At 37.6% G+C, this 144179-nt stretch overlaps 11 protein-coding genes, 1 non-coding gene and 1 pseudogene across 12 annotated transcripts in view; 6 read left to right on the top strand and 7 right to left on the bottom strand.

Moving 5' to 3' along the window:
• The window catches only part of LOC114535337, a 15162-nt gene extending 5977 nt beyond the window's left edge, over positions 1-9185 (top strand). The window contains exon 3 of the mRNA XM_028556699.1: positions 9136-9185. Within this exon, the coding sequence (XP_028412500.1) occupies positions 9136-9185 (50 nt within the window). The remainder of the gene's footprint in view (positions 1-9135) is intronic.
• Positions 9186-9472: 287 nt separating this feature from the next.
• On the top strand, positions 9473-10090 carry LOC114535338. The gene has a single exon (XM_028556700.1). The coding sequence runs from the start codon at positions 9473-9475 to the stop codon at positions 10088-10090; it is 618 nt and encodes a 205-aa protein (XP_028412501.1).
• Positions 10091-15378: 5288 nt separating this feature from the next.
• LOC114535339 lies at positions 15379-24116 on the bottom strand. Its single transcript, XM_028556701.1, has 15 exons — positions 23994-24116; positions 19307-19363; positions 19147-19206; positions 18862-18921; positions 18450-18503; positions 18215-18286; positions 18082-18124; positions 17709-17938; positions 17506-17545; positions 17307-17392; positions 16665-16704; positions 16466-16551; positions 16245-16284; positions 16075-16131; positions 15379-15764 (listed from the first exon to the last, which is right to left on the bottom strand). The coding sequence occupies exons 1-15, from the start codon at positions 24114-24116 to the stop codon at positions 15409-15411; spliced, it is 1404 nt and encodes a 467-aa protein (XP_028412502.1). The 3' UTR covers positions 15379-15408.
• A 4117-nt stretch (positions 24117-28233) lies between these two features.
• LOC114535340 lies at positions 28234-30567 on the top strand. Its single transcript, XM_028556702.1, has one exon. It carries the CDS (start codon positions 28234-28236, stop codon positions 30565-30567), a length of 2334 nt encoding a protein of 777 aa, XP_028412503.1.
• Positions 30568-53751: 23184 nt separating this feature from the next.
• On the bottom strand, positions 53752-56646 carry LOC114535341. The gene is made up of 11 exons (XM_028556703.1): positions 56546-56646; positions 56360-56468; positions 56139-56222; positions 55839-56019; positions 55638-55727; positions 55423-55491; positions 55269-55338; positions 55100-55168; positions 54873-55024; positions 54147-54425; positions 53752-53798 (listed from the first exon to the last, which is right to left on the bottom strand). The coding sequence occupies exons 1-11, from the start codon at positions 56566-56568 to the stop codon at positions 53752-53754; spliced, it is 1173 nt and encodes a 390-aa protein (XP_028412504.1). The 5' UTR covers positions 56569-56646.
• Positions 56647-56747: 101 nt separating this feature from the next.
• On the bottom strand, positions 56748-59197 carry LOC114535342. Its single transcript, XM_028556705.1, has 6 exons — positions 58699-59197; positions 58464-58572; positions 58085-58305; positions 57228-57277; positions 56988-57072; positions 56748-56909 (listed from the first exon to the last, which is right to left on the bottom strand). The coding sequence occupies exons 1-6, from the start codon at positions 58831-58833 to the stop codon at positions 56748-56750; spliced, it is 762 nt and encodes a 253-aa protein (XP_028412506.1). The 5' UTR covers positions 58834-59197.
• Positions 59198-59514: 317 nt separating this feature from the next.
• On the top strand, positions 59515-61001 carry LOC114535315. The gene is made up of 4 exons (XM_028556680.1): positions 59515-60266; positions 60362-60466; positions 60553-60722; positions 60802-61001. The coding sequence occupies exons 1-4, from the start codon at positions 59515-59517 to the stop codon at positions 60999-61001; spliced, it is 1227 nt and encodes a 408-aa protein (XP_028412481.1).
• Positions 61002-65033: 4032 nt separating this feature from the next.
• Trnat-agu lies at positions 65034-65106 on the bottom strand. The gene has a single exon. It is a non-coding gene; the product is annotated as a tRNA-Thr (tRNA).
• Positions 65107-68828: 3722 nt separating this feature from the next.
• LOC114535354 lies at positions 68829-70200 on the top strand (annotated as a pseudogene).
• An 11551-nt stretch (positions 70201-81751) lies between these two features.
• On the top strand, positions 81752-85396 carry LOC114535343. Its single transcript, XM_028556706.1, has 9 exons — positions 81752-82156; positions 82295-82543; positions 82629-82864; positions 83007-83550; positions 83731-84172; positions 84370-84541; positions 84711-84859; positions 84926-85114; positions 85248-85396. The coding sequence occupies exons 1-9, from the start codon at positions 81752-81754 to the stop codon at positions 85394-85396; spliced, it is 2535 nt and encodes an 844-aa protein (XP_028412507.1).
• A 155-nt stretch (positions 85397-85551) lies between these two features.
• On the bottom strand, positions 85552-86373 carry LOC114535344. Its single transcript, XM_028556707.1, has 3 exons — positions 86129-86373; positions 85816-86052; positions 85552-85735 (listed from the first exon to the last, which is right to left on the bottom strand). The coding sequence occupies exons 1-3, from the start codon at positions 86371-86373 to the stop codon at positions 85552-85554; spliced, it is 666 nt and encodes a 221-aa protein (XP_028412508.1).
• Positions 86374-90217: 3844 nt separating this feature from the next.
• LOC114535345 (probable DNA polymerase) lies at positions 90218-91951 on the bottom strand. Its single transcript, XM_028556708.1, has 3 exons — positions 91665-91951; positions 90997-91568; positions 90218-90903 (listed from the first exon to the last, which is right to left on the bottom strand). The coding sequence occupies exons 1-3, from the start codon at positions 91784-91786 to the stop codon at positions 90218-90220; spliced, it is 1380 nt and encodes a 459-aa protein (XP_028412509.1). The 5' UTR covers positions 91787-91951.
• A 48848-nt stretch (positions 91952-140799) lies between these two features.
• Positions 140800-143182, bottom strand: LOC114535316. Its single transcript, XM_028556681.1, has 2 exons — positions 142930-143182; positions 140800-141393 (listed from the first exon to the last, which is right to left on the bottom strand). The coding sequence occupies exons 1-2, from the start codon at positions 143071-143073 to the stop codon at positions 140860-140862; spliced, it is 678 nt and encodes a 225-aa protein (XP_028412482.1). The 5' UTR covers positions 143074-143182; the 3' UTR covers positions 140800-140859.
• Between the last annotated feature and the right edge of the window lie 997 nt (positions 143183-144179).

The raw sequence follows: 144179 nt of genomic DNA on the forward strand, positions 1-144179 counted from the left end.
CATTCTACAACGATATCTCGTTTCAATTTCATCTTCATTTCGGATTTTGGCTTTCGAATTGCTTGTTATTTTCAATGTTTAATTCAAACTATATATTTTAATTTTTATGTTTTATTTTAATTTTATTTTATCAATAATTCTTTGTTGTTGTTTTATTTTCTTCGTTCTGTTTTTTTATTTAAATAATTTTTAAAAAACTGTTAACTATTTTTGTGTTTTTTTTCAAATTTAGTATTTTTTTTAATAACTTTTCACTTAAAAATAATATAGTGACTGTATTTTCTTATGAGAACAATGGGCCACCATATATTAGCCCAAGTCTAGGAATTCATAACGCACAAATGTACAATTATACATGTACACAACAATGCCACTCAATTTATATGTTTTAGCATGTATATAAATATAATCCTACTGTTGATATTCATATCTATAATCTATTTTACTATTTGCCTTTGTTCGACTTACCTGCCTATACGGTTGTGATTATGTTTTGCTGCTTTTGAATTCCAAACTGGATAATTTAATAATAATTCACAAAACTCAATATTCAAAATAAATTTAAAATGTAAAATGCCGAAGACAATCGATGTACTAATTTGAATTTCGTCCGGCAATCGTCTTGTTTCACATGCGTTTTTCCAGACAGGAAGTAAAATACGAGAAAGTGTATAAAATGTCCCAGACATTTTCCTTCCGAACAGGAAAAATGCAAACAAAACACAAAGAACGAAGTCTAACAAATAGCAATATTGTCAATATTCAGAGGAATGCTCCTGTTTATTTTTATAATACACCTTTAAGTTTAATCACACAAACGTACGACAACCATTTACCCAACTGTGAAGCCAATATTGCCCGACTGCCCATCTTTGCCCAACAAAAAGGGGGGGGGCTACCGCCCCCCCGCCTGGTACGCCCATGTGGATTGCTGGGCTATCTGAATCTCTCCTCATCAAAATCTTTTCATAGTCAGTCCACAGAAACTTATATCCCTTATTCTTCTTACATTGCAGACATTCTTTAAAAAGTTCCTTCCTTCTTTTTGTAAGAATTTCCACTATGTAAATATTAGATGGTTTGAATCGTGTGTATCCCAAGTCCTTCGTGCTTAGATCTTTAAGGTTATATCTTGCTCCATATAACTTGTCCCATACATCACATCTAGTAAACTTAAAAATCACAGCTGGACTCCTGGCATTATTTCCCTATTCTTGCAGGCGACGACTTACCGAAATATTTTCCTCCTTAATAACTATACCAATCTTTGAAGCCATGTTCATTACAATTTGATTTATATTTTCGCTTTCAAGTTTAGGAATTCCTCTTATCTCAAAACACTCTCACCTCCCGTATTGTTTGAGATCATCTTGAGTTTCTTGCACAAATTTAGGATCTTCACTCATCTGGTGAAGCTAATTTTTTAATAGAATATTTTCAGTCTTAAGTTCTTTGTTATCTGCTTCAAGTTTTGTAACTTTAATGTATAATTCGTCATACTTCTCACTTAAAAATGAGAGTGAGCACACTGCTTCGTCAATCTTATTATTTAACTGACGGGAAAACTAATACCATGTGTATTTAAAAAAGAGACTTTATTAAAATTGGTCTTGTCCATTCAAGGGCTTAGAAAAATGATAAAATATGTTACTAAAAACAGGAAGTAAACTCTAAAACCCTGTCCAGGGGTTAAAATATGTACTATTTACAAAGTTGGAATAAATGAATTGATTTGATAGTTTTTGACTAAGTCCGCATTTTCAATGTCATTGTTCAGTTTCTTGATTGTTCTCGATCCTCTAATACTTAACACTGCTGATTTGATAAGATTAAGTGACAGTTTGGTATTATTTATATATAAGTATATAAATATATATATAAATATATAGACTCACCACTGCTCTAAAGGTATTCTGCCGTAGAGTCTTTTTTCCAATGTTGCAGGCAGTAATCTGTCTGGATCTTCTTCTTTTCCTCTGGGTCTGGAAGTGGTTCATTGTCATAGACTATGCGATTCGACATAACCCACTGATCCTGAGGAGCTTGTGTTGCTATTAGATGCACTTTTTGACTTACTTGAATTTTCTGACAAACTCTCGTTTCTTTCACACTCCTTACTAGACATTCTTTAATACATACCAGGTAAAGGGTATATTTGCAGATTCAAAAGTAAGGTTTTCTATGCTGATCTTAGGTGCTATGGGCTTATGCTTTATGGCTTCTAGAATCGGTACTCATTATGATGTCACACAAAGCAAACATGGTGGCCAAAAAAGTTTGCATATGACATTGATGTTTGAAGGCAAAGTTAGGCAACTTCTACTCAACGGACAAAAGTGATATATAGATCAAATTGCTTCTAAAAGTCTGAATAATTTTTTAAGGCAAAAAAGGGGTTGAAAATTTTGTTCCAGTAGCACTTTAAAAAGAAGAGAGCTATGTTCATCAAATTTCGAAAAAGGTTATTATATGCACAGCCTTTTTCTGCAAGGTAACCAGTAAATTTTTTTTTATTTTAAATTCAATATCTGTTAGGCTTCTATCGCAACAAAGTAAATTTGAATCATCTGCAAAGAGATGGAAATCTAACTGAGGAGCACAGTAGCAAAAGTCATTAATATATTAAAGGAAAAGTAATGGACCTAACACTGAACCTTGCTGAACACGGCACGAAATGGGTTTAGTATCAGATGAAATATTTCCAATAGAAACAAACTAAGAACTGTCTGTTTAAGTACAAATATAACCAGTTCAGTAGTATTCCTCTAATTCCTTAGTATTCGAGGTTACTTAGCAGTATAATATGATTCACAGTGGCAAATGCCTTTGTTAAATTTAAGAAAAAAACTGAAAAATGCCACAAGAAAAAAACTAATTTTCAATAGCTCCCTGAGGAAGAATGAAGAAAACTGCAAATGCGTTTGGTATTGCACAATGTACAGTTTCAATAATCGTGAAACAAGTAACTCTGGCTATATCAATAAACCTAGCTGGTACATATGTGAAATTGCCTTCAACAGAAGAAGACGTCAAGACATCAGCAGCAAACTTTTTGGCTTGTTATGGTTCCCCCCAAGTGTATAGGTGCAGTCGGTGGGACACATGAGAAAACTGAAAGAAGAAAACCGAAAGAAGATCCAACATCATATGTAAACAGAAAAGGACAGTATAGCATTAACGTTCAGGCTTGTGTGGTTTATAGATACTGTTTTCTTTTATTGTAGTAATAAAATGGCCTGGTAGTGTGCTCGTTGCGCGTATGTTTGGTAACTCTGAATGAATGTATAAAAATTGACAATATTACGGCACAGAAGAGACAATGTCGTGGATGTAGCTAAAACGGTCAGAAAACTGTGACTACTCTGTAGAAATGTTCAAAAAATAACATCTTTCCTCTGTGGCATAATATTAACAATCAGTTAAACTAGGTATACTGACCTACATTTATCGCCCGGAAAAACTGGAATAGTTCAACAGAAATTAATGTACATTGTAAACTCAACATTATAGTTAAAGCTAACATATAAAAATAACTGTTTTGTTACAGTTCAACACAGGAAGTTGTTATACTTGCTCTTGTTTTAATTATGATTATCATCTGAAGAACTATCAGATGGATGAATATTGTTTAATGTGTTAAAGCAATTGGATGGGAAGTATTGAAAACCATGTATGTCTGGATAAACAGGCATTGGAGCGTGGGGAAAATTACCATGTACAGCAGCTGGTGGCACACTTGCTTGTGTAGTCTCATACATTTTCTTCATCAAGTCGAAGCAACAGGAGATGCAGTTGCCCACGTTTTCCATCATTTTCACCATTTTACTGGTGTTAGTTATAAATTGCTGGTCAACATTGTCAGATGTCTCCATCATTTTTCTCTTAGATCCTCCCTAGCAAGATGAAGGTGTTGTTTGTTAACAGAGATCTTTGTATTCATCCTTTTCTCTTTTTCATTATTGAGATATGTAGCAATCTTTTCTCTTTTGTCAATTGGATTTTGTGCTTTGGGTGTTCCTTGTGTGCCCTCTTCTTCCCGGATATGCCAAACAGTGATTCCATTTCATCATCGCTGTTGACAACAACAGCATCTTTGTACAAACAAAGATGACTGTGACTTGTCTTTTTCACTGGATTTGTTGTTCTTTTCATGGGCTGAACTTGAATCAATTCCACCTGAATTAACATAAACGTTTACCCCATTTACTAGCAGTATTCTACCACTGATGAGTATATAGTCATCTGTTGTTTAATAGCAGAGTAAATACTGATATAGGACATATTTGAGTGCATTGCCAGCTAAAATCAACTAAACTAATGCAATAGTTAATAATACAAATATTCTCAATAGCAGTGACTGGGTGACTGTTTGTGACTGTTTGTTCAGAGTACTATTTTATACTAGGAAATAAATCATAGTATGCGATAGAAGCGATGAATAAAAAATATCATTCAATACTCGGCGATAAAAAGCAAAAAAATTGTAGTAAATAATACTGAATGTACCTTCGATACTTTTTGTCGAAGGGGCCCCTGCCCATATGTTGTGGCATAAATCATAATATGTCATCAGCCTCAAGCTACCTCCCCTGCTTCTTTTCCCGCTGTCGACTGCCTTCTTAAAATTACCCCAAATTGTTTTCAACTTTGCCGCAATTCGTTCTTTTGTAATTTGCTCAAGGGACTTTGACTTGGGATAGTCTGAATTTGGTTCTTCGATTTCGCCATCTTCATCAATTTTTGCATAGCGTTCAACAAAAATTTCTCTAATTTTTTCGTATTTTGACTTAACGCTTTCCCAATCTGTGCCTTTGAAAAGACAGTTGGAAGCAAATATTTTAACTGACTCAATCAACAGTTCGAGTTCGGAGTCAGTCCATGTGAAGGAGTTTTTCTATGACACGGCAGACATTTTGCAGTTTTGCTGATTCTTTCCCAATATTATATAGGTTTGTATGGCGGGAAATCGCCATTGATTCCATGACAACGGCGAAGATTTTCGGAGCTTTACTGGTTGTGGTGTGAAAACTAATCCGGTATGAAAATCAATCCGGTATAGTGTAATTGGGGCCTAATAAGAATACTGGTAAAATTTGAAGAAGACTGTAAATAAAGGTATAATTTAAATACCTATATTTCTATTATTATTTATATTTTTTGTGATAGTGTCAATGAAGGCACCAGTCCATACAATGAACCAATGTTCCTGGTGTTTTACAATTCCTTTGCAGAGTTTTTAGGAAAGTTCTGCTTCAACTGCAAGGCTGCAAATCCAAGGGTTCAGGTTAAGAGGATTGGATCAATGGTTACCGGTTGTTCAGGCTTGTAGTAAATGCCTTGTGGAAAACTTTATATGGAGAAGTCAACCTATGGTAATGGGAAGATGTCCAGCTGGAAATATCAGTCCCATTTACGCGGGTAAAAATCGGCATGGGTGCCGCTCAAGAAAACTGAGCACTGATCGTTTACACTTGCATTTTGACGAAGTTTGACGGAGTTGATAGCACGGCAAGAAACTGGCATGGCCTGGATAGTTAGCTGAGCCTTCTTGTTGCTTATCCAGTTGAAAGACGCATGGCGCATGCGTGTATGCGCTGATATAAGCGTTAGCAGTATGGCAGCCAATTATTTAACTTTTAGGATTAACCAGAAAAAGTCAATCAGTTGGGATAAAATCTGACTTTGTTGAACAAATGAGTCATTATTCATTTAAATTTCTCTTGAAATGAATTGCAAGGAAAAGGAAAATGAGTATTTTGTTGGCACTTATGAGTGCACATTTCAGGGAACGACATGTCTGGATGCTTCCAAAAAGCGATGCGTGGTTTGTAATGGCCCAAACTGAATGTGATGAATAGAGATGGTATGTGAACTTCGGAGTTTCAAGGAAAACAATTCAGTGCCTTGTGGACTCTATTAAGCATGAAATAACTTACAAGACTACAAGGCTATGTGAGACAGTTCCAGCTAGATGCAGATTAGCTATAACGTTGTATTTTTTAGCAGGCACAGCCGAGTATCGTACTATTGCTTATTTGTTTGGCGTGTCGACTGCTTTCGTTTGCAACTGCATGAGAGATGTCTGCTTAGCAATAATCAAAGTTTTGAAATCATCATCTGTCTTTCTGCCGAAAGATGTTCAGCTTGGTGAAATAATTAAAACATATAGAGAAAAATGGGGTTTCCCAATGTGTTGTGGGGCCATTGATGGCACACATATCCCGATAGTTGCTCCAACTGCAAATCACATGGATTATTTGAACAGAAAGAAATATCATAGCATCCTAATGCAAGCTGTGGTTGATAGTAATCATCTATTTTGCGACTTTTCCAATAATTATCTATTTTGCAACTTTTCCAATTCTAATCTGTATCAGCTAGGTATTGAAGGGAGATTGTTTGGTGAAAACATTACTCAACAGATCAATGGAACAGTTGCCAAACCTCTAATCCTAGGAGATGCAGCATATCCATTACTCCCTTGGCTCATGAAACCATATCCTCACCGTCCTGATATGCCAGTTGCCACAAGCACTTCAACTATCGTTTGGGTCGAGCACAGATCAGAAGTAGTAGAAAATACTTTTGGTCACTGAAAAGGACGGTTAAGAAGGGTTTTAAAACGGTTGACATAGATGTGAAAAACATAATCACTGCAGTTGCAGCCTCATGTGTTAGAAATAAGAAATTTATTGTACCATAAATATAATATTTACAAGAATTAGTGATATTGTAATAATTAATGGTACATAGATGCCTGTAATAACCAAATAAGGGCTAAAAAACACAGCCATCTATTGTGTGATAATATTAAATTGCAAACCAAAGAAAGAAAATGACGAAATATATCTAATCTAAAGCACTGCAAAGTAACTTGGGCAGACTAATAAACCAAATTGCACGCAATCAATACTCTTCTACTAGGGTTGACAAAATAGATCTCCTAAATTTAGCCATCGAGCTACTTTTTAGGGATTTATCCAAATTATTCCATGTCAAAGGTCCTTTGTATTTAATATTAGAAAGACCGTAATCTGTTCTTATTTTTGGAAGAAGTTTAGATAATTTCGTAGAATGTCTAGCATTGTGGTTGTGAAATTCATTAACTTTTATGAAAAAACAGTCAAAGGATGAAGGCAAAGCCTTATTGTGAAATTTATGTAGAAAATATTAATATGAAAATCGACTAAATCCACAAGTTTAATTATTTTTGTGTCACGAAACAAGGGCGATGAGTGGTCATCGAATTTTGAGAACGTCATAATTCTAATAGCTTTCTTTTGCAGAATTATTAAAGGTTTAAGCACTGTTTGAGATGCAGAACCCCAAGCAATTAATGCATAATTTAGATAAGGATAAATCAGAGCAGAGTAAAGATTAATCAAAATTTTAAGGTTTACATAAGAAAGAATTTTAAATAGAAGCCCAATGCTCCTTCTTATTTTATTGCAAACATGACTAACTTGATTTTTCCAACTTAGATTTGAATCAATGAGTATGCCAAGATATTTAACACAAGTCTCACATTTAAGTTCTTCATTGTTAATTTTAAGGGAGAGGGAATGGTTAATAAATTTTTGTCTGGCATGGAATAAAACGAAATTAGATTTTTTAATATTCAATGAAAGTTTATTAGCACAAAGGCAAACAAAAATTTTCCCCAATTCTTCATTCAGAAATATTTCCAACGATATTAAATCATTATTTGAAGCAAAAAAGTTAGAATCGTCAGCAAAGAGATGTAAATCCATAAGTGAACAGGAACTAAAGTCATTTATATAAATCAAGAACAATAATGGTCCTAGCACAAAACCTTGTGGAACTCTGCAACTGATAGTAACTACATTAGATATATCACTATTAATAGATACGAACTGCTTACGATTTGATGAATATGAAGCAAACCACTCTTTCACAATACCACGAAATCCATAGTTATCAAGTTTACTTAAAAGAATTTGATGGTTAACAGTATCGAAAGCTTTGCTAAAATCTAGAAAAATTCCACAGGAAAATTCACTTTTATCAATCGAATTTTGTATTTTGTCTACTATAGACAAAATTGCATGCTCAGTAGAGTGATTTGCTCTAAAACCAAACTGTTTATTATATAAGATGTTGTATTTGTCAAGAAATTTTAGTAATCGCTTTTGCATGAGAGTTTCCAAGATTTTATTAAATACAGAAAGAAGAGATATTGGCCTATAATTACTCAATTGTAATTTAGATCCATCTTTAAAGACTGGAATAACTCTAGCTAATTTGAGTTTGTCAGGTACAATACCTGTTTGAAAAGAAATATTAAATATTAGTTCAAGTGGTTTGGACACAAGAGTTCTGACTATCTTCAAAATATTTATAGGAATACTATAAGGTCCTGTGGATTTCGCACCATTCAAATTAAGTATTCCAGTCAATTTCGTCAAATGCTTGAATTTGATTGATAGATAACGTTTTTCTTCTTCCATTTTGTTAAGTCTTCCACTGATTTCATCGTACTGTGCAGCAAGGAATGACTGGCTATTAATCACTTTGGTTAGCTTGCTATCAAGCTCTTTGCAACGGGAATTAAACGACTTGTTTAAATTATTAATTAACTGTTCGATTTTGTCAAATTGTGTTTCAATTTTCTTATTTTCCATTTTAAAAGTAGATATAAGACCCTAAATTGATTAAATGCTACCAAAATAAAACCAAAGTCTGCTTTATATATAGTTTAAATAGATAACGTTATATGACGGAGCCACAAAAGAGCATCCCGTCACCCTCTTAGCATAATTGCCTAACTCATTTTTAAAGCTTTTGAGAAAAATAAAAATAACTGGTTTAATTCCCATACGTCAAAGGTATTTTATTGAATATTTGAATACAAGCATAACACGATAATAGAAATATGACTGAGTAATGAGTAGTTGCCATAGTGACAACATAATCCATATAAATGACTTAGGCAATTTTGCAATAACAATGGTGTGAGTTGGGCAATTTTACAGTTAACTATAGCAGACACTTTTCACCAGTTTGGCTGATGTATTGAACTACAATTTGCGTTTTACTGCATTTTGAAGACTTTAGCTTACTTATTTACATGTTTTATTAGAAACAATTAACAAATATGTAAATGAATATGTTTAGTCAGCAATGAGGCAAATTATCAAAATAATGGTGGCAATCTTTTGGAATGACTGATTTCATCGATTGCAGATCATTGTATTTTCTTAATGTGATAGGTAACTGAGCCTCAAACAGCGCTTCCACCCAAACAGTTTGGCAGGGATGGTGACACTGTAGTGACTAGACTTGAACAAATTAATATGACAGTTATGATAAAATATGTTAATTTATGGAGGGTTGTTGTTGTTTCACTTTTGAGATTGAGGGAAGTATATTTGAGAAATCAGTCGAAATAAAGACGTTTTTGGTAATAGAAACAAAGCCTCTACATTGGTGACCCCGACGATACGACTCCACGATGGATGACGCTCCTTCTACGACCGATAATTCTGTGGCTATGACTTCTAATACGACTGTGAACGGCGCCATCGCAACGTATTCGATTTCGATCAAAATTCCGCCATTTTGGCCGTCCGACCCAGAACTTTTGTTTGCACAAGTAGAGGCCCAGTTCGCTGTTAAACAAATAACCGTTCAGCATACAAAATATTCTCATGTCATTGCTGCCTTATCTCCAGAGGCAGCCACTGAAGTTCGCGATCTTATTTTAACTCCTCCAGATGCGAATCCATACGACGTTCTCAAGGCTGCCCTCACCGAGCGGGTTTCACTCTCAAAGCGTCGTAAGCTACATCAAGTTTTACATGCTGAAGAGCTTGGAGACAGGAAACCATCCCAGTTACTTTGCCAGCTACAACAGTTATCCGGTATCACCGACAGCGACCTTTTACGGGAATTGTTTTTACAGAGACTTCCCAGTAATGTCCAAGTCGGGTTGTTGTCTCATCCTGGGAAGCCATTAGCAGAGCTAGCGGTAATAGCAGATGGTATGATCCAGCTTGTAGAATCTCATCAAAGTATCGCCCAAGTTGAAACTCCACCAACAGCTGAAATTTCATCGATCCGATCTGAATAAAGTCCTTAAGCTCCTAGAACCCACATCTCTCAAGCCGTCCAACACATCCAACGACTCCAATCGTCAAACAGGAGCCAAATTCGGCGCCCGAGCGTCAAAATGCCGCCCACCTTGTTCGTTCCCTAAAGCGGGAAACGACAGCCCCGGTCACCAGTAATGGCGCAGGTGATCGGGGGCCCAGCGAGCCGCCTGCTATATGTGACTGACCAGCGGTCGAAAATACAGTTCCTTATTGATACGGGGGCTGAGGTTAGCATCTTTCCAGCTACACGAAAAGACAAGATATGCAAACCGAAAGGCATTTCTCTCAAGGCTGCAAACAATTCCACCATTTCCACATATGGGCAGCGGGAACTCATTTTGGACATTGGGCTACACCGCAGATTTCAATGGTCCTTCCTTGTTGCAGACGTCAGCCAACCCATCCTCGGAGCTGATTTTTTGAGACACTTTCGGGTGCTAGTCGACCTTGCTAATTCATGCTTAGTGGACACTGAGACATTTCTTACCATACCGGCACAGGTTTCCACCTTGACACCCCTGCAACTTAATCAGATATGTCGCCCGAATATCAACAACGAGTGTGATACCATATACTCCGCGTTCCCACAGGTGTGTAAACCACTTATCACGGAACCCACTGTGAAGCACAATGTCCAACATCACATCATTACTACTGGACCCCCAACCTTTGAAAAGGCCCGACGCCTTTCTCCAGAGAAGTCAATGGCGGCGAAAGCAGAGTTCAATCGAATGCTAGTTTCGGGAACTATACAGACCTCCTCCAGCAATTAATCCTCGCCTCTCCACATGGTCCCTAAATCCAACGGGGATTGGCGTCCCTGTGGGGATTATCGGGCCCTCAACAGAGCCACGAAACCAGATCGCTACCCAGTCCCACACGTCCAGGATTTTTCTGCTCGTTTAGCAGGATGCTCGGTTTTCTCCAAGATCGATCTGGTCCGCGCCTACCATCAAACTCCCATAGCACCGGAAGATGTTCCAAAAACGGCTGTTGTTACTCCATTCGGCCTTTTCGAATTCCGACGTATGCCATTTGGCCTCAAAAATGCAGCCCAGTCCTTTCAACGCCTGATGGACGAGGTTTGTTGTGGACTAGATTTTGTGTTTGTATATATCGACGATATACTCGTTTTCAGTTCAACAGCAGAGGAGCACCGCAGTCATCTTTGTCAACTCTTTGAACGCTTACAACGCTATGGGCTCGTAATTAATCCTGCCAAATGTGAATTAGGGCACACACAGCTCTCCTTTTTGGGTCATCTCCTTACTGCGAAAGGTATATCACCCCTTCCGATCCGCGTTAAAGCCATTAGTGAGTTTCCACCACCCAATGACAAGAAGAAACTTCGCGAATTCCTTGGAATGTTTAACTTCTATCATCGGTTCGTACCTCATTGCGCTGAACATCTCCATCCACTACACAACCTTTTGACCTCACCTTCATACGTTTGGTCCCCCGAGTGCCAAGAAGCATTTAATTTCTGCAAGTTGGAACTGGCGAAGGCCACATTGTTGGTTCATCCACAGAATGATGCCCCAACCAATATCACCTCCGACGCTTCTGACAAAGCTGTTGGGGCTGTACTTGAGCAGTTCATCAGCCATGAGTGGCGTCCAATAGCTTTCTTTTCACGGAAACTGTGAGCGGCGGAGACATGATACAGCGCATTCGACAGAGAATTATTGGGCGTTTACCTTGCCATCCGCCATTTCCGTTGGTTTGTCGAAGGTAGGGAATTTCATGTTTACACAGACCACAAACCCTTAACATACGCGATTTCGAACTCCTCAAACCAACGTTCTCCATGCCAAATTCGTCAATTAGCATTTATTTCGGAGTTTACCACGGACTTACGGCATGTAAAAGGGAAGAATAACGCGGTAGCCGATGCCTTCTCGAGAATTGAAATAAATGCCACATCTTACCCCGAGATCGACTTCCGTGCCATGGCGCATGCCCAAGAGTCCGATCAGGAGACGCAAGCCCTAAAGACGAGTAACACAAGCCTACAACTTGTAGACATACCACTCGAAGGTTCGGACAATCTCACTTTACTCTGTGACATATCCCAGGGCAATGCGCGTCTGGTCGTGCCCGAACCCCTCCGTCCAGAGGTGCTTAACATCATTCATCAGCTTTCTCATCCAGGGTCATGTGCAACCTATAATCTTATTCGGGCGCATTTCGTGTGGAGTGGCCTAAATCGAGATGTCCGTCGATGGACACGAGCCTGCATTTCTTCCAACAATCAAAAATCCAATGACATGTAAGTGCCCCCCTGCAGAGATTCGACCCACCTGCTCGACGTTTCGAGGACATTCATGTTGATATTGTTGCCCCCCTTCCACAATCCCAAGGGTTTTCTTACCTCTTAACATGCATCGATTGATACACTCGCTGGACCGAAGTTATCCCCATGAAGGATATGACAACAGAGTTGTGCGCACGAGCATTAATAGCGGGATGGATCGCCCAATTCGGCGTTCCCAACACCATTATGTCTGATCGTGGTACTCAATTTGGATCAAATCTGTGGTCATCCGTTATGCATCTCCTGGGCGCCATCGCACAACAGCGTACCATCCTCAGTCAAATGGAATTATCGAGCGATTCCACCGACAATTGAAAGCATCCCTCATGGCACATCTAAATGGTCCCAACTGGCATGATGAGCTGCCAGTCGTGATGCTGGGAATACGAACCTCATGGAAGGAAGACCTCCAGTGCAGTTCTGCGGAACTGGTCTACGGAACAACCCTTCGGCTGCCTGGCGAATTTTTCCATCAGAGTCAGACTGCGCCCGTAGATCCAACATCGTTCCTCGGCAGACTAAGAGACACAATGCATAAGCAAAACCCCGTTCTGACACAACATCATGGAAAGCGACCGTCACATGTCCCAGACGCCTTAAAATACACTACTCATGTGATCGTTCGTCGTGATGCCTTGCAGTGACCGTATGACGGACCATTCCAGGTTGTCGAACGCAACGAAAAATATTATACTATTAGCAAGAACGGAGTATACGACACAGTGTCGCTGGATCGTTTGAAGCCCGCAGTCATAGACGAAGAAATGAAGAAGCAACCTCCTCGAGAGGGACCATCCACAACACCTACGTCGACCATGTCCGTTCCGGTACCACCGCCTGTGACAATGCTCTTACCGACACCACAATTCAGAACACGCTCTGGTCGTGCAGTGAACTTACCTGTTCGTTTCTGCACTGGGGGGGGGAGTATTGTAGTGACTAGACTTGAACAAATTAATATGACAGTTATGATAAAATATGTTAATTTATGCAGGGTTGTTGTTGTTTCGCTTTTGAGATTGAGGGAAGTATATTTAAGAAATCAGTCGAAATAAAGACGTTTTTGGTAATAGAAACAAAGCCTCTACAACACGTTGGGGGATATCCTTCCATTCGGTGTCTGCTTGGAAATCAAGTTTTTACTGAATAGAACCATTTGAGTGGTACTGCAACGCTCTGAGGTTGAAAACTGTGGGATCACCAGTTTTCTTTCCTGGCCTTATCGATTTCAAATAATCTCCAGTGAGCTGCATAAAATGATTGTGGTAGATATAGGGTGCTGGTCGTGATCGCGCTGTTTCCATGATTACATAGTAATCTCGGGGTGTATATATGTCGACCACAGTTTTTCGTTCAATGGTGCTATGCATGGAATCATATTCCATTTGGGTGTGCCCCACCACCAGAAATTTTTGTTCGACGACTATCCTGTATTCCATAGCAAGATGCAGGTATGTGTTGCTAAGGATTGCATTGCGATTTTGATAGCCGCAGCCATCACTCCATACCACAATCTTCTCAGTAGCAGGATTGGCCTTTAGAAACTTGGTGAAGTGTTGGTACTGAAGGTAGGCAAAGACCTCTGCACCTAAATTACCCTCGTGTTCTTCCCAGGGATAGCAGTAGCCTTCCTTGTTGGCAAGGTTGAAAAAGGTGTAGCTATGTACTTGCAGTTTTGTTTTATAATACATGGCACTTGCTTTGGTCTTGGGGCAAAGGAGCACTGCTTGGACATTCACTGTCCAAACCGACACTTTGTCATTAGCTGCCTGCTTGTCATTTGACTTCTCGGCACGTGCTTCATCCTTAGCAATGATGTGGGCAGTGTAGGTATCTTGGTTGATATTTCCGTGCTTGGCTGCAGTGCAGATATCACACTGGTCTTTTCTTGGGATGAACACTGAGTATTTCTCTTCCTCAAACACTTTGCTGAAGAATGTTTCCCCAACAACTCGTACACCAGCCTCACTAGCTGACTTGCGGTATTCTTGGTACAGATGGGTCTTCATTGTACCTGGCTCCAGAAATTTTTTCTCCTGATACGTAGGAGTATTTCTGCAATAATTATTTGAAATACTCTTATGAATGTTTGGTTTCGAAAAGCCTGCAAGACCTCTAATGAACAGGATTTAACTTAATTGACCTTTCAATCACCACGCTAAGATATAACTTTCAGGAATACAAGTAATTACCTCTTCGCTTATTAAACATGATAAGCCTTGTAAGGCACACCTCCGCCAGCTTTCTCCATCTCTCGACGGTGACTTCCTCATTTACTTTCCTTGTCAATTCAGCGATTTTTTCTATCACGTGCTTTCGTATTGCCAACAGATCCTCCGTAATTGGAAGAAGTTGAGGAGCGTTATGTTTCTTTAACGCAAGGTGGTCAAGCGCGGGCCTGGATATCTTGTCATGCCACTCCGCGTCATACAACTGGAGCAAATCGTTTATCTCCGCTTTCTTTCCAGAATTTTGTTCTCTTAGTGCTTTGCAACGAATTATCACTGCCGCCTTTTTCAACTCGTATCCGCAGTGCACCGATGTTGCCGGAGCTTTAAATCTTTTTTGCAATGTGGTTCCATCGTTCTCCTCGTACCCTCCAACTTTTCTGGCGCATTCCACCAGAGTGTCGAAATGCCGCGGCCTCAACAAATCTTCCAGGGAGGCCTCCGTGTTCCCCAACAACTTTCTCCCTTCGATCAGAGCCCTCCCAAGAAGTCTCATTTTCTGCGACACTTCACTTGCCTTTTCCGCTCCCCTCTTTTCAATCATGTTGCTTCCCAGTGTTAGGATGGTGGGATCACCTCGCACGGCAGTGCTTACGACGTCGTAAGACATGATCTTAAGAACCTTTTTCGAGAGCATTTTGCTGCACCCGCTTGGAAGCTTTCCTGCAGCCAGCAGGAAACGTCCTTCGTGTTTCATACATCTGGACGTTTCTTTTCTCTCGTCTTCTTTCCTAAACGGGCATTTTGGGGCGTGTCACCAAAGCTCATCCCCAAGAAAAAACCCATGGCAATATTTGCAAGGTAGATAATTTTCAGGGTTACCTGATCCCTCATCGTTGGCCGTTGGTCTTCTAACCACTTTTAACTCTCCTTTCTTCAACTCCAGCACCCGCATATTATGGTTAAAATTGCCCATTCTACAGAGTTTTTCAAACTGTTTTTTTCTCTTTTCATGGTTTGCGGGATGCTGAAGAGCGTCCTTCACTTCTTTCTCTTCCCCATGCACTTGTTGCAGATGCCGCGCAATCTTCGCGTATTCTTTTTCGCAGAAAAAGCAAGAGTGAGTTTTATCATAAACCCGGGCACCTTCAGGTGCTAAATTGATGTACACTACAGAAAAGAGAATTGTCATAATTCAGTACAGCGTATATCAATTACAGCTCTATTAAGACGTTCCAGTAGAGAAGTCCAGTGGTTAAATAAATACATATATTGATTATGAAGCATTAAAAACGTCTATTGAATAAGGTTAATCATGATGATATAAAGATTGAACACTATCTTAAATAATTTGAATTTCATCTCAAAGTGTCTCCAAATGAATTGAAAACGTGAAGATGTGCATGCAGATCAGGACTTGGTTGCTGATAATTTAATAATCTAGCTATTTTTGTATATTACAAGTTTTACGTAAACTTACCAGCTGAAGTAGAAGCAATTTGTTTTGCCAGTTGGAAAGATGCCTCAGATTCTCGACCTAAAAAATCAATTATATATTTAAATTCATAGACATCGGTAGATATGTAAATCTTATGACATATCTACCTCTCAAACTAATTTGAAAACTCTTTCCTGATTGAAATGTGTTACCTTTCACATCGTCGTTACCATCAGTGCCATGTAAGTTTTCCTAAGGAGTGATAACAGGTCATTAATACAGAAACAAAACTATATTTCATCACGGCCGGGGATATAGTTTCTCCAGACATTTTTCAGTTGCACATGACCTATTTTAGAATGCTAAACAAAATGGCTCGTTCGATCATATGAGTATCGAAATTGCAGTTTTCTTAATAATTATGATGCTTCACCTCATCATCGTTTTCATCCACAATTTGACCAGCTGGAGTAGAAACAATTGGTTTTGCAGGTTGGAAAGATGCCTCAGATTCTCGACCTAAAAAATCAATTATATATTTAAATTCATAGACATCGGTAGATATGTAAATCTTATGACAAATCTACCAGTCAAACTAATTTGAAATCTCTTTCCTGATTGAAATGTGTTACCTTTCACATCGTCGTTACCATCAATGCCATTTATGTTTTCCTAAGAAGTGATAACAGGTTATTAATACAGAAACAAAACTATATTTCATCACGGCCGGGGATATAGTTTCTCCAGACATTTTTACAGTTGCACATGACCTATTTTAGAATGCTAAACAAAATGGCTCGTTCGATCATATGAGTATCGAAATTGCAGTTTTCTTAATAATTATGATGCTTCACCTCATCATCGTTTTCATCCACAATTTGACCAGCTGGAGTAAAAAAATGGTTTTGCAGGTTGGAAAGATGCCTCAGATTCTCGACCTAAAAAATCAATTATATATTTAAATTCATAGACATCGGTAGATATGTAAATCTTATGACAAATCTACCAGTCAAACTAATTTGAAATCTCTTTCCTGATTGAAATGTGTTACCTTTCACATCGTCGTTGCCATCAATGCCATTTATGTTTTCCTAAGAAGTGATAACAGGTTATTAATACAGAAACAAAACTATAATTTCATCACGGCCGGGGATATAGTTTCTCCAGACATTTTTACAGTTGCACATGACCTATTTTAGAATGCTAAACAAAATGGCTCGTTCGATCATACGAGTATCGAAATTGCAGTTTTCTTAATAATTATGATGCTTCACCTCATCATCGTTTTCATCCACAATTTGACCAGCTGAAGTAGAAACAATTGGTTTTGCAGGTTGGAAAGATGCCTCAGATTCTCGACCTAAAAAATCAATTATATATTTAAATTCATAGACATCGGTAGATATGTAAATCTTATGACAAATCTACCAGTCAAACTAATTTGAAAACTCTTTCCTGATTGAAATGTGTTACCTTTCACATCGTCGTTACCATCAATGCCATTTATGTTTTCCTAAGAAGTGATAACAGGTTATTAATACAGAAACAAAACTATATTTTATCACCGCCGGGGATATAGTTTCTCCAGACATTTTTACAGTTGCAAATGACCTATTTTAGATTGCGATCATACGAGTTTCGAAATTGCAAATTTCTTAATAATTATGATGCTTTACCTCATCATCGTTTTCATCCACAATTTGATCTACGGGCCATGCGCTGAAGCTATTCACCTCAATTTTGCCCGAATGAGTTGGATACTCTGCCCAGCACCGCACGTCATCTCGGCATAGTGAGATAATTGACACGGCTACCCAGCCATTCGTTAACGTATAGTTGTGGACCATCTTGAAATTTTTCATGACTTTGCCCGCTCCAACCTTCTTGTTATCCCTTCTTAAACTCACTTGAAGTAAAAGTATTCAATGTTATAATTCTCAGCCTAAAATTAATTTTATCATTCTTGTGAAAATAAATACAATTTCTCCCTATCTGTGCATTAGAGAGATGTGTATAGGCGAAATTTCAAACATCACTTTTTAAACTCACCTATCCCATCTGTGGTTTTTTCGCTATTTTTCAAAAGAGTACCCTAGAAAGATAATGTATTAACTTGGGTCAAGGACTGATTTTCTCGTTAGGTTAAATGTTACTTGCGTTTAAGGATTTTTTTTCAACCTACCTCACTACTAGTACTGCATTCGTTTTCCTTTTCGTCTTTTTGTTCATTGTGGAATATGTTCTCAAAACGAACCTAAAGTGATTGAAATTAGTTTCAAATTAAAAGTGAATAAAATTCGGCGATTCATTTTCATAACATCCGATTTACGTCGGCACGGAAATCTCGTCCATGGTCTCGATTGATTAATTTTCTAAATTGGTTATTAGACCATGCACACAATGCTAATTTTACTCACGGCTTTCTTTGTCTTGCTGGACTTTATTTTAGCATCGCTCGCATTTTCAGAACTCTATGAAATACAACGTAAATTTCGATCACTTGCCTGTATTGTTAGGGTGTGAATACAAGGCGCAATTCGGCTGGTTAGCGGGGCTAATATTTAATGAAACAAAGCAGGCATTATATATGAAATAATTTCAGCGTATAAACGGAAATTTCAGCTCAGTTTGAGTTATTTAATATTAAGTGTAATCGCTTCAGCCTGGTCAGAACTACGTAAAGTACGTCAATGTAATCTGCGATTTTTTCCTGCCAGTTTATCCCCGGGCTGTAATGAATTGCCTTATGGCTATGTATCAACCATTTGTCATGCTTCAACATTTGTTGCCTAGATTGCTAGATATAGGTATTTTCTTATTTCAACCTACCTGGATATCGCTTTGTTTGTTTTTTTCGTCAGCTGACGTTACCCTTGCTCTTTTCCTGCACTGAAAAAACATAAGGAAAACGACATTTGTTACAAACATAAGATACTAGGTTGTTGCTGCCCCCGTCCCGAAAATCCTGGCTACATCTCTGCTAACCAGCTTTCGTACAACCTGCATGCCCTAGGTGTTGATCCTGTATATGAATCAATCCTGTATACTGTTAAATCCTTCAAAATTTGTTGCCTATATCGCGCTAGATATAGGTATTTTCTCATATAAACTTACCTGGATATCGCTTTGTTTCTCCTTTTTGTCAGCCGATGCAAGCCTTCCTCTTTTCCTGCACTAAAATAATCAGAAAGAAATAGACATTTCTCATAAAAATAGGACACTAGGTTTATGCTGTACCACCCCTAGTCAATTTTTACAATGTTACTTTACATACGTGTTTTTCCTTTTTCCTTCTCTCGATAGCGTCGCTAGCCTCTTTACTTTTAGAACTCTGAATGACATAGAAAGTAAATATCCATGAGTTCGCTGTGCTACATAATATAGTGTTATACATTGTTAAATTGAAACCATTATAACTGCATGAATATGCAGCCAGGATCGCTAGAATGATGTTGAATGGTGACAACATCATTCTTGTATTCATTTCGAAGCAATCATAAAATTATTATTAAAATTAATATTTTTCTGTGATGTGGAACGTAATGAAGAATTTATATATTTTATCGTGAAACTATATCTTTAACATTTAACATTGTATATATGTATTATATATATACCTTATTTTCTTGTTCCATCAGCCATGGGTAATCTTTTTCCCATAATCGTAGAGAACTTCCTCACCTGTGTGTATCTCTTTGACTGAGAATAAGCAAAGTGTAGGAATATTCTCTACGGATACCACTTTCATCTTGGCGTTTAATATGTCGTCTTTACCGGCATGATTTACTAGACGTCCTAAAGTGGGACCGCTTATTGGCTCATCCGTCGCATCGTAGCTATATAAATTTATAAGGTGTTTAAAAGTTAAGTAGTTGCTAGGAAATGGATAATAAAATAAATCATCAAGCAGCAAATAGACTGGACAAGATTGCTCAAGGTTGTCGCCATTGCAACAGTAGCGTTAATTGTTATGATTATTTTTCTCAACGCGAAGGAAAGCGCGTTTAAGAACAATAGAAAATCAAACAATTTATGATGCAGGAGGTATCTATAAATTTATTACTTAGCCCCCCACTTTCTAACATGCTTCTCGGGCCTAGTGTTCAGTGCAGGATGTACAAAGGCTGCATGGATAGCGCCATGCACCGAATAGAGTTTTTTCAATCGTTTTGAAATTGCCCATAACTTTGATTAAAACTTCGTTTTCTTAAATTGGGAATCCTCTTTAATAATTGTTAGCTCCAAAGCGGTAATTTTATTGCTTTTCAGCATTTTTAGAACGGTAAATAATCACAGGATAGCGCTATCCAGCCTTTGTACAACCGGCCCCAGGACATTATTTATGTTGTTTTCAACAATATAGAATCAATTTGAGCGTTTCACGCGTGTAGAAAGCCATCGAGGTACGGATAAAAGATTAAAAGTTAATCAATTCGTAAAATATTAAGGGTATAGTACAATAGTATAGTATTTGTATATATTATATGCAGGTGTATTTTTATTTTCCAAAAAAATTTTCATTTCACTTCATCTAAGGCCGCATTGGCGTTTAAGGCATCCTATCGTACTTTTGTAATATTGCCTCTGACTGATGCTAAGCTCGGTATTCTATGTAATACATATGTGAAAATCTTACCAAAGCTGTTTGCCAGTGTATTTAAAGTAATATCGAAATATTCCTCTTTTTGTGCCTTCAACTGCGTCTCTTTGTTCCCCTTCCTTTGCTGTGATTAGTTCGCCAGGATATTGAAAGAGAAATTGACCCTTCTCAAAAAATCTTTTTGCAAAGACAGCTCTCCCTGAAATCAAAAAGTAAAACTGATGGTAGATGGATAAAAATAGTAACTACTAGTAACTAACAATTTGCAGTCCAATATTGCAATAAGAAAACAAGCGCCCACATCTTTTTCTTTGAACGTAGGGCACCTAGCCCCTCGTGAATTAACTGAAGAGGCTCCTTTTCAATTAAAAAAGCATTTTGGCATTACTAGTAATACTTACGGTATTTGCATGGTAATAGAACTAGAGTTGTAAACTTATATTTTTAATTCAGCGTAAGTGTCAAGAAAAGTTTAATTTGTTTGTGTCTCGGCAATAGACTGTTGCGATTTTTCATATTATTCAGTATATTTTATTTATACTATACCAAATTAGTAAAGTTATCAAGTTTGATTAGTTATGAAAAGTTGCCATTTTTCGTTTTAGCGGAAGTCAGATTAGTTGTGCTGACTTTCTGGTCATATTTTGTATCTTAAAAAGACGTACCAATGTGAATGTTTGGCTGGATATAAAGGAAATCGATGCCAGATTAAACGTAAGTAAATACAATAGTTCTTTATGGTAAGAGCATCATCCACTTTTTGAAAAGGACAAAACTAGCGAAGAAAAAGCCTCAACTATATAGTTTTTGAGAGTACAGTACGTTATTGGTTACCGTGTGTGTTGATCTGATTTATATACTGTCTGTCTTTTGGCTTTACATGACACAACACACCGCTACTTCAACCTTTAAAATCTAGTGAAGGTTTCTCAAGTGTTCAACCATACTTCTTTTGGGATGAAAAAGACCGCAACACGCCTATTTTCCGGTTGAAGAAAACAGGACTGAACAATGTTTTGCTGCACCCCATGAACATGGTTGCTACCAAGTCGCAGCAACTTGATAAAGTGACTTGAACTTGAACAAGTTGCTTGAACTTGATAACAACCATGTTTGTAGGTTGCAGCACGACATGTCATTCACCAATCTTAATTTCATGCGATGCATGCGCCACCAGTTTTTGCTGTGATGACAGTCATGACACCTCGCTGCTGTTCCATACTTCATGTTATATGACTTATGATTATATAAGTTTTTGTACTGTCATGGCGAAGATGGCTGGCATGTAATGCAGAGCTCATTAGTCCTTATAAAGCAGAATTGGTATGTAATTCCAATCTCAAGATTTGTTATACCAACAGGATTGGTACGTGATTCTAATCTCAGTAGTTGTTATAATAGCAGGATTCGCATGCAAATCTAATCTCAGTAGTTCTTATAATAGCAGGATTGGCATGTAATTCCAATCTCAAGATTTGTTATACCAACAGGATTGGTACGTGATTCTAATCTCTGTAGTTCTTATAATAGCAGGATTGGCATGTAGTTCCAATCTCAAGATTTGTTATACCAACAGGATTGGTACATGATTCTAATCTCAGTAGTTGTTATAACATCGGGATTGGCATGTAATTGCAATCTGAAGATTTGTTTTACCAACAGGATTTGTATGTGATTCTAATCTCAGTAGTTGTTATAACATCGGGATTGGCATGTAATTGCAATCTGAAGATTTGTTATACCAGCAGGATTGGTACGTGATTCTAATCTCAGTAGTTCTTATAAGAGCAGGATTGGCATGTAATTCCAATCTCAAGATTTATTATACCAACAGGATTGGTACGTGATTCTAATCTCAATAGTTCTTATGATAGCAGAATTGGCATGTAATTCCAATCTCAAGATTTGTTATACCAACAGGATTGGTACGTGATTCTAATCTCTGTAGTTCTTATAATAGCAGGATTGGGATGTAATTCCAATCTCAAGATTTGTTATACCAACAGGATTGGTACGTGATTCTAATCTCTGTAGTCCTTATAATAGCTGAATTGGCATGTAATTCCAATCTCAAGATTTGTTATACCAACAGGATTGGTACGTGACTCTAATCTCATTAGTACTTATAAAAGCGGGATTGGCATGTAATTCCAATCTTAAGATTGATTATACCTACAGGATTGGTACGTGATTCTAATCTCATTAGTTCTTATAATAGCAGGATTGGCATGCAAATCTAATCTCAATAGTTTTTATAATAGCAAGATTGGCATGTAATTCTAATCTCAGGATTTGTGATACCAACAGGATTGGTACGTGATTCTAATCTCAGTAGTTGTTCTAACATGTAATTCCAATCTCAACATTTATTATACCAACTGGATTGGTACGTGATTCTGATCTCAGTAGTTGTTATAATATCGGGATTGGCATGTAATTCCAACTTCATGAATTGTTATAATAACAAATTAGCACTGATTCTAATATCTGTAGCTGTTATACCAACAGGATTATACCGATGTGGTCTCTTGACTCCAGTATTTTCTTCAATCGACCAACGCCATAGCCGCTTGGTTTTCGGAATGGAATCTCCGAAGGCAAACCATCAACTTCGAATTCATGCTTTCTTTTGTATGGGAAAGGTGTGTCTTCCCTGTAGCTTTACCTGTATGAATAAATAGTGCATATAAGATTTCAGTGACCTTGGAAGATCGTTAAGTGGGGGGCGGTTGATCAGTGACTTACTATATTTTGTGTTGAAAAGATTTTGTACATCCTTTCTCAGCTGATTATCTTGAGCAAACTTCCTAGTATTTTCTTCGAACCTAACAAAAAAGATTAATTAGCAAGGTCATTGAGAACCAAGACGCACACATTCTTTCCTTAATTAGGCATAACACATATACCATACAGTCATTACCATTGTTATTGAATAAAGAAGAGGCAAGTTGTTGTATCGTTCTATCACTGAATTTATTGGTGATGGAATCAGATTCAGCAATATAATATTTATCCTTTCTGAAACCAATAACTAATGTGTGACATCCATAATCTTCCAGTATCTTGCACCAAAATAAAATTTATTTATAAATTGAATGTGAAACCTGCAATTAATAGGTGTAGAATATTATACCATTCAGTATCATTGTACAATTATTATTGATTCAATGATATAAAGAGATGGATATAGAGCAGTTATGCATGGCATAAAGAGATGCATATAGAGCAGTTATGCATGGCATAAAGAGATGCATATAGAGCAGTTACGCAAGATATTATATATAGATAATTAAATCATGCATTATAGTGTATAAAAAATACTAATGAATTATTGTGAACTTTTAAATAATCTTGCATTTACCGTATTATTGCGTAGTTTTGTAAAAATATTGCTTATTTTATTAGTTTTCTGCAGCTCTGTAAGATTTGTACTTTCTTCTTCTGCTGCCAACTGATTATATCTGGCTTTTTCTTCTGCAGGCATTTCCCTAAATTTAGCTGCTGCTTTCTTGTTGAAATTAGGTAATTCACATTCTTTTAAGGTATTTTTACCCTCTAAAAGTTGTATTCCCAAAACAACATTAATTTATTAGATCAATAATCTTTTATGATACATATATACTCTTTCTGAAATATGTTCCATCCACATTTTGTGCGATCTTTTCGGGGAACATTAGAATGTGCATATTTTATTGCCTCAGAAGATTTGACCCTTTGAACTTTAACTGCCTTTCCTTTTCTTCTTTGAGCCTGCTTGGCAATCCAGCTCTGTAAATTAATTAAATTCACACAAAAAAAATTAATTGATTACTGAGTGAGTAATGACAATACATTATTTTTTATACTGACAGTGCATTCATTAGCAAGTTATGACATATATAATGCTTTAGTGCTTTATTTCATGTCTATAAACTGCATATAGTATGAATATGTATAAAATAGTCATACCTTATTTGTATGAATATATGCATATCATAACATGCATTAATTTATATGTTTGGCAGTAACATGAATATTTATGACCTGAATTGGCTTACACAAACCTTCACTTGCTTTTCAGTTAAACTAGTTTCTGCCGACGCAGCAGCAATCTGGCTTTCAAACTTCTTCCCAACAAACCCATACCGTTATCAAAATAAGTTAAAAGAGTTGCTTTTTGATTTTCGCTAAACGACATTGTTGATTTAAAATGTGCGCTAAAATCAGTCGAATAATTTCAAAGTAAAGACCGGTGTTTATAAGAACAACTTGTAACTTCAGCAGACGACGATGTAAGGAGAATTGTAACTTAAGGGTACTTGGTAAATACTGTATTGTTTATTGAAACAACTAATTTCCGTGTCTATTTCATAAAAAATAAGTGTATTTCATAATAAATATGCGCACGAGAAGCACGTGGAGTACATAGCGTGTTTACATTGTACGTATTTCCGGTACTGTTGGAATGCAAGCGACGAGATTGGCCGGGATTAGTCACCTGCCTACTATAACAACTGCCGCCTGAAACTAATCTCATAGTTATTATAATAGATAGATTCTGGCGAATCGCCTGCACAGACAGACTTGTAAAATCAGCAAAACAAATAATATATAAGACATGCATATAAGAAACCCACATATAAGAATCGCGGCAAGGAAAAGGTACAGATCTCCAACCAGTCGTGCCCCTGCATTGACCGGCCGAGTATCTGCAACCGGAGTCGCCAATATGAAAATAGTGACATGAAGTAGAGGAGCGCTAGCTTTACCCCTGTATCAACATTGCGCCCGATTACCAATGAGTCTCATCCTAGTTATCGTAGTTGCAACTAATGTGGGATATAACGAAATAAGTACGAACTAAGAAGTGTGCAGCCAAGGTCAACCCCCGCCAGGCACGGCAATAATGACTCATGTCGACATATGATGCGACATAGGTCGCGAAGATAAGTTCGGACTACGAGTGTACTTGCGGAATAGGTCGGATTTCCACCTACCCATTACGATTTGGGCGTCAGAAAAACCGCATTCCGCAGCGAAAGTAGCTGCACCAATTCGAAAACTGTGCCCCTTATACTTAGTAGGGTCAAGACCACATGCACGAAAAATCAAAGCCAAATGCTCAGTAAATAGTCTGCGTGTTACTGCGCGCCCATCGAGAGTGCAAAAAAAGAGGGCCATCGGATAAACCGCGACGCGCAAAATAGTCTAGTAATGTCTGCACAGGGCAAATATTGGAACGGCGATGAAGTGCAAGAGAAGCACGAGGTTGATTGTAGGAATGTTTAAAGTTCGCAAAATTGATTTTCAAACCGGAAATATTACCCAAATTATCAACAAGCTGAACCACTTGAGATAATTGAAGCACGCCTGGAGACCGTGGGCAACTCGTTATTCCACAGATATTATTTCAGACAAAATTTGTTCAAAAACCAACAAGTTTAACCACGGCCAGGTTACTAAGCTAAAAAACAAAATCCGAGATGGCGGATAATTCAAATGAAAACAATGATGAACCGTTCCAAAAATATGTAGTTAAATACGTTGGAGGACCCAAATATGATTTTTCTAATTTGCCAAATGCAAAAACTAAAAGTGGTAGACGCAGACACTCATTTTGTAGACGCAAAGTACCCCAGCATTTAGAAGGTGCGTACCAACTATATACATGTACACTGTAATATGTAAAAACTTTAAATTAAAATTTCAAAACTCATTAATATTTCATGAAGAAAAGCCGTGTCAGTGGTTTAATATGTGATAAAAGATCATGCTATCTAAATTGCATGCATAGCTAAATTTTAGCTTTGATTTTCTCGACTTTGACAAATGACACGGTTTATGTTTAAAATTTTTTCGCCAGTTAATAAGTAAATGGATTCGTTTTTAAATCATTTAAAACATTCGTAGGTCGTGTTTTATCACGTATAAAACACTCTGCTTCGCGTCATGTTTTGTATGCGATGAAACACTCCTTACTCATGTCTTAAATAGTATATTCTGTAATATAGTAGCATGTATACCTTTATTGTTATTTACAGTAAATCTATGTAAAGATCAGTTAAGAGATTAAATTGGATTTAATAGAATCCGACTGTCCATTTAAACAAGGCTTTAGCGCATGGACAGATTTTGGATGACTTGCTTTGGAGGTTCCCGGTTCTTCAAAAATGCAGAAATAAGTTTGACTGTCTGGTTTTCGAAATGCTTTTCATTAAAGAACTAAAGCCTCGCTTAAATGGACAGTCGGATTCTATTAAATCTAAAATATTTTAATTAGTCCTATGTTGTACATTATTACACCATAGCTTTTATCCTTTATTTATAATGTTTTTTCAGTTTCATGCTAACAGTAAACTTTCTGGTCTTGCTTGTCAAGAAAGTACAGTTTATATTGTACTATTCTATCACAGTCAATTAAGTTTATTGATTTGCAATGTATTAACTTTGTTATATTCTTACCAGATTCAGGAGCAAGTAGTTTTTGTGAAGATGAAAGTCAACTAGATATGGTAAAATATGTGCAGAGTATATAGATTAACCCATTAAGTTCCAGAGCTCCCCACTAACAAGTAAAATACTGGTGTTTGTCAAAAAATATATGTAGGGCAGGCTGTGTCAGTAGGTAATTACTACAGTTGGTACTGTGGCTTGCAGTGGTAGTATAGTGGCTGCTGCATGCCCAGCCTGGAACTGAGCTTATTTTTATGCTGTTCAAATTACCATCTTACAATTAATTACAGCAGTGGGTTCAGAAATTCAATCTTAATTCTAAGCTTGGAATATTTTCTTTTGCCTCCTATCAATTGAGACTCTGGTACTGTCTAGTCACATAACAATAGTTATGTTTTTGCAGATTTTCTAGGGAAAGGGCATGTTCATTTATGTAGGTGCATAATTATGCTGGTCAATGTGGAAGTTGTTACTTACTGCAAAATAGTATGTCTACTTAATTTTACTAATCCCTAGAAACAAATTAATAAATGGCTATTATGACAGGTACTGTAATGTGGCTTAAACTGAGATCTTAATTGAAGCAAACCTTCTAGTGATATGTTAAAAATATTTTAAAAAATTAAAAAATATTATTGTTTTAATGCAAATAATAGCTGTACATTTGACTCTTTTTTAAAGACTGAAGAAGAGTCATCGACATTCAGAAATCAATATGTTGGTGCAATTTCCAGTAATGATTCTTACTTTTCTGAAGTATGCAGAGCAAATGCAGCAATTCCTGTTGGCTTGACTTTTATGGCTTTTGTCGTAAGTTCCCAGCGCAGAACACCAGTCCACGGAGCGCGAGTTAATATGTAGTAAAACTTTATGTAAAATATCTGATTTGGGTAATGTGATCTAACTAGTAATTGTAATATGATATAGGGATATACCAAATAATGACCCATTGTATATAGCAAAATGAAATGTAATCTATCGATAATAAATCAGAATATACAGTCCCTTCGAGTGTGAACGTTTGATGAACCAGAAAGGCAGAATAAACGAAAGATTCTGCAACACAGTGGTCCTTCGAGCCGGATTGTATGCTGGATAGTTAAAGCGGATTGTGGAAACGTTAGTTAGACTCGCATGGCAGTCGCCGCACAACGACCTAGATCGAACACATGGATGACCTAGCTAAGAAAAGACGCGTACGAGGTGGGCAAAGGTCGTCTACGAAGAAGCTTGTGGCAAAGATAGTCGAAGCGATCGCTAAGTTAAGCGATGAGAGTCCAGAGAAAGACGTCGTGTGGCTGAAACAGAGTCAAAGCTCCTTGAAGGAAAAGCTCAAAGTCTTAAGAGAACTTGACACGAAAATCATCGATGCCCTGAGCGAGTCGAAAGAAGAAGCGGCGGATGAATTGATGGCAAAGGAGATAGAAGAAGCAGACGAAGTAATCGCAGAACTTGAACGCCTTTTACTTGAAATGGACAACGCGTTCGGTAAATTAGAATTGACAACGACAAAACCCGTGGCGATCAATGACAATGAGATGCTGAACGAAAGCCAAACATCGGTTGAAAGCACGGGCAAAATCATAAGAGCAAAGTTACCAAAGTTACGGTTGAAAAACTTTGGGGGGAAAATTTGCGAATGGCCAGAGTTCTGGGACAGTTTTTCGAGTTCGATCGATAACAATGATCAATTGTCGGACGTAGACAAATTTGCATATCTACGCGGATACCTTGAAGGGCCGGCAAAATCGACCATCGCTGGTCTGTCATTAACAGCAAGGAATTATCAGTGCGCGGTGGATCTGCTTAAGAAACGATTCGAGAAAAGAAGTGCAATTCAACGCACACATATGAATGACCTCATTCAACTGCCTGCGGTTTTTAGAGAAAGGGACACTCAAAGGCTGCGGAAGTTATATGACAGCTGCGAAGCGCACAACCGCGCGTTGAAATCCTTAGGCGTGGGAGAAGAATCGTATTCCACTATTGTTGTACCGGCCATATTGGAGAAGATGCCTGAACAATTTCGGCTTATGATCACCCGAGGAACTGATTTCATTGAGTGGACGATGCAAGAAATGTTGGATGCGTTTGAGAAGGAGTTAGAACTGCGAGAGGCGCACGAAGCGGTGGCGACTAAAACGGAACGGGAGTATGAAAGAAATCAAAGCAGGAAACCAACTGGGGGTCTAGATAACGCGACAGAGGCGGCGTTGCTGGCTGGTCAAGAGAAAAAGAGTTGTGCATTCTGTTTAAAGAACCACGCGCACGAAGAATGTGATGGAGTCAAGGATCCAAAAACACGTAAGACCCTAGCTTTAAAGTATGGTAGATGTTTTCAATGTTTAATTAAGGGCCATAGAGCCAGTAATTGTAGTTCTAAAATTAAGTGTCGAAAATGCGACCGAATGCATCATGTCGCCCTATGTGATGCGTCTCTGAAAGACGAAGAGACCTGTAAGAATGAAGAAATCCCATCAACTAAGGTTAACAATAATGTAGCTAGCCCATGTAATAACTTGCTTGCCGGGACAGGTGGTCTGGTTGCCTTGCAAACTGCGCGCGGGGTATTAACGGGTGAGAGGGTGGCTAAGGTCCGGGTACTCTTTGATGGGGGAAGTCATCGCTCTTTCGTTACATCGCATGCAGCGAGTCTTGTTAATCCACGGGGTTTAAGAAGGGAATTTCTAGGCATTAATACGTTCGGTCAAAAGTGCACGAAGGCTGAACAAAGGGAAGTGGTCGAGCTTAAACTTCAGCCTGTTAATGGGGATAAGATTATCTCAATAGAAGCATATGTGGTACCAGAAATTTGCACTGTGCAGAATAGTCACGTAGAATTAGCTAGAAAGAATTATTCGCATCTAGAGGGGGTATGGTTCTCAGATGTGGTGAATTTTCAGGAAGAATTAGAGGTAGACGTTTTGATAGGGGCAGACTATCTTTGGAATTTCCAAACAGGTGAGACAAAGAAAGGTAAGACAGGGGAGCCCGTAGCTATACAAACTGAGTTGGGATGGGTGTTGTCAGGACCTCTTAAGGGAAGAGAGATAGAAGGTGCTGGAGTGACTCAGGTGAACTTTGTGGGGCAGACAACGAAATGGGATAGAGATAGCTTAGAAAGTAATGTGGAAAAACTTTGGAGTTTTGAAGGATTGGGTATAATTGAAGAGGACACAGTTCATGAAACATTTCTTGATGGAATATCATTCACAGGTAATCGATACTCAGTAAAACTGCCCTGGAAGGAGGATCATGACAATCTTCCAGACAATTACATGAATAGTCTTGCTAGAATGAAAAGCCAGTTGAAACGACTGGAAAAGGAGCCAGAATTGTTGAAAGAGTACGATAGGATAATAAGAGATCAGGCAGAGCAGGGAATCATAGAGCAGGTACCAAGTCTTGAGAAAGCAGGCAAAGTTCATTATCTACCTCACCAAGCAGTAATTCGTAAAGATGCAGTGACAACTAAGGTACGCATAGTGTATGACGCGTCCTGAAAGGAATAAAATCTAAAACATCGCTTAACGACTGTTTGCATGTTGGACCATCGCTCAATCCATTGCTTTACAGTATATTGTTACGTTTCAGAGAAAATAGAGTAGCATTAGTAGCAGACATCGAAAAGGCATTTTTAAATGTAGAGGTAGACAAGGAAGACCGAGACTCTCTGAGGTTTTTATGGGTGAATGAGATTGCAAGCAGCGATAGGGAGGTAATGGTTTACAGATTTTGCCGTGTAGTATTCGGATTAAACTCATCGCCATTTTTACTCAATGCCACCTTGAGGCATCATGTCTCAAAGTACAAAGAAATAGACCCAGAGTTTGTACGTAAGGTTCTTGAAAGCTTTTATGTGGATGACCTGGTCAGTGGAGAGAGAAGTGAAGGAAAAGCATTTAAGTTGTATGAGAATACAAAGACTAGGATGGCAGAAGGAGGGTTTAATCTAAGGAAATGGCTAACAAATAGCAAAGCATTGAGTGACCAGATTGATCGGAAAGAGAGAGGGATAGATAAGACAAACCCAGATGGCGGGGGAGAGAGTGAGACTTATGCAAAGTTTTCATTAGGAACAAAGGGGGCCGACTCTAAATGCCATAAGGTTTTGGGGCAGTATGGGATAATTACGAGGATGAATTTAAATTTGAAGTATTTAGGTCAGGTGAAAAGGCAAAGGCATTGCCACCAACAAAGCGAAGTTTGTTAAGTGTACTAGCTAGTCTGTTTGATCCGCTTGGAATAATTAGTCCAATAATTGTGTATGCAAAGATTTTGTTTCAAGAAGTCTGTAAGGAAAAAATTGATTGGGATGAGGAATTTGCCGGGGAAACGCGTAGGAAATGGGAAGCCTGGGTTAAAGACCTTCTAGAAGTTAAGGAGATAGTACACCCCGTTGTATGTATGCCAGTCCAGTAGAGGAGGTTTTAGAGTGTAGTTTACATGGGTTTGGGGATGCAAGTAAAAAATCATATTGCGCTGTTGTTTATTTTGTGTGTCAAACGAGGTTTGGGGTATATGTTCGGTTATTGACCTCCAAGGCTAGAGTAGCACCCTTGAAACAAACAAGCATACCCAGACTAGAGTTGATGTCAGCACGACTCCTTGCACAAGTAGTGAAATCAGTTAAGGAAGCATTTGAAAACCAGATTAGGATAGATTCTACTTATTACTGGCTTGATAGCATGACAGCCCTGTACTGGATAAAGAATAGAGGTGAATGGAAGCAATTCGTAGCTCATCGTGTGAATGAGATTTTAAAACTGACAATGAAAGGAGACTGGGGACATTGTCCGAGTAAAGAGAATCCAGCCGATGTAGGTTCAAGGGGTGAATTAGGTACACAACTGGAGGTAACCAGTTGTGGTGGTCTGGACCAAAATGGCTTACAAAACCCAAAGAAGAATGGCCTAAGTTTGAGAGTGCGGGGAAGAGTCAGACGGTGGTAGAGGAAGAACGCCAGGTAGCAACGATGATTGTACAGGCAGACAGACAATGTAGTGTGAAAGATGTGATTGATATTAACAAATTTAGTAGTTCAGAGAAGCTTTTTGGAGTGACAGCATGCGTGATGAGATTCTCTACGTAATGCTAGCGCAGGAGTAAGAGAGTCGATAGGCGTCTGGGGCTCTTTCAGTTGCCGAAATAATTGAAGCCGAAAAAATTTGGATTAAAGAAGCACAGGCAGAACTAAAAACTGAAAAGAAGTTCACCCAACTCAGTGTGAGTTTAAGGTTGAAGGAAGAGGAGGGTCCTTAGGAGCCAAGGTAGATTAAAAAATTCAGATTTAGAAATTGACAACTGTTTTCCAATTATCCTGCCAAAAGAACATAGACTGACAGAGTTGATTGTCCGAAAATGCCATCAGAAAGTGCACCATTCGGGTGTACGTGCTACGCTGTGCAGGCTACGAACTAAATACTGGGTAGTTAAGGGAAGGCAGCTGGTAAACGAATTGTGAGCCAGTGTGTAACTTGCAAAAGATTGGAAGGAAAAGCGTATAGCAGAGCACCACAGGCAGACTTGCCAGAATTTAGAGTCAGACAGGCCGCGCCGTTTTCGCAAGTCGGAGTCGACTTTGCAGGTCCGCTTTTTGTCAAACAGTCCGGTAATTGTTCTAACAAAGTGTATATTGCCTTGTTTTCATGCGCGTGACCCGTGCAATACACTTAGAATTAGTGTGCAACTTATCAGCGGATACGTTTTTATGCTGTTTGAGAAGATTTGCAGCTAGGAGAGGGGCACCCAGTCTTATAGTTTCCGATAACACTAAAACGTTCAAGGCAGCGGAGAAAGCATTGAGGAAGATTTGTAATGAGCCGAAAGTCAGATCGGAATTAGGAGCCAAACGAATAACATGGAGATTCAACTTAGAGAGAGCACCTTGGTGGGGAGGCTTCTTTGAACGGATGGTGCGCAGTGTGAAAAGGTGTCTTAGAAAGGTGTTAGGGAATGCAAAGTTAAACCTTGATGAGCTGAGCACAGTGTTAGTTGAAGTTGAAGGCACATTGAATGCGAGACCACTAACAGAAGTATTTGAAGAGCTGGAAGGAGAAGTGTTAACTCCTTCACACTTGATATATGGTAGAGCAATACATTTAATTTCACAGAATGAGGTAGTCATAGGAGCGAGTAGCTGTGGGGAGAGATTTAAATATGTAACGTTAAAGTTGCAGCACTTTTGGAAAAGATGGAAGGGCGAATATTTAACGGGACTTAGAGAGTTTCACAAGTGCACAAACGGAGGAAAGTTAAGGAAGGTCCAGAAAGGAGATGTAGTGACGGTGTTCGGAGAAGGCGAGAAAAGATGTACCTGGAAGTTAGCAGTAGTAGAAGAGTTAATTGTAGGGAAGGATAAGGAAGTTAGAGGAGCAAAGGTTAGGCTTGCAGGTAAAGGAAAACCACGCTTCTTAAACAGACCAATTAAGAAGCTTTTCCCATTGGAAGTTCAATCTCGACCGGGTGGGGAAAGGGAGGAAAGGGACATCCCTACAGCTAAGCCGGAGGGAGACCAGCATGAACGAACAAGACGAGCGGCAGCCATAATTTCAAAAGCGAAAACAAAGGCGATGCTTGATTCATAGACGTGTATGAATCAAGGTGGGTGGGGTGTCGTAAGTTCCCAGCGCAGAACACCAGTCCACGGAGCGCGAGTTAATATGTAGTAAAACTTTATGTAAAATATCTGATTTGGGTAATGTGATCTAACTAGTAATTGTAATATGATATAGGGATATACCAAATAATGACCCATTGTATATAGCAAAATGAAATGTAATCTATCGATAATAAATCAGAATATACAGTCCCTTCGAGTGTGAACGTTTGATGAACCAGAAAGGCAGAATAAACGAAAGATTCTGCAACAGCTTTTGCTGTACTGGATTTTGATGTTTCTAAAGGGCTATTAAAGGTTACTTTTATTTCACATCATCACTGAAGTTTCACGCTCCTTTCTTATAACTGTTAACAGCATAATCACCTGCACATGAAAATTACATTTTCCATCATAGATTTTATGCATGTATAAAACAATAAACATTACAAATATGCTATAGTATGCAATTAGCCTTTCCTCACGATGATGTTTTGGGGTACTTTCAATTTTTTCAAACGGGTTTTAAAAGTTATAACAAGATAAAAAGCAATTTTTTTAGAATCAACAGACCATTGGAAGAATAACTCCAGCCTAAAAATTAAAGACTGAGGCCGTTATGAGGTCTCATGTTTTGAGGAAAAGTACCCCAAAAATGGCGGCATATTCGTCATCGTGAGACTTTATATAATAGTCTAAGTCTTTAATTGTCTGGTATTAACTATATGCTCAAAGTTTCATGTTTATAGTTTGCAGAGAACAATCTCATTAGGAAATTATAGCTGTATACATCTCATTCAAAAGTTTTATTTCATATAATCTTGGAAGACAGATTTGTCTTAGTAGAACGTTCTCTGCACAACTTCGGCGATACTCTCTGCTGGGTGTACAGATGTTCCTGTGACATAAATCGTTCTAATTATCTTTTGTCTTTAAATGTATATTTACAAGGAACACTTGAAGGTAATAAATATTATAATAGACTGTGGTATGTTAATTTATAGCTATAGTTGCTATATATAGCCACATGACATTGATTGAAATGCATTTTTAAGTCGCACTGCACCGTAATTGTGTTTTATTTTAGAGTTAAAAACCGGTCTAATCCATGTGACCACTGCATTGTTGTTGAAAGGTTCATTGGTGTGGTAGAAGCAGTTGATGGCACATTACCGGAGAGTGTTGTAGGTATGACTTTATAATTTTGAATTACGTCCATAAATGCCATGTAAAGGTTGATTAAAAGAGATTGATTGAATTGTTTTCTCAGACTTAGTGTTATTACCACATTTAATACATTAGTTTACAATATTATAACCACTTTACCATTCTCATATCTTTTTAGCTAATGATGTTCACTATAATGATCACGGTTATTTTGTAAGTATGAAATTTTTTGAATTTATATTTCTCAGTTTCTCAATATGAAAAATGTTAACTGCCCCTCTAAAAAGTAGACCCCGTACGCCTATGACTACAGTCTACATATTGTATAATTGGGTACAACTAGGGCTACATGTTAGTACATTTTATTCACAGAATACGGATGATATATTTGAATTACCATGCAGCAAGAATGTGGTCTGCGCTTGTTTTCGTGGCGAATATGCGTTTGTTGGGTCGGATCAGCATGGGCTTAAATGCCTCTCGTGCAAATACGACACGCACAGCTGTTCCCATGTTTCATTTGTGGAGAGCAAGCTTAATGAAGATGACGAGTCATTTCCTTTACTTCGACAAGTTTTCTTTGAACGACCTTTTAGACGTCCTCCTTCGATCCCGGTATGCCTATCAAAGCTCAAAATTATGTTTAATGCTGAAATCTGCAACACTCGCTTTATGCGAGATGTAAAATCTTTCCTACCTACCAACAAAACGGGCTCATATCAAATTATACCAGGTGGTGATAATTGTGTAAGCACCCATTGTCATTCCTGTTCATCTCTGTGGTCGAACGAATGCGCGAGAGAAAAAGGCTGGCTAGTTCCTAACGTAAAGTTATATATTTTCAATGAAACGATAAAGTGTAATGGTGCGTATATTGTTATTACATAAATGTATTGTCGCGTTATAATGTGAAACCTATATTTAACTATAATTTTGTTACGATTCTTCAAGTTTTCCCGCTTAAATCCACTATTTTTCACTAGTTCGACAAATTTTGTTCAAATTTAACCAGCTTCGTTTAATAGCTTTTGGGTAAGAATTTTTAACATAACAATATTGTTTCCTGGATTGGGAAGCTCTTTTTACTTATATATCATGCGTGGTTAAATATCGACAAATTTTGTTCAAATTTAACCGTCTCCGTTTAATAGCTTTTGGGTAAGAATTTTTAACATAACAATATTGTTTCCTGGACTGAGGAGCTCTTTTTTACTTATATATCATGCATGGTTAAATATCGACAAATTTTGTTCAAATTTATAACCAGCTTCGTTTAATAGCTTTTGGGAATAGTTTACTGGATTGACGTCTCTTCCGGCAATTTAACGTAATATAAGACCCTGGTTACACGTTATTTTTTTCCGAGGCTGCTGCATCAAGTTTAGGTAATTCCATGCAGTCTTGTCTGCTCTTGTCTTGAGGCGTATGCAGCTTTTTGTATTTGACGTTAACCTCATAGTGAGCGTATAAAGCATAGAAAAAAGCCATAATTATCTTAGTGAAATATACTTAAAAATACATATTATAAAAATATATAGATAGCTAGGAGTTAGAATGTAATTCAATATTTTGAATTTGGAAGAAGTGAAAAAGGTAACTTCATGTAATAAGTTCAGAAGTTTTTTTATTTAGTGCATGCAACAGTTCTGACGATGAAACCAGAGAGTTAATTTCGGCAACGTTTATAAAGTACTTCTTCAGCCCTGCATCGACTGACGTTTGAATTCAAAGACATAATCCATATGTTGATCTAAAATAAAGAAAGCATTGTTACTGAACTGAACCATATGTTTGGACGTTGAGGAATCAAGTTGAGAATAAACGCTCTTCATGTCCTATATACAATTTAGTTTAACCTTATCTAACTTACTTCGGGCACCAGTACATCTAATTGAAAGTAAACTTTATTACTCCTCGACCGTTCAACGTCATGAGGCCAACAATCATCTCGAGCAATCAACTGCTTTAGCAGCTTGCTTGTTAAGAATTCAATCTACAGGTATAAGACATATATATACACACAGAAGTGATCACAACAAGATTTTGGTCTGCGCATTATTGATGCACTTCCATTGGATAAGTTGCAAACTTCAATTGTTATCATTGAAATTGGAAACTAACTGTGTCATCGTTTTTCATGACCAATCCTGCCGCACGCTTTAAAGAATAAGGAGAACGCTTCTTCAGGTAATCAAAACGACGACTTTTTATCGCCCCCTTTACGATGTCCTGGATAAAACTCTAAGTAGAAACACATGCTCGGGTATGGTAAAAATAAAGTAAAATGCACGCACATGAATCTTTCTGTTCGGGGTAATGCGTGATATTTTACGTAGACAACCACTAATTATTTGGCACTCAAACTTTGTTTTAAAAACATTAAATTATATATCAAATACTTAAAATTGTAAATTGGTTTTTCTAATAATTATTTTTTTAAATGGTTTCATACCTGCAATCTGTTTTCCTTGCAAAATGTTTCCAGATCAACCGGGCTTAAGTGTACCAGACTGTAGAAAAAGTTAAAAGGGAATAAATAAACATAACGTGTGTCAACATAACGTCACGTGGAAAACATTATATATAAGAAATATTTTGCATCTACATGCAGTATGATATAGCTAATGATGAATGGTCATCATTTATGCGTAATTAGTATTTTTATATACAGCAGCTGATTTAATATGATTGCCATTTATAAACGCACCAATTTGATATTTCGACGTCTTGTGTGCTGCACCCACAAAACCAGGATTTCTTCATTTTCCGTGGTGGTCTGAAGAAAACGCATCCCTTATGGAACCATAGTCTACAGCGATCACACGAGACCCACATTACTTTTTCTCCCTTCTCTAAATCCATTTCATATTGACAAAAGGCTCCGGCTGCACACACACCAACAAAGGATTTGCAAAAAGTGTTAAATTCTAAAAAAAAATATTCAGAAGAAATTATCCAAAGTGAAAGAATTTGCAATTTCTTTAATGATTTAATTTTTCAACATGCAAGTGACAAGGATTGACAGCTTTTATATGATAAGAAAATGCTGGCATATACTTCATTTCATAAAAGGATTAAAAGATTGGAAAGAAATACTTCTCATAAGATAAAAGTCCAGAGAATAATATCAAAGAATTTCGTAAAGAGCATGCATAATTTTTGTACATATCCATGCCGTTTAAAATTAGACAATGAAAACTTGACTTCATACCATTTTTATCTTTGCATTTCTGTAGTGGGACAATATGGTTTCGCTTGCCACCGCTAAGGGAACACCACAGGATGTGAATAGGAGGGACATTTGCAGGAATATCTAAAGGTATAACCTCACTATCATAAAGTTCCATTCCAGTTGCTGTGCAATGCTGGATAATCCTCCGCTGCAGTGTATCCGCCATTATAAGAATTTGGAGATATCCTATCACATGTAATATAATGTAAAATTAGTTATGACATTATTAACTGTTGGAATAAGTGGCAAAATATACAGGTAGACTATATAAGTATAAAGAAACCATTTATACTTGCAAAAATGGTGATTTGAACTGAGTTTTCTGCTTGTTTAAGTATATAGCTACTTAATGAAATACAGACTTAAATTATCGAATTTTCTGTCAAAAAGAAAGTAATACATCATTTAGATTAAGGCAATCTTGACCATTATTCATCAAGCCTAGCTGCTTAAGGCGATATTTTCTCGTTTGAACATGTCAACTAGCTTTGCAAGTCGAGATAAAAGGTCGAATAAAAAAAGCAGAACCTACACAATAAACAAGAAGTTATGGTTATATAATATGTATATAATATGTGTAATATCTATAGGTTTAAATTCTAATCAACTATTGGAAATAAGTTTCTCGGTAGAAAAGTTACCCACCAGAATAACGACCATCGATAGCGGTTTGCATAACCTCTTCCCTGTATACGTATGTAAACTGGTCATCTTGACAAGTCTGCGGGGATGTTCTTCAATACCTCGTCCTCCGTTATTGTTTGGAGAAACAAGGGAAGGTCATCATCGATTGAAAACTATTTTGAAAATAAGAAATTCGCTAATTGATCTATTTATCACAGCACTAAACCACCAAAACCTAGAACGACAAACGACAACCTTAACTGAATTAGAATTAAGTAATGAGAAGGTCACGCATGTGTAGTATTCTTTCAATCATGACATACTTGAACACTCTTCCGAAAATTTTGTTCCTCTGAACAAGCACGGAGAAGCATTAACAATTTGAACCGCAGATGACTCCTCTCACTCCCAGTTATTACTTTCGAAATCGCCCGAAAAAAGCAATTTCCATCGCCAGTAATCGTCACTGGTTCCCAACCGTCTTGTAACACCTTTTTTGGAACGTCACAACGCACACTATTGCCAAGATTAAGAGAAAAATATCTTCGCATTCGCTCTTTAGGTGCAAAGTACAGCAACAAATACATATAACAAAAAAAGCTGCGTGAACAGTACTGCATGTATGAATGTATATACACAAACTGCAGCCAAATACGAGATTTTGTTCTGAAATAATCTCTAATTCAACTTACAGTTTATGTAAACAAGCTTGATGACCATGAGACAAAGTATAAAATTTATAACATTTCGTTGTATTGTTCACAACATCTCTCAGCAATTTTGTTTGTCGAAGCAAGGAAAGAGTTCGATAATTTCAGGCAGTTTGAATTTGACAATAATAATAATAATAATAATTATTATTTAACATGGCGTCAAACTGAAGAGGCTGAGAATCAGCGAAATATATATTTTATTTGCCATGGTTTTAAGTTTTAGTTTTTTGAATTTATTTTAACAGTTTTAATAATTAGGGTCTAGGCTTTACTAAATGTGTTGAAAGAGAAACTTATGGACGATATGTCAAATTCAAACTGCCTGAAAGTTCACAACATCTTCCGAGCAATTAAACTTAATAGTAAAGAAGACATGCAAGGAAACACTACAACAAAACGTTAGCCAATAAATTTTATATTGTGTTATATCTTGTCTAAAAGTAATTTGTTGAGTTTAGTTTTCATGCCTATATTAAAATATGATTCTGAGCATTAGATAATACAAACGCTCGTTATTTTTTATTACCTTTTGTCAACATTACAACTGTCAGTGAATTGTTGATCCTCAATAGGTCGTTCGAAAAATGCCCGTGATTGAAAAGACGGCCTCTTTTTCAATTCATCTAAGGCGGCCACAAAATCTGACCAGACGCGCACGCCTTTGAGAAAAGAAAGGATCTTCCTTTCGTCATCTTCGTCATAAATTGTGCATCCCTTATAAAAAACGCATAATGTCACGGAAGTATTTCTTAACATTGATTGCTAATATTATTGCATTTTCTAACCTCGTATTTTAAAGCCTTAAAATAATTGGCACTTGTTTAGAGCGTATAAATTATTCATTTTGCGTAACAAGGCAATACAATAAAAGCTATCCATGTACATTTTAAAAATTCAACTTACATTTAGAATATTTTTCATCTCCAAAACTGCTTCGGTGCTTGTTGATGTCGAAGCACACAACCCACCTAAATCACACCCACTACCTATACCATCCTCAATACCATCTTTGCTAAATTCACCATCATTACCAAAATCCCGCACCCATCACCACCATCAGCAGTACCGCTATCGTCAGCACCATTACCCTCACGAAGACCACAACCAACACTATCAATAATACCATCATTGCCCACATCATCATCACAACCACAAATATCACTGTCCTTAAAATCAGCGCCACCAAAACTACTACGATCGTCACCATCACCAACACCACGGCCATTATCGTTGGAAACACTATATGAGCTATACCCAGCAATTACGGCATGCAGCTGGCTGGCTGTAAGTCGTGGTTTCTGATTGTTTGGGTCACCAAACGGGATGCTTTCTGGCCACCAAATCGGACGAGTCATTTCTTGCCATTTGGCTTGTTTATCAACTGAAAGTGGAAACAATACTATGTGATTGTTTTGTGAGGCTGAACCAAATAACAAATGATTTATCAAAATTCCTATGTTGTACCCCAGGGGTTTTACTAAAAATAGAACTTTCAGACTACGAGCAAATCGAAGGTATTTGCCACCAAACACACGAAAACCCATATTTCAGGAGAGAACGTACCATTGTTTGTAACCATCGCTACTACTATCTTTCGTTTTGCACCCACATTATACTCTCTCCAGTCATCAGGCAATTGAAATGTCGAGCAATCTTTGTTTGCAGCGTCGCCTTAACAAACAAATGCAATGTGCAGTGATTTAAGCTAGCCACACACGGGATCAACTAGCTGAGACATGAGCGCCACTTGTGATTGTAGCGTGAAAAGGTCCCTCCAGTATGCGGACAAATTGTTGTAAGAGCTTTTGTCACGCGTAAATGCTTACTGGACAAACTTGGCAATGAAAAACACAATATGCACTATAGAGTATCTTATAGGTTTGAGAGTCAAGTTTTATGTTAGATAATAAGTACCTGGAAATTCATTATGAGATTGGTTAACTACCATAGAAGTAAATATCCTTTGGACGTCGCTATTGGTAGCAAATTGTCTGTATTGTTGAGGCCCTGTAATTACAAAAACATATGAATAGCACAGCTTCGAATGATAAGGATGTTCTTACAATACTGCAGTCTATACCAATTTAACGCAGAGATCAAGGAAACGCCTAATCCTGAATGAACACACAATACAAAGTCAGGTCTCGCTTGACAGTCTTGCACACGAGCCACGTTTTCTTGCTTAAGACCCTGTTTTAACGAAACGCTCCTCTTAAGAAAAAATATACTAGCTACTGTATGTTGCCGTAAAAAATAACTATTAAAACTATAACATTTCTCAGTCGGGTTAAGACTTTCTAATATACTATAAAGAGAACAGCTTCCTAAAAACCACTACTGCGTTACTAATTCAAGTCAATTACAGCCGAATTTGAGTCTCATACTTCACTTCGTTCAGTAATAGAGATTAGAGAGGTTAAGATACACCAGTGAATCGGTGTATTTTAACCTCTCTAATAACTGTTGAATTTTAATGTATAGTAACATTTAATTCTTACTTACCGGAATAATAAATTACATTACCAACCAAAGTTAAGGCTACAGTTGGGCATCTTGTCAAATTATACCATTCTTTTAACTACATATAAAATTTTAACGATTTAATAATTTATTAATAACTTACTAATTAAAATGCAAATTATATCAACATATTTACTTAGGAAGCTAAAGTAAGTGGTATCCTCTCAGATCCAGCAGATTGACTAACATTATATACATAGTGCATAGAATAAAATTGCATTAGACTTGAATAGTAGCAGGCTGAAAATTTTTCGAAAAAAACTGAAAAAAACTCGAGTTACATTTAAAATGTAAAGACGCACCCTAAAACGAATAATTAAAACTTACATTTGACCAACCACAATTTGCGTGTCTAATATTATACTCGTGAATAATCGGTTTAGGTGACAACTCGAATAACTTGCCTAAAGTGTCACTACAGTTGTTTTTATACACTGTAGTTCTTCCTATACGGTTAACCTTTGACAGAATTTTATGAAGTATGTATATATTGCTAAATAGTACCTTTTTGTCCAATTGTTTTAAATTCCTCTTGTCATACAAACGGCGATCTGACGATGTCTGTTTGAAAGCGCTTTTATATTTTTTCCTTGGTGGTTGCACTTCTCTATCATTCACATTCTATATCCGGAAAAGAAATCAGTCTATTATAAATCTAGAAATTTATAATACTATGCAAATCTGTATTCATATTGACTGATAATTTACATTTTTAATTGTCCAAAGGGAAAGCATATACTTTGTTGTCTCAACCAATGAAGCTCTGGAAAATACCTGCCTCTGGAAAAAACCTGCAATTGTACGGCGCCAAGATCGACGATTGTACATTCGGAAGAAAGCAAGGTATACGGATAATTTTGCGCGAGGACTAAAGTCGCGTTTACACTTTAGGCCTAGACCTGACCTGGACCAGGTCTAGGAATAGTCCAGGTAATATTTGCTACGTTCACACAGTCCTTATTGATGATATCGGATAGCCAAAGTAATTGACAAAATACTTGGAAAAAGACCCAAAACACGCCGAAAAGTAGTAATACTATCATGGCCAGAAATTTGAGACATGCGCCTGCATAGCAGCGGTTTTCTGTGTGAAAATACGATGCGCCCGCCGGCATTTTTGCAGCGGCAGTTAGCAAGAGAAAATAAAAAATGGCGACCACGAGTGAGAGAACCTGTCGATTACAAGCAGTTAAATTCACGTTCGTCCGTTGTTTTATACAACACTCTTCCAAAGAAAAGAAACGAAAAGTATTACTCAGTCGAAAGGATCATTGAGAGAAGAAAACGATCTCGTGTAAGCTTATTATTTAAATTACTTTTACCTGATGTTTTATCTTGTAACTACATATTTCAGGAGCGCAAACAGTTTGATAATAGTTCCGCATCATTCATATTTCCTTTTGAGAGTGCTGTTTTCACGTTTTGTGACCATGAATAGTACACAAATATGGTACCCACAATTATTAAACTATTTGCGCCCTTGACTGCACTATAAACTTTTCTTCATATTTTAATAATACTATTGATGGTTTATATTAACTTATATTAATATTACATATCATAGATGATTTTTTTTCCTTTCAGCATTTGAAAACTTAATCATAACGTGTTGCATTCTTTTAGGGCTACTGTGAATATCTTATAAAATGGAAAGGTTGGCCCTTTCACAGTTGCTCCTGGGAACCATCGGACCATTTAACTCCAGCTCTTTTGAGGTAATTATCTATCCCATATAGTTTGTTTTTTGGTGTGAGAGTTTTGTGTGTTTATTTTTTGGTAGTAAGAGCTGTTAAATAATATCTAGATGGTGTAACTTACACCTTTGTTTCTTGAATCTAGGAGTTATGAGCAACCCTTAAAACCGAATCAGGAAAGATTGGAAAGAGCCTGCCGAGATTTCACTCATGCAGTTTCCTCAAGTTTAAAATCTAAGTCTTTTGCAGCTGTTTATGCGAGCATGGAGTTGGATGTGTGGAGATATGTCATGTTTGGCAAAGGTATACCATCGCAGCACAAGGGTCATATGTTATATGAAAAGGAGGATTTTTGCCGTTTGCCTGGCTTGTTGGATAATTGGTATTATAGTATGAATCAACATGGTGAAGGCATTAAAGTGGACTTTCCCATCAAGGTGAAACCAGTCCTAACATGGGCAAACTCTAACTTTGTTGCCAAGAATAATAAATTACAAGTGGCACCAAAAATACCACTCGAAAAAATTTCAATTTCTTTTGCAAAAGCTGCTTGCAGCATAAATAACATATAGATCTTTATTACATAGATAAACTTAAGTTATTTACTTTGCTTAAAATAGTTATGTTGTCGTTTGACTTGGACAAACTCCTAGTTTAATAAATTGCAAGAGACAGCAAAAATGCCTCTTGCTTAAAGCTGTGTTAAACAGTGCAATTTTTTTGCAACTTGCAATGCAATTCTACTTTTGAGAGCTGTAAATATGTGTTTATTACACTCCACTTGATGTTTTCTTATGTATCAGTCAATTCCAACTGCGCTCATCCCCCCCGGGCCTTGACCAGAGTTTAAACCCGCGCTGGCGGGAATTTGATGCGAACCTGAGCCTGCCCCGTCAGGCATTTGACTCGGTCCGCGGTCCTACAAAATTGGCTAGCGGTTTCACGCAAACAAATTTGTTATCATGTAGAGCATCTTTACACATACTTGTCGTTAATTTTAATAGTTTATTACCACTTTGAGGTGGACACAGTTATTTTCTTTCGGTATTCATTACATTTTCACAGTTTTGGGTATCTTTGGTCAGGCCAAACAGAGGGGCATTTGATCATGCCCACGCCCAGGGGAATTTGACGATCGTTTTCGCCCGCACAGTGGGGGAATTTGACCAATTTTTTTAAAAGTCAAATTCCCAGGGGTTCGCCAGGGGGGGGGGTATGATCGCAGTTGGAATTGACTGATGCATTATACATGCATTTTGAAACTCTTCACTAATTTACATCTTTCAAAAGTAGAATTGCATTGCAAAAATTGTGTCGTGTAACACCGTCACGGCCTTTAAACAGCTTGTAATATAAACAATATCCAAATACACAAATATTCTTTATATGGTTATGCTGTTGTTGGATTTCAAAATACTTTAGAATAGTGTGCTGCCATGCTCATATTACATTGATTTGGACTGCAAAGCTATATGATACATGTCTTGTAGTCTTGTGACGTTTCTAACTCTTGTCGTGATGCCCAAATCTTTTAAACGGATTTGAAGCTCTGTGGCAGTAAGAGCAGATTGGTCTTCGACATCTTCTGCCTGGGCAGTTTGATTACAAATTTGTGCACGTTTGCTTCGACTTTCCCGGATTGTTGTCGACCAGTACTCCTCTGTTTTTTTCTTATACGGTCTTGGTGTCCTTCGTACATTGCTCAAAAGCCTTAATCTTTCCTCAGCCAACAGGACATCTTTCGCGGCATCCCATTTATTAGACTTTTCTAAGTGAACTCTTCTACAATCGTAGTTAAGTTTTTCGACACCTATTGATAAGAAAACTGTAGTCACATTTTTTTGTGGAAAACACAGCTTAAGATGATAATATAATCACTTATAATATGTACAGACAATACATTTACTGTACCTTGTCCAGAAAAATGTCGAATGCCTTGATGAATCCTCATGAATTTTGGTGCATGATAAACCATCGCATGCATGTAAGGCGTGATGTTTGTTTTGCCATAGCCCTGCAGCTTTCCAGTCAAGGATAAGAACAGTGTAATCCTAGCTTGTGCCTGGCATTATTAAAAATGAATATTAGATTGCTAGATATTAAAGTTGAAGGATACTCTAAATAACGAAAGTTTTAACTACTTTAACCCTTAACCTTCAATGCACCCCAGTGTGCTCTACTTATTTTTTTACAAATGCCAGATGAGTTTACTTGTCAATGGGGAAGCTCTGGGGCTGAATGGGTAAACCCAACCCATTAAGCCTCAATGTGCCCCAGTTCGCCCTGCCTATTTTTTCTTTGACTTGACTTGTCAATGCTCTGAAGATTATTGGTTAAAAATGTAAATTGAAGGTAACTACTCACCAATGCATACACGCACTGTACCTGCCAACCTACTAATGCCTACCTATCTAACTAGACCTGATATAGCTACCTTAGCAAAATAAATATCGACATCTGCATCTGTCAAATTCTGCCTCTGTATATAATCCTTGTAGAGATGGTTAAAATCCTATTGAATAATATACATTAAAAACTAATTAATAATTCAGGAAGAAATTTCAAAAGAAATGCATGTTTAACCAGTGTCTTTATATGTAGAAATTTGTTTTTGAAAATAATTTCGGCAGTGCCCTGATCTAACTCAGATGTTTTTAAGCCATTTACAAAACTTGTAGTTTGTGCTTTATTCACACTCGGTTACGCGTCGTGTTTTATATGTCAAAAAGTGCTCCTGCTCGTTTTGTAGATGGTACTTACAGTTTGGCCTACTTTTAACAAGGATTCAGTTATGCTGATTATGATTTCTAATTTCTTGTTGAAAGAGATGATGCCGAATGAGATGCAATGCACTCCAATGTGCTGTACAAATTGTTCCTACTCTTGCTCTAATGCTGGATAATATACCTCCCCTGAAGACTAAACTTATGGCAAAATACAATCTTGGACAAAAGTAGCTATAACGCCCCCCCCCCCCCCCCCGCATTCAATGTAGCCACAGGAAATCTCAAAACAACATCTGTTGCAACATTGAAATTGGAGTGGGATGTTTGAACAGTTTTGTCCAAGATTTTAGTTGATTGGTCATTATGACAATTTTACCCAATAGTTAAATGACAACTAAAATCCAAAAAAAAAAACATTTAGTATTGATAGCTAACTTCCAAATCTTAATAACGACAGAGCTGGTTGAATTACCGATAACACCATCTAACTTCATGGGTAATTTTTCCAATAGAATTTTCCGATCGGTTCCCATTAGGCTGGTGAAGTCGTAAACTCCACTCCCTCTACCATCAGCATCAAGTTTTTCCCACACGGAAAATGAGACTCCACAACTTCGAATAGTATCAACTAGGTTTTGAAGATTTAGTGACTGCCTATCACGTGGTGCTTTGTTAAGATTTTCTTTGTAATCCCTCTGCAAAGCTTCTTTCACCAAATTATCTAAAAGCTTGTCTGTGAAGATGAATAGTAAAACCGTAGTGAATGGAGCAAGGTGGTTTGGAAAATCATTAGAATATCAATATAATTCATTATCCATGTTAGTCAAACTTTATTCATAAATCTGGTCCTTCACCATCACATGTGTATTGTATTCTTACCAAATCCAGCAATAACAATTTTCAATTTACCGCCTATTGTTCGAGTCACGGATAGGTAATTAACTTTCTTAATACATTGCCATTGGTTAGTTGGGCAAAAATACAACACACACGTGACGGTGAAGGACCAGATTTATAAAAAAAGTTTGACTAACACAGATAATGAGTTATATTGTTATTCCAATTATGAGTTTCCAAACCATCTCGCTCCATTAACTATGGTAAAACATTCTGCTAGATGCTTGAATTTAAGCTTCGGTACACAAGGGGATATGTTGCGGGGGCAAATTTCATTGACATTGTGCTTCCTATGCACAAAACTTGCTGCATGGATAATTTTTTTGTTCCCGGTTCATCTCCCATGTAATTAAATTGCGTGCTATACCATAATTTTAAACAGTTTAAATCGTACCTGTAATTCGCAACATCAAATGGAGCTCATCCAGGATAATGTTCTCTACAGGAATATTGAGAAGAGGAGGCCTTTCACAGGAATATTCATGTTTCAAGCAGCACGCTCTGATGTCATCCAAAGTCCGTCGAATGTTCTCTTCCCAATAAAAATTTTCAGGCTTTGCCATATCATATCTGTTAGGTAAAGGAGAACACATGCATGAATAATTAACATTTTAGATGGGGCGGGGGGGGGGGGTGTGTGTGTTGTTATAAAATAACAGCTTGTTGCTTTTTGTTAAATGTCATTAATTGCATTATTGTAGGTACCCAGCTAGTCTAATACATCTTATATATGAAAAATATTGTTTCTACTACATAGCTTTTTAATCAATTGTTTTTGCTTTTTTACTCTGATCACAAGTATGTCCAGTAAGTGAGTGAATCTGCCAGTGAACCTGCAAAATTTTATCTGTCAATTAACAGTGACTGGTGCCTATTTTTTGGGCCTGCCCTGTCAGAAACCATCAGAAAGATATAAGCCCTAAAGCCCTACAGTACAACATCTACCAGTATTTACCAGTGAAATCAGTAGAGTGTCTTATCCAGACCAGAAGTTAAAAAGACAGTTGTATAGTACTAAAATCATTCATGCTATTATGATGTTTACAATGAAGAAATGCAGTTTAAAATCACTTGCACTTGATTGAATCACTAGTACAAATTATTAGAGCCTTCAGTTACAAAAGGTTTCTGAATTTGACTTGTGCATGTTCACACTTTGCATCAAATGTTTGTGGAAAGTGATTGAAAATTGGCTGTTCTGTAAATCACTATCCTTGGCTCAATTACAAAAATTCATGTTATATTGCACTTTGTTCTGTATTGCATTCTTTCACTGTTGCCTGATATGAAAAATATCTTTCTGACTTTCAAATTCCAGAAAGGACTCTTCAAATTCCTCTAATGGTTTTGGTAACACATAGCCCCACACTTTAGATATAGTAGGTAGTTAAGGTATGTAATATAGGCCCCTGGGGGCTAAATTGAGAAAATATGGTACCTTGAAATATGGAATGATTCTTGAATAAATCTCATTAATTCTTGAATAAATGTCAATAAATGTTATTTATTATTCAGCAGAACAAGAACCATATGTGCATATTCCTACTCATAGTTTTCTGTGACTTTGTCTGCAATTTTTCATTAACCCCTGGAGGGGACATGGAGGCTTAAACATTTACAGCTTTTTGCAATCAGTTGGAGTACCTTCCTCAACGATTCTCAAACTTTTAATGTTCGGCTAGAATTTGAACCCATGCCACTGGCTTTTGTATAAACAAATTATACACTCCATCACATAAAAAATATGACAAATTTCCTGGAATAACAAGACTAGTATATGCCAAAGTTCAAACACTTTTATTTAATATGATACTCACAGAACATAATTTTATTTGTTATTGAGTTTTGCTTACCAAAATTTAGCAGTCAACTGGCTGTTTTATCTGCCATACAAGGAGTCAGGTTGCAATTCTAAGTATAATCTGTTTTATACCTCTAATTTATGTATGTGTCTCCTGCATCTGTTTAAAATAACAATGAAGTTAATGTGTATGTTTAACTGCATTATGTTATAGACTTGTGCAAGGCTATTGATTCAAAATCGGAGAAAATGAGATTTGTTTCGTCACAATGGCAAGCTCTTAGTGCTGAAGAAAAGAATGATTGGAAGAGCAAAGCCAAGCAGGTTGACAGAATACGTCCACTAGAACTGGGAGAAGACGAAAGACGAAAACACATTGCCAAGACAAAAAAAAATCTCATGAAAGAGGTATGTAAAGTAGATGAAGAATAAGGAATATGGTCAATTAATTCACTGCTTGCATTGCTTCTCAAGATGGTGAGGAGACCCAAGTGGTAAATTTCAATTCAATTTATGAAGACTTTTTTTTAAAGATTTCTTATCTGGAAAACCTGGGATGCGAGGTGGCTGTTGTGATGATAGAACCAAGTGGGAACATCAATCAGCATGGTTCAAACAAAGGTGTTCAGTTTCTCATGCAAAACGAAGCAGTGGCAATAAAGTTCATGGAATTCTTTGGTAATGTATTAAAATGTACTGTAGATTAATTTAGCTTATGCCTATCATACAATAGTAACTCCAAACAAAATAGGCGTTTTACCAATTCAGAAATTCAATTTTATACCTAATAATCAATTTTCAATTTTATTAAAATGTACTTTACTCTACTTTATTAAAAGTTGACATGTAGAAGCCTAGTAATATACGGTAATTTACGGTAATTTATTAAGTTTGTACCTTACAATTTTAAATACAATGCAATGGAGCATTTGGAAAATTGATTGACTATATTACCTGGAGTTTCCAGTGTGTTTTGTTTGTACTACTTTTGTTGATACTGTATTGTTGGTGTCATAGTTGCTGTAGTGTACATGTAGTAAAGTAGTCAACATTAATTCCACAGATCGCCCGGCGGAAGACAAACAACATACCCGTGCCGATGTCCAGAATCTGTTCAACGAGAAATATGGTAAGTGTTTTGTATAAACCACACTTATTTCCAAAATAATGATCGCTTGTGTGAGAGAGGATTGCCTACACGTGTGTACTGCTTGTAGATTGATATCTTAACATGGCTTTTAATTATTTATTTTGTATTGATGAACTAAAATATAGCTAATTTATAATTTATATGTTTAAGGGACTTTTGTTTGGTCATAATGGATTAGTAAATACAATCATTGACAAAAATATTGTGACGAGCCGTCGCCCCCCCCCCCTCTCTCAACCACACCCTTCCCACACCCCTCCCTCACCAACACTTCCAAATCAATGTTGCCTGGATGAAAATGCTAGAGTATATCGCAGGCAAGATGCGCTAAGGCTTCAACATAACAATTCAACATTGATTTGGGGGAGGGGGGTTATTTGAGCAGCAATACTGTCGGCAAAGTTATTTTATATACTGTAAATTACAAGCACTTTTGTTGAACATTACAGCGAAATTTTTCAATAATTGTACATTATATTGTGATGATTTCTTTCACTGCAAAATAACTCACACACTTTGAATTTACATCACATGAACTTATCCAATGGTTGAAAGTACAATTGGTATTATTAATATCCATTATATGGAATGATTGCGGTGGATTGTGGTCATCTTTTCTCCTTCACAGCTAAACTTGAGATGTTTTTGTCACCAAAACAAATATTAAAATATAGTGCTATGTGTTTTAAAAATCGAAAATTGTAAGCTGTCGAGTCACCTAAACTAACCTTTTTAAATATTCACTTGATAGAGAAACTTACAAAACCCTTTCTCGCACAAGCACGTCCTTACGATAACAAGACATTAGTTACATAATTAGAAGTAGAAAGAAACTATGGAAGAATGAAATACACTAGAACTAAAAACTATACAAAATAATTATTTTAAGGAAAACTGTAAACAATCGATTTGAAGTTCTAGGCCTATTTGACTTTGGTAGTTTCTGAACTTTTTACACTTTTAATAACTTTATATAATGATAGATTAATATTTTTGAATTGTAAAAATAGCCTTTTGTAAATTTATGATGTAATTTAACCTGTCGGTTACATTATACAGGTAAATCTATCAGGTACATACATGTACATCATCAACTTGTTAACAGATTGCAATAATCGGAGACTTACAAAACCTTCCGTCTCTTATTTTACTTTAGGTGAAGCATGTGGGATTCCTGGCAGTAGAGTTCCTTACAAAAAAGGTGGTTTTACAGTTACTGGACTGCCTGAAGGAATTATTTTTAAGAAGCCGCTCAATTATGGAAGTGATCAGATAAAGAAAGTAATGATGAATGCGGAAGAAATTATCTTTCACATCACAGGAGAACGAAACATAAACGATTCAAAACTAACCCATGACCCACTGGCTAGTACATCTGTACCATCAGACATTCAGAACTTGCTTTCTAAAATTATTGAGAAGGAACTGATACCTGAAGTCGTTTCTGGCAAGTATTCAATAGAAGAAAAAGATTTGGAGGTTAAGGATTTGCAAATTACCAAACAAGAATTTCAACATCTCACTACCAGGTTTCGAAAGTACTTCACTGAAGATGGCTGGAATTCCCTGAAAGGAAACTATGAAAGAAAACTGTTTGAAACTTTGCACAATTATTCGTGTCACAAAAGATGATACACAGTTAATATTTCAGATCAATTGAGAGATCAGAAGTGTACGATGAAAAAATAGGCTTAGCTTTTCTAACTTAGGTGTAATTATAGGGTGTCAGAGCAGATCATGCGTGATCGATTTCAAACTTCACGAAGGAATTACTGCTTGAAACTTTGCACAACTATTTGTATCACAAAAAATTCTACACAGTTAAAATTTCAGCTCAATTGAGCGATTGGAAGTGGGGGATGAATGAATAGGCTCAGCTTTTCTAACTTAGGGGTGTAATTAATATAGGGTGTCAGAGCAGATCATGCGTGATTAAATTCAAACTTCACGAAGGAATTACTGCTTAAAACTTTGCACAATTATTCGTATCACAAAAGATGATACACAGTTGAATCAACATAATAATTACTTCAAATTTCTTAATTAATTTAACTTGTAGGTACCCCACGTAAGTATTTAACACTGCATTAAACTTGCTGTATTTTAAAAATACTTAGGTGGTGCACTTACACAAGCTAATTTAATTATTGATGTCACCAAGCAAACATACAAGAATATTATTCAAATTTCTTATTTAAAAAACAACAAAGAGCTATATTCACCAACAAAAGACTATCACTTCAAACACAGTGAATTTTGAGCAATGAGGATGCAGGAAAAATCAATAGTCACCTGGAAATTTATACTAAAGCGTAATATGCGAGGGACAAATTATTTCAATTGTTTTAAATAAATAATTTAATTTAATATTTGTTATAATTTTCTTGTATGATTGCATGGCGACTTTAGTAATTATAATAACTTGTAGGTACACCACGTAAGTATTAAATACTGCAAAGCTTTCGGTCCGTTAACCCGGACCTTCATCAGTGCAATTACTTGAATACACGTTTGCGCGTCACTTAAATATCATGTTAGTCGTGATTAGTTTGCTCGCGCTATTAATTAAACGGTTTCATTTAATTAAGTTCTAATTAATGCGCGCGCCCTAGACAAGTATTTGACTAAGAGACACCAAAAAGAGCACGCCACGTACTATTAAGTGGCTTTCCCTCTTGGACGATAGTTTGATGTTTATAAATTTCAATAGATTCTCTCATTTTACGAGAGACAGTAAACTTATCGTTTGCTAAAATGGTAGCATCGTTCCATTTAATGCGATGATCATAAGTCCATGCATGGTGAGCTACTGCAGACTTATCCAGTTTACCTTTCTCGCAGTTCGTCTTATGTTCTTTAAGACGTATTGAGAGATTTCTACCGGTCTCTCCAATGTAAACCAAACAACATTCACATGGAATGCGGTACACACCAGGTTTCTGTTGTTCATCGACGCCATCCTTGTGTGTGTAAAGAGCGCGAAACAATTTGTTATTGCTAGAATGGTAAACTTGTATTCCAACTTCTTTTAAAATCCTAACGATTTTATATGAAGCTGGGCCAATATATGGTAAACAGACAGAGGATAGAATGAAACTCGTAAAATGAGAGAATCTATTGAAATTTATAAACATCAAACTATCGTCCAAGAGGGAAAGCCACTTAATAGTACGTGGCGTGCTCTTTTCGGTGTCTCTTAGTCAAATACTTGTCTAGGGCGCGCGCATTAATTAGAACTTAATTAAATGAAACCGTTTAATTAATAGCGCGAGCAAACTAATCACGACTAACATGATATTTAAGTGACGCGCAAACGTGTATTCAAGTAATTGCACTGATGAAGGTCCGGGTTAACGGACCGAAAGCTTTGCAGTATTTAATACTTACGTGGTGTACCTACAAGTTATTATAATTAATATTTGTTGTTATATAATTTTTCACATTAGACGGAGACTATGTTTGTGCACCAAAAATAAATCAGATTGTATAGACAAGATATATAATTAAAAAACCTATTATGTACATCAAACATCATGCAAAATGATACAGAGAGCTTTGGATTGATTTAGAAATCCATTTCAGATTCATCTTCAACCTCGTCATCTGAACTGTCTAAAATTGACAATATCTCATTGTCCTGTTCTTCACTCTGTTCCTTTTGGTCATCTAGTTGATCCAAGTTCTCGAAAACGTGTTTGGTAGAGGGCATGGTGCTTTCATGACTCCATTCGATTTTTGGAATGGACGATGATACATTATCTGGTAGGTGATTGCCAAACGTTGCACCAAGAACAATTAGTTTGTTTTCCTCTTCCAGAATCTTTCTTTGAAGTATGCACCGAATTCCTCGAATGAGTACGGTTTATGACGAGTCATTGTTGTCCTTCAGCCATTCTAAAAAACTTGACTTTTGGGTTTGGTGATACGTAACAAGCCTACACATTTCAGTTTCTAAATAACTTGTTTCCTCCTTGCATCTTTCGATGAAATTATGCAAATCTATTGCGCTTTTCTTCACAGAATATTGAACTTGATCCTCACTCAAAGTGCTTTCTCTGAAATCCTTATATAGGTCGGATTCTGGATCTTTTACCTTGTCAAACTCTAGCTCTTCTGGCAACCCAGTTACATTGTCTTTCCAAGCAGCAAGGCTAGCGTTGTACTTTTCAACAACTACTTTAGCAGAATTCGTCCTTTGTGTTATCTGCTTAGAAACTTTCTCTGCAATTGCTTGGCCGTCTATTAATCGATAAAAAAACACAAACGAATGAGTCATGTCAAACTTAGAGTGGGAATTCCCATTTAAAGCTCATCATTACAAATGAAAGTAATGTCGATTCATAGGATACGGCACACCGTGAATAAACATGTTGAAAACCTAAAACAGTTTTACCATTACAGTATTAGCATACGAACTTTAACTTCCATTATAACATAGGATTACTAAAGGGGTCGTACGCGTCTACGCGACGCAAGCCTTTTTAATGTTTACATTATTTTGTTTTGCCTTCATTTTGAATAAAAGGCAGTTTATATTGAATCACCAGTCCGCTTAATTGATAACTATATGGTGCCAACCTAAACTAAACAACCGAGCATAGTTCTTGGATCATCAAACGATCACAATTTGAGTTATAGCAAAAAAAAACCCTGCATATTTTTGCTTCAAATTTAATAAGAACATACGTTCGACTGCAAGTGAGTATAATTTTTCTAATGCTTGGTTTCGCCTATCCCGAAGAACAGACAATGCTGCCACGTTGAATTTCTCCTCGCCTATTCTCCATCTTGGGTGAACCTTGTAGCTTTTTTCAATTCCCATGACAATTTTTAAAATCCTGAAGTTACATAAAGGTATATATGACTTTTAACACCAAAAACAATTCTATTCGGTCGCTAGTTCCAATACTTACGCTTTCTTCCTCTTTACAAGCTCGTTTATGGTTTCATGATTTTCAGCTTCTGTTGAAGCAATGCCTTGTCTGTAGCATACCATTATAAGTATTAGAAAATATTTTGTTAAATAAAAATAAATGAACAATCAGCCAGGAAATGCACAAAATATATCATTATCAGTCTAACCTCAGTTCCTGCAAGAAAACTAAGTTATGTACGTATTTAGCCTCCCACGACATGGGCGATGGTTTTCTCTCTACAACATCAACAGTTTATGATAATATTACACGTCTTGTTACAAATGAACACGGTATTTCCTTATGTTATAATTGGTACATACTGCCTCTCGTTAACAACATATTCTCTTCTGCTTTCATCCAAGAGTTAATTACATCAGTACCATAGGAAACTGAAATTGAAAGACCTTTCTATTATAACGTAATTCGACCTATGACAGCACTATGATACTAACACTTACATTGAAATTTTGCGCATATACAAAAGCCTCATCCAATAACTGTTTAATACTATCAAATGTTAGATAAGATGTTCTACCTTTTAAATCTGAAAAGATCTCCTCCAACTGTACTACTGAGTTTTCCATTAGTTTCTTTGTTTTTTGCATTTTAGACAACAATGCCGGACCTGTGGGGAAAAATCAAGCATTGAATTACAAATATATAGTCGCAAAAAGATTACCAATACTGTAATGATATTGGTGGCATAAATCCACCAAGGCAGAAATATTCAACTAGCCAAACTGTAGAAGACGATGTCTTGCATGGTGAAGAAGCGCATCTGTCAATACCTCAACCCTTCGACCAGCTGTCATTTCCTTTGTCATTGACGAAAATCCTCTGAGGTAAGACCAAAGTCTTTCAATTCCTTCACCGTCAGTAAGGCCAAATCCCTCCTTTCTTCTAGGACCAAAAGCAACCTACATTTCGGGACAATTCTGAGATAAATAACAACATGCGACATACTGCATGACTGCACCTAAGAATGACAATTAAATTTTTGATAACAAAACCGACAACTTCTAAACCATATATTGACCTGGCAAGAAGATTTATGTCCATATGCATGGAAAACAGGAATTGCCAAGTCAATGCGTCCAAGAATGGTATGCTCTTCGTTTTTCTATCAAAAATAAAATATATATGCAAATGGATATTGAAATTCATATATATTATTCGTAAGATTACATCTCCAAATGACAGAACTTTACTTCTTCTTAGAATTTGAGCTGTAATCAGGCAGCTACGCCTATACCTTACCTTTAGGTGGGCAGACAAAGTACATGCAATGTCATACATTATTTTAACATCAGTATCCTCATCATAATGACACAGAAGCTTTTTAACCTCATACACTGAATATGCTATCCTAAAATATACAGTATGTTGCACTAAATTACTATCAACATGTACACTTGCACTTTAATTTGATGACTGTTTGCTCACCTTTCTCCATGTTTGATACTCATAAATCCCCTTGGGTATTCATGTCTGCATACTCTACCAAACACTCCCTTCTCGTCAAAAAGCTTATTTCTTCCTTTGGATCATAACAAGTTACTAACCTCACCAGATTTAAATTCATTGCAATCCTAGGAAAAACAGTGGATTCTTCTATAATAATGATAATATTCACCAAAACTACTTTTTACAGTACAATCACCAGTAACCTGACATCATCCTGATTGGCAAAAAATGTACCATTGTGTCTGGCAGGTAAAAGATTCGCATCAGCAGACTTTTCTCTCACAAGCCTAAAACATCCATCCATGCACTCAATGGCAACATTCTTGTCAGTATCAGTTTCACTCTACAAAATTATCACAATATGTTAAATACAAAAAGGAGAATGTGACATAAAAGAAAAAATACCTGTGGAGTTCTATACCTGCAAAGGACATAACGGGCAAACATTGTCAGGTTTTTGTTGCAAGACAAATTGTTTCATTGTTTTGAACAAATGTTGGTGATATCTACATAAATAAAATATTATTGTTGGTAATGTAAATATATATATATATATAGAATTGAAGCTTAAAATTTATCATAAAAAGTTGCAAAAACAATAAAATAAAATATTTGACAAGAACAGTACTGTGTCATGCAGTTAACCAAAATACGCCCCTACCTAAATTCATCAAAAGAATCATCATTCAATATTTTATAGAGATTCTTAACCTTAGAAAACCAAAAAATATATATAATGTATGAATAAATTTATTTATCTATGGTATATAATTAAAGTGTACCATATATGACATAACATTGATTATTTTATAACACAAAAGAAATCTTTAATATGTTTCACATGTATATATAACTTATTTTCTAGTTTCTCACTTCATTTCATGGTTTGCTAACGAGACATTCCAATTTGTGTGATATGTAAATAAGTGTATATTTGCACGTCCACTAATTATGAAATTTTAAACTTCGCTCGGAACATGAGTATCTGCACTTTGTAGACTTTATAGTTACTGTATACTAGTTAGCTGGCAACCAAACTAACATAATTAGTAGGCAAATATAATTTAATGTCTTATACATCAAACAAATTGAAATATCTCATTAAAGCTGGAATCAATAATATGTAATAAATTATAGTTATTTTCTTTATCTATTTAATGCCCATGGCATGACTCTAGTATTTTACTCTGGCTAACCCTATATGATTTTACTTGTCCAATGGAGATTCCAAGCATCAAAGTGTTAATAAAACAGTCAAGTTATTGTCATTTAGAGCATTTAGAGTTTATATAGTTAATCCCATGTCATTTTCACACAGATAAATATTACACAGTATATAATAATTTATACTTGGTATGCAGTATGCTCAATATTATTATTATATTTTAATCAAGAATTGTCTATTTAGAAAATATAAACATAAAGTATTTGGAGAGGTTAGGTGTCAAGAATTTGTTCTGAATGATGTTGAAATAGCATGGAATTACTCAGCTTCAAATGTACAACAAAATAACATACCCAAACAGGAAGCATATTGGACTTATTGAGGCCCAACACATCACAAAATTTCTTTAACGATACATGGCATTCCAATAGAAGTGTCTCAGCAAGTGTAACCAACTTAAAATGAAATGCAACCTGAGGTCTAACAGCTGATCCTGGCCATAATTGGAACTTTACAAGTGTAACTGCAGCATCTTCACAGTTACAAAAGTTGATCCATTTCAAGTGTTGATGCCCTAATAAAAATGCACCATAGGAGAAACTTACAGAACTTTTCTCAAAATTATTTTAGGACTGAAAACAAACTTGAATACAGTTATCAAATCCACAGTACCAATAAACCCACCTCTGACTCCTGAGGGAGATGCAAAATAAAATGAAGGCCACACAGTACCTTTTTCATCAATACAAATAATGTTTTGTGCTTGTGCAGTTGGACAATTTCTTTGGTGATCAAGAGTCAAAACACCATGATTAACAAATAAAGGAACAAAACAACCATCCTGAAAAAATAAGCAACATTAATTTTCAAACAGTTGGGTCTGGGGTAGGGTCAGTTCTGAATATGTAATATACATATAAAAGATATTGAAATATGTTATATTTTACGCCAAAAACATCACACGCACCTTGAAAATTTCAAGTAGGTGAAAGACGTTGCGTTGTTCGTGGATAGTTTTCGCGCAGTTGATGCAAAACAACTGTCTAGGACCACAATCCACGCAGCGACAAACAGCGAAGTTGTTATGGCACTCGATGCACATTATACTTTCGTCACAAAAAGCTTCTTCCTCAATGCGTGCTTACAAAAGAGACCCCCTCACATCTTCCCAACTGTGATACTCTTTCACCCGGCGCAAGTGATATCGTGAAAGACTAGAAAAAGCTTGGTCATCACTTTCATGGCTGCTATTTATATCGTCGATATTTGAACCATCAACATGTTCTTCTTCCATTCCCGTTGTGAAAAACTTCTGCTTACTCGAACTTGACTCCTGAGAAATCTTGCAATAGTTCTTTGAATTTAAACGCACATGTCTTGTAGTTTTTTTTCCCTTTGTTGACTGCGTATTAACGCGAATTTTGCATGCCTTAAAACGCTTGCAAGAATCCGCCATTTTGGCGAACTTCTATTCCCCGAGCCGGCGCGAAGCGCCGTGCGAGGGTACTAATTCCGCTGGGAGATTTATTACACCCGGGTATTCTGACAGAACATAGCGAAATCCAAAGTTGCTCAAATTCTATGTCGTGTATGGTGGCCAAGAGCTGCCAATTGAAATTTATCAAAACATTTTCCTTTTTTTTTTTTTTCTACTTTTTTTTAATTTTTTTAAAAATAAAAATAAAAAAAAAGAAATTGAGTGTGGCCGACGACTGCCACTTGGCCGATCGCTGCCAACTAGTTTTCAGGCCATAAAAAAAATGCACGCAGCTTTTTTGCTAATATGGCGGACGGTGATAATTGGAAAGAGGATATTCAACTCAAAACAGACTTAGAGAAATATGTATGTCAAGGAATGAACAGGAAAAAAATTTTGGACTTTGTACAACGAGATTTTTCGAGCTATGCGTGGAGCATACGTACATTAGACAGGCGTTTACGGTATTTTGATATATACTACAACCACAGTGATATACCAGTTAATGATGTGAGAGAAGCAGTACGAAAAGAAATTGAAGGTCCTGGCAAACTGTTAGGCTATTGTGCTATGCACCAAAAAATAAGACAGGAACACAACTTACTTGTTTCTCGCGATGCCGTATATGATGTGATGGCTGACGTTAACCCAGAAGGGTTAAAGGCCCGTGGCCCAGTTGGCGTTAATAAACAGCGAAAGAAAGGTAATTTTACTTCAAAAGGCCCAAACTGGGTTCACTCGATGGACGGGCATGATAAGCTTATGGGCTATCAAAACTCGACCTTTCGTTTAGCTGTGTACGGATGCATAGATACAGCAAGCTGTAAGATTCTGTGGTTAAGAATATGGGTGTCCAATTCAGATCCACGTTTAATAGGAAGGTGGTATTTAGAATACCTCATGGAAACCAAGATCATATCAAACATGATACGAATTGACAAGGGTACTGAAACAGTTTTAATGGCCACCATGCACGCATTTCTACGTAGAAATCATGGTGACCAATCTGATACCTCTGAGACTGTAATCTTTGGACCTTCCACCTCGAATCAGGTAAATTACCTAATAAACATGCATATAACTATTGCTATCATCTAGAGTTGTGCAAAAACTGCCATATTTTTATTTTAATATTAACTTTTTATAGATTGAGAGAATGGTGGAAGGAGCTCCATGAACGATTAGAAAAATTTTATAAAGAGAAACTAAATATTCTAAAGGATCATGGATATTATAATCCGCATAATGAAACTGACAGGTTTAGTGATGTTAAATTAATTGTATATTGGCCAATTTTTTTAGCATATCAGTTCAACTAATTCAGTTTTATTTCTTTTCTAATAGAAATCTTTTGGCATTTATTTTAATTCCTTTATTACAAAGGGAGCTAGATATTTTCAAAGATACTATTTGGAACTCCCACAGAATCCGCAAGCAAGCAGAAACAACGTTACCAGATGGGATTCCAAATCATATTCATGCTTTCCCTGAAGAATATCATATGGAAGAATGTGGTAATATGTTAACATACCGTTCAGTAAACCCAATGTGATTGACAATTATATTTACTTTATTAATGTATTATTTTACAAGGCTTGCCAGTGCATGATGAACAACTACAAGAAGCAGCAGTTTTATCTGGAGTACTAGATGTCCAAGAAGATTTTCTAGATGCACATTTTAGACAGATGTGCGAGCAAGTCACTTCAAACATGGATGTCATTCAAGCTACTAATTTTAGTGAATCATATATAACTCTTCGACATAGCATCTTGAATATGTCTTCTGTATAAAGTTAACAATTGATCTGTCAGACATTCAACTGCTGATCAGTAAATCAAGTTTAATAACTTAGAATGAACTTTTCAAATTATGTTATGCTGTTGTATTTTTCAAAACAAACTTTAAATTATGTAACAGTATTTTGCAAACAACATCAATATTAAAAAAACATAACGAAACCCACAACTAATCCCAAATACCATTACTATAAGACTATGTTTTGCCAAAAGATGCATCTGGACTGTCTTACGTGTGCGATCTTCCAGGGTCAACCCAATTTCTTCAATATTGCTCTTGCCACCTGAAGTGTATCTTTTGATAACCCAATCACGACCTGCAAATTCTGGATGTTTACTAGATGCTTTGAAAGCATTTCGAAAAGCTCCAGTACCAATTGGCTTTGTCTCCTCCAGAAACTCCACCACTGTTGGGACCTTTGACCATACAACACTATCAACATCAAACTTGTATATGCTGATAACAGTTGTTGGTTTATCAACATTCAATTTCCCAAGTTTGATCATTTTGGAGAGAGACATACTCATTGGATATTTAGTAGGACTTGAACTGCTACTCGCTTCACCTTGGTTCACTTTACGCTTACGGGGGAGACAAACTGATTTTGCACTTGAAACATAAACAAAGCTGTTTGACTGGATAGAGTCAAACTGGTACAGAGAAAGTTCGCTTGCTTCGCCACTGTCTACTTTTCCTACAAACCTCACATGTATAAGTTTTAAATTAGGAATCTGACCTATAGTTTTGCAGGAAGGTCCCTGCTCTCCCGCCAGAATATCACACTCCATATTACCTCCAATTCTAGAAGCAAAATGCGCCTTGCATGCCCGTTTAATCGTGTTGATTGTAAGCTCTTCGTTTGTATCAAACTGCACGAACTCACGAGGTCCTACTCGTGCATACTTTTGGGCTTTTCCCGATACCTCGGAGGATAGCCTCTGTATGGTTAACTGGTCACCTTGAAACTTTTTGCTTAACTGACCTCCTTTATTCGCTCTTTTTTCTTTTATTTTGTTATTCAGCTTCCTCCATGCGTCAGCCATTGTTTTACAACACCACGTGTAATAGGGCGCGTTTTCTTTTTATGGCCTGAAAACTAGTTGGCAGCGATCGGCCAAGTGGCAGTCGTCGGCCACACTCAATTTCTTTTTTTTTATTTTTATTTTTAAAAAAATTGAAAGAAAGTAGAAAAAAAAAAAAGGAAAATGTTTTGATAAATTTCAATTGGCAGCTCTCGGCCACCATACTCGTGATCGTGGACCGTGGACGTTCAATGGTCATGGTACTTGTGCGCATGCGTGAAATGCGAACGAGTGTAGACTGGTAATCAACGAACGTTCTGATTGGCTAGGACAGAAAGTTTGTAATTCAATGAGAACGTCAGCAATTTAACTGTCATTTCGTAAACATTTTTGTAAAAGCGTTTCATAAACTTTGTGCAAAGAAAGTAAAACGAGAAGAAACAAGATATATGAAGCATGACAGATAGCAAAGATGAACGTGGATACAGTCAAAACAAAGCCGTGTAAGAGGAATAATTCATAATCTCCAAGCTTATAAATGTTTTCAAAGACAAAGGGTACGTGTTTATTTTGTTTATCTCGTACTTGTTTCGCGGTAAGAATGAGCCGTATTTGTATACTTTTCAGCTTTGTATGCCGTTCATTTGTTAAATTTTCTGTTTTTCTGCAAACGCATAAACCTGTGAAGGGCTATTACACCTTTGCTTTAACTTCAAAAATTGTTTTTGAAAGTGTAATTTGAATTTTGGTATCAAAAATACACACTATATTTATAAAGTATACTGAAACTTTTAGCCGCCGGCGTTGACTGCAATTACAGAATAAAATAACATTTGAAGTTTTTTCTTTGTCTGTGAAGATTTTGTACTGCAAAATTGAACGGGCAATGTTTACACTAGCTTTGTGATTATTTTTGTATTGAATGATGGAAACTTTAAGACTGATTTGAGTTTTGTGTCATTTCATAATATAAGTTTAGATCAGGTTAACTCAGGAAATTGTGTACTTGGTTTGAAATAGCGAGGGGTTGCTGCATGCATGTATTTCTAGTTAGAGTTTATAATACACAATAATAACAAATAACTCGTTCCCAGTACAGCAAACAGCGAACGCGTTAGATGGCTCAGATGATCATCCCATGTGAAAACTTATAATTCTCAATATATGTGATTTAGAACATGCGGAACGGGTGAAATCTTGCACCAAATACAAGCGTAATCAGATGTTGCTCCCTTCATGCCGAGCAACAGCAACAGGAACTGTGTGTACAAAAAAAGAAAGTTTGTTAACAAAATAATAACGTAAAAAACAATGCCTCCGTGCGTTTGCTCAAAGTACCTTGTAATCTGAACCGAGAAACATCTCTACAGGTACATGTTTCTCATTAATATCCACAAAGCCCATGTCAACAATCTTGTTCACATCATCAAAAATCCTTGCACAGGATTCCTTCAAAATATCATAGGATTCTTTCCCCTTGATAACTGCAACCGTGTGATTTTCTGGAATGATCAAGGGAAGTATAATTGGTTGCTTTATAATAACCAGATATCACAACAAGCCACATAATAATATAAGATGAATTAGCCCATTAAGCCGCATAGCTCCCCACTGACGAGTAAAATCGTCTGCTGTTGGACAAGTAAAAAAATAAGTAGGGTGCACTGGGGTGCATTGCCACTTAATGGGTTAAACTTTCACCTTTGGAAGATAGTACAGCTTCACCTTCATTCAGTATTGAGAATGAAAGTATTATGAACCCTGTGATCCTGGACATTTTGGCACCGTCACCACTCAATTTGATTTTGTATTTTGTTGGTATATCTTTCCCTTCAAGCACACACTTGTTCATCTGCAAATATCAAATGTTGTATATATACTTGTAACTGAAAATACAGCTGTACAGTAAACTAGCTATCAAAGTACTGAACACTAATAGACTTTTTTAGTAATTATGTACAGTACATTGAAGATGATTTCTTGGCCTGTGAGGGAGCCTTGTCAAACATTCATGAAAGTCAATGCATCCTTAGTCAAATATTAAGCATTTGTAGAATATATAATTTTTTGAAAGGGTCTATCATAAATTAAAACTGCATTTATTTTGGTACTACAGGGTGCATAAAAAAGTAGACATTTTTTAAATTGATCTCAATTTTCTAAAATAGCTCCAAAATCCTAAAGTTCAATTTTCAGAGTCGAGACACTGTTTTCCTCAACAGATTGAAATTGGCTTGTGCACAAAATTTAAACACCTCAAAGTTATTTTGAGTTATTAGATGGAAAATCTCTTTCAATTGGTTTTATATTGCTGCTCAGGGTGGCAATACAAATTTGAAATCACTATATACATTACCATTATCATTTTTTTAGAAATTGATTGTTTTCACCGAGTCTATAAACTCGAACAATTTCCATTGTCACCCCAGGGATGTTGGTCTGGCTATGCCACTGACCTTCGGTCACCTCTCTAGGGCCAGTATCTTTATTTGTCTTCATAAAAGGGGGGGGGGGTGATATTCCTTAAAGTGGAGGAAATTTCCTAAGAATAACATCCTCCTGGCAGGTGAACACTGTGGGCCATATTTAGTTCAGACATGTAATAGCAAAAGTATATGCAAGAACTACATATACTGTTTAAGAGAATAAACTTATTAACACTAGAAATTGGCAAAACGGGCCTGGCTTGCCGTGGGGGAAAAATTATGGCAGTTGGGATTTTCTAGGAAGCCAGGGCACTCTGTGTGATATATACTTACATGGTTCTGGATTTCTCTACATAGCACATCTTTGAAGTTAAGTTGTGCACCTTCAGCAACACCAGGTGTTCGTTCTATATGCGTCAGTTTATTAAGCGACTCCTTACATTGCTTGATTAAATAAGATCTTGGCAATTGTTCTCCAGCTGGTGTCATGCTCAGCTCGTGATAAGTAGCCTCACCTATAATGCTTGTATGTTACTCTGAGTGTATTACCACACCGGGCAAGCACAAAAAATGTGCTTGACCACGGTGGGTTTCGAACCTACGACCTTTGGAATACTAGCCCAATGCTCTACCAACTGAGCTACGCGGTCACAGCGGTTCGAGTAAGTGATATTTCGGAACAGGATCTAGTTCCTTCTATACCATTGTAATCTTGTATATGACAATTTTTCTATGATGGTGCGATGTACTCAGGTGAATACAGTATATAATGTTTGTATGTTACTCTGGGCTAGTATTCCAAAGGTCGTAGGTTCGAAACCCACTGTGGTCAGGCACATTTTTCGTGCTTGCCCGGTGTGGTAATACACTCAGAGTAACATACAAGCAATATATATTCACCTGAGTACATCTCACCATATAGAGAAAAATAGACTCACCTATACAAAACTGATCAACAACAAGCAAGACTTGCTTGATTTTATTCTGGTCCTCTTCAGAAATGTCGTTGAAACTCTTCTTAGACGCTGTTGAGTTATATGCTAAAGAGTGAGTTGACCCAGACTTGTCCGAGAAAGTTGCAGATTGTAATGTTAGACCAAAGGTTTTGGTAAACCACAAGCTCTTTTCCACGTTGACCTTTAGTTCCGTAAGTTTTCGATGTTGTTGCCTTCTGCCGACATCTTGCACTTCTTTCCCTGTATTTTTAAATGTAGTTGAACTCCAATCTCATCAAGATAATCCCTCAGATCCATGTTTTGCTCCAACACCCTATCATATTCCTTCTGCTTATTGTTCAGGGCTATACCACTTGACTTACTACTATAGTTTAGAACTTTTATTTCAGACCACAGTTTCTCACATCTGTCTTTCAGACTTTTATTTTCCTTGGACAGTATCTCGACTTTCTCATTTGTTCTCTTAACTTGATCCTGAAGCTGAGTCACCTTGACAATTTCACCCTGATATATTGATATTTGCTTAACGTTAAGCAAATATTCTTTCCTTGGACGGCCATTTAGCGCACGACATTTGCTGTTTACTTCCCCACAACTTCTCCTTAGGATACCGTTGATTCGTTCGTTTTCGTGTAGCTGTATTCCATGTGATGATATAAAAAAATTCAGCACTGCAACAAGCGAATACCCTGCTATCAATGCATCCTTTCCGAGTAGATCATGAAATCGTCTTAAATGTTTGTGAGGAATACCGATAGTGAGGGCGATATCATTGTCATTCACTGCAGATTTGTTGGTAAAGCTCTTGCAAAGGTCGGAAGACAAAGAGATCTTCTGCTTGAACGAACTCAAATCAAATATATTCTTCAGAAGATCAGACATTGATTTGATTTACATTTCGATTTGCATAGAAAAGGTTTGAAGCGCATATCATTTCCCGCGTTCAAACGACAACAATACAAGACAGCAACGTTCACCAAGGTACATACATGAATATATGGTGGTATAAGCAGAGAGACCACCCTGTAGAAACACTGTTTGATCCCGTTTAACCCTTATTATCAATATTTTATCTAATAAAATGGCGTCTACTTTATATTTGCGAAGAAGAAGACAGATGTTTTGGCATGTTTTTCAGCCTTTGCGCGCAACATAATCATGCAAAACAATCATATATTTGCGCAAATTTCCCTGGTTTTCAACTTTTATTGGTACGGGGTTAAATGGGTCTGATTTCTCTGAAGAAAACAAAAATATTTACGGAATAACATGTTGTTTACGGACGAAGGGCGGCAAACTTGGTACAATGTGAAATATGTGAGGAAAGGCCAGATTAAACTGTCACTTTTGACGCGAAACGGGCTATTGATATACATTTACTGTGATCCAAATGAACACAAAGTTGGCGATGAAGTGTACGTACTTAGAGGTATGTATTTAGCTGGAAATTTGCATTATTAAATTTCTCTTGATTTGTTCGTGTAATATTAAGAGCGGCAAATTTTGTGCGAGAAACTAAACTCTTTCGAATTTAAAAAGTTGTCATCACTCTTATAAATTTAATAGCAATTCCGCCATGTTTGTTTAGGGAGGATTGAGCATGCTCAGTGTTAATGTCTCAAAATTCTGGCCATGATATGGATCCTATACAAATCATACTATTAAGTTCAAAATTTGTCAAGACTATGTCAAGCCTGTTCACATTACCAAAATCTTGCCCCAGGTCTGGTGATTTTGATTTCGGATAAACAACGCTCACATCTAGGCCTAGGCGTGGTCCAGGCCAGGTCAAAGCACGTAGTGTAAACGCGGTTTCAGTGAAACGATCGCACAGTTATTGTCAGTTATGCTATAGCCTATACGATCGAAAAACCGTATTTCTGTTGTAGGCTAAGAATGAGAAGGGGTTACTGATCGTTTTTCGTAGCGTCCACGTCCTACATCACACATCTCCACTATACTTGAAGTGGAAAAGGGAATTTACTACCTTATTCTTTAATACGACCGTACGCCTACCCAAACACGACACCGCGCCGTCTATTTTGTGCGCTGTTGACTGCAGCTGAGCTGGTATTTGGGATTTTCCTCAACATCCAACCTCTCTATCAAGGTACATGTTTTTTATCACCAAAGCGAGCATGCATACGGTGATGCAAACTACATGCATAGCGCGACGTAAACCCGTCTGCCACATAGTTATTATATTACCCGTGGCCGTACTCAGCCTCCACATGATCAATCATTTATACTAGAACGGAGTAATAGAAATAATAAATGTACTTCGTATTTTAGCATATCCTAGAACTTGTAACATTTCTGTGAACGAATTAAATCGACCACACGCTTAATAAAGGTAAAAAATAATTTATAATTATTTTTTTAAAATTACATTGTTTTGGAGCATAACTCCATGTACCTGATTATTCATATTGTACATGATTGATAAACTGTTACAGTACGTGTTTGTGGGTGCATTATTAAATATTATTTATTTCCTTATTTATTTATATATTATTAACACTAGGTAAGTGACGGACTATTTGAAAAGCGATCAGGGCTATGAAGTAAAAACGGTGGCACAGAAAGAGGTCCAGTTATCAATTTGAGAAATTTTGCGTGAGCAAAAATTCCGTTTCGAAATTTCCTCACTTCCTAATCACTTTCTGATGGTCTATTTTAACTCAGGCCACATTTTTTTTTCAATATAAAACGTCTTTCTCTATCTTTGTAATTGGGCTATTCTCTTCCTTTTCCAATTTTAGCCGTAATTACTTGGGACTGAACCAGATATCTGTACGGCAACAGTTCGTAGGCCTTTGAAAATGCCATGTGTGGATATGATTCGAGGAGGAGATTTGATATGGTTCGAACTGGTTTCTTTCACATATATTCCACTCTGATTGTTGACCAAGCAGACCAAATTCATTTGAAATAATTATTATTTATCTGACCACAAACTTTTTAGATCTAGCATTTTGGCCATAAACACCAATACTTTTCATATGCAGAACGAGTCTGTGTTTCTCAGGGACTAAAAATAATTTTTACAAAATATAATTATATCACTATTATGTATTAGTATACACCCGACTCTTGTCTATTACAAATCCTACATTCTCATTGGCTACTCAACCATTGTCTATTCGTGATGGTGCACGTTTGGGAAAAATCAAAACAAACATGAAAAATATGGGAGTAAACTCTCGTTTTGTCGAGGTTTCTGAGGAATTTTTAGAGAGTTTGATCGAGAATTCTGGCCCTGCAAAAACTAAACAGGCTACAAAATATGGCATGAAAATTTTTCATGGTAAGGAACGAAATAGAAAACCGTATTTTATTAATAAATCTGCTTTTATTCAGCGCTTACGAGTGGTTAAATAGGCCTAAATTCACAACATTTCCGTCAATTTGCACTATAAAAACTGTATTTTTAGAATGGTTTGCCGCACAGTCTAAATTCACTACACCAATGGAACAAATGGCCAAAGACGAGCTTTGTCAGTGCCTCCAAATATTTTATGCAGCTGCAAGACAAAGAGACGGTAGCGAATTTAAAGTTACTACGCTTCGCAGCAGGGCGCTTATATAGTATATAAGCGCCCTGCTTCGCAGTATACGTTCAGTGATTGACAGGCATTTAAAACAAGCACCAAACAACAAGCCTTGGTCGATAATTGCTGACCCTGCATTTGAGAAAGCCAACAAAACCCTGAATGCTATTTGTAAGAAACAGACGAGGGAAGGAAAAGTCGGAGCAATTGTCCACAAAGCTGCAATCACACCAGAACAACTGGAAAAATTGTATGAAAGTGGCCAGCTTGGCAACAGCGACTCGCAAAATCCTCGTCAGCTCATGCAAACAGCTTGGTTTTATATTACCCTCTATTTTGGTAAACAAGGCCGAGAAAATCTAGGAAAACTTACCAAACAGATGCTGGTCCTTCGCTCAACAACACAAGGACGCCGATACTACGAGTTCCATCGCGAAGCGTTAATTTCAACAAAAAACCACCAAGGCGGTCTGAACGACAACATCAACGAAGCTGACGGCAAAATGTTTGAAGTTCCCAATTCACCTCGTTGTCCAGTTAAAACTGTAGAAAACTTAATGAAGCACCTTAATCCAAATCACGACGCTTTGTTTCAACGGCCAAGAGAAATTTGTGCCAAGTTTCATGTAGACAGTGATGAAGTTTGGTTCTGTAATTCTCCCCTTGGTATAAACACGCTCGTGAATCTACTCAAGACAATGTCGAAAGCCGCCGGGATAGTCCCCCACCTAACAAATCATTGAATTCGAGCTACGCGTCTGTCACAGTTTTGTCCGACCACAATATAGAGGCAAGACACATCAAAGCCGTTACTGGTCACAAATCTGACTTCTCCATTCAGTCGTACAGCGCGAGAGCATCTTTCGAACAAAAGGAAAACATGTCGAATATCCTAAGTCGCTTCGTCTCGGGCGAGAGTAATCCTTCCATTCAGTCTAGCCACTGCAGCTCTACTTACAGCAAGTCAGACCTTATGCAAACATCATCCGCAAAGTCGACGTCTTCAGCACCTGAAATGACTGATCGAGCTAGCCCTGATGTCCAGTTTCGCATAGAAAACCAAGCCACAAATATCCAGATGCAAGCTCCACAATCGTTCAATTTCCATGGCTGCACAGTGTCAATCTTTAACAACAACTACACCAGACAAGAATGATCGTTCCCACTTTCCCGTTGAACTTTTCTTCCCTTGGTAGTTGTTTCTTTTATAACATTTAAGAAGAAATCTTACTTACGAACGTTTTTTGGGCATTTTAAAACCAAACTGTTTGCTTTTGACCGTTGATCTCGCGTGTATTATACGTATTGTTTACATGTCATTTTATGTCACGTGAGTGACGTTCGCGCGACCGTATAAAATTAAATTAATTAAATTATTTTTCGGTGTAATTGTGGTGTATCGATTATTTTCTCGAATTTAATATATCTAGGTACAGGGTGTATACTAAAACAATTAGACAACTCGCCTTCGTTGTCCATGAACGAATAGTCAACTCAGGCTTCGCCTTCGTTGACTATTCGCTCATAGACAACTCGGACTCGTTGTCTAATTGTTAATTAGTAGGATCATGCTTACTGCTCTACTCAATCCTGAATAGATAGCAAATAGCAAAAAAAATTCCCTAGCTTATTTAAAATAAAAATATTGGCATATTGTGAAATATTTCAGTATGTTATTCTACCAAAACAATTATAACTTGCTCTCTATTTCTCATAAAAATATTTAACCTGAAATATAATTGTTAAATATTGCCCAATTACAACCAATGCTTGGATTGGATTCCATTAAATTAAATATGTATCATGATTATTGAAAAATTAAATAATAAGCTATAAGGCATTTTCATGTTTTTTTAAATAACTGCAGCTGTCTGAAATGTGACCATACCATGTTTCAACATGATAATAGAATGGCCTTGTGAGCACAACTGTGCAATAACAACTGTACAATAAGGGCCACCTTATGCAAAACATATTTAGTACAGCCAAAGAATACCAGCCCAGAAACTAATGAAATACATGGCAACTGGCTATCTACCATACACTATCCACCATACACTGCAAAGTTTGAGGTTTGACCCTGACCTAATCCTTTGATCAGATCGTTATTCACACACTAAAATGTTACAATATACCGTATTGTACAATATATACATTACCCCATACATTACACGTACAATACACTACCCCAGAACAACCTATAAATCTTTAAAAGTGGGATTCAAGACATTTTGGAGTGCACATTTTAATTTTTTGTCTTACGGTATAATTTGACAGTAAACGTAGAGGGTAAAACAGTGCATGCAGCTGATCTACATTATTATTTGTCCATTGATGTCTCAGTACAAAATTTCAGATTTTGTGTCCAATACTTATATTGCACGAGAATCACACATTATACTATACAGTAGACGAATTAATTTTTCAGGGTAAGAGGAATTGCTACTGTTAACTTTGACTGCTACATAAATTTTTTAGACGGATTTCATGTGACCCTTTACAAACAAAATGACAAAACGGTACGGATCATTCGATCAATGCTGGCACACATTTTAGAACATGTTGAAAATATTTCTAAATACGAGGTCGAATATCTTTAATCTCACCTCGTTAGTACTTTTATCATCGCACAGATCATCGACATCGTCAATATTTACATCCAAATCGACCTCATGCATATTCATACTTGCCTCACGTGCGGCCATCTTGGATTTTGTTTTTTAGCTTAGTAATCTGGCCGTGGTTAAACTTGTTGGTTTTTGAACAAATTTTGTCTGAAATAATACCTCTATTTCACCAACCCGCAAAAAGGCAAAAAAGGCTGTCGTACACATTGCCCTAAATAAAAGTGCGCGATATTCACTAGATGCAACGAAAGAAGTCTGTTGCAAAATTGTGCGGAGGATAGAAATAGTGATTGGAAGGCGTGCATCGACACCGGAGCCAAGCTTACCATATCCTTTCAACATTTCGAGAACCCAAAATACCTTTGTAGGGTCATGCACGCCCGTTAAATAGTGACAATAACCTAATGCAGAAACATATGTTATCGCGGTCGAGGCTGCATAATGGCGCTGAAAAATGAATGCGATAAATAAACCCAAGTCTGAAGGCGATATGGGCAGTTTGACTGAAGCAGATTGAAAAACTGCAGATGAAAACTGATTGTAGAGTTTCCATGCCCTGCGATAGGTAGGGATTGACGATGGCTGCAAACTAGATTGAATTAACCGCGAGGTAATAGCGGCCAATTGTGTGGTAGAAGGTGAGGAGGTATGATTGTCGGTGTAACGCCCACCGGAGCTAGCCGTTTGAACTTCGAAACCTGCAAGCGAGATAAGGAGTCAGCCAAAACATTTGTAACCCCCGCTACATGGCGAGCGCGAAAGAGAATATTAAGTTGCAAACAAGCCAGCACCAGGCGGCGAACAAACACCATAACAGTCACATCACGAGAAGTAGCCTTATTTATAATATCAACCAATGCCGCACTATCGGTGAAAAAAGTTATACGCTGGTTACGCATCTGGTCTCCCCATAGAAGAACGCTTAATACGATTGGGTAGAATTTCAAAATCGTGATGTTAAAAGTTTTCGAATTGTCGGGCCAGGCACCGTAACACCACTCAAAACCAAAAAGCGCGCCATAGCCGAGGCTAGCCGCAGAATCGGTGTACAGGTTAAGGCTAGCAGAGTCATGCCACATGTCATTCAGAAAAAACGATCGGCCATTAAAATTGGCTAAAAACGACTGCCAAATTTCGAGATCAGCCTTTACCGATTTAGTTAGGCGAATGAAATGATGAGCACACCGTACGCCCTTAGTTAAATCAATAAGACGTCGGAGAAAGGCCCGCCCAGGGACAACGACTGAACAAGCAAAATTGAGCAAACCGGTTAAAGATTGTATCTCGCGTAATGTGACCTTTTTGCGACAAAGAAAAGCCGATATCAATTGCTTGCATTTGTCAGTTTTATCCAAAGGTAAGCGGGCTTCCATGCGCAAAGTATCTAATTCAATGCCGGCAAAGGAAAGAACGTTGTGTGGGCCGATTGTTTTTTCTGGAGCGATTGGCACGCCTACGTGTTCACAGAGAGACATAAAGCGAACAAGATCAATGCGACATTGGTGATAAGTAGGTGTGGCCATTAGATAATCATCGAGAGTGTGGGTTAGCTGGAAAACGCGGACACGGACACACGGACACGGACACACAGACGTGGAAAACGCGGACATGGAAAACGCGGACGTGGAAAACGCGGACATGGAAAACGCGGACATGGAAAACGCGGACATGGAAAACGCGGACATGGAAAACCCGGACATAGAAAACGCGGACATGGAAAACGCGGATATGGAAAACGCGGACAAAACGCAAACATACAAACTCCATATAATGTGAACAAGCTATATAACGTGAACGTTTATCAGTTTTCCCATTGCAGTAGGTCTTTGGTTTGGTAGAAAATTTGAACAATATTTGAAATTTGACTTTATAAATAAAGTTCTGGTGCCATGTACATTGGAGTTCCACGAAAAATTGAATCTGTCTTTGACTTAAGTAGTGAGTGTGTTTGAAATTGAAGGCTTCTGCTCAGTTCAAAGTCAGCAAGTTTGCAAACTATTGGGCACTGGGCAAATGCTTGCTCCAACTCCTGGTCTTGTTTGGAGGTGTAGTGCAAGTTGCTCACTAGAACATTGCTCGGCTTTAGATTTCTGTGTGCAACTTTTCTTTTGTGGAGGAAATCAAGCCCAGATGCTATGTCTTTTGCACATACTGGTACAATTTCGTGAAAAGAAGAGAAGTCGTATTCGTCATCCATAAAATGTACGAAATCTTCCAACGTCGTGACTGCTTTATCTGGGCTAAATGGATTAAAGTCAAATACAGAGTATTCCATAACGATTGCAAATGGGTTATCACAAAACGCTTGGAATTGAGAGATATTGTCATGTCCCTTTAAATCATTGAACATTTTGGCCTCTTTGATAAATCTTTTTTTTGCATCTCCTGACTCACTTTTCAGCTTTTTAATGACGACTCTCTCTTCCGTACTCAAATATTTTCCAATATAAACTTGCCCGTAAACTCCACTTGCTAACTCTCTTTCGATTTTGACTTGATTCCAAACAAAACGTGGAAGACCATAATCGGCTTTTGTTTTGCTTTTTAACAATGACGGTAGTTTAAACGCCCCCGCCATTGTTGAAAGACGGCTGGAAACGGGAAAATATTGCTTCCACTAGTCTTACCCATACTTTCAAATTTCAATTTCAATTTTGAATTAATTTTAAAATTTTTTATCATCGATGCAAGGCATGTCTGAAACAAATTTTGTGTTTAATGGTTCAAACTGTGGATATAGTTAGGACATAGGTCGTAGGCCCTGAGTAGGTAGCCCCCCCCCCCATCCAGCGGCAAAAACACGCAACGCGTGGACCCCACGCGGGACGTCGGAAACTGTCGGATTTTCCCGAAGATATGCGTGGTCTCCACGCATGATGAGAGTGTGACGTTTTTAAGCGTAATTAAGTACACAGAAAAGATTGGCGAGGAAAATATTTTATTTGTCAGGGTACACATTTAGTATTTAGAACAATAATAGTATTTTCATAACATTAGGACTGTTTATTTTAAAAGTTCGTTTTCTATGTATGCTTTGCGATGCTTCCCCTCTGATAGTTCATACTTTAATTTTTATTTGTTCGTAACATGTGTCAATATGCCCATAACGAATGCACGAGCGCCATATTATTTCCATACATCAATTTTCATGTTATCGACAAGAGCATCCAAGATTTCATAACGTTTGTCAATATATCCATGACGAACGCACGCACGCCAAATCATTCGAATAAACCGTTTGTTTGTAAATTCAACCGCACCTATAGTTTATATAAGGTAACTAGTTTACGCCACAAATGTGGCATTGCATTGGTATAATAATTAGGGGGGCGCTGCAGAAATGCTATTAGTGAAGATTAATGTTAGCGATATTGTGATAATAATAAATTGTTCAGATAATAGAGGGATTAATGTGAATATAGTTAATTACTCCAAAAAGCGTTGTATCGTTTCCTCTGGTTAGTTTGCTCACAAATATTACACACTATTGGGTATTGTTCATTTTAAGAGTTTATTTCTTAAATATTCTGTGTATGCTTTGTGATGATTGTTCTCATTACTTGTAAACTGTTCTCTTGTTTTTTTTACCGTGTACTTAAAGACAGGCGGGTTACAAAAAAAGACAACAACACCCGACTCTAGTGGGTCAGTTTGGTATGAATCTCCTTTCCAATAAGACAGCTGTTCAATGCACTTTGAACTTTAGGATCTTTTACGTTCATTAAGGACTCAATCAGTATAAAATCTGGATCTTTCGTAAGTTGTTTCCAATGCTGAAATACATCATCATACCACTTAAGGTCTAAGTTTGTTACTTCGACAAACTCACTCCATATCATGCATGTATTGTTCACTTGCTCTATGGCTTCGAAACCATACAACTGCCATGACTCGTACTCGTCTAGCATTAAACAGTCTTGATCTCTTACTTTACAACCACAGCAAAGTTTACTGCGCATTCTTTGAACCTCGCGTTCTACAGCATTGGCATACATTACTTCCAACAAATGGAATACCTTGTTTGAACTTTCCATCGTCAAAGTTTGTGTTCAACTGAATTCAAAGTTTTCTCACAACACAATTTGACTAAAATATGTAAGGTCGGACGTCTGCGAAGATGTCTAAACTTAATTGCCAACGGATCATTTTAATGATCTAATTTGTTTTCAATCGGTTATCTGAGAGTATAAATTTGGGGTATAGAAGCTGGATATCATCTTTGCTTACGAGCCTGACTTGGACGAACTTGCTTGGTATCCTATTAAATCCAGATTAAGCGATGAAGTGTTTGCACGGGGAACCTGCTTCTTCTTCGACAACGAAGAATGGCTCGTTTTTGTTCTGTGGTCAAAATCCTAGTTGTAATTTCTTTTGTACAGAAGACGACGGCTACCTTTTTGAAAAAGCTATAATTGATTGGAGATCTACGAGTCAGTTCCAACCGCATTGCGATGGGCATCACAAACCTGCAAAAATGCGCGTGGTTAAAGATTTGATGAAAGTAAGCTATGGACGACCGTTTTTTGTTTGCTCAGACAAAGTTAATCCATGTTCTTTCTGGGTATGGGGTGATGTGAAGCCAGCAACGAAACCAAATTGTCATCATGGATTTACGTGTGCATACCGAAAGGTAAAGAAGGATGGGATTAACAAGGACCGTATGTTCTTTTGTTGTCCAAACGATAAGGAAACCTCGTGTCGATTTTTTGAATGGGCGCTTGAAGATTCAACAAAGTCGATCAGCGTTAACAAACCTTACGTTCCTTCATTTTACAAGTCTAATTTTCAACAGAACTGAAACATTAGAGAGCAAGCAATATACAAAACACTTAGCGTAGCTATATCTAACGCGTACTCTGTATTTTTTTTTAAATACAAAATTGAAGTACTTCACACGTAGTGTTCATTTACTTCTGATACGTTGGGAAAGATGGATTTGATATTGGATGAACTTAAAAGTGGTAACGTAGATATTGATATGAGAACACTGTCGTATCATGTCAATTACTTACTTAAGAATCACAAGGTTACATTTCAAGAAATGATTTCAAAATCATGTGATTTGACATCAATTTTTTATGAAATTGATGTTAATAATTTTGGTCGTGCTATGTCTTATTTAACATTGGTTTATTTGACAAGAGATTCAAAAGACATTACACATAGAGCTGTACAGCTCGTTTGTACGCCTCTTAACAGTTTTGATTGCCTAAAGTTTAAGATAGAAGAAGAGAAGAATAATTTTCGTAAATCTCTTTCTTTCATCAGGCGTATTTTTTCATTATAAAGTGCGGAGAAATGTGGAAAAGGATTCATTATAGGTTTTGCCTGTACAATGGATGTACGATTTAAAACGCCTGCTAACTTTTACGTTTCTGGACAAAGTCAGAGCGGAAAGTCACATTTGATCCGTTCCATATTACATAATTTAGAAGAACTCTTTTCTCCAATTCCAACCAAAGTAATATATTGTTACGGGGTTTATCAAAAAGAATTTGACCAGATGATGCTAATGTTGCCTTATATTACATTGGTGGAAGGATTTCCGGATAACCTATACGAAATGGTTGATGGACACGAAAACTCTTTAGTTGTACTAGATGATTTAATGTCTCAATGTTCCAACGATCAACGGGTAGCAGACATATTTACGCGCGGCTCTCATCATCGCGGTATATCTGTGCTGTACCTTACACAAAACTTATTTCCACCTGGCAAATTATCAGGGACAATAAGTTTGAATTCCCACTACATGCTAATATTCTGAAACCCACGCGACTCACTCGGTATTGCAACATTAGCGAAGCAAATGTTTCCTAATAACATTAATTATCTTTTGGAGGCGTTTAATGATGCTACAAGTAAACCCTACGGTTATCTAATGGTTGATTGTCATCAGTTGACACCTGAAAATATCATCAGTTGACACCTCAGAACATGTATTCTTCCCGGAGAAAGACAAGTCGTCTACGTGAAACGTACTTAAGTTAGGTACGTTGACCTGCAACTCTCAGTTTAAACATGTCGAAGCGCATGAGAGAAAGTCTTCCATATCTTCAAATTATGACAAAATCTAAACCTAAGTTGCGAAAACTGCTTATCGAACATTGTCCTGCGGATGTCATCGCAGCTATTTGAGGTGACCGCTAACTCCATCAAGGTCGGAGAATCCATGATTATGCCGATATCATCTGTGCGTAACCTCGGTACTTGGTTCGATAATCAAATGTCAATGAGTGTCCACGTTGGGAAAGTTTGTAGCAAGGCATTCCATAGTTTGTATAACATCCGTCAAATTCGAAAGTTTTTAACTCCTGACTCGACGAAAACACTAATTCACGCCTTAGTCACTTCACATCTTGACTATTGCAACTCTTTGTTATATGGTATACCTCAGTACCAATTTAATCGACTGCAGCGAGTTTTGAACGCTGCTGCTCGAGTTGTCTGTGTTGTTCCTAAGTTTGGGCATATTTCACCAATCTTAAAGGAGCTGCATTGGTTACCTGTTCGATATCGCGTGGAGTTCAAAATTGCTCTCCTTGTTTTCAAAGTGTTACATGGGGAGGCACCTGCATACCTTGTGAACTTGCTTCAATTAAAGGACGTAGGAACCTATCGTCTAAGATCTAGCGGGCAGAAACTACTCGTTGTTCCTAGAACAACTTGTAAAACATTTGGAGACTGTGCTTTTTTTAAAGCTGGTCCTGTTGTGTGGAATAGCTTGCCTCTTAATATAAGAGAAATCTCTAATGTTTTAACATTTAAGAAACACTTAAAGACCTTTTTGTTTACAAAGGCCTTCAGGTAATAGAAAGACTTGTAGTTTTTAGCTTTATGATTTACTATTTTGGATTTCTGTAAAGATATATTTTTATACATATATATTTTATATAAGTTAGATAACAATGGTTGTAAATTGTAAACTGCGCTTTAGAATATTTATAGTTTTAGCGCAATATAAACACTTTTTAAATTAAATTAAATTAAATTTGCGAATGCTCTTTAAATCTACTTAAAGGCACTATTCCAGTAACACCGAATCAAAGCGACGTTTAGCGCGTTACAGGACACATCTCCGTGCGTTAGCAAATAAAAAAGTGTCAGGAAAACGAAAGAGGCAATATATTAATCAAAAAGGCTGAAATTTACTAACAGCTCTCTTGCCACCTGTCCTAAGTGTCCTCAGAAGTTTGTTAGTAAAATGAAGCATGCAAAACGAATGATATTGGTCCCTGAAGACGTGTTTGCTAGATATGAACAAAAGCAAAAAATTGAAACATCGCCAATTGTAAGAAACATGATTAAGACAGATGGAGAAATGTCAGATATTCTTCAACGTACTGATATTGATGATGCGCAAAAACAGAAATTATACTATACCAATCTGGAACGTTTTATGAATCTCAGACAACAAAAGGATGAAGAAATTCCAACTGTTAGGTTGGCAATGGAAACAAAATCCGAAAAAGACGACGGGACAACCGAAATCAATCCCTTGCCCGATTCCGTGATTGTAGATAATATACCCAAAACAATGCTTTAAGAGCGACAGCATTGTTGAACCGTTTGAAAACGAGACCTGACGTTATTTCTTGGGATAAGACTGGAGAAGTTACTTTGGACGGTAAAAAGATTCCACGTTCAAACATATCTGATTTGATCAGCGACGCTATGAGAAGAAGAAAGAATTTTAATCCTAAAGGGTCTAAAGAATTTTTTACTGTTTTGTCCAAGATGAACATACCCACAGACATTGTGAGGAATGAGGAAAGGTTGAAACAAATGGAATTGAATATTCCGTCGAGCGGAGGAGAGGATGTTTTGTATATTTCACCCAAGCCAAGACGTACGAAGAAAGGAAATATTTCATCTAGCGGAGAAGAAATCGTTCATTACAGTTCGCCCAAGCAGAAAAATACATCATCGCGTTTTGCTCAGACCCTGTTCAACAGACGCAATGAAAGGGGAAAAGAAACTCAAAAATGGATTAAATACTGAATTTTGTAACTGCATGTTCTAATAAATAAATGTTTATTTTCAACCCAATCTAGTTGCTTCTATTTTTTACCTTTTTACACACACACATGTACACCACACACGTTGATTTTTTTTTACAACATTTATTCAAACAACTTTTTACTTTGCTGGTCTACAGTATTTGATTCTTTCAACATTACTTTAAAATTATTTTTAACAAAATTGAAACACTTTTTCATCATTTAACAATGTATTTTTGCTAAATAACTGAACGATCTTATTCATGCTATGTCCATGTGCCCTATGACTAAGATAAAATATGCAATATTGGCCACAAACATCCGACCAATTGCTTTGCAGTTTGCGATTGTTAAATTTATAAGAATACCCCTTGAAAAAGTTTCCAAATGGGTAGAAATCCGGCGGTTGCCCATAACTGTCAAAAAATTCTCCGTTGTGTTCTGATGGAAAGTAAAAGGCCACACAGTGCGTTCCAGGTTCAGTGCTTGGATCTGTGTTTGCAACAAAACCGCAAGGATATTCTTCAACTTTTTCAGGTATTTTGTCACCTGGAAATACACCACAAAATTTTTTGCTTGCGAAAGAATCCTGTTCCAATGCGTGAGCTATCTGTCCGGTATTCATCTAGCCTGTATAGTCATATATGACGTTTCTCTCACCATCAATCTGAATCAGGTTTTCGAATTCTGCATAACACACAAGACTAACAGCTGCTGCCGGTGCGCGAGAGAACTTCACGTCAACTGCGAAATTTCCTTTTTGAACCGCATTAAAGTGTGTCGAACTGCCACACATGTCTGGTGTCAGATCTAATGCAAAAAGCACGTTTCCGCCTTTGTATTCATCGCGTGAGATATTATTTCCAGTGTTGTAGTTCATCTTTCCAGTGCCTGAGAACATTGTGTAAAATGCTTCAATATATCTAGGATTCGCATCGGCAAAGGAAAGTTGCATGCCTTTCAACGGTATTTCTTTGCCATTCACAGACGCTCCAATAAAGGACATGTCAAAATGTTGAAAGTTAAATGGATTTTGTTTGTACGCACCGTTGAATGCCGCACTTGTGACTAAGCCACAAACAAATGATTTCGGGACAAGTCCGTTAAAAACGTTATCTTTTCTTAGGGAGGGATTTCCAGCTGGAATAATGAAACTTTTACATTCAACACGACGGATAGGATAGATAGCAGGACCTTTTTTCAATGCAATTTCATGGGCGATGGAAACGGTTGGGCTAATTTTCACCTTACGTATTTTGAGATAAGCATCCGTCAATTTTACTCTGTAATCCGCATCATCTTCAGAAGCCATCAAACAAAATTCGTTTATATTACGATTCAGAATAACTTTTAGGTCTACAAAGCTTAACAGGAGACGTTCTGAAAAGAACACATCACTAAATATAGGTCCAGCCATTTCAATCGTTTTACTCTGGCTGCTGAATTCATATCTCTTTTTAAGACCATAGTTGGTGTTAGCTGCAACCGCTATTGCAGGATTGGTCACATCAAATTTTCCTGCCGTATCTTTATAAAACAAACCCGCGGTGAGTTGGGATTGCTTAGCATCACTACCATAATTAAGGAGGGTTTCCAAATACGCACGGTATGCATACGTCCCCGTAGCTTGTGTCACTTGCTTTTCTTTCAAAAAGACGTCAACTTGTTTGAAAAGACTGTGCAGAAAATTGTTTACAACTCCGACTCTTTCGTCTGCGTCAAGATCTTGCCCATTAGCCTTTGTCACTTTTGCTCTCACTACAAGAATCGTTTTCGACAAATCAACGTAATCTTCAGTGCCTGGACACAGAAATGTGATTGGACCACCATCTTCTACGCTGGATACTGGTTGATGATCGATCCAATGTCCTTTTTCTAAACCGACTTGTGTTGATGGTATTCTAAATAAATCAAGTTCACTTTTCATTCCTTCCGGAGATTTTGAATGCACCAAGTGCTTATGAAACGAAATTTTCGACTTTGTAGTTTTTATTGCTTATAGTAGTCTTTGAGCGGCTGAACACGATGCGCTTATCTATTTTTACCTATGCTGAAGAGAAAATCCTTTTTTTCCCCCTCGAAAACTGTAATTCGGCACAAAAAGGCTTCCGAAGTCTTGCGCGGCCAGTGACGTCACTGGTTAGAGTCAGCTATTATAAAGATGGCATCTTCAACGAGTTCTCACGCGAGTTCCCAAAAAAAGCAAAAACAATTGGGCAAATATTGCGTTGCTGGCGGTCCTGGTAATGTGAGTTGTAAGAATAATTCACAAACTATTGGAATATCCATGCATTTGTTTCCGAAGTCGAACGAAAAATTGCGAAATGCCTGGATAAAGTTTGTGCAAAGACATCGATCTGGCTGGCAACCATCTCCATATTCTGCGCTTTGCTCTGCTCATTTTGAAGAGCGCTACTTCACACAGCGTCTCGACATCGGTTTAGAAATAGGAAAAGAAGCACAAACAAAGAGGTGGCTTGACAGAAACGTCGCGTATCCAACTGTAGATACTGCGATACCAGTCGTTACAACTACACCCGAAATTTCTGGCCGTGAACGCAGAAAGGTAAAATTAATATATTCATAAATGTAACACATTTCAAATTGAATACCAACATGCACACTTATTCCACGGATGGGCCTATGATCGTGCCAATTGTAAGCGCAAATAATCATTCTGGTTTAAATACGTTGTTTATTCCAGATATTGAGAGATATCAAGAAACCCGACGTACGGCACAAGTCGTCATCGACAGTACAAGCGTCCGTTCAAGAGCCAAATGACAATGTTGGCCAAGCGCTGTCGAACGTTCCGGACAATACTCCTTCCACGTCTAGAGTGTCAAAAGAGCTCGAGGAGTACAAAGAGCGTTTGCGCAAAAGTAAGGAACAAAATTCACAGCTGAGAAAGAAACTCTTTGCTGAGCGTGGTGATAAACGAGAGCTGCTCAAGGTGAGAATTATTTATATTATGACTATTTGTAGAGTTATACATGTCCAAAATACATGCATGCCTATTTCTGATTTTGCGCATTCAGGTTCTAGACACCTATGAACTCAATACCAAATCCAAAAACAATGAGAGAACAAATGAGGGGCAGACCAAGACAGTAACGAGAAAGGAACTAGAGTATGATGAAGAAATTGACATGGAATCAGATGTGGAAAGTGATTATGGGGAACCCGACCCAGACTGGGATGTCCTGGAACAAGTTGCCGAGGACAGTGGAGATGATGCTGAACATCTGAATTCTCAGTCAAGAAATTTAATAAGGTTCTTGCATTGCAAACAATATTAATGGATTATGAAGTGAAGTACATGTTATGCAGGCCAATTGAAGCTTCAAAAAGCCATCAATCCCCTCCCTGTTCTTTTGTGCTGTAAGTCTAACACATTTTATTCATTTCTTGTATAGTTTGCCTTCAGATATAAAATGCCAGGATGAACCCAAGTTTATTGTGTTCCACAGCATGCTGCTATCTATATTTTCTTTGTTTTGTTTTACCTGCAAAAAAGAGAACCCTAAGGTGGACATGTATAGAAATGGGACCATGGTAACTGTTGTGCAACATTGTGATTCTTGTGGTATGGAATCATTCAAATGGAGAAGTCAACCTTTTGTTTTTGGACGATACCCAGCTGGAAACCTTTTGCTCTCCTTTGGAATTCTAATGGCTGGTGCCTCTGTTGGCAAGATAATTCTAGTTTTCAAACACATGGGCCTTGCTGTCTACACATCACGGACATTCTTCTACCATCAGAACATGTTTATCTTCCCTACCATCCTAACACACTGGGAATCCTATCAAGCCAAATTGATCGAGTCACTTAGGAATGTCACAGATGCAGTTTGGTGTGGAGATGGTCGGTTTGACTCCATGGGACATTCTGCTAAGTTTGGAGCTTACACAATGTTTTGTGCAACAATTATGAAAATTGTACATTTTGATTTGTTGCAGGTAAGTATGAAACAATGTTGATTTGTAGAAACAAATTGCACAACTTTATCAAGTAGCGCTATAGCTATTTTTTAATTATAATATGTGTAGCTATCTATTTATTTATTTTTGGTCCTTTTTGGAACAGAGCTACAAAATATTAGATTGCTTAACATGAAGACTGCATTGTTTTTGTTGCAGGCAAACCAAACTGGAAGCAGTAATGCTATGGAGCTGGAAGGGGCAAAGGCATGCTTTGATTTCCTCCTTACTATTGCTGGATTAACAGTCCCAGTATTCATCTCAGATCGACACCGTGGGATTACCAAGTGGATCAGAGAATCCCATCCAACAATTCAGCATTTTTTTGACCAATGGCACATTGCAAAAGGCATTGTTAAAAAAATGCTGGCTGCAAGCAAGGAAAAAGGATGCGAGCGAATTGGAGAGTGGACAAAAGCTGCCAGAAACCACATTTACTGGTGCTCAACCTCTACTGTAAAAGGCTTTGGAAGTATGATCCAGGCAAAGTGGAAGTCCTTTATGCGGCATGTGGCCAACAAACATGATGACCATCCTGATCAGCTATTTCCCAAGTGTGCGCATGAAGAGCTTGAAGATGAAAGGAAATGGATTAAAATTGGTAAGAGAGTCAAGTAGCACACCAATTTGATATACACCAATTTGCTTTTTTTCATGCAAGGAATGTAGTTGATCTATGTGGTAGTTATGCCTATTTATGGCTTTGAGAAAAGAAAAATTCAACCCCAAAATAATTAGTCACTTAGATACAAGCTAGTGTAATGAATAGTAATGATATTTCCTAAATGATTATTGTAGGAACCAGAGCTCATGACAAACTACAAGCCATTATCATGAAGAAAACAATCCTAAAAGATGTGAAGAAGCTTTCGCCTGATGCCCAAACAAGTTCATTGGAGGGTTTCCACTCTACTCTCAACCAATGGCACCCTAAAATGATTTGTTTTTCATGGCTTGGGACATATTGCAGGTAATATGATTGTTTCACCATAAATATGAATTAGGGTGATAACAAATGTAAGATATGTTTAGCAAATCAGATATAATAAATAATATATTATATAATCAGTTATCTCCAACAAGAAAAGGAATATTGCTGAATACAAGATGTTAGCATGTGGGAATTTTCTTTGTTTTAGACATATTCTTGCTATCCTCCATTTCAATGAAAATACAAAACGAAAACAAAAAACAACAAAAGATGGCAAGAACTATGTCAGTGTGACATATCCAAAATTTAAATTTGGAGATGAAGTTGTACGAAATATTCCAGTACCACCAACTTACAGTAAGTGGATTGTTGTTGATTGATATTTTGGCTTAGATTAATCATCAAGTATATGTTTTTTAATAGATTATGTAGAAGACATGAAACATTTACTATTTGCAACATCTGAAGAAGACCTAGACAAGATGATAGAGAAATATGAAGAACGGGTACCAAAACCATTGAATAGTCAGTTTCTATGCAAAGTGCCTCGGGATGAAGCCATTACTAAGAATGCTGCTCGAAAACGAAAGATAGCTGAACTTTATCCATCAGGTATATATATTTTTAAAGTCTTTGCAGGCATTCTAAAAAATTGTTATTATTCTATTGGTTTGCAATGTGCAAGGCTTTTACCTCTGTCTAAGGCCTGACAATTGTACTCTAAATATTTTTAAAAACTTTTAAGGTGAATTACAAAATCAAGAAATGGTAAAGGAAAAAAGAAGTAGACAGCAATTGCAACAAAGAAGACCAAGATGCTGCAAAAAATGCAAACTGCCAATGAAAGGTCATCCCCGTTCTCACTGCCCAACACAGCAAGTAGCACCACAGTAGTGTATTGTGGAAGTGTAAATAATTTTATATGAGGTCAACAAAGTTTGCAAAATATATTTAATATCATCTAATCTTGTATACAATTTAAAATAAACAACCCATAAAGCTTTAGAAAAGGCATAGCCATGCATATATTCAAATTATGTAAACAAAGTTTACTCATCAATGTCCTGTTCTGTGGCTCTTTCTTTACCAGACGAATACCCGACAGAGCTGCTTGTTGGGAATGTCTTCCTTATGTTGTGATATATGCAGGCAGAAAGAGGTCTAGTGTTTTCCCATCCCATTTCACCAAACAACCATCTGGCTAGCCATCTGTAGGCAACAGCTCGCAGAAATCTACCACAAAAATATTGTAAAACATGAGATCAATACTTCAACTTTATCTGATATTAATAAACAATTTATTAGGACCTTACTCATTTTCTGTATGACCATATTTCGTGTAGCGTTTCCCACTTTTGTCTCTCAGTAAAGGTCCAACTTGCAGCAAAACTGTCTTATTAGTCAGTGGACCAAAGTCATGGTGGCTCAAAATACATGCAGCATTCATTCCCTCGAAAGTAAATTTTCCTGTAGCTTCAAGTATTTCCTTGCAACAACGAAATTCTCTCGAACCAACAAGAAGGGAGTCCTCACAACCACCACAGGTACACCTAGGATTTTAGAGGCAGAGAATATTATTTTTATATCTAACGAACTCTATTTGCAAGGAAAATAGATAGTTCTTACCACTGTTCTATTGGAATTTGTCTTTCGTAGCGTTGCTCCAAAACATCCCGTGAAATTCCATCCTCGTCGTGGTGTTCTTCGTCGCTGCCTTCATCCTCAGTGCTAGCCAATGGCTCGTCTTGGTAGGGCAAAAAATTGCCCTCAAAAGCGTATTCCTCGCAGTCACTTACGCTGTTTGCTTCACTATTATCACCATGAAAAGATCCATCATATGAATAATTCAATTCTGAGTCCTCATCAGACATATTTTCGAAATAAAAACAGTGTATTTTTGTTCTCTTGAATATACACAAATCGTGTTACAAAGTATGGGACTCTAACCAGTGACGTCACAACTCGAACCCAGGTTTCGGCTGACTTTTCTACCAAAGTGCTAACATTCAAACGCAAAATTATGGTATTACAATTCATTAATTTGAAAAACTAACCAGCGCATCGTATTCAGCCGCTCAAAAAGTACTTGAAGCCATAAAAAGAAAAAAGTCGAAAATTTCGTTTCACAAGCACTTTAACCAAATATATCTTTTACTACACGAGTTGTTCTCCGCTTCTTGGTCTGCCTGCTTCTGGCTGTGGACGTGGATGCTTTTCTCTTTTTAGTCGTTTTGCGTTTATTGGGACGACTTTTCCTGTTGATTGATGCTTTTCTCTTTGTTTTTCGTTTTCCACTTCCTGTTTGAGCATAAGTTCTAAGTCGTTTGGCGATTTTATTCTTTGCGGTAATAACAGCTTCCTTCCCATGGGTTTTTAATGCTTCTCTCAGGTCCCTTCCAGGGACTGCATTTAAGGCTAAATTGCCAAAAGCTTTTGCGCGATTTTTTACCATAGGTAAAACAACCCTTGCAACAGAGCGAAAAAGTCCCCCAAGACCAAAACCTGTCTGTTGCCCATGTCCACGTTGCCATAAACCACCCTCAAAGACGGGCATTCCGTACCCCTGCTGTTGGTCCAGATAATAACGTACGTATTTATCTGCTTGAGCCATAGTTTACTTTAAAAATGACGAATTTTGCTGTCTGAAATGAAGTGTTGCCAATACCTTACCACGTTGAAATGAAACAGGACGGCCTGCGTCGTCCCTTAAAAGAAGTTCTATATCTTCAAAAGTTTTCTTTTGAACTGGTACATACTGTATATTAGCAAACGTTTTTGTTATAGTGTCACCCACTTTTCCTTCGACAGGAATGTCAGCTTTGCAATTGTATCTCCGACAACCTGCGGTTCGACAATGTCACAATAGACGTATATTATAATCGAACCATGCAAGTCTGACACGTACGGGCTTTCTGTCGTTTTAACAATTTTCGTTTCTTTTCCACTAAATCCTAACATCATGGATATCTGTCCAATAAGAATAATTTGGTGACCATTTTTCAAATGAACTGTTACTTTTTCAGTTCGAGAATTATACGATAATCTAATATTGTCACTTTTCGTCTCCTTCTTCAAACATGCATTAAATGATTTTATAAAGTCGTTCATTGTTTCATAATGACCATAGTCGACGAAAGATGTCAGAAAATAAACACCATCTGTACTGTAGTATACTTTGTTTTCATTATATGAAAGAGTATACCATGTATGTGGATAGTTTATAGAATATAGACCTACTTCCCAATCACCGTCTAAATCTATTAGTTGCGGTAATTTCACCCGATAATTTGTTGTTGTGTTATTGGGAAAAGTTGAAAGGGACGCATTGCTGGGAAGAGTAACATAAAAATGTGCTCCGTCCATCACGACTTCAATATCACAAATAAAAGAAAGACAACATAAAACATAGTTTTTAAAGTTTATTAATTTGTGAAGCAGGCACCCATGAATTGAATTTGTTAGGGTAACCTGCCCATTTCACAAGGTATTGTATATTATCGCGTGTCCCACGTTTTTTAAGAATCTTTTCAACTTCGTACACGTCGTCATGTTTGATAACTTTTTGCAATTCCTTTTCGTAAAACGTTCCATCGAGTTCCTCATCGTCATAATCTTTTAGCTTGTATACCGGAGGATCGCGAGGAATTTGCTTACTTATAGTAAATATTTCTTTGGAAAAATTTGGCAAGTAACCTTTCTCAAACTTTCGTTTTAATTTGCTAATTCTAACTTGATTACCAATCTTAAATTTGTACTTTACATTTTTTCTAACATTATGATCGTCATACAAAGTGTGCCATACTTTCTTTTCGTTTTCAATGCTAACATCCGCAGGCTTCATCTTAATGCTACGATGAACACTATGATTGTAAGAATAAACTAAATCTGGCAGCATGTCAATGTATCTCATGGTTTTCTTCGCTGTAAAATACCGCCACATTTTTGTCTTCAAAGTACGAATCAAACATTCTACGATCGAGGCCTTGGTCTCGTTATACGTATTGTACAACTCAATATCTTCTTCTTTCATCAAGGCTCGAAAATGTCTGTTCAAAAACTCCGTTCCTTGGTCAGTCATAATCTTTTCAGGTTTACGTCCAGAAGAGAGAATAGTCTTGAAAGCTTCGACCAGGGAAGGGCCTGTTTTCTTTTTCAACGGAATAACCCAGGCGTATTTGGAGAGGACATCAATACATACGAGGAGATATCGATATCCATCGCTCAATTTCTGTAGGGATTGTAAATCTGCCAAATCCATCTGCCAAGACTGATCAATATTACCAGTGATCACGCGATTTCGTTTAAAATTACGACGAAGAGGCTTATGCAAAGTGTATGTGTCCTGCTCCATTAACCATTGCTTGATTTTCTTTCGGCTTATTCTAAATTTTCCTTCGTTTTTAACGTCTTTATATAAACGATCCACCCCACCAAACCCTCCAGATCGTTTAGGATCATAATAAACACTAGATAAGTATTCGTTCATGTTCAGGCGTGAAATGAGGGTTTGACTTTTACTCTTCGGCGTTTTCAATATTTTCATGCGTCTCACTATGCAATTGAGCAATGTCTTGTTCCGCGTTGTCAACTGGCTTGTAGTTTTTAATGGTTTTACTGTTATAAACCATTTGCAAATGCCCTTCAAGATTAAAATCGTTGCGACCAAAGCTTATGCCCAATTTAAACATCTTTTGCCTGTTGTGATTTTTGTTGATCTTAGGACTTTTTCTAAAGGAATTACCCATGTTTACACTACGGCTCTTGCCTCACACTGAATATGCTGACCTTGTACATATGGTATAAAACATGTGTAACATTAAAAATCCCATCAAACCTATCTGGAGAGCCGTGAAAGAAAGATGTCTCCATACAAACCTGTGGATATTGACAACAAAATGTTTATGATACATCATCGTCTAAAACGTATCGAAAACAAACTGCTAAAGTGTTACGCAAAAGAGATATCAACGATGATATAACGACTTGTGGTTGAAAATTGTGTTGGTTGTAATATGGAAAATTTATCTCAAACAAATCATCAATGTCTGACTATGGAAAAAGACAAACAGTTATGTATGTATTTCGACGAGGCATTATCAAAAATCTCAGAGACAAAGGTCACGGAGGCTTTCATCGAAACCCTAACGGACATTAAACCTTGTGTAGACGGTCCAGAGCTACTCAAATACACGCGTGCTGATTGGAGATGTAATTTTTGTACAGATCGAAGACGAATGCTGAAAGAAGAGATCTTTAGGTTTTTGTAATAAGTGCGTTTACTGTGATCGCGAAAACCATCTGTATAAAATGACGTGATTTTAAATTGTATCCTCAGTTTGCAATATGCCAGCCAAGTGTGCACACAAGACGTTCCCTCCTAAAGCATCTTCAAAGAAAGAGGTTTTACGCTCAAAATCAAATAATCTACGTAAAAAGAGAATTAAAAAGAAGAAAAATGTTAAAGGTCATAAAAAAGCCAAACTGCATAAAATAAAGGAATCTAAAATGAAGAAAACAAGTAGCGACACTGTGATACTGAAACAAATCAAATTGGTGATTATCCGAAAAGCAAGGGAGACGTCAAAGTGTAAAAGAATCGAAAAAAAGACTCTCATAATAACACTGTAACAACACTTCATTTATTGACAATTGTTTAAACATATAATACTTTCATAAAGACAATATAGCATAGTTCTACAAAACTGTTCTATGTAATTAGAATCCATAAGGAAGTGTTTTGTATTCATCGATAATAACACGTTTGTCGTAAACAATACGATAGTCCTTTTTCATGCGTTTGGTCTCTATATCCTTTGTTTTGGTGTTGCAAGTAATCTTGAATGGGATATCTACCGATACTTGCCCTGCGACATTACACTTTGCATGAAGGTACACCAAAGTACTAATCACCTCAAAGTTAACATTTTGCCTTGCGGTGCAATTCAATGTGATACCGCGTATCTTTGTTTCAACTTTGTTTGAATTTGTGCGGTAACAGTAATTCTTTGGACCACCTGAAATGAACGTAGTAATGTAATCTCCTTTTAATTCATCTGTAAGTTCACCGAGGTACGGACCAGTGGGAGGCATTGGATCACCAGGTTGACTGACAAATATCACTGAGTCAGTATCGTAATACAGAACTCTTTCTTGAAGTTGATCCAGAACATCGTAGAGTTTGAGGCGAGCGTAGGCAGTGGTGAAAGCAGCGATAACAACATTCGTTTTTGAATTTGGTGCGATGAAATTTTCGTTGTTTTCATAGTGGATTTCAATCACTTCATCATTGACGAAATTTGCGTCAAGAACATTGATTTCATCTGAGGTTAGGTAGTCAAAGTAAACTTGGGGGTCTGCGATTAATTCTACCTTTGACATGTTGGGACGTTGTGCAAACTTGCCTAAAAATATATGAGACAAAATAGGTTACTGATCTGAAAGAGAGAAAAAAAATCCTTTAGAGGGTACGGCAAAGCTTGTAGCAATATACTCACCCCAAAATGAGTTAAGCATCAGTTTTGCCAGCGCACGAAGCCCGGGATTATGCTCAATTTTGCACGGATCCAAACGGATTCCTTCTCGCTCGTAGTACTCCTCAACATAAAGGCGTCTCTGTTCCTCTATAGTGCAATTCTTTGGGTAACCACTCGCTTCCTGTTTGATTTTCAGAAACGTATTGATATAATCCTTAAACAGTTCATCAGATTGTTGTGGGAAATGCCATACTTCGTGGAGTTTCAGAATTACGTAACCTTTCTCCAAGGCTTTCTCCAACTCTACACTGCACCAGGTTCCTTGAATGGATCTTTCGGTGTCGGAATGGGTGCATGGGGATTGGTTACACACATCTGCACACGACTTGCATAAGGGGAACATCAACTTTCCCTGTGTACGATAAGGTAGGACAGGGTGGAAGAGACCACGAGGTGGCAGAACTGTACATTTGATCAACCCAAAGTAATTGGAGATATCTTCCTCAAAATTCTCAGTGATGATATGAGGATGACCGACGACTGTTCGCGTTGTCTTATTTGCATAGGGGTATAAACTAGTGAAATCTAAATAGCTGACATCATCATGACGTCATAATAAAAAGTAATTAATAGTTGTACAATAAAGTTGTACATTTAAGTTGTACTTTACTCAAAGATTCATACTATACCTTATTTTTTCGTCATCTTTGCACTCGTGAAATAGTTTGGCAGCGTTGGTTCGACCACCAAAGAAAGCATCACGAGGTTCCAAAGGATCAACTATATCGTAATTTTGGAAGAAATTCCTCATATTTTCGTCGTATTTTAATTCTTGTGTGATGTCACACTACCATACTTCGATAACATTAAAGCCCTGATCTCTGAGGTAACACGTCTTCTCCATTGTAGTTTGATGCAGATCATGCATGGTTTTATCACTAACACTGTTCAACGTATCTCTGGCATAACATTTACAACATCCTGCAAAAGTTTAAGAAACAATATATTAGACATGAGCATAGAAAGAAATGATGACGTTAACAACTTACCGTGCCAAAAGCAACCGTTGATTTCATAGGCTGTGTTGGTCTCTTCATGATAACCATCCAGCAGATAATTTCCAACACGTTTCTCACCAGCGTTGCGGGCATGTTGGATGTAGATGTCATTCTTTTCGGCGGTATAAGTCAACCACTTCAGAGCCAGGATCGATTGTTTGTCTTTCGGACGATAACCGTGGGGAGGGATGATGGCAATGGTGTTTTCTTTCAGAAAATTCTTTCGAAACACCAAATTGCATGCTGATGCAATGGTGAGACATTTCTCAAACGGTTCGATACCCGTAACATCACGAAACAGTTCGCGAAATTCTAGGCAACCACGCCGTAGAATATCGACATCTGAACGACAGTAAGTTTGAATTTCTTGTTGGAAATTGAACACGTAATTGTTTTCTTTCATATTACTGTGCCATTCCAAAAACGTTTCTTTTTCATCAGGACTCATTCCGTCAGGATTGTAAAATGGACTTGGAGGTATTGGGCCAACGTAATTCTCATTCTCCTTTTTGTTGAAAAGGTGAGGGAAATAACCTTTTGCAAGCCCATTGAAACCAAAGGTTTTTGGAAAATCAGCGAGTCTCATGGGTATGAAACTGAGAGAGTTGATGAATTTAATCTTGCACAACGGGACATTCAATGTAAGGATTTTGTCACCTCTTGTGATGAGATCAAAAATCACGCCGTTTTGGTGTAGGAATTGTTGAATAAAATATCCGTCATAACCTTGAAAATTATGGGCTAATACAATGCAGTTTGCATGCTCCCTTGTAAATAACCACTCACAAAACTCATTTCTCGTATTATCGCCATTAAATATGCACTCATCTCCCGTTTCGTTTTGCACTATGCATAAGTTGGGTTCGTGGTTTCCGTTTTCCTGTCGACATTCAAAGTCAAAGAAAAGGAGTTGATTGTACCCGCTTTGAGGAGAGTTGTCTTCATCGTTCGCCTCTGTATCAAGAAGGTTCGCTTCATCGTTTATGTCTCTGGTGTTTTTCTCTCTGACAGGTTGCATATAACATTGATGATTCTCCGTTTTTACGTAGACATCGCACGTAGAGCAACGAGTCTCACCGCAGTGATGCAAATCACGCCTCAGTCTTCTCCGTTTTACAACAAGATCGCAATGAAGACACTTATCCAGAGAATCACAGATGGATTTTGCATTGCCTACAGATTGCTTATATGTCGATCGAAACACTCTTGACTTTTAAAAACACGCATGCAACAAGCACAAGGAATCCATGAAACAATTGGACAATTTGAAAAATAGCACAATTTACACGAGTCGGGACATGAGTGATCAGTCAATTTATCGTACCCCTTTTTACAGATATGGCAATACCTTTTACGAGCGAAAAAAGCCGGCATGCTGGTAATTACATCATAATGATTTTCATGCAAAAACAAATAAATTATTTTGTCTTTATCGGGACCGGAATAAATTATGATATTTTGATGCTCTTTCGAAACGATGTTCATCTGATAATCAGACAAATAGGTTTGAAATTGTTTCACTTCATCTAAACCGCAAGAACGGATTGGAACCCTAGCTTTTTCATGCAATTTGTACGCCAGTTGTGTTTGAAGAGGTCTCCTGTGGTCAACTATACTTTTATAACGATTATCGTTTTCGATTTTGGCGATAGAAACAACTAGTGCCCTAGCTAAACAAATGTTATCTGTGTTTTGAATTCGAATAATTGAACCCTTTCGCTCTAAATGCTTTTCCAAATTAATTTCACTACTTTTTGAGCCGGTACCTCCAAATGGCATTTCAACATGAACTAAATTGACATTAACACTATCATTCAAACGAAAATCTCGATTGGATTGAACGACACGCTCAAATTCAGCTAAAACCGTTCGGCCGTAAGACAAGAAAGTGGCATTAATGGAAGAGAAATAGGAGTCTCGAGCTGAGGCGATTGCAACACAAAACGGACTTGATCGTGCTCAGAGATTTCGTGCGTGATAGTATTTAACAAAGTTCCAAAAATGTCATGAAGTTGATTGTTAAATTGATAGAGTTCCAAATCAGCAAACGTATCCTTAAATCGCACAGCGTAATCTACACCAGTGGTTTTAAACTTTTTAACTTTTACTTGCTTCACATCAGTTACGGTAAAATAATTCTTATCGCTAACCTCGTTTGATGTGCTCGCGCCCTCGTTCACTTCATCGATAGATCTCTTATTCCCACCGCCAATCTGTAACAAAGGCTCATCGTTTTGCCAATCATGTAAAAATCTCTCTCTCTTCGGGCGACCACTCTGTAACTAGGTTATTTAATTCTTCAGTTGCCACAATTTCCCGAAGAGGTTCATCATTCTGCCAGTCGTACAAGAGCTGCTGTCTTTGATCCGGCAACCAGGAATCCGAAATGTTCGCTGTAAGCCCAGCATGTTCATTTTCGGCACCCCACTCTAGCAAACGGCTAATAATCTCGATCTTCTTCTGGAAAACTAAGCGTTGCTCAAATTCACTCAGGATGTAAAGTCCCTCCAAAGCCGTCAGTTCTTCAACTGTTTGACATTCAGATATTTTAATTTCCAAGTTCATGTCTAAACAAAAATATTTTTATGTCTAACATCCCTGTGTTACCCTGGTTACTAGTATTCGTTTAGGTACTGTAATTATCTTTTAATTTGGCAAATTATTTGCGAATTTAGCCTAGTAGATGCATGATCAAAAATTTGCAGCAAATTTTAAATTCTTACCTTTAACAGCAACAAGTGAAAAATTTTCAAGCAGGTATACTATGTTCCTTCGCTCTCTGTAAAACCGAATGGTTTTGGCTAATCATGAACTCAAATTTATATTCTCAGTTTGTCCATGACCAATATCCTCTCTATTCTTTCATTATACTTATTATTTGCGTAAAAAATCATTATCTTGATCCCTTATGCAAATACAAGATCCTTCTTTGTAATTATACATTCGTTACCATTTTAATTAGCCTGGGGGATAAACCCAGGTGAGATAGGAATCGCACGCAAGCAGTGAAAATTTGCGAGATCAAGGATAAAAATATTGAGGGCAAAGGGAGAAGCATCGGCGTTAAAAACGATTCGTTTTAAAAGCAACCAAAAAATTCTTACACACACACACATTTAACACACTGCATATTGTTTTTATTTTAAGTCTGATACAATTCAATTTTATACGTATATCCACAAAGAAAAAGCAACAATGTAAACTGAACAGTACAATTATATTATTTGTATAAGAACTGTTCTACTGTACAAGGTGCTTCTCTCACTGATCATCAATCCAATAAGAAAGATAATTCAAAATCCCTTGATAATCAGAAAAGTCTGAACTCTGTCTCAAATCCATCAAAAAGTCAAGAGTTGCCTCTTGATCTTTTTTTAAGTTCTCCAAATGTTCTGCTGCAAAATCGTTATACTTTAACTTCATCACCCGGATAGCTTCAATAAACTCTTTCCAAAGTATTCCCCTTTCGATCACGCGGTCAAGGGCCTCCAAACCATGCATTTCCCATCTCTCTTCTTCAGATAACATTATACATTCGTGTCTTCTTTGACTTGGATGATTCACTTTGCAACCTCTACACCTTTCTTTGCAAACGTCTCCAACTTCACGATAAACGGCTTCAGCAAATATCGCATTCATCAAATCACACAAATTTCTCACTTCCCACGATACTAACTCGTCCACAATTAAACTGTTTGCACTGAACATCTTTTCGTTTACTTGGAAAGAATTCATGTTTTAAATATTAGGTGACACTTTCCAGATTAAAGGTACAGAAATTATACCCTGAATTTATACTATCCTTCGATAAGGAGAGGATCAGTCAAGTAAACTAGCTAGGGGAAATGTTCCAATGCAACGCTTTGGGCGTAATTAATTATATTCACACTAATCCCTTTTATTATCTGATCAATTCATTATTATAATTTCGATACGGTATAGGTATGTGAATTTATACTGTCCTTCGACAAGAAGAGGATCAGTCAAGTAAACTAACCAGGGGAAATGTTCCATTGCAACGCTTTGTGCGTAATTAACTATATTCACACTAACCCCTCTATTATCTGATCAATTCATTATTATAATTTTGATATGGTAGGTATGACGTAAATATTTGTACGCACGCCCCCTTTCGAAATTATTTCCTTTTATATTTGAGCCATCTCACAAATCATGCTCATAGTTCGCTATGGCTTGCAAAGATGACGTTGTTGCTGTCATTGACATGGATGGCTTTCAAGTTGGAAGAGAATTCTACTGTAAGGAGCTCGGTATCATCAAAGTCGGAGATACCTACGGGCAATCCTTCTTTTTTGATATCGGGCTTCGTTGGTCTGCTTTAAGTGAAAGAGACCAGAAAACGTGTAAGTTCGTGCAAAAGAGAATTCATAAACTGCCGTTTGGGGTACCGCGGGGTGTCAAGACATTCGATATCTCGCAATTGGAAGCAATCATGGAGAACTTCTACAGAGGAATAAGAAAGAATCCAAACTTCGCGATTGCTTACAAAGGCGGGATAGTTGAAAGGGATCTCTTAACAAAACTAAGAATCCCTTCAATTAATTTGGAATGCCTTGGTTGTCCCAAGGCAGATAAATTATTTGATCAGCTGGGTTGGTTGGAGACCTGCGGGAACCACTTGGATGCCTGGGCGTATCAGCACTGCGCAAAAGTTGAGGTTGAGGCCTTCGCGATGTGGCTAGAGAAGATTTAAAGCAATGAAAAGAAGAAGAAAAAGAAGAAAAAAAAACCGGTTCTTTTTTAAGAACCCCCAAATTTTCGAAAGAACGTAAACGAAATCTCGATGATGTTAATCATTTCATATTAATCATACACACATTATTCTTATCATCAATGAACTAAATCGTTACTATTCTTCACACGTACGTTCGCTTATTTTCACAATGTCACTGTAAAAGAGTCACTTCAGTAAAATTATGCATTAAGGCAAATAGTTTGAAAATTGAGTAAACTTATTTCCCCTGAATCATCTTTTAGCGTGTAATATTTATGAGTAAACTAACCATGGGAAACGTTTCAATGCAACGCTTCTGGCGTAATTAATTATATTCACATTCATCCCTCTGTATCTGATCAATTCATTATTATCCCAGTGTCGCTAATATTAAAATAGCCACCTCACTAATAGGGTTAGTAAATTGAGTAAAAATTTTTTACCCCAAATCCTTTAGTGTATAATATTTGTTAGCAAACTAACCAGGGGAAACGTTTCAATGCAATGCTTTTAGCGTAATTAATTATATTCACATTAATCCCTCTATTGTCTGATCAATTCATTACTATCGCAATGTCGCCAAAATGCAACATTAAAAGAGCTATTAGGTTTGAGTTTCGTTAACAATAGGCGGATCTTGTAACCGAAGATGCTTCATTTACTGTGAAAACGCTACAGCATATTACTTATCATTCGACATTATGACAGCCGACATCAAATTTTTATGGAAGGACGAACTTATACAACGTATCGACATGTGTTTTTCCAGTCTTGAAAATAAAATTCTAAATGAACTGACAAAAAAGGCAAAAGAAAGATGGATACCTATCTGGGATGAAAGTCAAACATTTACAAACAAACGGTTTATTCGAATGATTTGGCGCGCTTGCGTTCGTCATGAATATATTGACAAACGTTATGAAATCTAATTTATTTGTCTCACCATCTTGGTTCTTTTGATTCGATCTGTCTTGCTTGATATGTGCTCTGTTCGTCACGCCGTCCTTCTAACATCATGGCTTTTAAATCAAATGTAAGGTTTCGCAATGCTCGCTTTCGTATTTTCGATGAATTTCTGCCTATTATTATTTGCTCCTCAATTTCAAAATTAACGTCTCCGAATTCACATATTTCTGACATTGTTCTTAGCCTTGTATGGAATTGGTCTAAGGTCTCGTTGTTTCCTTGTGTTGCCTGTCTGAATTGATATACTTCGTACCTTCGTAACTTTAAACAGCTGGGGTCGGTTGTACGAAAGCTGGATAGCGATATCCACCGGATATTGATTTTTTAACCGTTATAACTTATAAACATGCCTGAAAGCAATGAAATTACGGATTTGGAGCTAATAACAGTTATTAAAAAGGATCCTTAATTGAAGATTACTAAGGTTTAATCCAGGCTGTACCGAACGGGCAATTTTAGAGCGATTGAAAACACTATACGGTGGATAGCGCTATCCAGCTTTCGTACAACCAGCCCCTGGTTTTCAGTATTGTTTCACACAAAATGATTTCAAAGTATATGTTACACAACTTAATTAAATTTCATCATCCATATCCAAATCAAGCACTTCCTCCTCATCGATCTCTCCGTCAATCTCTTCGTCTGACTCTTCGTTATCGGTTTTTACGGCATTCTCACAACCAGCACAAGTACATACATCTGTGCACTGCATTATGGCTTTTCGGCACGAGCAACGTTGAGTTTTGCAGCCAGTTTTGCAGCCACAATGAACGAACTCAAGTATGGAGTCTGGTGCCGGAGGATGAGTCATCTAAACAATCTGCAACTCTCCGTCCACAATCTGCCATCCATGGCAACCAGGAGAAGGGATACTCATTTCTGTGTCAAGACACTGGCGCCATATAGCTGCTTGATAGTTTGCCCGATATATGTGTTGCATCAAGCTGTCACATGTTGGTGGTAGCATGTCATCAGAACACTTTCCCGATTTGAACAGCGTGAACCTACATTTGTTAGCGTTTTCAGATGTCTTGTCTCCATACACCAAACAGACAAACGTATTCAGCTGTCCAACAAGATCTTCCGAAGGAGAAAAGGTACCCCCAAGTGATGCAAACGTATCCACGATTGCGCTCGAGTGTGTCCCAGATCGTTTTCTTACCTTTCCCATAAAATGAACTGGTGCTGTCGCAACCTAAAAAAATAATTATGCAAGTTTATTTAGGAAAATACTCGCAATGTTTTAAAAATTACGTAATAAGCGAAACAATACAAGAACCTGGCATGATAAGAAACTGCTCCGGTACTACATATACAGATCCAACAAGAATCTAAATTGGCTGATTGGCGAAGCGTACTCTACCTGAAAAAGCATGAAAACCAGGTAAACACTGAGGAAGTTCGTCGTCCATTGCCTCTACGATACTTCTGATGGATATCAACCGAAAAGAATCACCCGTTCCTGTCATAAAAATGATGTGCTTCTCAATTGCATGTTGCATCGCAGTACAGAGAACGAAGACGTCTGTGTCAGGACTTTTGATGATGATGGCATCACTGGTTGTTGCTGCATGTTTAGCGTGAAGCAACAGCCGAGTGTCTGCTTCTTCGTGATTGCACTCAAGCTCGATCATCTCGTTGCATACTACAACATCCTCTTCAGAGTTTCCACGTAAGATGTGAAAACATTTTTCTTTCGACGTCACGTATAATGACGCAATGACGCCAAGCTGTGATGATGTATAAAAACGCCAGTGGCTGCACAGAAATGCAATCAACGATTCTTTGTTTTCTCCGACACTCAGGTACTTCTTCCACTGCTTTGGTATACTTTGGTTTTTTTCGTAAATGTGAACTTTTTGGATACCAGAATTTTCCGCCCTTCTATTTCTTTCCGGATTCTTTATGCTTATGGAAAAGTAACGATCTCCTACAAAGTCGACTCTCGTTGCTTTATAATGACGCGCCAATTTCAATATACTATTAAAAATAGTATCACATAACTCCCCAAAGGTTTTCCATTTGCCCTTTAATGCTTGAACAAGAGCCATCGCATCAATAACAAGGGCAATCTTATCAAATTGCTCAAAGTCAACCTCGCAGTTGTTACCTTGAAAATTAAAGAAAAAAACTTATAAAAATATAACTTACTTATAAGGATTAATTGTTATTCATGCAATATTGCGCACGTTTTAGTGGTACAGAGCCGGGTAAAAAGACAGGTTTTTATTGACTGTATTCATCAACCATCCTCAACTAACTCGAATTATTTCTTTTTTCACAGCCCCTCCCCAGCCTCGTCCCCGGCGCGTGTTTTATTTAATCGGTGATTAATCGCGTAGTAATGTTTGTCTCGCGGGAAGACACGCACGAAGCGACAGCGTGGGGGGGAGGAGAACGCGCCTGGCAGAAAATGCATTCAAGATGGCGGAAGAAACATTCGAAGATGTATTATGCGCGATTGCAGGATTGAAAAGACCAGCACATGCAGCATTTAAGGCAGGAAAGTTGTTGTGTCCAAATAAATTGTGTGTTGAGAAGTTTTTTGAAGAGAGTGGCATTCAACATCATTATCGTTTGAAACACAATGCGGATTTCACACAGACTGACCGCCAAGAATCCGTAAGGATGCGGAGACTTTTACACGAGAAAGAAACCAAGGCATGTCTTGAGCAGTTATTCAAAGTCCGTCTTTCAAAGGTGAGTTTTTCACAAATTTTATGTCCTATTTGACGGTGATGTTCCAATGATTTGGCTATATGAATCTCGCCAGGTTTACATACATTATAGTTATACATACATAATTTATTCATCCAATATGACAAATTCATAATTATCGTCGAGCATTCAGTAGATATTAAAATACCGAAAAAATATTTGCTGCAACTACATCTATTGAGTTTTGAATACTTAAAATTGAATGGGAAAAAATACTGTATCCTCGAGCAATCCGTCATTTTCACTTTCCCTTTTCCCATTTTACTGTAGGAACACCATTATCAAACTGTCAATGTGAGAGCACTTGGCAGAAGCTTGACCTGCATTGCAATAAATGAGCGTGAAGCTGTTCAATTTATATGTTTATTGCTATATTATGGTGGAGTACTAAAACCTTATAGCAAGGCAAACCAACCTTGTGAAGTTGATGTGGAATGTGAAGCCTTAGAGGTGAAGTTCAACTGTTGGTACATAAAGAAGAAGGAAGACTCAAGTTGTGTCACATTTAAGCTGGAAGCTTTCTATGTCAAACGGGTATGTAGATTTGTACAAATCAATGCAATCAGATTTGGAAATTTTCTTCAAACAAACTCAATAGGTCAATAAGCTGTTTATTGTGTGGCAAAAGCAAAACAATACAATTAAAATTGCATATTAATTTACTGATATGTAATAAATCAGAACTTGTTTACAAAAATTCAACAGTTTCAATAATTAACAAATGAAACAGTCTATAAATTGTTTGCTAAAGTGATACTGGCAACTGAGACAAAAAAAAAAAAGTTTTTAATTTAGTAATCTTTGCTTTCAGTGTATAGACACATACATGTACATGTATTACATGAATGTTCTGGTCAGTGGATTAGATTGTATTGATTAATATGTCATTTATTGACAGGGTACGTACATGTATATGTACTAGTCAGTGTATTAGATTGCATTGATTAATTAATATGTCATTTATTCACAGGGTCTAAGATTAAACTCTGAAATTCTGCCTAGCAACACAACATTGGCAACCTGCTCTTCAGCAGGTGATGTGATGACTCCTGAATGTGAAGATCCTCTTCTGTATGTCCTGCAAAATGTTTTTCACCATGATAATTTCAAAAGTAACCAGAGAGAAATAGTTCAATCGGTATTAAACAACAAGGATGTTCTTGCTATTGTACCAACTGGTGGTGGGAAGTCCATGTCTTATTGGATTCCTGGGATTGTGAATTCTGGTGTGACAGTTGTTGTTACGCCACTGATTGCTTTGTTGCATGATCAAGTGAAAACATTGAAGCACCATGGCATACCAGTCTGTTATGTGACTTCAGCCTTGGCACTAGAAGAAAGAAACTCTGTCTTCCATGAACTGACTGAAGAAAATCCAAAATACAAGTTTTTATATGTGACACCAGAGTTTGCTTTATCAATACAAGCTGCCACATGTTTTGAGTCCATGGTTGAAAACCAAACCTTGAATAGATTCGTCATTGATGAGGCACACTGTGTCAACACATGGAAGAACACTTTCCGACCGGCATATGGAAAACTTCTAGAATTGAAGAAATTCTGCAAACCTATAGCTGCATTTACTGGCACCGCTACACAACAGACTGAACAGCATATTATAGAAGGATTGGGGCTTACAGAACCAGATGTTTTTCGAGCTTCTTGTAATAGAAGCAATCTAACATTTTCAGTAATAAAGAAGAATGAAAAAAATTCTAAGGAAGATGTGGTGCAATACATCATGAATCACCACCAAAATCAGTGTGGCATTGTATACTGTCTTTCTACAAAGGATGTTGTTGAGAAGGCATACATTTTTAAAACAAAAGGTTTGAAGGCTGTGTACTATCATGGAAAGTTAGATCATTTTGAGAAAGCAGATAATGCAAAATCTTGGTTTGATAACAAAGCTTTAATAATGTGTGCAACCAATGCATTTGGCATGGGGATTGACAAGCCAAATGTGCGGTTTGTCATCCACAACTCCTTACCTAGATCCCTTGAAGATTATTATCAGGAAGCAGGTAGAGCAGGAAGAGATGGAAGTCAATCGTCATGCGTGATCATGTTTAGATTTGCCGATAGAAACAAGCTTATACAAACTATCTCTTCAGATGAATCACCACAAGCTGAGCATGTCAAGAGTTCTTTGGACTCAGTCGTCTCCTATTGCATGTCATCAACATGTAGGAGAAAGTTGATCATGGATTATTTTCATGACAATTCCGATGTGCAGTGTGAAAAAAAGTGTGATAACTGTACTAAGCCCAACGAACCACTGAAGAACTACACCCATGATGCAGTCTCATTATGCGAGTGTGTCAAAGAAATGCAGGTTTTATCTCCTATACTAACAGCTCGACAGATAGCACTGACATTTAAAGGATCAAAATCGAAACGTGAAGTGGAACAGAAAGGTTTCCAAAATGTAGCACATTATGGAGCTGGGCGCAATGTCTTTAAAAATGATGCAGATGCTATTACATTTATTCATCACCTGATACTTAAAAGATATATTGGCTGAGAAAGTTCGAACGGTTTATAGCAATTCAACTGCTCCATTTGTGACACTGGGCAGTAAAGCAGGTGATTTAAAGGATGGACTTATTCAGATCTCCCTCAATTTGTGAAAATACTCAAGCTTCTTCTTGGTTATATTACCTGTAAAGGAGTGGACTGCCAAGTTAATCTGCATCAATGGATACTCTCTCGAAAGAAAACTTTCGAAAATCCGGAAAGCAGTCGTGGAGTTTCGATTCAAATTTCTCTACAATTTTCTGTTCTCCTTTGTCTCTGACACTGATGAACATCTTTGACACAGGCTTTGGGGTATGGGACTCATTTTGCAAAGGATACTGGAAAGGGACTTTACTTCCTGACACTTCAAAAAAATCATTTTTGATACAAAACCACATGCCTTTAATTTGGTCTGGTAAAGCACTTTGTTCCTTATGCTTAGTTGTTGGATGACAATCAAAGGCTTGTTTACTTGAGTACGAACTACGAGTAGAGCCAAGTAGATTTAGATTTCCCATCAACCTTCTACACATTTGAACGGATGTGTGGCCTGAAACAAAGATTGTAAAACTTATAGCTAAACTAAGTAACTAGAACATCACTTCTCTTAAGGAGTAAAGAAGCACTACTGTAACTCTCTGTAATGATGGCGAATTTCTATTCAGTGCAAAATGTCGCGCCATGGATTTTTCGCGATCGCATTTTTTCCACCTGACTGTGCCACTTTACTGTTTGTATTTGAAAAAAAGCGATCGCAAAAAGTCGCAAAATTTTGCAGTTTTTGCACTGAATGGAAATCCGCCTTAATATTATTTTATTAACCAGTTGCAGTGACCGTGATGATTTAGAAAATTCAGTACCTTGATCCAGTCCTAGGATTGAAATAATTTTGACCCAATTAATAATTTTAATCCAAACAATTATCCTGTTAAATATTTATTACTCACCAGTCACGTACGTTTTCAGAGGTCGTACGATATACGTTTCAACGTACTCATCTAGATCCACGTTGTGGCCAGCCTTACCACTGAGATTAACAGTCGAGTTGTTTTTTATCATCTGTCTAAACGCGAGTGGCCAAAGAGCTGAGAAATTTGTTACGTGGACAAACGCTTCTGTCCAATAATTTCGGAAGCCAAGCTGGGCAAATATAGGAAGAAGTATAACCCAAACAATTTCCCTAAGATGTCCATCACCATACTTTCCTGCAACAATAAACAAAGCCAGTAGTGGTCCAAATAAGGTGAACATTTGCTGGTGATACAAATGGCTTTCATCATTTTCCGCTCTATCTTTCAACCACTCTTTAAATCTTTGTAAAAGTATGTCGTTATGATTCCCGGACTTTTGCATAGATTTCTTTAACTCGTTAATAGAAGGGAAAAATTTTGATTTTTTAAATGCTGTCACTGCGGCCATTCCGTATGATTGACTGGCATCTCGAACAGCTGGAGATTTTGATCTTGAAATTTCCTCTTCTTGAATACTTCTTTTGTCAATTTGGGACGCTTCATAACAACATTAACAAGTTTTTGAAATCCGCCAGTGCCATGAGCTTTAAAAGCAGCTTCACAAAGAAACCCTTTTGCATGCATATCCCCAGGGATTTCGGTACTCCAGCCAAATGCTGTAACATTTCTATTCTTTACACTACGATTGTTCTTACATGTTCCGATGTCTCCGACGATTGCTGTCGGAAATTCTTTGCAATTCGATCTTTTATAGGTGAAGGCGACGGGAATGTTACTATCGCACATTTCCTCTTCCAATATCCCATCTTCTATTTGTGAGCATGGTCCGCCGTTCTGTATTATTGATACGGATGCAAATTCTAAATGTTGAGATGATACTTTGAATAGATCTATAATTTCATTTAAACCCATTGCTTCTGCCATCTCGAGTGGGCTAGGAAAGCTTCTAAACATCTCTCCTTGAAATTCAGCAAAATTTGTAACAAGGAGCTTACAAAGATTGATATTCGCATTTAACACAGCCAACGACAACGGAGTTGCCCCACAGCCTTCTTTCGCATTGGGGTTAAAACCACAGGCCAGTAAGATGTTTGCTAATGTGTACTGTTTGTTCTCAATTGCGGCATGGAGGACAGTTCTGTCAAATTTATCCTTTGTGCTGTTTAGTTCACGTCCTTTCTTAGACAAGTCATAAACAATTTTATCCAAAATGCCGTCATCACTAGAGATTACAGTTTGTTGAGCCAAATCAGTTAGCTTGTTCAATAATTTAGAAAAATTGTCATCTGCATCCACATGTTTTAATGAATTATCACTAAGACTGCTTAATTGACTGTCATCTTCAGTTTCATCCTCATCTGAGTTGCTTTCTGTGTCATAGATTGGAATGTCGAGTAATTGTATTTCCTTATCTTTTGATTGTAACTGCTTTTCAAACTCTTTCATTTCAGCATGATGTAACTGGATAGACTTCATGAAAAGGTAACGCTCCCGAGATGACTTGAGATCGAATTTTTTTTTGTCTTTATCAAAGTCTATATATACGTTTTGTTTTTCATGAGGGATGGAGAATTCTTCGGCAAATTCATCTAGTATTGATGCAGTTCCAGTTAAGGTGGAGTTATCCTCTATAGATAGCGGGAGGTTGATCACATCTGTCATCTCCGTATGTTGCGAATTTTTACAAATTTCTTCAACTTTTGGTACAAGTATTCTGTAGTTGTTCTGTTTACAATCTTCAATATTGGTATTTTGCAACCAGTTATGAATTTCAGCTTCATTCATTTCAGAGAAGCTCTTTGGTGGAGTAGGAAGATTATTTAAGGTCTTTTCTAACAATTCCAGGTAATAGCGGTCGCACCATTGATTCCACAGTAACTTGTGATCAGGCATTGAATCTAATAAGAATTAAAATTTCTTTTTAATTACAATATACTTAGGAGTTTATGATACTGTAAAGTTTAGAATAACTTTTGATCCATACAATGTTACGATTTTTTCCACTATTTTGAAAAAAATTACCTAAGAGTATATCTTTAGGTTGCAAATCGGTAATATCAACTTAAGGTTGAGTTGTTGTTTCCTTGCAAGAAAATAGATCTATGATAATTTTCTTGTATGATTGCATGGCGACTTTAGTAATTATAATAACTTGTAGGTACACCACGTAAGTATTAAATACTGCAAAGCTTTCGGTCCGTTAACCCGGACCTTCATCAGTGCAATTACTTGAATACACCTTTGCGCGTCACTTAAATATCATGTTAGTCGTGATTAGTTTGCTCGCGCTATTAATTAAACGGTTTCATTTAATTAAGTTCTAATTAATGCGCGCGCCCTAGACAGATTTGACTAAGAGACACCGAAAAGAGCACGCCACGTACTATTAAGTGGCTTTCCCTCTTGGACGATAGTTTGATGTTTATAAATTTCAATAGATTCTCTCATTTTACGAGAGACAGTAAACTTATCGTTTGCTAAAATGGTAGCATCGTTCCATTTAATGCGATGATCATAAGTCCATGCATGGTGAGCTACTGCAGACTTATCCAGTTTACCTTTCTCGCAGTTCGTCTTATGTTCTTTAAGACGTATTGAGAGATTTCTACCGGTCTCTCCAATGTAAACCAAACCACATTCACATGGAATGCGGTACACACCAGGTTTCTGTTGTTCATCGACGCCATCCTTGTGTGTGTAAAGAGCGCGAAACAATTTGTTATTGCTAGAATGGTAAACTTGTATTCCAACTTCTTTTAAAATCCTAACGATTTTATATGAAGCTGGGCCAATATATGGTAAACAGACAGAGGATAGATATTCCGTGTCTTGCCTCTGTCTTTGCTGTTCATTCATAGCATGTTCTATGAATTTCTTAGGATAACCATTCATGTGCAGAACATCCTTCAAATGCTTTAACCCTGAGTCAATGCTATTTGAATCACAAATTGTAGATGAGGCGTGCAACATTGCGAAAGACAGGCTGCTTTCAGATGATACCCTCTCTAAAAGGACTATCCTTTCTCCTGAGAGTATATATGAACTACTGAAATTGTGCCTGAATACAACTAGTTTTCAGTGGCGGGAGAAATACTACGAGCAAACTCATGGTGCTCCTATGGGTAGTCCCTTATCACCAGTTATGGCTAATTTATTCATGGAAGAATTTGAAAAGAAAGCTATAGCTACAGCATGTTTAAAACCTGGTTTCTGGTTTAGATATGTAGATGACACATTAAGTAGTTGGTCGCATGGTTTAGAAAATTTGAATAAATTTTTAGATCACATTAATAGTATACACCCTTCAATTAAATTCACATTAGAAATACAGAAAGATAATTCTATATCTTTCTTAGATATCTTATTTGATGTAAAAGAGAACGGGACTTTGGGCCATAAAGTTTATAGAAAACCAACACACACTGACAGATATCTGAATTATAGTTCATTTCACCATCCTAGCATTAAAAGATCAGTATGCAAAACATTAATCAACCGTGCCAAAACAATTTGTGATTCAAATAGCATTGACTCAGAGTTAAAGCATTTGAAGGATGTTCTGCACATGAATGGTTATCCTACGAAATTCATAGAACATGCTATGAATGAACAGCAAAGACAGAGGCAAGACACGGAATATCTATCCTCTGTCTGTTTACCATATATTGGCCCAGCTTCATATAAAATCGTTAGGATTTTAAAAGAAGTTGGAATACAAGTTTACCATTCTAGCAATAACAAATTGTTTCGCGCTCTTTACACACACAAGGATGGCGTCGATGAACAACAGAAACCTGGTGTGTACCGCATTCCATGTGAATGTGGTTTGGTTTACATTGGAGAGACCGGTAGAAATCTCTCAATACGTCTTAAAGAACATAAGACGAACTGCGAGAAAGGTAAACTGGATAAGTCTGCAGTAGCTCACCATGCATGGACTTATGATCATCGCATTAAATGGAACGATGCTACCATTTTAGCAAACGATAAGTTTACTGTCTCTCGTAAAATGAGAGAATCTATTGAAATTTATAAACATCAAACTATCGTCCAAGAGGGAAAGCCACTTAATAGTACGTGGCGTGCTCTTTTCGGTGTCTCTTAGTCAAATACTTGTCTAGGGCGCGCGCATTAATTAGAACTTAATTAAATGAAACCGTTTAATTAATAGCGCGAGCAAACTAATCACGACTAACATGATATTTAAGTGACGCGCAAACGTGTATTCAAGTAATTGCACTGATGAAGGTCCGGGTTAACGGACCGAAAGCTTTGCAGTATTTAATACTTACGTGGTGTACCTACAAGTTATTATAATTAGATCTATGATGTCGGACAAATTTGGCATAATTGCGGCACGTCCGGTAAAGTTCCACATTTTGGGACCAAGTTCTGTGAATAAACGGTCATGACGTTTCTTTCCTCGGTATATATTTATGTTGTCCATTAAAAGAATAACTGGGGTAGAATCAACACACTTCTCTTTTACTGAAGTATTCAACTGATCCAGACGTTTGTCAAGAAAAGATATTCTATTGAAAAAAAAAAATTCATTTGTACAATTAACATCAATCATCCAGAACCAATTATTTTATGACTTAGCCGATATAAACTGAAAGTGAACTGGAATGATTATTCAGGGAGGGAGAATCTATTGCCTATCTTGGGGTAAGAAAGAAACAATTTTGGATTCAGGCAAGTACGGGCATCTTTACAGTTATCGTTCCAGCTTACTTAGAGAACTTTCACTGATATTTATTAGGCATTAAATCTAATTATTATATCAATGAATTTACCACATACAAGGTATCCCAATGTGAACTTATTCCAATTGAATTTAGCATGTTAATAAATTGTTTTCCTGCTCCATATGTAATACATAATAATCCAAAAAGGAGCCGGACATCATTGGTTAACTTTTGGTTTCGAACACCGAGAAGTAGCGCTAGTGAATTTACTCCACACTTTAACTTGTACTCTGGAGTTTTGTGAACCCTCTTTCGTTCATCGGATATCAAGAAAGTTTGAAGAAGGCTGAAGATTAAGGGACAGCTCTCCTCAATATTCTCCAGCAGTCTTGGGAAGATTCTGTCATTGATTACACCTTCAATATCCCCATCTGCTCTTAAACCAAGGCAGCAGAAACTTTCTAGTTCTTTCAGTTCTCTCAATATTTGTTGCTTTTGTGATGATGTAACTTGATGTTCCCAATTCATTTTTTGTACCATATCAAGTTCCTTTTCATACAGTTTAACAAGCACATGATTTAAATTAATGTACTGCTCAAGCTTGCGCTGGTATCTTAAAACAGCTGTGTTAGCTTCATGAATATCATTAGCGTTTAGTTTTTCAACAACAACCTCCCATTCTTGTAGCATAAGTTTTTCAACTCCAGCTACATCCTTCTGTAATTGCTGCAGTTCATTGGAAGAATCGACAAACAATTCTTTGACAATACTTGCTGATGACAGTGGTTTTAACGAGATGTTGGTGTAAATAACTCTAAGAAAATAGTTAAAACATCAATTAACCTATAATCGAGTAGTTGAAAGGTACGATATTCTATCATTGACCAATAAAATCGAGAGGGATGTGAGGACACCTTGCTGCTAGTCATATTTTTTTGGCCTATGAACAATAAATTTATTTATTAAAACATTTTTGGAAAAATTCAGAATTGGCAAGAAGGTCAATTTTACACTGAAGAAAAAAAATGCACTCCTTAAATTTTTGGCAAAGAGACATGATGACATATGTTTACTAATTGGGTCATGTTCCTCCATTATCAGTTTATCTAATACCTTGGCAATAAACCATATGTACCAGTACATAATTTATTGAGGGGGCGTGTGTATGTAAATTAATGATCTGACTCAACCAAAAATGGTTGTAAATGGGATATGTAGGCCATTGTAAATAGTCACATTATCACTAAGCTCTTGTTTGTAAGCTTGTAAGGATAATCTAATTAAAGATCACTTTTAGTCCTATTACCCCCTTCCTTTAAATGGCATAATAGCTGATGATCCCCCTTTTCCGTATCATATATTCTTCCTATCCACCTCTCTTTTTTACACATTTTTTATATGACTGTATATAAAGTGTATTGTTCAATTACTTACTGTTTTTTGTCATCTGAGTTTACTGTTTTTTTAGTGCAGTTTGGAAAAACAGAAGTGACACATCTAGTCAATCGATTCTTGTCAACATCTGTTAGGTCTAGTATGTTCATCAATTCCGACTGAATCACAAATGCACTAGAATCACTTGCAGCAACCACAAAATCATGAATGTCCTCCGATAACTTTCTCCTTCTCTCAGTGCATTGCCTACTTGATGGATTGCTGGTACCTGATAATATTAAGATAGAGTTTAGCCTCTAAGAATATAGCATCATTACTCATTGGTAATTATACTGCACTCCATTTCAAGGCACCTTAAAAGATTGGCAATTATTAAAGGTTTTATCATAGGTAGCCCAATGCGCTGCATTACGACTACGTCACTCGGGTCACGTATATAGTATATAATAATATAAGGTTGGCAAGAATATTTTATTTTCAATATACATCGTTTAAATATGATCAAAATATTAACATCTATTCTATAAAATACGCCAAAAAAATAACAGCCCCTAAGTGTAGGGTAGTTTTACTAAATTTGTACGTTGTTTTTTTGCAATGAAACGCGATTAAAAAATGAAAATATGCCAAAAGTTTGTTGAAATTTGCCGTGTCCCGATGCGGGATGCCTGTTGCCGTGCAAAAACATCAATTTGAAAACTCGTATACGCGATCCTATTGGTCATGCAGCTTTGACCGTTTTGTGATGACCAATAGGATCGCGTATACGAGTTTTCAAATTGATGTTTTTGCACGGCAACAGGCATCCCGCATCGGGACACGGCAAATTTCAACAAACTTTTGGCATATTTTCATTTTTTAATCGCGTTTCATTGCAAAAAAACGACGTACAAATTTAGTAAAACTACCCTACACTTAGGGGCTGTTATTTTTTTGGCGTATTTTATAGAATAGATGTTAATATTTTGATCATATTTAAACGATGTATATTGAAAATAAAATATTCTTGCCAACCTTATATTATTATATACTATATACGTGACCCAAGTGACGTACGTAATGCAGCGCATTGGGCTACCTATGGTTTTATCAGCAATATTAAGGTGTTAGAATATTGCTTTCAACTGTAGGCTGCACAGATATATATGCTGAAGATACTGTGTGGAATGTGAAGAGATTTTTGAAAAATATTGTCCTGGAATGCATTGCCCAAGAACTTCAAGATGGATGAACAAAAAACATAAAATATACCATAAATATATCATGTGATAACTTACTAGTCTGCACTTGTTTTGCTTTTGCAAGTCGTTTTGGTTTGGTCTCAGCTGCCAATTTAGATTCAGGTGTCAAGGAGTGTTTACCATGATGGTATTCTTGCTCTTTTTTTTGTGGTGTTGCTTGAAAGGGCTTATATCAGGACCTTTGGAAAACAATTTAAAAAACATAACACCAACAGATCATTATTATAGTGGTTATATATAGTAAATACTATTATTAAAAACACTCACATAGTGCCCTTGCAGCTATTCTTTATATTCTATTTTATATATTTCCTCTATGTTATATAAACATAATTTACTGCGTTTTTTTTTATCAATATTATAAAGTGAATATTATGTCATCTGTGAATCAGTAAACATAAGATGAAATAATACAAGGATCACACTGAATTTTTAATACTTACCGACAAGTCTTTCACAAGCAAACTCTTCTTCTGGCAGTGAATCGGGATCGACCGAAATGTCTGCAAAGCGATATTCATAGTTATTTTATCGTTCGGCTGTGGTCATTTACATATTTAATGACGAAATATTACTAAACAAATCACAGTAATATGTAAATACAGATCAAGCACATTTAGCCTAAGCTATTAAGCGGCTATTAAAGCTATGAATATTCATATTTCATACTACCTTATAAACGTCAAGATACTAATTTTGAGGATTAAGTTAGAAAATATAAGAATTTACCTTCGATATTCACGTTTTCAAACGATTTGTTAAGTTCTTCCATTTAAAACTGTAATGCTGTTCTTATTCAAGGTATCAAAGATTATCAACAATGCAAATTTCACTTTTCGACACAAATTTCACTTTTCGAAACATTTTCTGCCAGGCGCGTTCCCCCCCACGCTGTCGCTTCGTGCGTGTCTTCCCGCGAGACAAAATTACTACGCGATTAATCATTACGCGATTAATCACCGATTAAATAAAACACGCGCCGGGGACGAGGCTGGCCCCTCCCCCTTTCCCCCTCAGCTCCGGGCCTGCAAAGACAATGAGAAGATCGCTGATAACCTGTAATAATTTAAAGAAAAACGAGGATTAATTATCAACTCAGTAGGTTACGCTGTTAAACGGACCTTCCAAAATATCAAATAACTTCGATTTCGCTGTTTTAATAAGACTTCCTGAAGTTGTTGCCAAAGAAAGTGGGTAGGTGCCAAGATAGCCTGCGTAGCAGTCGCTTTATTTTTTGGATGTCTTGACGATGCGGAAAAACCTCGACGAAAATAAAAGCGAGAAAAAAGGGGCGGGGAAAAGAAAAAAGGGGCGGGGAAAAGAAAAAAGGGGCGGGGAAAAAATGCGCGAAGGAAAAATAAAGCGCCTGCAACCGTCCTTAATAAAAATGAATTCTCCGTTCAGATTCTGAACGGAAAATACTGATTGGTCAAAATCTGGCTCAAAGTGTTGTTGCTTCCGGTCCATGCAATTAGCATTCTGAAAGAATAAAAATGGCGACAGTAAAAGCATGCTTATTGAACGAAGCGCTGGATCGAATTTTCACAACAACCGGTAGAAGGCTGACCTTAAAAGATGAGCAAGAAGAAGCAATAAAAAGTCTTCTTTCTGGAAGGGATGTCCTCGCGATCTTGCCGACAGGCTTTGGCAAAAGCCTGATTTTCAACTATTTGCGATTGCAAAATCAGTCGAAGCAACAAGATACAGCACTAGCCCGGGCACTGTTCTTGTCATTTGTCCTTTGGACAGCATCGTAAAAGACCAGATAACGGAGGCTGAGTCGTATGGGCTTAAAGCCGTATCCCTTAGTACGTGTTCAGAAAATATTTTTGAACAAATGAATGATGTCCCTGATGTTGTGTTCGCCTCTGCCGAAGCAGCGAGTCTAAAGGCATTTAGGGAATCGCTGAATAAGAAACGAAATGTTCACGCTATAGTCGTAGACGAATCACATACTGTGGAAACATGGACAGGGAAGAGGTATAATATCTTGGTAATTAAGAATTTAGTTGCTATAATTATTATATAGTACATTATATACTGTATACTGTCTCTTATTTCGAGGAATGCAGTTGTTACAGTAAGGGGGTATATTTCTTTACAGAAACAAGAAAGACAAGGCTTTCAGAAGCGCTTATGGGGATTTGTCAATTCTACGATCCTTTTGTAAAAAAGGTTGGTACTATTTGATTCTTTTGCTGTTATTGCTACCGACACTTGCACAAATCTTCTGATATTTTAATAGTGTCGAAATATTAAAACCTAAATTAAAACAGATAGCACTATAAATTGAAATCACTAGCTCCCCTACCCCTTATGATGTCCTAGAACATTTTATTATTATAAGAAGTACATTTCCCCTCTTTCCATTCAGCCAGTAGAAATTTCCTCTGGGTAGTGAAGATCTTTTCTGTATCAACCCATTTTAAGTATAGACTGTTTATGTTATTTTAGGAACACCATTCCTAGCACTGACTGGCACTGCCGACACGAAAACCCAGGGTACAATTAGTCTGTTGTCACTAAAGGACCCAGTGAAGATCTTAATCAGTCCAGAGAGGACAAATTTGCGAATATCGGTGACAAAGTGCAAAAAGGCAACAATACTTCAAAAACTGGATTGGCTGATCGACCTGACTTTGGAAAAGGGGTTGAATATGCCAAAAACAATCATATTTTGTAACATGATGAATGAAATTGCTTCAGTCTGCAACTATTTGCTTTTAAAGATGGGAAAAGATGTTTATTATGAAGCAGCAGATGGTACACGAACCTGCATTGTTGGCATATACCATTCCATGACTTGGGCCGGCACTAAGAAAAAACTGCTTGAATCATTTAAAGGTTGTGGGAATGATAGTATCCAAAGAATTATAATTGCTTCAACAGCACTTAGTATGGGCGTTAACTTTCCTGATGTACACTACGTAATTAACTGGGGGCCACCAAGGACACTCATAGACTATCATCAAGAAGCAGGACGGGCAGGTCGAGATGGACAGCATGCCCATAGTATTATTATTTACCATGGTAACCAGACTGCTCACTGTGAAGATGATGTTAAACATTTTGTTCGTACAGAAGGATGCTATCGTGTGGCAAGTTTAAAGCCTTTTGTTTCAAATGTAGTGCCTGTAGAACCACTCCATGACTGTTGCAGCACTTGCAGTCTAATATGCAAGTGCAGTGATAGCTGTAGCAAGTCAAAACTTCCATTTGAAAAGGATATTATACCAGACCAGGAAGCACCTCAACCACCAAGGAAGAGAGATCTCAATGACCAACAGAGAGATGACATTCGTGATGCCCTTACAGAAATTAAGGACAAGTTCAAGCACCATTGCCCTTTAGAAGTTCATGGCTTTTCAGACGAACTTGTTGAGCATTTAGTTGAGAATTCCTGTTTTATATTCACTCTCAGTGACATTTTGAAATTTCCAGTATTTTCAGTTAGAACTGCATTGCAAATAATGGAGGTATTTCAGGATATATTTGATGACATGGAAGAAGACAACACAAGTGATACCTTGTCAAAATCTGGTATGCATGTATGTGAAGGATTGAACTTTGATTTTACAGACATGGGTGATGAAATATGCACAACAGAGTTCCTTAGTGATGAGGAAACTGAAAATTCATGGTGAGTACAGTTAATACAGTAAATGAGGACAATTAACCTATTAATTGGCAATGCACCCCAGTGCATGCACCCTACTTATTTTTTTACTTGTCTAATGCTCGACAATTTTACTCATTAGTGGGGAAGCTCTGCCACTTAATAGGTTAACCACAAAATCTGACAATCTCTCTAAACTATACTTATATGAACAACAATGATTTTTGGTTCATTTTCATTGATACAGTATGTAACTACAGTAGTTGCTTGAAACATGAATGCTAAGTCAATTTACCCTCAATTCTTATACTATATGTTACAAATGTTTGAAACAGGTTTTAAAATGTTATTGTATATTATGTAATAAGTTTATTATATTACAATACAAAACAAGTGAGGCTGTTGATGTCTGTTGTACTTGTGAAATTAGATTGTGAATCAATGTTTTAATTTTTAATCAATGGTATTTATTCTATCCATTGAATTTTCTACTTTCATATAGAGGGAAAATCCACATTATATCCACAGCAGATAAACAATCAGGCAGTTGACTCATATATAGATGCCCATAATTTGATATGTTCGCTCATCCAGTTGTGAACTTCACGGTAGTCAATATCTCGGAAAAGTCGCCCATCAAAACGTGGGAATGAAGCATGCCCTTCTCTCCCTTCTGTGAAGTGAAATACCTTTTCAGCAACAAGGTCATCTACAATTTGCCTGACACTCTCTTTCTGATCTGGCACAGATCGTCGCCCAATCCGTCCACAATATTGGCAGTCTGCATTCACAGATTCCATAATGGCTTCAAGTGGTTCTAATGCATGAGCCACTCTGGCAGCATTTGTCTTGTTAATATTTGCACCTAGGGATCTCCAAAAGGTCTTAAGAACCTTGTTTTGTTGCTCTTTCTTAAGGTCAAGTGAAATATTGTTTCCTCTACCCCCATACTTATTGTAGAACCTGTTCCATTTCAATCTATGAGCATCAAATTCAGGGAGTATAGCAACAATCTTTAGAAGGTGAAGCATGACAACGTAAGCATTGAAGCAAGCTCGAAGTTTGTTTGTTTTCATTACATATTTGACCCCCACTTCACAGGGTCAAGCTTGCTGCTCGTGTCTGATTGGTCGATTGTTTATCCCGTGATATGTGGGCGGAGATGTTAGATAAGTGGGCGGAATTCATTTTTATTAAGGACGGTTGCAGGCGCTTTATTTTTTCTTCGCGCATTTTTCCCCGCCCCTTTTTTCTTTTCCCCGCCCCTTTTTTCTCGCTTTTATTTTCGTCGAGGTTTTTCCGCATCGTCAAGACATCCAAAAAATAAAGCGACTGCTACGCAGGCTAGTGCCAAGAGTGTATGACAGCACTAGTTCCAGGTCGATTTCACGGTTCTTCGCGATCAACAGCAGACGAGCAAATAAGTCCCTGTTCATTTTAAGGTTTCTCATTTTAAGGTATCTCCTTTCCTTTGCTGTCCCTTACGGTTACTTTTTTGCCAGTGGAGAACGTTGTTACCTTATTCCGTGTGAGCTTGACAAATATATCCGGACTTTCGCTCAACAGATTATCACGTGGAAATTCCACAAACTGCTTTTCTCCTCGTTTTTCTGACTCCAGAAGCCTATCTGCAACAGCATCATCAAGAACGAATCCGCTTGCCAAACTAACTAATCGCTCGTGCTCGACGGTGAATGGATCGATCATGCTTGCTATGGTACGCATCACATCGTTTACAGATTTTTCATGACGTGTACATTTCGTTTTGTCGAGATCTTTTCGGCTTCTACAACGAGATGGAAACTCAACATAAACATTTCTAACATGTGTCATTCAATGTGTATAAGCAACGTCCCATAAGAAAGCCATAATAACCTTGGTTTAGCATTTGCGCCAGCCATATCCTTGCATCTGTTTGTAATCGCAGCTCTTTCAGATTGGGCAAGCAGCCATCTGTGGACTGCTGCACGATTTAGTGAAAATCCAAATTAACCACCTTTAGTTTTTGAGTCGCGGTTAATCGTCTGTTCGATGGTCTGGTCGCATGATAAAGCAGAAAATCCATGACTACTTTGGCGTTGAATCGCGAAACTACTTGGCAGTTCGGAAAGGATCTCTGTAAAAGTGACATATATAAAATATATTGTAAAAGTGACATATATAAAATAAATATCCCCGGGCAACTGTTCATTTATACACGCATAGTTACATACCAGGGTGTGTATGACCAAGAGCAGTCATTTCCAACCAATATGCTGTCCCATATCTAGCATAATTTACACGGTCGCAGATGAAAAACCATGGAAGCATACATTTAAACGCTGCCAAATGAAGATTCCAGTTAACCTCTCTGGTGGCTCTGATGAACTTAAGCAAAACACCTGTCAAAATAAATGCAGTTTACCAAAAAGCATTGGAGCCAACTCTAGCGTTTGACAAAGTTGTGTGCGTCATCAAAAACAAAAACAGTCTGCTGTAATTGCAATTTTTCCAGAATTCTGACACCTGACTTTAATACTTCATGAAGTGTGGAATATTCAGTAGGCGAGGCATCAACAATAGGAAGATATCCCACTCTTGAAATAGGAGGTATATCACACCGCCTGAGAATAGTGTTGAATCCTGTCCAACCAGGCCAAATCTCTTCATCATTAGCAGTGAAAATCTTGATCAGCGAATATGATAGGTCTAGTTTCTGAGCTGTGACAATTTCCCTGTTTTTGATGTGAGGTTCCATTGATGCGAGATCTAATGCAGAGCCATCAAATTTTGGTGTTTTCTTTATACTAATGGAATATGGAGCAATGGTACTAGCTGGTAATTTTATAGATCTTTGCTTCTTCTTTATTGTTACAGGTTCAGGTGTGCGATTGGCAATATACAGGGTATCAGGAACTGTTTTCTGAATGATGATGCCATTTGTTACATGTGTTTGCTGCTCGGATTCCTCTTGAAAATCAATGTTGTCATAGACAAGACTGATATGTTTGCCAGGAATGAACTCTTTTGGAACAATATTTGATATGTTCATTGTCATTTGAGCTAAGGCAGAGTCATACGCCATGGTTGAAGACAAAGAAACACAATGCCCTAGTCCGTGTAAAATGTTTATCAAGCCAGAGCAACCCGATATTTGTCTGACTGCCATTGCTAAAGACAGCGCCTTTGGTGTTTGAATCCTCCCTTGACTGAAAGCATTTATCATGTCTTGGCAAATGGAAAAGATCTTTATGGCTTCGTTCTCTTGAACACGAAGATAACTCGCAAGTATAGGCTCATCAGAAAATCCCAGCATCCAAGCTACGAAGTTAAAAAGTACTGGTGACACCAATTTCTTAACACTTTTATCCGACAGATCTGAGGCAACAGGAGGCCAAGTCTCATACCACCTTAAAAATTATAATCAAAGATTATACATTTACACACACTAGAATTAAGTAGAAAATCCTGTTATAAATAAATTATCAATTATGGCTCACCTTAGTTTCTTCTTGTCTAATTCTATTCTTAAGGTCATTGCCACATTATAAAGATCCTTCAACGTAGCACCTATGTTGGCAGGTTCAGACTTAGTACCTTCAGTTTCATTAGGATCACTTTCAGTGGATGAAGTTTCTGAAGTATCCCCATATGCAACATGCATAACCACATCAGCTTTCTTTAGGTAATCTGAATACACGATTTCACTCTTATTTTTTCTCTTGGTGGCATGCAAAACAAGTTGGGGGAACCGTGTTTTCATTCTTTGCTTCAACCGACTGGTCTTGTAGTTTGATGCATCAACATTTTCAACTTCCGCGACAGTTCTTACAAACACGTCTTTTATCTTGTTCATGTAAAAAATACCTTCATCCTGAATAACTTTTGTGCTTACAAACTGTTTACAAAAGGCTTCAAATGATTTCTCATACAGTGGTGGTGCACCTTTGGATGTGGTTGCTTCCGGATCTTTCTGATGTGTCATGAATGAAATATATTTTTTATAGCATCGTCTGTGATACTTCATTTCCAAGGCTACACAATCTTTTCCATCAATTTGCAACAAAATACTTTCATCAACCTTCAAAGTTGCTGCTTCCCGTAGCTGACCTCCATCGAGTGTTTCAGCTGAAATAAGCTTGTCCAACTTCCGCTTTCTGCTTTTCTACAGAATTAAATAACACAATTGTCAATCATTTAAATTTACCATGAAACATTTACATGTTGCTTTTGAATTCGAATACACAAACGAAACAAAAACAGGGATTAACATACCGAATCTCTGTAATATAAGTCCTTCTTCTTACAAATTATGCACATAGGAGGTAACAGATGCTTGCTCTTTGGCATAGCTGTTGTAATATTTCGTATATATCTTTATTTAGCTAGTACTATAAGTATATGACAGTATGATGTTCCTATCCAGAATGACTGTTCAATCTCTATATGCTCCTTATATATATATGGATCGAGTTACTAATTGTAACGTGTCATTGCACAATAGTGTCTCATTATTACATCACTTCCCTTTTTGAAGTTTTATCATGCAAAGTCCCTATAATTCAAACATGCAAAGTCCATGATATGGCGTGTCCATATCGCTCTGGTGCTTTCCTTGCACGGCTTGATCTGCGAACGTCTTCGTTATTAGTTCTTTCAGGTTGATTGTTGCTAACTTGTTTTTGGTTGTTGTTACTGGTACTTTCATCATCAGTGTCATCTTCGATCGCGACGTTCTGTTGATTTGGTATTCGTTTGAAGTGTGAAACATTCCTAGTAATGACGTGTCCCTTATTATTACGTGCTGTAATGCTGGAGTTGTTTTTTGTAATTACCGTATAGGGTACACTACTAAAATTTGTCGATAGTTTGTTATTTCTTTGTTGTCGCACTAATACACTGTCACCAACCTTAATGTCACTACGTTTTGCGTTCCGTCTGTTGTCAGCGTATTGTTTGTTGTATTGTTGTTTGGATACTTCTCTGTCACGTGCTTGTTTATGTTTGTTCAGTATGTTTCGTTTCTTTAAGATGGGCAGTTTACCCTTCACTGTTCGATTGAATAATAACTCTGCAGGAGCGACACCAGTTGTTGAATGTGGGGCAGTTCGGTACTGTAGTAAAAACCGATTAAGCTCTTGCTGCCAAGGCCGTCCTTGCATTTGTGCTGTTTTCAGTGCTTTCCCAAGAGGTTGCATGAATCTCTCGGCTTCCGCGTTTCCTTGCGGCCAATATGGTGTGGAAAACTCAGGTTTAATGCCAAGGGCTTGTAAATATCTGGTATATTCTTGGCTGTTGTAAGGTGGACCATTGTCCGATTTAATTACCGTTGGAAGACCATGAGTTGCAAATATCTTATCCAACTTTGGAATTACAGTCGAGGCTTTCGTTGATCTGGTAATTTCAACTTCCGGAAATCTGGAATACCTGTCGATGACAACGAGCAGATATTCCCCTGTAGGTAATGGGCCATAGAAGTCAGTGTGTACTACTTCCCATGGTCCCTCGGGCATGTTTGTTTGACCCAAAGGTTCTGGCGGTGGGGATCGTCCCACTGCTTGGCAAGGTATACATCCGGCTAATGTTTCCTTGACTTGTTGGTCGATGCCTGGGAACCAAATCTTTTCTCTCAGCAACGCCTTAGTCTTTGATAACCCGAGGTGCGTGTCATGAGCGATGTCAATAGCTCGTTGTCGCAGAGACTGTGGTATGACAATACGAGCTCCTCGAAGAACTAGGCCCTGTGACGTAACAGTCAGTTCGTCCTTGATCTGTTTATACGGTTTCACGATATCACAGTTCCATTGATCATGTTTGATTGCAGCTCTAAGTCCTTGTAGCGCTCTATCCGAGTTGGTAGCGGTGATGACCTCATCTATGGTCATGGTTTTGGGAATGCTATTGGAAGCTATAAAGTTCACGTATTCTTCTGTGAGTCGTTGTTGCTTGTGGCTTGACCGAATTGGGTGCCGTGACAGGTAGTCTGCAGGATTCGTTGCACCTGGTTTATACACAACTTTGAATATGTATGGTTGCAAACGTAATATCCAACGTTCGATACGCGCTGATACTTTAGCGGATTTACTACCGTAGATTACTTCGAGTGGTTTATGGTCGGTTATAAGGGTGAATTCTTTTCCGTATAAGTATAAATGGAAATGTTCAACGCCCCATACGATTGCTAGCGCTTCTTTCTCAGTTTGCGAATAGCGTGTCTCTACGGCGGTTAAAGCTCTACTGGCATATGATATAACTTTATCATCATCGTGCCCAGGTGTCCTCTGAGATAGAATCGCAGACAGTCCGACTGGGCTGGCATCAACAGTGATAAATGTATCTTTATGCATGTCAAAGTACGCCATGCATTGGGCGGATGTTAATGCCCTGGTTAATTGATTAAAAGCTTCCTGGTGGTTGTCGTTCCATTCGAACTTCGCGTTTTCTTAGTAAGTTCACGTAATGGGGTAGTAATAGTAGCAAAGTTGGCGATGTACTTACTGCTATAGTTTGCCATCCCGAGAAGGCTTCTCACTTCATGTACATTCTGTGGGCGTGGTGCGTTTAATAAATCGTGGACACGTTTTGGATCTGGCTGAATCCCCGCTTCCGAAAAGACTTGTCCGAAGAAATCTAAGGAGTTGCTTAGAAATCGACATTTAGATTCATTCAGTCGAAATCCTCGGTCATGGAGACGTGTTAGACAGTTATCTAAAGCAATGTCATGCTCTTCTCGAGTTTGTCCGTATATTATAATGTCGTCAGCAATGTTTCTGACCCCGGTTAATCCCTGTAATTGCTGTTGTAGAGTATGCTGAAATATCTCGGCAGCCACGTTGGTACCGTAATTCAGGCGTTTATATCGGAATAGACCCACGTGTGTGCTGAACGTTGTAATATATCTGCTATCTTCATGTAGCTCTAATTGATGGTATGCCTAGGCTAAGTCCAACTTTGAAAAATATTTCGCGCCGTTTAACTCTAAGCTAATGTCTTCTACTGTAGGTATCGGATGTCTGACACGTTTAATTGCTTCATTAGCTTGACGCATATCTACGCATATTCGTACTCCACCGTCCTTTTTGGGCACGGCCACAATCGGAGAAACCCATGGAGTGGGTTGTTTATCAGGCACTCGTTCGATAACGTCGTCTTTTTCTAATTCTTCTAACGCGTTTTTTACCTTATCACGGATGTGAAATGGAATGCGTCGGTTAGGCTGAATTTTTGGAGGTTGTTCTTGGTCGATGTTTAATTTAATTTTTACATCGTTTAATTTTCCCAGACCCTTGAAAACAGTTGCATGTTGTTTTAAAATGTTATCTAATTTCCTGTCCTTAGTTGATGAGAGTTTGTTAATGTGGAGACTGATTAGACCCAGATCTTGCGCAGTTTTAGCTGAGATTAAATTACCACTGTCTAGTGTTTTGACAACGTAAAAGGTTGCTACGGTAACGCGCTTGCGTGTCTCTATGAGGGCTTCAAATTTCCCCAAGAATTTAACAGGCGTTTGGGCATTATATGCAAATGCTTTAACATTTGTGCCTTTGAGCTGTACTCCGTTCAATTGTTCAAAGGTAGCTCGATCGATTACGTTTAATGACGCACCTGCATCTAGTGTAGTATCAAAACTGTGGTGTCCAATTTTGACACGAACCGTAGGTGGTTTTTTGGTACTGTTTATGGTGTATAGATAGTCCTCTGTACTGTCCGAATCGCTTTCCGCTTGTTGGATTGGGTTCAGAGGCGTTTTGGTCTTCTTGTCGTTGCGCTTGTGTCTCGGGTATGAAGATTTCGATGTTGGTTGTTGTTTGCCACGACAAACTCTCGCGAAATGATTTGATTTGCCGCATTTTCGACTTTCCTTTCCTTTGGCTGGGCATGGGCCTTCCCCCGGAATTATGTTCCCCCGCAATTATGACATGTTTTGGCTTGGACTTGTTGTATACTGTCCGATTTATCTTCCTTTGACTCGATATCTCGTGCTTGGAACTCGCTCTGTTCCGCACGTCTACCATCTAACAGAATTTGTTTTAGATCATAGTCAGGCTCACGTAAGGCTTTCTTACGAATGCGCGATGAGATTCCACTGATAATTATTTGCTGTTCGATTTCAAAGTCTGCGTCGTGGAAAGAACAGGTCTGCGCTAGAACTCGCAACCTCGTATGAAACTGATCCAGAGTTTCATTTGGTTCTTGTTTGGCTTGGCGGAATTTAAACACTTCGTATCGCCGGTTTTTCTGAGGCTCGAAATATGCGCGTAGTTTATCTTTGGCCGTTTGATAGTCATTCGCGTTCCCCGTATCGCTCAGCTGACGAAAAATCTCCCGCACGCGAGAACCCGCTTGGTAAAGCAACAGTTTCTGTGTGTCGTCTTTGATTCCACTCGCTGTTACAAACATTTCGAAGTCTTCCATCCATGTGATCCATCGTGTAGCAAGACTTGCGCCAACTTCAGAATCTGGATTAAACTCGCTCGGCGGTGGTATGTTCACTGATTGAACGCTTATGTTTGTGCCTGGCTCATCTTCAGCCATCCTCGTCGCCAATGTAATATTTCGTATATATCTTTATTTAGCTAGTACTATAAGTATATGACAGTATGATGTTCCTATCCAGAATGACTGTTCAATCTCTATATGCTCCTTATATATATATGGATCGAGTTACTAATTGTAACGTGTCATTGCACAATAGTGTCTCATTATTACAGCTGTGCTAGTTAAACTCGATCGCAAAACTTTCTTTGGGATAGGCTCACTGCTATCACTGCGTTGGTCAGCCAATGCTGACAGAGATTCGGTCTCTTTTTCAGCTTTTTTGCGTCTTGCTTCAGCGCGATTTAATGGGGTTTTATTGGTGAATGCTGAATAGCATTTACGATGAAAGGCCACCTCTTCAAAATTTTCATAGCGTTCTTCTTCCTCTCTGCTTATAATTTCAGTTGTACGCAACGCTACGTCTTTTTGACGTCCATCTAGTTGTATCCATTGCTTCCGGCATTCCAAAAATCTTTTAAATGAAACCTCTGTAACTTTTGTGTGTTCCGACACAGTCTTCGCAATGAATAAAACATTTACTTGCCATGTTTAGTCGGCCATGAAGAAACCTCTTTAGTGAGTCTTACATCACGTTTCTCAGAAACAAAATGGCGCGTCTCAAATTTCAAGAAGAATCGATAGCTGAAATTCAAGCTCAAATTTTTAAAAAACTGCGGGTTTATACAAGTGCCAACAAGCTGGATTTTGTTATGTAGTTACGAATCTCTATGTTCTGCTTATTTTGACGTGGTCTCCTAATGTGTCCAACGAAAATTGTTTTCTAAGCGACTTTTTGGCCTCGGGAATACGGACTAGTTTGCCGTTTCAAAACGTACGTTTGCCGTTTAAAAACGTACGTTTTGTCACGCCCCCTTTCATGTTTGGGTTATTTGTAAATACGGTTTTAAAATACTGAATGCAGCTATTTGAAAAAAGAAAATTGCGCCTATATAGGTTTACTTTTCTCACAGAGTAAGGTTCCATTTGTAATTCTTATAAAACACTTCCGCAAACGTTACAAATGTAATAAACCTATTTTTGGATATTAGCTAAGTTCGTTTGAACTTCAAAAACATGTCAATTTCATTGTCTAAACATGACAGGGGGCGTAACAAAACATACGTTTTGAAATGGCAAACCTACGTTTTGAAACGGCAAACCTACGTTTTGAAACGTGAAACGTACGTTTTAAAATCGCACGCCGCAAGCTTGAACGCAAATGGTAATAGATATATATTACGAAAATCACTAAACTGCAGACACTGCCGCTATGCATTTCAAACGGCGGTAGACCTTTCATCATTCCAAATTCAAATTCGGTTAAGTCATGTGATCAAATCGGTTCATCGTTTTAGTCACATGACTTCACGATTTTTAACTCTAATTCACACACCCTAAAATCATTTCGCCATTTTGCGACTTTATTTGTTCATCTTTCTTGCTTTCTAAACATGTCCGTGGTTCAGCTTAAAATAATTTATACATATTATTCAAGAAAAAGGACCACACCGCTCTTCATTTCTGAAAAGGAGCTATTACAAGACGATTTTCAGACGTTTAAGAACAGATTGATGACAGAGGTGCCACATTTGGCTAAATCTTCGTGCAATCGCTCGAAAGCTTCCCCCCAAAAAACCCGTTTCCACATCTCCACCTTCCGATAAAATTGTGTCCACAATTACAGAGCGTAAGTCCTTGTCTGAGGCCTTTCCTTGGTCATATGTTTGTCCAAATGTATTCATTTTTGTACAGTGTTGCACGGTAAGATTCGCGCGTAAATTAACATTAGAAAAACAGTCAACAATAACACGAAGTCATGTGACTAAAACGATGAACCGATTTGATCACATGACTTAACCGAATTTGAATTTGGAATGATCAAACGTCTACCGCCGTTTGAAATTCATAGCGGCAGTGTCTGCAGTTTAGTGATTTTCGTAATATTTTATTCGCTCCTTTCGCTTCGGCTACTTGTCAACAACTCTATCATAATCGCTATATTTAAAATAACCTTAATTTCCATGTGGGCGTGTCCTTTATGCTTGTTAACATTACTATATAGGTCGCAGGTTGAAAGCAGGAGAAACACAGAACAGCCCATTTCAAAACCGTTCTACATCTTTTACTTAGGGTAGCCGGTGTAGGCTTACTCACTTACCTGTGCGCAGGTTCCCGATTAGGCTGATATGGCCTGCAGCTAGCGACGCTGGGGGTCGACCCGAGAGGAAAATATTAAAAAAGAAACAAGCCGAAACTATTGGTCGCTGTCGCTACACGACACTGTCAATGAGATTGAGAATAGATAAAACAATATTATTAAACGTGTCTGAAATTGTTTGGCAATTTACCACATTTTCATTTCGGTTCCTGTATTCGAACTGCCTTCGCAGCACACAATTTATTTATCTATTATATTAATTAATATTTGTTATTTTCGAGATTGCAGGTCCGTATAGGGAAATATTTCCTGAGGTGCCAAAAAGAGCCGAGGCCGAAGGCCGATGGACGTTTTGAGACCGAGGGAAATATTTCCCTATACAGACCAACTAAACTGGTAAATAATAGATTTATTTTTTTCTTGCGGTCCAAATTCATATTTTAGCGTTGGCTCTTTTTATATTGCATATAAAAAAATTTTGCAATTGGACTTTTAACATGGGAAATCAACACTCGATTTTGCCCATAATTTTTCTTACGAATACTGTGGTTGGTGTACTCTTCTGATAGACCCGCTGCTTTAGAAATATTTTTCATAAAGTTGCCAAGTGTATTTTTACCAACCGGAGTTTTACAATACCAGACGTTGTCTGTGCTATCAGGTTGTAGTGATTCTTTTGCTCGTTGCCAGAGGCTATCCAATTCGGGATGTAATTTTGAAGATACAGCTGAAACGACTTGACCGGAGAAAGCTTGCCTGGTTGCTCATACATTCTCCATCTGTTGTGGAATCGCTTGGGTCGTCGTTCTCGCGGATGTGGTGGTTTTTGTCCAGCTTATCAATTGCTTGATAAATATATTTTCTGTTTTGTGAATCGATCGAGAGCTTGATTGTATGTTTACTTCGTTGTCTCAAGTTCTCCCGCCCCCTTCTCACAAGATGAAATAAAATATCAAACAATACTTTTTGCTGTAGACCTTTTGGGGTGCCCAAGTTGAAGTGTAAATACAATTTGTGCAGGTCTTCGGCTGTAATATCCGGATGGTGGTTAACTTTAGCTAGTCCGTTTCGTTTAAGGTCAACTACAAGAGCAGCAAATACTTTGTTTGTCTGTTTGACGAAGCACAATCGACGTCCCCAACAATGTTGAAATTTTTTTCAGTTTGCAAGTATCTTGCTAGTCCGTACCATATCGAGTTCATAGTATTTTTAGTATATAATGTCACATCTTTTTGTCTTGCATTGGCGTAAAACTGCCCGAGCAATTTGTCGAGCTCTATTTTTTTCAGTCGTTCAAATGACGGTAAGATGTTTTTTCTATACAGTATTCTCTGAGAACTTTAGTCGCTTGTTTTGTGGCTTTCTTGGTCGACTCGGAGTCCTTATTAGCAAACTGTCGATATCCTCGGCAGTACGACTAGAAATCTTTCCATTTTCAACTGTTGTCAAAAATAAACAAAAACAGGTTGCAAACTGCAAAGGTCAAATTCCGGCCAATGTCGAAACAAGTACGATCGTACTATAGGGACCAGGAACTGCGTAACCGAGTTTAATTTCTGAACTGCATTGTGTTTATAACAATGGAGAGGACAATGTATTTCTAATCGTTTCCGTTTACTTATATATAGGCTGAATATTAATTATATGTATATATTATTTGCTGCAAATATATCAAGAATTGCTTGTAACTTGCTTCAAAGGTCAAAAGTAAAAATTCGAACTCCGTCAATCGATGCGGAATTATGCTTAGAATAATTGTGCCAAGTTTCATTCCGATCAAACAAGTAATGAAAGAGCCTTAGGGTTTTTTTAAAGAGCGTCGTCCCCTAACAACAACAACAAGATTAGCAGCGGTTAGGGACCAGTTCCTGGTTCAAAAAGGTTGCTTGCCCAGGTGCCCCGCACGTTATTAAAGTTATTATTTCCCATGAGAAAACATGTTATCTCACTATGCAGGGGGTCGCGCTGGCGACATCAAAATTTTGTCACTCTTGTGTGACTCGCTCTCGACCAATGAAAGGCTGCAAACACCAAACTTCGACAAGTGGTATATAATAATTAAAAATATATTCGCTTGCTGAAGATATCTGTTCAGTAAAAACCCTGGACATGTACCTTTATTCAATCTCGAGATAAACACATCTTGACCTTGTGGATAAATGTCTGTCTTACTAGAAGAAACATGGATTTTGATATTGTCTTCTTGAAAATGTACATCACATACACAAACGTTAAGCAACTCTTTTGAGCGAAACAAACCAGCAAAGCATAAGACACTCATCCTTGCGCTTTTTAAATCTTTGAGCGTTGCACCTTCCCTCGAAAAACCTTTCTACAATTTTCCGTATTAGGTCGACCGATGTTGGTTTTTTCTTCACAATAGGTGCTTCTCTTTGCCTTTTTCAGCATCCACAAACTTTTTGCACAACCCGGCATTCAGTGGATTGAATTTAATTGAGAGTAGACCGTGGTTCCACTTTAATGCAGAATATGCGCGAGACCCCACACTTGCTTGTTTCTTATCTAATAAAAAACTCAAATATAATGACGCGTTCTCCACTGTCGTAGGTAGACGTTTGGATAATTTATTCTGTTTCAAAAATTGCTGAAACAAAACACCTTCATGAATATACTTTTTTACTGTAGAAGGTGCTCTTGACTTGAGGCCACCCTTTAATAACTTTTTGGCTGATGTCCCTGAGAGAGATTGCCAAGATTGAGATTGAGATAAAGCCTACAATATTAAAAAAAAAAGAATAAACAAAATAGAGTAAGCAATAAAAATAATAAGTTTTGTAAAACAATAATCTTAATTAAAATGATTATTATTAAAAATTATTATCGTTAAAAATTCTTTACACACGGTAGCCTATTCAGTACTTATCTTAAACTATATACATTACTGTTTATGTTTTTATTTATCGCAAAATTAATGAAAAAACCCCAAAAAATTCAAAGATTTAAATTCATGAAATCAAATTGGCGTTTTTTGCAGACAGTTTTTAGGGAATCTGCCAAAAACAACGTGTTGAACTAAACGAGACATCATTCTATCAACTGCGACCTGAGATATCTGAATATAAGGTATAAGGTATCTGAAAAATAAGGTATCTGAATTTCAGACACCTAAAACAAATCGGAGTTTGCCAAATGATACCGACAAATGATAAATTGAGAAGCTGAATTTCAGACATCTAAAACGGCTCTAATCTGCCAAGATCGTATATATTAACCGACCTGAAATAAATAAGGTATCTGAATTTCAGACACCTAAAATGGTTTAAGTCTGCCAAAAATTCAAAGCTTTTAATGTTAACCGACAAGCGATAAATTTGGAAGCTGAATTTCAGATACCTAAAACGGCTTTAGTCTGCGAAAATCTTATATATTAACCGACCTAAGATAAATTAAAGTATCTGAATTTCAGACACCTAAAACGGTTTGAGTCTGCCAAAATCCTATATATTAACTGACCTGAGATAAATAAGGTATCTGAATTTCAGACACCTAAAACGGCTTTATAGTCTGCGAAAATCTTATATAATAACCAACCTGAGATAAATTAAGGTATCTGAATTTCAGACACCTAAACGGTTTGAGTCTGCCAAAATCGTATATATTAACCGACCTGAGATAAAGAAGGTATCTGAATTTCAGACACCTAAAACGGCTTTATAGTCTGCGAAAATCTTATATAATAACCAACCTGAGATAAATTAAGGTATCTGAATTTCAGACACCTAAACGGTTTGAGTCTGCCAAAATCGTATATATTAACCGACCTGAGATAAAGAAGGTATCTGAATTTCAGACACCTAAAATCGTTTCAGCCTGCCAAAAATTCAAAATCTTATGTTAACCGACAAGCGATGAATTAGGAAGCTAAATTTCAGACGCCATAAACGGTCTGAGTTTGTCACAAATCTGCTATAAACAATTAAATGTCCTGAGATTAAAGGCTGAATTTCAGTTTGTACTGTCACCGATCGTGTACTGAAATAAAAAGCACTTTTTCAGAGTGTAGCCCAATTTCAGAAAAATATTGGTTTGACTGTTTGTTTAAATCATATGTGCATAATTCATAAATCAAATGCATCTAAGCAGAGATGAGATTTTAGAGCCAAATTTTAGTCCGTGATCAACGTTTTATGGATTTCAACAACAGACACCTAAAACGGCTTGATTCTGTCAAAATCTTATTTATCAACCGACAATGCATGCAGCGAAACCAACCAGTGAAAAATTGGGTAGCTGAATTCCAGAACCTAAAGCGACTTGAGTCTGCCAAAATTTAGTTTACCTGCAGACCTTCACATCACAACCAAAATACTAAAGTCAAATGCAAAGAATCATATCTATAGAATTATATAATTAGTTTTATAAAAACATTTATAAAACAACAAATTACACATGCATTGTCATTTGCAATTGACACAAATTTTGCGCAATACGTTCCTTGCTTCCTCTTCATTGGGTGTTAAACATAAAACATTCCTTCCTTCATGGCTGCAGCAGCTACAGCAACTGAAACAGTCATAAAAATACATCAATTTAGTTGGAATGTTATACTGCATAATATTTAATTATGTTTTTTACGGGAAACTACTTTAAAATATACTGCGCGAATAGGTGAATAAACTGAAGGAAGAAAGCTAGTGATCCAATGATAGTGTGAAGTTTCATAGTGGGACACAACTAATCAACCTTATCCTTTTAGCTCCCATATTGAGAAGGTCTAATTTTGCATTAACAAGAAAGTTAACAATAAAAGCCTAATTAACATTTAGATAAGAAAAAAGAAATTGTCTAAATAAAGTTCAAAGCGCTGAGGTAGTTGAATGAACCACTACGAACAGAAATGACCTTCACCACTCAGAAATTTTATACTCTGACTAGCCATCTGACTAGCCATCTGACTAGCCATCTGACTATCTTACTAGATGATTGACTGTGTCCTATCTGACTAGATGATTGACTATTGACTATATATAGGCTATTTGTGTTACTGTGCATGGGGCTTAGGTGTAGAAATGAATAATTACTTCGCAGGGTTCGCAGGGCCCAAATGGCCGTTTCACCGCCCTATCATTCATTTTTTAATCTATGGCCCTATCTTATATACGCCCTGATTCGATTAAAGGCATGCACTTATAGTCTCAAACTCGAATTATTATCACCCCGTCGTAAAATAGGTGGTTTCTGAGGGCCGAGGCGCCATTCTTTGTTTTATAGGAAAGCTCGCACGAACATTATCATAGACTGTCAGAATTCCATCATTTATACTATGTAACCTGAAGGTAGAAATCTGGTAAACATTTAAAACTATAAAACTATATATTTCAGTCAGACTGCTCAATGTGGAGTTTTATAAACTATAACAGTCCATTATTACTAAACCTTGGCTTTAGTCATATTAATTTTGATGAGTGTATACTTCATAATGAAAATTAAATTTCAGCGATTATGTCACGGCGTGCGTTTTAGTATATGACTTGTGAACGCTAAGCGAAGGCTAAGTGAACCTCGCTAGGAGATTTTACTTGTAGTTCAACTATATCAGATATTGAAGGTATCAGATATTGCGCTTCAAGGTAATGACACGCCATAAAGCGCGATTAGGCGCTGGACTATAGTGAGTGGGGGAAGACTATTTGAAAAATCGCTTTACTCTATTTTTATACAACTGGTGCCAATATGGTTATCAATTCCTTACAACAAACATATAAACCTAGGACTCGAAACGTCGCTGGTGCACGCAGCATATCATTTCAGCAGAAAGAGACCAATACTACAGTATATGATACCAAATATATTACTCTTTAATACATAATATTATCTTTATATTAATCACAGTAAGAAACTAAAAAAATTCAAAATCATACCTTTACAGCCACGCGATTCTTAAATTTTCCCACTTCAGCACGCAGAACATGCGAATACCCTACATTATTTTTGGAATACCGAATACCGTTGACAAACACGTATGCTTTGCCCTTATTTACTAAAATTGACCATTTGAAAGAAGGCATTTTTTAAAATCGTGGGTTTGGATTTTCATCCCAATCGTGGGTTTGGATTTTCATCCTCGCCAGAACCGGCGTCGCCGTCCACTATTAAAACTCTTCGAGAGAGAGAAATAGAAGCCAGTTCGCCTATCGGTATTGGCTTCAGCAGTGACCATGAGAACACGAGGAGTCCGCAAAGTGGTAAGAGATCACAAATAAGCAATCTGTATAATTGAATATAGTATATGAACTATAGTCTATATCTACACAATTTTTATGATGATATTTAGTGATGAGCTTTCCTGGGGATTTCATGACTCCTGCATATTCACACACAGCTATCTAGCCTGTACTCTTCGCCTTTTAGAATTGGATTTAGCAGCAGTGACAACGAAATCACACTAAGTCCGCTAAATGGTATGATATGTTACATTTCTACATGTCTAAATATAAAATTAAGATTAGAAATATATATTCACCTGTATATCGACAAACGTTGTAATAATGTATTTTGTTCTGCATTTTCTGCTAGTCGCAAAAAATTCGCCATGTCCATACAAACCGGACGCTACTCAATAACGCGACGCGATTTTCACCGATCCATAAGTTTGATAGTGATTTAAATTTTGTATATTTTAGGTTACTTTTAAACATTTTAAGTTATTTTCATTCATGTATTTATTGTTATACTATTTATTACATCGGTTAACACGTTATACATATATGCATACAATTTGTCGCCCGTCGGCCTTACATGCGCTTCCAAGTTTTAACTAGCGTCGCGCGCGCGTATACAAACAAGAAAACAATAAGATATGAGAAACATCCTTAAACGTTCAGCTATATAGCCTGTTTCTAAGTCTATAATAAATTTGCGGCGTTTAATAAACAATGTCAATGATTTTACATTTTAGCCCAATCGCCTGTTAAACGTAGGAGAATGTTCCATTGTGACGCCATATACCGTAATGCGCACCTGGCATATTATATAGTAATCACTGGACTGAACTTTACTTTCTTTATAAAATTTCAAAAATCCTCGTAATCTTCGCACTAATGTAGCAAGTATGATTATCGTTTTGTAAGAGTAAAGTTTAAAATTCGTTGTCTAACTTACATGTTATGTTCTACGCACTGCTTTTACGCTGGGGAACAAACTACATATCTAATTATATCTTGAAGTGCGCGAAGCCTTTACGCTTTGCCCGCGCGGGTGAAGTGAACGTTAAAGTCGTTAATTGAAAATGGCCATACGCAGACCTAAGATTATACACTGGCGGTCAAAAAGAACTGCTCAAATGTTGCTATTGTCGTATGTAACAGGAATCGTAACAATCAATCTTTTATTGTACACTAGCTGTCAAAAAGAACTCTTTAGATGCAAATTCATAAAGAAGAAGCGAATATAGGAGAGAGCTTTATAGGCATTTTGGATAATTCTGTTATTCCAAGAAATATTTCAGTAATGTAATGCAACCTGCTACACTTCCAAGATAGTCAAACAATGGTTTCAGGAAGAGGGAGTGACAGAAATGGATTGGCCTGCACAGTCAAAACATCTTAACCCTATGTAAAATCTGTGGGACAATGTCAAGGGGATAGTGCAAGAAAGGAATTAATTCATAAAGCGTCCATGATTTATGGCTTGCTGTAAAGACTGTCCATAGGATGAATTTCTTTTGACCGCTCACGATTACCACCTTAACAAAAAGTATGCCACGCCGGTGTAACGCCGTCATCAATTGTAAGGGCAAAGGAGGGTCGACAAAATATTAATATTTCATTTAGCTTAGCCTGTAATCTAGTCTATATTTACTCGTATATATTGTTAGAATGACAGTTACGTTCATTTGAGAGCATTTAGACTTGTTTTGAGCAGTTCTTTTTGACCGCCAGTGTATAAGCCCGGTAAACACTGCTTAGAAAATAGCTTGAGCTAATAATGATCAAATTAGATCATGTGTGCTTTTTTGTACTTGTACTAATAATGTACAAGTTTTTCAAAGGGGTAATTTTCTGCAACGGGAATCGATAGATAAATTTAGCTACGCTAAAACTAGTCACGTGACTTGAAATGGGTATAAAATCACAAAAAGCAAGATGGCGGATATGACAGTTGGTTCGTTGAATCGACAATACGCCCGTATTACTACGCAGCACGACTGGATATTGGTATATCGTATTTATTGTCACAAATAATATTGTGCGCAAACACAATTCGATCTAAATATTAATATATGAATAAGATATTATGGTTTGATTAACGGAATTTATATACTAACTTATAGATTAACTTTATAATTAACTCACTTTTTTTCTTATTTTTTTTTAATAAGTGCGCCCAATATTTACATGATATAAAGATGATATAAAAATTTTTTTTACTTACAAATTTGGGCTAGGAGCCTGCCAGAAACCATATGGCTTTTATTTTAGGCCCCTAGTTTACTGAACTAAAATAGTTACTGATTTTAAATATAATGTCAGTTCGAATGTTATTTTTTTATAATAAAAAGATACAAAGTCAAAGGTATATTAATATGTATATATATAAAAAAAGGAAAAAAAGAATAAAAATAGTGTATATATATAAAAAAAGGAAAAAAAGAATAAAAATAGTAAGGAGTATGGTGATGTAGGTGATAAGAAGTATGTTAATATTTATCTAAGCGTGAAAGTGTTTTTTAATTATTTTTTTAAAGGAGTCGTAAGAGCTTGGTTTTTTACATTGCTCAGTGAGATTATTCCAAATTTCTATGCCTCTACTAGCAAGAATATGTTTTGCGTAGTTGGTTCTACTGAACTTTTTATGTAGTAATCTCGAGTTTCGTGTGTTGTGATTATATGAATTTCCCTATTATGAACTTCTGTGCCAATATCCTCGTGTTGATTCACATAAACAAATACAGTTACAGGTTAGCATTAACGTCTACTTTTTCTACAGTTCGGTTTAGATCCTCAGGTTAGCAGTTCAACTTGTATCAATTGCCTTAATTCTAATCATGTCCGTGCAGATATATGATACCCCAATTTTAAGCCTACGTAATAAATATGACGCGCCATGATGGACAAAAATACTTATTTTATGAATATGACACTTATTTCGAAATTATTTACCCATTTGTCCATTTATAAACCGATTGTAAAATTTAAACTAATTCTGAAACATAAACCAGTTAAAAAGTATAAATTATTCTGAAAATATAAACCTATTTTGAAATATAAACCATTTCACAATATAAATCAATTTCCAAATTTAAATCAGTTTAGAAATATAAACCAAGTTTCATATAAACTGATCGCGGGCTCAAAAATTACCGCTGAAAAGTTAAATTGCGGGCGCAGACCGCTTGTAAATAGAGCGTTTGAGAAATCAGTGGTTTGAGTTTTGAGTATAAAAATGTGAGTACAATTCTAATGGAAAACAGTGAAGAATATGCTTTCTTTAACAATTTTTTATCATTTTTATTGCTTGGTAAAGACGTATTAATTGAGCTGAAAAGACATCTGTTTACAGCACAGAATGATTATGCAATTGTTTTACAGCAACGATGCAATGCACTCATTGACGGTTTAATGGTTGTGTCATCACATACTCTTATTAGTCGCGATATTTTCGATGGTATATGCAGTCTTGTTGTTGAGCTGCAACGATTGAATAATATACTTGAGGAAAGACTTGAGAATTTTCTTGATGAAGACTATCGTTTTGTTTCATGTTCCGAGAGAGGTGGTGGAAGGGGGAGACCAAAGTTTTTAATACCAGAAAGTCAAATTGTGGGGCTAAGGTCATTAAATTTCTCCTGGAAAGATATTGCGACGATGTTAGGTGTTTCTGCAAAAACATTGAGTCGTCGTCGTGCAGAGTCTGGCTTGCCTGTTTGTTCGAATAGCTACTCCAATGTAACTGACGAAGAACTTGATAGGATGGTAGGTGGGATACTGACAAACTCTCCAAATTCTGGGGAAAGAATGGTGACTGGTGCACTCCTATCACAAAATGTACGAATACAAAGGGCCAGAATTCGTCCTTCTATTAACAGGATAGATCCTGTCAGTCGGCAACTTAGAAGACATACATCAATACAACGACGCGTTTATAGCGTCCCCACCCCTAATGCCTTGTGGTGAGTGTAGTTTAATCAAATTCTGTTACTTATATGATATAAAATATGTTCACAAAGGTACCTTGACATAGTTATAACCTAACCATTTAATTGTTTTCCAATGTCTAAATCAAGCAACATGACTATAAACTAAGTCTAAACTTAATTCTCAGAAATATTTTCATTAATACTGATCGATCTTTGCTAAAGAGATCCCTATTTTCAATAGGCATTTGGATGGCAACCATAAGTTGATCAGGTGGAGGATGGTTGTTCATGGTTGCGTTGATGGGTTCTCAAGAGTTGTCATTTTCCTCAAGTGCTCAAACAATAATCAGGCTGAAACAGTTCTTGAGCTATTTCAAAATAGTAATCTATTTCATAACACGCATCACTCAAGCTCAGTTAAATTTAAGATTGGGAATAATTTTCGATAGGTGCGGCACTAGCCAAGCCGATGGAGCTTGGCTAGTGTGTGCTAGGCGGGTATGACCCACGCAAATTTTGGGGTGGGTGGGTGGGTCGTTTCTCCGTCAAGCACTCCGCGTATAAACTGAGCATGAATGGCGTAATCTGTGTTACACGCCCTTTTATGTTCCGCATGTCTAACACACGTGGCTATTTCCTTCCAATCACAAGCAGGGCATTGTTATGGTAAATTTTAACTTTGCATATCATTATACGTGTTGTGAATAGTAATCTATTTCATAACACGCATCACTCAAGCTCAGTTAAATTTAAGATTGGGAATAATTTTCGATAGGTACCTGCCTATCATTCGCTCTCTTCCACATTCTTTCCTGTGATATACATACTCTCCCCTACACTTCCCTCTTCTACACTCATTTCCCATCTCTTATCCCCACATCTTACAACCTCGTTTACCTCCAGTATAACCCCAATTCTTACTAATCCCTGCAGTTATGAATACCCCAAATGGTTACAAATTGTTTGAACTACGGACCCAGTGTGTATAATATTCTTTAATAAATAGGTAATATATTCGCTGAAGGTGAATCCCTAGCCCTTATACATGTATTCCCACATTCCCACACTCCCTGCCCCTGTCTCCGGAATAAGTACACTTCGTTTGGACGTCAATAATACGCCACCAATATGTGCGATACAGTTCGCTCCATGTTTATTGTTCCATGTTTATTGCTCTATTGCTTCCATGTTTAGTTCGCTCCTTTACACTTGACAATACAACAAATGCAACTTACGTCGGACGTTGTCGCTTTTGGTTAGGCAGAGGTGGTGGGAAGGCACACACAAAGCGTTTTAACTGGTTAATATCTTGCCAGGGTTGGTCGACCGTGCTAGCAGTCGGTGATGACAGCTTTGCGGAAGCTCCGTCGGGATTGAGAACCTTGGCGAGTTGTAGATAATAAATAGCAGTATGACGACGTGTCCACCCTACATGATCCATAATCTCTGAAAGGGTGGCTCCGGTTAGAGCCAACGTGATCGCACAACCCGATCGGAAACCGTGTAAAGTTTCCCATCATCGGCATTCATCTGTTGTAGGTAAACTTTCAAACGGGCTTCAGCCGCAGACGAGGTGAAGGGTGAATCCTGGATGCCCTTTTAGAAGTTGTCGGTCGAAACAGGTAACCTTGAGTGAGATCAACGCCGATTTGTCTAGCAATTTCGATGTATTTCTCGATAGCGCGGACCGGACAAATGACTGTGTGGGGGTTACGGCGAATACCAAAGACATTTTGGTCACCATCTCTCAGGGTTTTTCCCCAGACATGATTCAGTAGCAGTCCATCGTCATTTGGAAAACGCAGGATACCGGCAACTTTAATCTGACCCAGGTCCGCTGGGCGATCGCCACTAAAGAAGGTGGTCATAAAATAAGCGTGATCTCGTGCCAGGATAAAACGTTCAAGATTGGAAGTCGCTGCCGCCAGTGATGTTTGTAAATGGTCTGCCAGTTGTGTAAGTTTGGTGACAAAAAACGGTGTGGCTTGTTTAGGTGTGACGCGAGCCTGTAACTGTTCTGCAGTAACCAACTTAAGATAATGCTTGACTAACTGCGCAGCAGCGGGATTGCCAAGTCCCAGGCGCTTGTCCCATTCTCCGTCCCGTCCAATAGATTGAAAGATAGCGCGCATTTTTCCTATATAAGAATCCACTGTATTATACGCTAGGCGTACAGGACAACCACACGGATGCGTTCCTCGTTGCCCAAGGAAATTACAACTATGAAGGTGTATTTGCGTTTTACCAAAGCGATCCTTGTATGCTAGAAAGCGGCAGAGATCGCGAGGTGTGGCAGAGATTAAGGAAACATGTCCTGGCAAGGAGTTGAAAAAGCTTTCTAGTTCTTTTTTGAGAGCATCCTTCTGCTTAGAGTAACTTGTCATTTTGCCGTAGTCAAATAACTGGGTAAGGCGAGCGTCGATAGCATGTAAATCGAAAACACGATTAGAATTAGAGACGGGTGTTAATGACTTGCGAGAATATCCGCATTTCTGGCAAAAACGAAAGTCCCAGTCGTTAGCGTGAGCACACACAGGACATTGGACTGACTGGATGAACAGTTTAGCAACAATTGGCAGTTCCTGTAGGACAAAAACAACAACGTCGTAAAATAAATAAATAAATAATCGAGTAACTAAAGACTAGAAGGTAATGGCCAATGCCCAAAGGTCGCCGGGGAGGCCTGGATGCGGGCTCCAACCTCTTGTTGTAGGTACACGAAGGGCAGTGGTATCCCCGCGCGCTGCCAGCTTCAACACTTTGCCAGATGACGCCTGTAAGAGTGGCCACCAATATTTGCGGGGAAAAACATCAAGCACGAGGAACGTACAGTTCTGTTGGTACGAACGAAGGAAACTAAAGACTGGCCCAACTAGAACGGATGGGGGAAAGACATAAGGTCGACGCATTAGGCTCTGATGTTGTAGTAGATCTTGCGCAAATAAGTTTATCCCTGCCGACGCTGGAGATGGCGCAGGTGTAAAATGGGGTAATGCGTTCCCGAATATGTCCGGCTGTGCATTAGAATCTAGTGCCATGAGGTCCACTGAATGTCCATGGGTACCTCCAAACTCGGTTTGCACGAGATGCCAGAGCTTAGCAGTTAAAGAACTATCCATCAATGACGTTCTCCGGGAAGGTCTATCTGCCGGGTTGGAATGGGTCGGGATATACATAAGGTGGAGTGATAGATTAAATTGGACAGTGGTATGGAACAAGGTTTTGAGAGCATCATTAAGTGATGGGCTTCGAGAGCCTTGATTATTCCAGGCATGAATGACTGCTTGATTGTCGACAAGCAGATCAACATGTGCATTTCAATGGATCGGCGAAAGGAAGTCAAGACCTTAACAATTGCAACTGCTTCCTTTGTTGCGATGTCCCAGTTGTTTTCGTCGGCAGTCCAGTAATCAGAAGCTTCCTGCGGGGTCGCGGAAAGAAGCTTTCCTCCCCAACCAGAATTAGATGCATCCGTGGCAATAGAGATGCGCACATGGCGTTCATCACGCCAAGGTAGGGGGTTATCGAAGTTTTCCAGAAATAACCAATGGCTGATCTCTTGTTTTAGCCGCTCAGAAAGAAAAATAGGCTTGTTGTTATGTAAGATGGAAGAGGAGATAGCTAGATTCATTTCACGTGTGTACAACCGAGCTGCTGGAACAGCCAGGAAAAGGCGACACACTTTCCAGCAAGGCGTTGCAAAACCTTAAGTGGTATATGGGACATGCCAAGAATCTCATGGAGTAACGTAAGGAATTTGTCCTTTTTTTCTGGCATTAAATGAAAGACCTGCCTCTCCGAATCAGCAAGAAAGCCCAAATAGGGCACAACTTTGCGGGGTTGAAGAATAGACTTTTTCAGACCCAAGAAATATCCAAGGAGCACCAGATAATATGTGGCAAGGAAGATCGCTGAGTTCGCGGCCGCGAGGTATTTATCATCCTTTGTAGCCAGGGTAGCATACTGTCCCTTTTGTAAAGACACTTGCAACTGGCCATTATGCCTGTCGTCGATGTAAAGCAGACATGGTATCCCAATCGAACGAAAGAATGTTGTTGGTAAAAGGCCAGTTGTGTGGTAGATATAGGGGGATATTTTCCAACCAAATGGTAATGTATTGTAAACGAAATACCAACCGCCAAACTGGATGCCAAAATACGTACGACTTTCTTCAGTTAGGAGAATGTGGTCGTAACCTGACTTATCGTCTAACACTGTTTGGTAGTGGCCGGCGTCGACGTAACGGGGCAAATCGGTAAGCCGATCTAGAGAGAACGGCATATCTCGCATCCATAGATTAAGGTATCTTGCATCGTGGCATAAACGGGGTTTTGTCGGCTCTACCGTAAGTGGTAACACGAGATGTGGTGGTTGTACAGTACCGACTTTGCCAAGCATTAAAATAGCTCCCGTTTGTAAACGCTCCAGAAGGGTTTTACGCACAAATGATGCGAAAGGACGACAAGATTGATTATTCGGAAAAATCCGGTGGGGTGGTCGATCGGAATTGTACTCCTCTGCTTTGAACCTTCCTTGATATGGTTGAAAATATGGTTCAACCGAAACCTTATTTTTTACCCAACCCAATATTTCAGATTGTTTATCAGGAGGGAGGACATGGGAAATGTCCTGCCAAGCGGAGTAATGGTTATGGAGTTCGCCTGCTTTAAAATGATTTGGATCACGGAAATATACTTCCTCAACATGACCAATGATATCGCCCGCCTGGACTTGATGAACACGATTGAAAAGTTGCTGATTTGCCGCTGTCTCCCCACTGACCTTGACGGGGCGTCCCCGAAAGTTTACCCATTGTTGGTCCGTAAAAGGTGTATCGATTTGTTGTAGATGAAAATCAAAGTCAGAATCCTTTTCCCAGTGCCAATTAGCCTAAAAGGGGAACAAGGAAAACCATAGGAGACCCCGCCAAGTCAACAGGAAGACAACAGCTTTGACCCGAAAATCGGGGGGTTGATTTAGGTACCCTTTTTCGAAACTGCTATATTCCCAATGACTCAGATATAGACATACAAACCACGGACGTGCTTGTTTGTTATTTTCATTCATTCATTTATTGTTTCATTTTTTTTTTTTTTTTTTTTTTTTTTTAACTGCTTATTTTATTGCGGTTTATAACCAAAACATGTTCACAATTCTTTACACTGAAGTCCACATATAAAGGAGAGTTATTAGACAGACTATAAGTTATTGAGCCTTTCGCGTTTCACCAGAAGGGTTCTTGGCTTGGCGAGCCTGGGTCGACCGACGGAACTCATTACAGTCAGCCTTGAAATGCCCCGGTTTATGGCAAAAATAACAGCGCGGAGCTGGTGATGCTCGTGTCGACCGACCGCGTTCGCGATAAGAGAACCATGTTGGCGTTGGACGACGTGACTGTTCTTTACGGAGAGTCTTTTCCACTTTTGCAACAATGTCGAGTACTTTGTCATGGTCTTTGTCACCCAATAATCGACGGATTAGCATTTGAAATTGAGGTGCTGGCAGGTTAACCTTCTCTCTAGCTGTCTGGTATGCCACTCTATAATAATCTCTTTTCTCGTGTGCTTTATCCTTGGCCGTGCTTTGAAGAGAATCCAACATCTCCAAAGCTTCATAGTTATTGAAATCTGTGAGTGGACGAGCTGTATACAGCAACATTCGTCTCCTTAAACTCTCCACAGAAGCCTGGGATACCTCATCTACTGACTGGCGTAATTGACGTAATTCTTCGCGTAGTTGCTAAAGGAAAGAGGGAACACTGTCACTAAGATTATAACCATTAACACGTGCGCCGTGATGATAGGCATATGTTCAGCCACTGGTGCTCTATGAGAATAATTCCATGCTAAGTATCTGTCGTATAATCACTAACTTACACCCAGAAGATTAGAGCATGAAAATCAATCTCGTACAATTTCAGCATAACCATTATATTCAGAGCTCATTTCTGCGATACATTATCAACTGAAACGATAGTTGATTACAACATACTTTACTACAGCGTAACTTCCTTGTACAACAACTACACCAAGAGTTTGTTTGATTGTTGATGTATTTGTATGAACTGCATCACGTAAACAGTGACAATATCTATTATAATATGTATCTGCTTATATCCAAATTTAAGCTTGTTCATTTACAGTCTAACTTCAGCCACCACGGCACAGTGGAGGAAATTTATACAAAGCAAACGAATCGATACCCCGCGAAATTGATCGTGTAAATGCTCTTTAGTGGACTGCCAATCTACGCTGAGCCCCGACTATTGCAGTCAAGAAACTACAACCAAACAAATCCCGCGAGACCCATCGCGTAAAGAGCTATAACAATAGCTTATATTTTATTGTCGTTTATTCATTTGCAATTCACCCTTGACCATACAGTCAAGAAATTACAAACCCAAGCAAATCCCGTGAAATCCATCACGTAAACAGCTAAAACAATAGCTTGTATTTTATTCCTGCTTGTTCCATTTGCAACCACCCTTGACCTTCACCGTCAAGAAATTACAAACCAAGCAAATCGCGCGAAATCCATCGCGTAAACAGCTAAAACAATAGCTTGTGTTTTTATTGTCGTTTATTCATTTGCAACCACCCTTGACCATCAAAGTCAAGAAATTACAAACCAAGCAAATCCCACGAGATCCATCGCGTAAACAACTATAACAATAGCTTGTATTTTATTCCTGCTTGTTCCATTTGCAACCACCCTTGACCATCACAGTCAAGAAATTACAAACCAAGCAAATCCCGCGAAATCCATCGCGTAAACAACTATAACAATAGCTTGTATTTTATTCCTGCTTGTTCCATTTGCAACCACCCTTGACCATCACAGTCAAGAAATTACAAACCAAGCAAATCCCGCGAAATCCATCGCGTAAACAACTATAACAATAGCTTGTGTTTTATTCCCGCTTGAAGCTAATGAAAAAACTCTATTTGATATGTAAATTTCAAGACAGTAGCTCAAAGGGTCACAGATACTAGTGTAATTTGTATTACAATTACACACACATAAGTAGGTCCGCTCAAACATCTCAAGTGACAAATAACAATATAAAAGAGTCGCGCGAAATCGATTATCGCAATGCCTAAGGACCCAACAAGGACTATGATCGGTCATATCTAGATATGTATATCACAGACAGTACGTTGATAGAACGGACGACAAAATAATATGTCGACAAGCATCACACTGGTACCGTAAATTATAGAACTAATAAAATTACGATAAATACGGAATTTTGACGAGACAAGATTTAATACCAACCTCAAGGTCTGGTCCATTAGGATCGCCTTGTGCGGCGCCAGCTTCAACAGCGGCCGGTGGCTGTACAGGTTCATTAATTGGAGGCTGTGGGGCTGCTTGTTGATCATCAGCAATAGGGTATTGAACTTCTGGTTCATCGGCCATAGTGCTATCCTGTTAGAGCTTGGTAACAAAATTTTCGTGGGTCATACACTCGTCTCGTTTCTCCGTCAAGCACTCCGCGTATAAACTGAGCATGAATGGCGTAATCTGTGTTACACGCCCTTCTTTTATGTTCCGCATGTCTAACACACGTGGCTATTTCCTTCCAATCACAAGCAGGGCATTGTTATGGTAAATTTTAACTTTGCATATCATTATACGTGTTGTGAATAGTGTAGGCACTTACCATCATCCTAGACGAATTCGCACTGATCATGGAACAGAAAATGTATATGTCGCCAGGTACATGCTTCATAAATATGGTGTTTCAGTAAATCCTGTTATTACAGGAAGATCTATACACAATCAGCGCATTGAGAGAATGTGGAGGGATGTGTTCGCTTATGTCCTACAGTATTTCCACAATTTATTTTACTTCATGGAGTCTTGCGAACTCCTTGACCCAGACAACGAGGTACACCTTTTTTCGCTGCAATACATTTACATCCCTCGGGTTAATCGGGCATTGGACTATTTTACATCACAGTGGAATAATCATCCAATGTCGACAGAGAGAAATAAAAGCCCGCTACAGACATGGACAGCTGGTTTTTATAGATTTGCTGAATCAAATTATACAGTTGTGCGCGATGTTCTTGATGTTGACAACACAGATTTCACTACCTATGGGATTGATGATCATGGCCCAAGGCCCCAAATTGAGACAAATAATAATGTTGTTGTTCCAGCATCGACCATAGAGCTCAATATGGAAGAAATCCAAAGTCTTCAGGATCAAATTTCCCCATTAATGGAGGACAATGAAAATGGCATACAGTTATATCAAAGAACAGTTGCATTTGTTACTGGAGCTTTAGAAAGTGAGTCAGAAAGTGATTGAACAAAAAGATTAAACAAAATAACAATTTGTAGGAACACAATTTATTTATCATGTTCTAATCAGTAGCACAGCTAGCCTGCTGATTTGTCCACTATATTAATATTTTGGTGTTCACAGACTGTTACAACAACAATTTCAAAAGGAATGAATAATTATAATGACTTAAAAGTTTCATAGCAGGACTAAATATCTTCAGGCTGGCTAAGCC

Source organism: Dendronephthya gigantea, unplaced genomic scaffold, assembly GCF_004324835.1.
Source record: "Dendronephthya gigantea isolate DGI-Jeju-01 unplaced genomic scaffold, DenGig_1.0 000116F, whole genome shotgun sequence".
NCBI lineage: Eukaryota > Metazoa > Cnidaria > Anthozoa > Malacalcyonacea > Nephtheidae > Dendronephthya > Dendronephthya gigantea.

Bases quoted from the DNA above. Each gene is read 5' to 3' on its own strand.
- LOC114535338 (XM_028556700.1), top strand. From the start codon at position 9,473: ATGGATGACGCTCCTTCTACGACCGATAATTCTGTGGCTATGACTTCT.
- LOC114535339 (XM_028556701.1), bottom strand. From the start codon at position 24,116: ATGCCTGCAGAAGAAAAAGCCAGATATAATCAGTTGGCAGCAGAAGAA. The intron at 17,393-17,505 runs GTAACACATTTC...TTGATTTTTTAG, and splicing joins TGGTAACGACGATGTGAAAG to GTCGAGAATCTGAGGCATCT. The intron at 16,552-16,664 runs GTAACACATTTC...TTGATTTTTTAG, and splicing joins TGGTAACGACGATGTGAAAG to GTCGAGAATCTGAGGCATCT.
- LOC114535340 (XM_028556702.1), top strand. From the start codon at position 28,234: ATGGATGACCTAGCTAAGAAAAGACGCGTACGAGGTGGGCAAAGGTCG.
- LOC114535341 (XM_028556703.1), bottom strand. From the start codon at position 56,568: ATGAGTATCAAACATGGAGAAAG. The intron at 56,020-56,138 runs GTCAATATATGG...CCCGAAATGTAG, and splicing joins GACATAAATCTTCTTGCCAG to GTTGCTTTTGGTCCTAGAAG. The intron at 55,492-55,637 runs GTAGAACATCTT...TTTCAATTTCAG, and splicing joins GATCTTTTCAGATTTAAAAG to TTTCCTATGGTACTGATGTA.
- LOC114535342 (XM_028556705.1), bottom strand. From the start codon at position 58,833: ATGTGCATCGAGTGCCATAACAACTTCGCTGTTTGTCGCTGCGTGGAT. The intron at 57,278-58,084 runs GTATGTTATTTT...TGGTTTTCTAAG, and splicing joins CCAATATGCTTCCTGTTTGG to GTTAAGAATCTCTATAAAAT. The intron at 56,910-56,987 runs GTATAGAACTCC...ATAATTTTGTAG, and splicing joins GCCCGTTATGTCCTTTGCAG to AGTGAAACTGATACTGACAA.
- LOC114535315 (XM_028556680.1), top strand. From the start codon at position 59,515: ATGGCGGACGGTGATAATTGGAAAGAGGATATTCAACTCAAAACAGAC. The intron at 60,467-60,552 runs GTTTAGTGATGT...CTTTTCTAATAG, and splicing joins CCGCATAATGAAACTGACAG to AAATCTTTTGGCATTTATTT. The intron at 60,723-60,801 runs GTAATATGTTAA...TTATTTTACAAG, and splicing joins ATATCATATGGAAGAATGTG to GCTTGCCAGTGCATGATGAA.
- LOC114535343 (XM_028556706.1), top strand. From the start codon at position 81,752: ATGGCATCTTCAACGAGTTCTCACGCGAGTTCCCAAAAAAAGCAAAAA. The intron at 84,173-84,369 runs GTAAGAGAGTCA...TGATTATTGTAG, and splicing joins AAGGAAATGGATTAAAATTG to GAACCAGAGCTCATGACAAA. The intron at 84,860-84,925 runs GTAAGTGGATTG...GTTTTTTAATAG, and splicing joins TCCAGTACCACCAACTTACA to ATTATGTAGAAGACATGAAA.
- LOC114535344 (XM_028556707.1), bottom strand. From the start codon at position 86,373: ATGTCTGATGAGGACTCAGAATTGAATTATTCATATGATGGATCTTTT. The intron at 86,053-86,128 runs GTAAGAACTATC...CTAAAATCCTAG, and splicing joins CAAATTCCAATAGAACAGTG to GTGTACCTGTGGTGGTTGTG. The intron at 85,736-85,815 runs GTAAGGTCCTAA...TTTTTGTGGTAG, and splicing joins TATGGTCATACAGAAAATGA to ATTTCTGCGAGCTGTTGCCT.
- LOC114535345 (XM_028556708.1), bottom strand. From the start codon at position 91,786: ATGAGGAATTTCTTCCAAAATTACGATATAGTTGATCCTTTGGAACCT. The intron at 91,569-91,664 runs GTATAGTATGAA...TGATGATGTCAG, and splicing joins AAAGATGACGAAAAAATAAG to CTATTTAGATTTCACTAGTT. The intron at 90,904-90,996 runs GTGAGTATATTG...ATATATTTTTAG, and splicing joins GATGCTTAACTCATTTTGGG to GCAAGTTTGCACAACGTCCC.
- LOC114535316 (XM_028556681.1), bottom strand. From the start codon at position 143,073: ATGGCCGATGAACCAGAAGTTCAATACCCTATTGCTGATGATCAACAA. The intron at 141,394-142,929 runs GTTGGTATTAAA...TCTTTCCTTTAG, and splicing joins CTAATGGACCAGACCTTGAG to CAACTACGCGAAGAATTACG.